The sequence below is a fragment of the Mastigoproctus giganteus genome, chromosome 1, assembly GCF_048544385.1.
Source record: "Mastigoproctus giganteus isolate SK-2022 chromosome 1, ASM4854438v1, whole genome shotgun sequence".
Lineage (NCBI taxonomy): Eukaryota > Metazoa > Arthropoda > Arachnida > Uropygi > Thelyphonidae > Mastigoproctus > Mastigoproctus giganteus.
Genome location: NC_143575.1, coordinates 251,645,292 through 251,789,470, shown reverse-complemented (window position 1 = coordinate 251,789,470; position 144,179 = coordinate 251,645,292). Strand labels below are relative to the sequence as shown.

The following is a 144,179-nucleotide window of genomic DNA, read 5'->3' as shown; positions in this document are numbered from 1 at the left end:
CAGAGATGGACAAAAGCTGCGGCAATAACTTTGGCAAGAGATCAGAATGCTCGGCTACCATTTGGACAAGAAACAAGTTTTCTACTCTTAGCCTGTTCAAAATCTAGTTTGGACTGATTAATAACTGCTTTACAATTGTTGTGAGATTTGGTGCAGGCAAAAAATGAACCTGGAGATTTGGATATGAGCCAATTACAATATGCGACATTCTTCTCTTGAATAGCCTTAAACATTTATCAGAAAACCAAGGTTTAGATAAAGGATGAGATTTTAAGGTGGAGAGTGGAATAAAGGATTTCATCCCTACAAGAATAATTTAAGAAGTTTTGACATAAGAAGTTTTGAAACACTCGCCAAGGGAAAAAAAAAATAATAATAATCACACAGATCATCACATTTTGCATTCTTATAATGACAAACAACACGAAGTTGGGAATGGCTTTGAGAGAAAGGCTCCATTGGAGAAGAGACCAGCACCAAGTTGTGATCTGAGGTGCCAAGAGCACCACTCGTCACAACAGTGTACTTAGAAGGGTTGTTTGTAAGAAAAAGATCAAGTGTGTTGGCTGAATGGTAAGAATTGTCTGGTATTCTCGTAGGTAAATGAACAATATGCGCGAGGTCATTAGTAATTGCAAAAGCCTCAGCATCTCGACCAGCTGGGTCCATATGACTCGAAAATGAAAGCCACCTGCAGTTGTGAACATTAAAAATCACAGAGGAAAATTGCCTCACTGTTAGGAAAGTTGGATTAGAGAAAGTCAAATTTCAAAGAGTTCCAAGTGATTAGTGGAGCTGGGAGAACAACAGAGGCAATAGATGAATTTGACAGAATGAGGTAGAGAGATTTTAAGCCAGAGAAGATTGGAAAGAGGAGATTCCAAATTACTAAGTCTCTGACAGGGAATATCAGAACGGACAAGTACCACCTTTGAGGCAAAAGTAATCATACAGCGAATAATTTAGGCATCTGAGATGAGCAGTAAATCAACCGATAACTGAGATTCTGTCAGAAAAAGTACATGAGGTTTGGCAGACTGCAAGTGGAAATGGACATCATTGAGATTAGAACCGAGACCACATATTTGTGTAATGAATGAGGAAGTGTTAAGGAGGTTTAGATCTTTTTGCAGATAAGTTTGCTCTATTAGTTTGTATTCATGGTGTATGCAGTAGTAAGAAAAAGGTGGGGGCCATGCTGTATGAAGTAAAGAAATTTTTGGATATAGCATACATGTGGTAAGAATATACCCAGATCCTTGACATAGAGTGGCCTCGACAATGCCCCCTGCATACACACTAATCGGACTCCCTCCAGTCACTATCTGGCTGAGTAGAGGTAGCAAGATTATACACTAGCTGATCCAGAAACCTCCTAGAGAGTTACCAATAGGTTCAGTCTGGTGTACTAACTAGCAGCTGGCCTGCAAACACTGTTTTAGTGCTGTACCCTCAAAATGTAAGGAAGATTGGATCATACTGCAGGAAATACAGTCAGTTCACAATGAAATGTTTGATGTATTTTACAGCAAACTTAGTTTGCCTCGCTGTGTGTGTGTGTGTGTGTGTGTGTGTGTGTTGTACACAAATGTGGTTTTTACCCCTTTATGTACATTAATGTTTCATAACTCCCTTTTTCATGCATCCCTCATATTTTGGAAATACGTTACTGATTTGTCAGATCCAACATTAGTAGTACCAAGTTACCCACTAGTAAAGGGTTAATATCAATGAAATGGGCTATTTGAGCAATGGCACACATTTTATATATAGTTTAGCAAACATGTTTATTTTGTAGTATAGGAAACTTAGTTTTCTTTCTTTTTTCTATATGCTAAAACAAGGTTCGGCTACTTTCATGTTTTAATAAAAGCACTTATTATGAATCTCTTAATTAATGATATACATTAGACCTCCTCTTATCTAACATGACTGCTGAATAAGAGGTGGATAGTTAATTGAAAAAGTCTGTTAAAGCAGGGAATTACAAAAAAGTATACATGCATACCTTTTTATTTTCTTTTAAAACATATACAGTAGGACCCCACATAAACGGCAGGTTAGGCCCTCGCTGTAAAGCAAAAATCGCCAAAAAGTGGAACAGGAACATAGCCTTTTTTTCACTTGCGAATGCATATAAAAGCCTAATAACATGTTTACACTATTGATTGCCAATTAGTATTATCAACTGTAAACAGAATGAATCGCTGGCAATAAAATGGCTCCCAACGCCCTTCTCGGATTCTGCTGTTGAGCACGTTATGCTGAAAAGGCGGAACAAGCAGCAAACACAATAAATATGGATAAAACTGAAAATCGCCATATTAACGGTGAGAAGTAGAGCGCCTAAAACCGGGACCCTACTGTACATACATTCATTTACATGAAACCAGTAATTTTTATCTATTTATATAATAATTTCCCTCAGGGTTCAGTGTTGGTGTTTTCTGTATTTATAAATGATATTGATGATGGTATATCAGGCTTAATGTCAAAGTGTGCAGATGATACAAAGGTTGGCAGGGTTGTTAAGGACACTAATGACAGTACGCTGCTGCAACAGGATCTAGAAAAGTTGAGCAGATGGGCTGAGAGGTGGCAAATGAAGTTTAACATTTACAAATGTAAAGTACTACATATGGGAAGCAGTAACCCCAGAGTAACGTATCAACTCTATGGTACTACACTGACAGTGGTAGAGAATGAAAAGGACCTGGGGGTAATTGTGCAGGCAGATATGAAGTTTTCTGAGCAGTGAAGATGGTCTGCAAGAGTAGCTCATGGTGTCTTGTCAATGATATACAGGAATTTTTTTAGCAGGGATAAGGTGATTATCCCCTTGTATAAGACAATGGTCAGGCCACACCTTGAGTACTGTATACAGGTCTGGAGGCCTCATTTTAAGAAAGATGTAGAGCTGTTGGAATGAGTACAGAGAAGGGCAACAAGATTAGTGAATGGAACAAAGGGTTGCTCTTACAAAGAAAGGCTTAAGTTTTGCAGATTACAGTGTCTGGAGACTAGACACCTGCAAGGTGATCTGACTGAGGTGTATAAAGCCTTGAATGGTTTGAGCAAGCTCAATGCTGATGGGATACTTCCTCCTGCTCAAAATAATCACTTGAGAGGGTATAAATTCAAATTGAGGAAAGACAGTTGTAGAATAGATGTGCAGAAGTTTGCCTTTAGCCAGTGGGTAGTTGATTGGTGGAACAGACTTCCATCTTTGTTGTGGAAGCTGATAGCCTAAATAAATTTAAGGCTAAGCTGGACAGGTATTTGTAACGAACGGAGGGTGAAATGGGAGCAGTTTTTTTTGGCTGATGCTGCATAAGCTTGCTTTCTTGCATCGTATGCTAAATACGATGCAAGAAAAGTATTTTAGTATTTTTTAGTAAATAAATACTAAATAAAAGTATTTATTTAGTATTTTAGCATCTACTAATGCTAAAATACTAAATAAAATGTGACATTTTACTGTGTAATTCCTCCACTTTTTTTTTTTTTTTTTTATATAAACATCACATTACTGGCTATTGAATCAGGCTGTTGTTCAATATAATGTAAAGATATATCTGAGGCATTTTTGGCTGCTGCATGAAAAAGTTCTGGCTTCAGTTTTGATACCATTCAATCTTTTCTTCTTCATATTTAAATTCTTCAGTTTTTGTCATGATATGTATGATTTCTGCACAGTTAATAATTTAATTTTCTAATAAATTAGTGACACTTTTTTGGAAAACATTGTTAAATCCACTGTTGCATGTTTTCTTGCTATAGATCTTCCACAATATGCCAGAAATCTGTTAATAAATTATACTCTCTATTATCTTGTTGTAGTTCAAGACTTTGGGCCAAATTTTTGGTAAGTTAAAATATTTAATGATTTAGTACAAATTAGTAAAAAAGGTATACCATCTCGGGCATTAAGCAAGTGGGGGGAGGGGAATCGCCTCCTGGTGCATTGATAGGCTGTAATTTAGAAAAAAATATATATAAATAAACAAAAATACTTCATAATAAAGTACACAGTTCTGAATTAATCTCCAAAATTTTATAACACTAGAAATAAAAAATTGCTTCAGATTCATAAAAATATCATTAACTTCTTTATTCTAATTCTAACAAATTTGAAGGAAGGAAATTCCCTTAATAAATAAGCAAATCACTATATATATATATATATATATATATATATAGGTAGCCCTCAATTTATGCTGGGGTTAGGCTCCTGGGGGACACAGGCGTGAATGGAACCCTTTATATAATGGAGTCAATCAGAAATCACAGGGTTAGGTTCCGCGGACCAAAAATTTTACCTACCACTTTGTATTGATTGTTTTATTTCATTAGAATTCTTCATAGTTGTAGTAATAGTCGATGGAAGCATATTCGTAGCCCTACACACATTAGGGCGGCTCTCATTAGATTCTATCCTCCGAATATTGCACTAGGATTTGATTAAATAGTTTTACCAGACATGGCATGTCTTTATTCCATTAAATTAAAAACTTTATAACATGATTGGAAAAAACTGCACACAACTATCACTATTATTATTATTTAATTTATTAATGGCACAATTAATAAAAAAAAAAAAATGTTAGCGTAATAAATTTCTAACACATGTAAATAGCGTAAACAACAACCAACTGAAAGTTTCACCGCACGGACCTTTACTACCCACATCCACGAGTGGTTACTTTGAGGGCTGGAATCTTTCTTGTCTCTGATACGAATGTGCTAATTGCTGATTGGCTCAGATTGTCCTAAATCACATGAACAGTGCAAAATACATAGCACAGTATGATGCCGATAAATTTTGTCTGACGATTTGAAACTTTCAATTTATAAAAAAATTGCAAAAATAATAAAACTGCCTTTGTAATTAGTGATCGGCACTATGGCGAATCGATGCAAATCAGACCAGCGCAAAACGAGGACTACCTGTGTGTGCGTGTGTGTGTGTGTGTGTGTGTGTGTGTGTGTGTGTGTGTGTATATATATATATATATATATTATTAGCATATTGAAAGAATATGAAAGAGCAATTGCAAAGACCTGATTATTTTTATTTTTAAAGTAATCTGAAAATAAAAATGCAAAGAAGGATAAAACCTACCTCATTATCACTTTTAAGAGGCTCATCATTTTCTAATTCTGAACTCTCATGCATGATTCTCTTATTACTTTCTGGAGAATTATTTTCCTTCTCTGCATCATAGAGACTCTAAATTATATATAAATATATATAAGTAAATACAAACACACTATATATATATATATATACATACATATATATATGTTTGTTGTTATTTGGATTTTAGCAACTAAGGCCATATTGCTCTGGGATATGCGGTGGTCATTCCCTGACCTAAACAAATTAGGTCTGTGTATATATATATATTTTTATATATATATAAAAAGCTAAAGAGGCAATGAAATTACAAAAGTCTTATCAAACAGGAATGGGCTATAAGAGTTCATGCAAAATTTATAAAATGTATATAAGAATGGGTTATGGATCCGAGAACTACGGTAAATGCAGGACCGGCAACCGTAATGAATAATAGACAAAAAAAAGGTAAAAATCAGTATATTTGTGTATATGGTAGGGGAGTTGAGCTATAAGGTGTAGTAACCATGGATTACTACACCTTATAGTTCAACTATTATAACTTATTCTTCCATGGTTACTACACCTTATAGCTCAACTCCCCTACCATACATATACACAAAAAAAAAAAAAAAAGAAAAGAAAACAACCTGATTTTTACCTTTTTTGTCTATATATAAAAAATGTGTGATTTGTAGAATCAAGAAAGTGTCTGTGAAAATGGAAATGAAAAGTACACAAGGTGCCAGAACTAAGAGAAGTTTAAGGGATAGTAGAAAGTGGAAGTGAAGTAGTAGTTAAACAAGTGAAAGAATTTGAAAAACCTAGTGTAAAAATGAACTGGGACTGAGGGGGGGGGAAGGAATATACAAGTAAATAAATAAGAATATATTCAAATACGGGAGGGCAATTTTAGCAAGAGGTCGAATCAGAGGATGGAAAATATGAGAATCTGAATATAGTAAATGAAAATATGATACATAGCCAGGAAATTCATCAGGGGACTACTCCTGACCATGTATCAGGCACTGTGTTTCCAAACTTGTCTGTAGTAATTTTTAGTACCTTAATACTACAAACAAGTTTGGAAATGCAGTGCTGATACATGGTCAGGAGTAGTCCCCCACCCAATGAATTTCCTGGCTATGTATCATATTTTTATCTACTATATTCAGATGATGCATATTTGCCCTCCCCTGATTTGACCTCTTGCTAAAATTGCCCTCCCATATCTGAATATAGTGTTATTTATTCATTTGTATATTCTTTTTTTCCCCTCAGTTCCAGTTCATTTTTACACTAGGTTTTTCAAATTCTTTCACCTGTTTAACTACTACTTCACTTCCACTATCCCTAAAACTTCTCTTAGTTCTTGCACCTTGTGTACTTTTCATTTCCATTCTCACAGACACTTTATTGATTCTATAAACCACACATTATTCATATTCCTTTTACTTCCTCTACTGCTGTTCTGCACGTTTTGGAGCATTAGACATACTATAACTTTTGTTATTTCCCTTTTTCTGCTTATTTTGCTTCTTAACTTATATATTCCTAAATATATATATATATATTCACCAATTTTTATAAAACAGCACAGAAACATTATACCATCTCTAAAGTAATAGTAGTCGTTTTCATATTTCAGAGTTTTGAAAATCAGTATAGGAGTATGTGCTGATACATATAAGCTTAACACAAACTGAAATTGTTTAGAATTTGGATATGTTTTTTTTTTTTTTTTTTTTCTGTAAACCCCAAACACGAGAGATATTAGAACCTACAGTACTTAATACCGTTGGAGGTTGAGAAGATGAAAGAAGATATTTGTTGACATTGGACTTGAACTTCTGTAGACTGTAATTTTCAGGAAATACATATGAAGGAAGGTTGTTCCAGAAAACAGCAGTTGAATGAATAAACGAGGAAGATGAAAAGTTGGTTCTATTAGTTTGAAGTTGGACAGTAAATGGATGTTGGCAGCACATGTTCGGACTGTTTCGAAAGAAAGAGCAGGAATTATAGACAACAATTCAGAAGAACAATGCCCATGGAAGTATCTGTAGAAGAGGCATGCAGAAGAAACAGTATGTCCATGAATCAGCAAGTCATCCCATTTTGCATTCCTGTAGTGCCAAACAACAAGAAGTTGGGAATAGCCATGAGATAAAGGCTCCATCGGAGAAGAGAATCACCAAGTTGTGAACTGAAGTGCCTAAAGGACTTCTCACTTCGACCGTGTACTTAGAAGGGTTGTTTGTGAGAAAAAGATCAAGGATGTTGGCTGTATGATTAGGATTGTCCAGTATTCGTTTAGGTAAATGAACAATCTGTGCAAGGTCATTGGTAATTGCAAAAGCCTCAGCATCTCGACCAGCTGGTTCGGTGTGACTAGAAAACGGAAGCCAGCTGGAGTTCTGAACATTAAAATCACCAAGGAAAATTACCTCACCGTTAGGAAAGTTGGACTGGAGAAAGTCAAGTTGAAAAGAGAGGAAGTCAAATAGCGTCAAGTGATTAGTGGAGTTGGGAGAACGGTAGAGACAACAGATGAATTTGACACAATGAGGTAGAGAGATTTTAAGCCAAAGAAGATCAAAGAGAGGAAATTCCAAATTGCCAAGTCTCTGACAGGGAATATCAGAACGGACATATGCACAAGTACCACCTTTGAGGCGAAAGGAATCATAAAGTGAATAATTTAGGCATCTGAGATGAGCAGTAGTTGAATCAACCGATAACTGACATTCTGTCAGAAAAAGTACATGGAGTTTGGCAGACTGAAAGTGGAAATAGACATCGTTGAGATTAGAATTGAGACCACGTATATTTGTGAAATTAATTAGGAAATTAAAGTGTTTTGGAGGTTTAGATCTTTTCGCATACAAGCTTGCTCTATTAGTTTGACAATTCATGGTATATTCAATAGTAAGAAAAAGTGGGTGGGACATGCTGTGTGAAGTAATGAAATTTTTGGATATGGCATACACATGGTAAGAATATACCCAGATCCTTGACATAATGTGGCCTTGACAATGCTCCCCGCATACACACTACTCAGACTCCCTCCAGTCACTATCTGGCAGAGTAGAGGTAGCAAGGTTATACACTAGGCGATCCGGAAGCCTCCTAGAGCTTTACCAATAGGCTCGTTCCGGTGTACTAACCAGTGGCCGGCCTGCGAACACCATTTTAGAGCTGTAACCTCGAAATGTAAGGAATATTGGATCTCGCCACGATGTTCATCGTTACCTCAAAAGTCATCAATCATACTGCATGATGGAAGAGATAAAGAAGGGTTGACCGGAACTTAGCTCTAGAGACTAAACGTGGGTTCCACCACTTCAAGCCTCCAATAAGCAAAGTGGTGGTATTGCACTGGTTGATGAGTCATCTACCACCTAGTATTGCCTGGTAACATAGAGGGGCGGCATTTCTCCATGTAATGTGGGTGCTACACCTCAACCCCTGCTTACGTTGGTTCACACGTGGGTGGTCACCCACCATGTACTTGTGCATAGAGGTTATACCCAGGATTACTAACAGTCCTACCTCCTGAAGGTGCAAGCAGAGGATTTGGCTGTCACAGACCGTCCGAACTTCGCCGAAATTGGGTCCACTTAACTTGAGTGTCACCTGAATATCAGTTCCCTCAGCGTTTTAGACTCCCAGGTAGCAAGTACAGCTTGTCTGGCCTATCTGAGAGAACGTCTGTGACAACCTCAAGAACCTCAAGGAGAATTGATAAACTTGAAGTTGTCGCAGACAACTTCAAGTTGATAAACTCAATCAAATAATAGATATAAGCACGAGACATTTATGTGAAAAAAAAAAAACCCAGTAATGATGAGTTTTAAATATTTTTTTTTTCTGTGTGTGAGAGGGGAGGACAGTAATTCTGAGTATAAGGAGAATAAATATTGATCTATAATAATATTTTCCTAGGAAAGGATTTTCAGCATTAAAGTGTTTTCAGCATTAAAGTGTTTTCTTTCTGAATCAGTCTTACTCCATACTCTATGTAATCCTGTATAATTTTTCCTAACCAATTATGAAATACAGTGTCTGATAATACTGTTTGTTTCTTGTTAGGTTTTTATGAGCATTAGCAACTAAGGCCATATTGCTCCGGGATATGCGGTGGTCATTCCCTGACCTTTCCGCATCCTCCGTATTTGGTGGTCACGGGCTCGAACCCCGGTCTAATCAAGAAGCGGATAATACTGTACTAGTATTATCAGACACTATAAAATGTAAAATTACTGCATTATTTCTTAAAATTCATTTGAAAATATCACTTCAACCACTGTGTTCACTTTTAATGTAAATAAAGATATATGAGACTGGACTTTTAAAACACTATATGACAATAAAACAACAAGCAAAAAAAAAAAAGAACTTGAGAAATTCCCATATTTTATTTTGTTGGGAAATCCCCATGTTAGGTTCTGTGCTATTGAATTTATGGAAAAAAAAATCTAGATTTCAAAGTTTTATTACTATTGGATAATGCATCAGGCCATCCAAAAGATGAGGTAATATTCCTACCACCTAATACAACTTCTTTAAAACTCATTACATCAGAAAATCGTTACAATGGACTTTGGAAAAATTTGATTCCAAATCTATTGAAGTGATGGAGGCATGGAAACATTTTTCAATTGTGGACTACTGGAATCATAGCTTTATCACTCAAAGTAAAACAAACCATCAACATTAACTGAGTGTTGGAAAAATGTATGCCCAGAGTTCATTCAGGAAATATGGTCGAACCAGCAGAAAATGGAATCAGTGCGACAGTACACTTGCTAAGTCGGTAGGAGGGGAAGGTTTTGATGATATGACTACTGAAGACGTTCAAGAATTACTGGTAGAAAAAGAGGCGGGCAAAGCGGATTTAGTGGAAATAGCATCAGAGGTAAACCAAATCAATTCAGAGGATAATAGCACAGATGAAAATTCTGAAGTTCCAAATTTTACACTAAAAATGCATACAGAAAGGCATAAAATTAGCCAAGCAATTAGAATCTTATTTTTTGGATTCAGATCCTTCTACTAAAAGAAGCACAAAGTTCAAAAGGGAGCTTCAAAAATGCTTAGCTCCATACCATAAAATTTACAAAGATCTATCAAGCAAAAGTAAACAAACCAGATTACTGATTTTTTTGAGAGAGCAGAAGATACACAAAATCTAGATGCTGCAGAAGAAAGTTTAGATATTCTGCAAAAGAGAAAACATTCTCGTTTGGTTGTGCTTAGCAGCGATGAAGAGGAAGAAAATTAAATGACCACACATTTTCTGACATATACGTATCACAGTTTATAAGGCGTTTGTTCAGTTATTCTGTTTTTAATAAAAATTAAGTTTCCGATAGTCATTAAAAAAATGGTGTATTTTTTGTTAGCTTTTGGAACATAACCCCCTTTTTTTGTACTGGTTCTTAGTCCCATATAACACAGTTTTGCACTACACGAGATTTTATAGGAACCTAACTATTGTGTTACCTGACTTGACTTATATACTAGATACTTATATATACTAGTTGAGAAATCTTGAGTTTTCAAAATCAAAACATATGGGGGGGGGGTCACCTTATATTATTATTATCATCATTAGCCATATGGTACAAGGAAGCCTGAGGTTTTTGCTACATCAGCCAAAAAAAAAATTTTTTTTGAGTTACCCTGTGTGTGAGAGAGAAGAATGATGATATCCAGCTCACGATATCATTAGTGTGCCAAGCCCATACTCACCTGATGTGAGCCATACAGGTTACGCACACACACACAAATTTCTTTGTATGTAGAATGGGTAAATCCAGCGTGGGAGAATTTGCCCTCTGACATTATTAAATATATATTTATAAAATGTGGCATTAGTAATGCTACAGATTGTAATGAAGACAATGCTATTTTTGAGGAATAAGATAACAAGACATGTTCAAAACTAGCAATCATGACCAATTTGATGTGTATGATGATCGTGCAGAAATTACAGAAGCAGCAGCTAAACTACTTTTTGATAACAAAGAAGATGATAAAGAGCTTCATGGCTCTGAATAAAATTTCATTTTCTGTAATAAATTTTCAAACAGTATCAAAGAGTTGCTCAATTATTTAATATTAAGGTAAGTGATAAGAAGTATATTTGATTTTATAAAATATATTAATATTCCATTCCTTTACTATCAAAAAAGATTTTGGATCAAAGCTTTACATACTTTTGCCCATTTTGTTATGCTGAAATATACAAAATTTGAGCATTTGCTATGTCATTAAAGCACATTTTCTAATATCAACCTACACATAGGTCAGTACATTTTCTGACTTCCTGAGGCTCAAAACTGGGGGTTGAATTACAGGCACTCCCTGGCTTACGCAATACTCAACTTAGAGAAATTCAACTCTACATACATTTTTGCCGGCTGGTGTAAACTTAAAACAAATTGTAGAAACATTTTGCATCCCGTAGGAATAAATGGAAGTATCGTGAAAATATCATAATGTAAACCCAATCACACACTGTTTTTTTTTTTGGTAATTCGTTCAAGACCTTGGAAGTTGAAATTTTCTCTATATAACTAAGCTATTTATCTCTCTAAAAGGTCATTTTTATAATGGAAATTGCACTACACTTTCATCATTATCATATGTTCTGTTATAAGAATCAATTTTGAATGGCTTTGTGATATTATTCTAAAACATTTCTGGAAGTCACTACCATAAAACAATAAAAACAATTTGCACTTTCTGGTTTATTGGGCTTTTCTGTTAGTGCAATCTATTATAAACGGGTAGTAAACTTGATCTTATTGCATTCGCAATAATACCAATAACTGGAATTCTGCGGGTGTTTTTGTTATGGTATTATGGTGAAATGAGTTCCCCTTCACTGAAATCTTCAATCATATAAAAAACATAAATTTTCAGAATCTTCTCTTCGCTCCTACTTACTTATTACAATGGTGAAAGGAAAGGGACCAACGGAAAGTGCAAATGCTGGCAGTACTAGGAAACGAAACAAAATTGATGTAGAAATGAAGATAATTAAGAAGTACGAAGCAGGACAAAGTTTGTCATCTATTGCACGGAATTAGGTCTCGCTTCAACAGTGAATACTATTTTAAGGGACAGTGCATGTATAAAAGAACATGTTAAAGGATCAACGCATTTAAGATCAACAGTGATCACAAAACAGCATTCAGGTGCTATATCAAAGATGGAAAGCTATTAATAATATGGATGGAAAGTCAGATTCAGAAGAAGTGCCCGAGTTCAATGGCCATTCAAGCAAAAGCAAGAAGTATTTAGGAAAATATTAAGGATAAGTATGGCGAACCCCAAGCCAGGCAACAGGTAGTTTAATAGGTTCATCGCGCTGGTTTCCAATACATTAAAGTATGCAGTGAAGTCACCAGTGCTGATTCTACAGCTGCAGAGAAATTTTGTGATGTGTTGGAAAAAACCCCTTCTAAAATCTCCACAGCCCTCAACTTCCACAGTGGTATTCTTATCAGCTGGAGAGTTAATTCTGGCAATGATGCTCAAAAGGTTAAATTGCTGACATTGCGCCTGTCTCCTCTCTCTCTTTGTAATTTTATAATTTTGAAATTTTTCCTACGCATGAGATAAGAAAATTGAATAAATAATTCTATCTACATGTTTGTTGAACATTTCTTTTTTTCTTCAATCAAATTCAGCACACATAGTCGTGAGTGCTGCATAAGCATTCAGGGAAATTCTGACTTACATAGAGTTTCATGGAACGCAACCCTTACGTAAGTTGAGGAATGGCTGTATACTTAAAGTCAACTTATATTCAAGTATCTATGGTATTATTATTATTTTTATTACTAGCCATATAGTGCAAGGAAGCCTGAGGCTTATGCTGCACCAGCTAATTTTTTTTAACATAGTTACATTGTTAAAAAAAATTTCCGAGTTACCCTGAGAGCGAGAGAGTCAGAAGTAGAAGGTAATCATCAAGAAAAAGGAGAATGATGATATCCAGCTCAGGACCCTGGTTGTGCCAAGCCCATACTCACCAGATGTGAGCCCCTGGGGTTAATTACAAAATGGAATAAGTCATATTTGAAAATTTTTGCATCCTGGGACCTTTTTAAAGAAAAAAAAAATTCCCAACTATCGCTATAAAACATCTCTATTTAGTGTTGTCTGGAGCACAATCTAATTGAGGAAATGTAGCCAAATTTGGCAGGTATGTTTTTTGGAGATTGCAGAAGAGAATTACATGAAAAGCAAAATTAGTTCCAAACACTGCTACCATGGGAAAAGCCTTGCTATCAGCGATTAATGTAGGCCTGACGTAGCCCAGCGGTCAGGAGTGTGCATAGCATGCATTCCTTGAGTGGACCGGTGTTTAAGCCCGTGACTATTAAATACGATAAATATTTGTATTGAAGATTTATTGTAAACTCTACTGACTTGGTTGTCGTGCCGGAGTACAAACAGAAAATTTATTTATTTTAACCTGTTGCACAATCTAGGGGCTGTGTGTACATACTGCAAATGAAAAACATGTGTGTTTGTACCCTGTACACCTGAAAGATGTTCTATGTGAAAATATCTTTAGCGGCACCTACTAAATTTCAATCCGACAGTCAGTGTTTGGGCCCGTTGATGAAAATGTGAAATGATGCAAATTATGTCACTTCCTAAATGATGCTAATGCAGTCACTAACACTGGTTCAGTAGAGTAAGTAGCAGGCTTGAGCATAAAAAGTTACACCGTTATTTTGGACTGAAGTAAAACCAATTGGTAATGAAAATGTGAGACAGAAATGACGTATTTGCATTATTTCCATTTCACATTTTCAGCAATGGGCCGAACACTGACTGTTGGATCGAAATTTAGTAGGTGCCGCCAAAGATGTTTTCACATCAAGAATCAAAGTTAGCGACTGCATTAGCATACATCATTTAATTACATCATTAGGAGAAATTATATAATTTGCACGATTTCCATGTTGCATTTTCGTGACAAATTGGTTTTACTTCAGTCCGAAATTTAGTAGGTGCTGCCAAAGATGTTTCACATCAAAAACCTGCCATTAATAATGGTATGGTAACATTCACTTTATTTCTTCATGTAACAGTAGTAGTATTGGCAATATTTAAAATATGATATGACATGACTATTTTCACGCACAATAGCATGCCATGCTATTCTGAGTTGCTATACAGGATTTGTCAATCAGTACTATTTATGTGTCTCGATGATTTAATGGTGACACATAAATCAAATATTTGTGTCACCATTGAGACACGTAATATTTGTATTTGATCATGCCATTATTCAGTTTGAATAATGGCATGATCAAATACAAAATGTAACACATTTTGGCTATCCTTCAGAGATGCTAAGCCAGGAATACTGCTATATTTACTGGGGTCCTACAGGACACACCAGAAGAACCAGAAGGTCGCAAGGAGTGAAGACAGGCAATCGAGTTGGTCACACTATGGTAAATGAGTGTCCGTTTATTCTTTCATTATAAAATGCTGACATTGCAGTTCTTGTCTAAATCTCCTGATATGTGGAAGTGCACCATCTTTCACTGCTGTTTCCAGACATCCTCACTATTGCAGTTGTTTATTAGGCACTGTTGGGTGATAATACAACACATTACACACCCAGTAGAATGACAGTTCCCTTCAAAAAAATAAATAAGGGCCAATAATGAAAGTAGACAGGATTTATTGAAACCAAAGTAACTGTAGTGCATGCAAGGAGATTTCTTGTATTGCCTGGGGCAACTTCATGGCCCAAATCCTACAGTTTCGGGCACTCATAATACATTCAAATGGAAAAAAAAAAAAAGCCTCTTCTCTATTCCATAGTCACTTCGCATCAAATTTCTCTCATGCCAAGGAGTTGAGATCAATGTTCTTGAGCTGGATATCATCATTCTTCTCTCTCTCTCTCTCTCTCTCTCTCTCAGGAATTTTTTTTTTTTTGGATGGTGCAGCATAAGCCTCAGGCTTCCTTGCACCATATGGTTAATAATAATAATAATAATAATAATAATAATAATGTTAAGCAAAATTTCAGCATCACCCACTTGAAATCATTTCAGCTTGCAATGAAGTTTGAATGAGCAAAATGGCAAAAGCTTACACAGTGCTTTACACTGTTGCTTACAGAATACATAGTCATTTTTTGCACATGCACTGCCTCTACATTTTGGTGCAAATACCAGTACACATTTTCTAGAGATCTTTCCTGACTGTTGTAACAAAATCCTTGAGATGCTCTGGATGAGAGGTTCGCATCCTCTACCTGGCTTCACTCCCACACTTCCTGTTATCGCAAACCACAAAATCATTTTTCTGGCACTACATGGTTTCATTGGGCCTCTTTGCTGGTCCCTGCAACACCTGTAATCCAGAACTTGATGCAGAACTTCACAATCGAAGATACTCTGGATAAGGTGAGAGGTATTATGCTCCAAACACTACAATATCATCTGCAGTATCTTATACTTTTCACTCTGCATTTATACATGAGTGAAGTGGGGTATGCAAGTTTGCAGCATCACTTTTCCTCTAGTGGTATTTTAATTTAATTTTGTTTTTAATGTAATTGTCTTCTGCATCCTCTAAAGAATGTACCAGCCAAACTTGGTTACATTTCCTCCATCAGATCACAATCCAGACAGCCGTGAATAAGGATACTTTAACTGTGGCAATCTGGTATATGAAATTAATGCATGCAGAAAGGCCAAAATTATTAATTAATAACACTTAACAAAATCACACATTAAAAATTCATGTTTTTATTCAAAGCTATATATAATCAATCTCTGTTAAAGGATAAATATTTATCTTTATTATATACAGATAAACTTTATGTTATTTGTATTTAATCACCTCTATTAAAAAATAAATATTTCTTTTAATAAAATGTGATAATAAAATTGTGAATTATTTTATCTTAAAAGATAAAATAATTTGCACTTTACTAATAGACAAACAATCTAAATGATGCATACACATACCTGTCAAAACACTTACAAAAATGTTTGGCTATTGAATGTCTGGACACAAAATATTTTAAAGAAATAATAGTAACCTTTTCATATTTTAACGTTAATGCCACATCAGCACAAATTACAAAATGAAAAATCTATCTGTCTTGAAAATACAGTGGAATAAAAATGTGTAAGTAGTCCCTAAACATTTGAAAGTAATGAATTGGTAGATCGAGGACTATCTTATCCCTTATCTATTTTTGGACATGTATTAATTTACAGCAAAATTTTAATTGCCTTAAAATAAATACGGCACTCAATGCTCAAGAAAGACCCAAACTTCCCTTAACCACGAATCAAACAACTCCACCAAAGGGCTACTCTGTTCTTTATTTAAAACATGAAACATTGCTATAACAGACCATTTCAAGAGTTAGGACAAAGTGGTCCTCAATTTACTAATTGATTCTGCAGCCCATATAGTTTCTGCTACCCTAAACTAATTGACTGCTTCATTATCCATAAATCGTTGGAGATTTGCAAATGAAGACCACCTATTATCATATGGAAACAAATAAGTCTCGGAATGGTCAATCATAGCAGTGTCTTGAATATATTTTAAATAAATATCAGAGTAGTCTTTTGCTGTTTAAGTTACTTGTTTACAAGCAGAGCTTCTGAAGACAAACTCATAGTTAAGGAAAGTGGGAAGTTCCTTCTATCGTAAGTATTAAGACCAGTGCTTTTTTTTTTTATAAAAAAATAGGTGCCGGTACTCATTCTTTGCTATCAGGAAAAATTGAAAATTATTCTAAAAATTTTTTTTTCCTGATTTGTTATTGTTATTTGGTTTTTAGGAGCATTAGCAACTAAGGCCATATTGTTCCGGGATATGCGGTGGTCATTCCCTGACCTTTCCGCATCCTCCGTATTTGGTGGTGATGGGTTCAAACCCCGGTCTAATCAAGAAGCGTGTGCTACGCACTGCTGCTTCTTCCCACCTGGCTACAGAGGCGCCTTTTTTTTTTTTTCCTGATATTGTTACTTTAGTAGTAATGTTTTTAGAATCAGAACAACAAATTAAGTATATTAACAGTTTATTAAGCATAAATTTATTATTTAAGTATATAAAAAAATAAGTAAAATGTGAGTAAAATAAGTAAATAATAATAACATAAGTAAAAATAATTTCATAATAAAGTTTTTATAGAATATTCCAAATTTTTATTAAGTTCTCATCCAACACCCTATGCCAGGGGTCAGCAACCTTTTAGAGTGAAAAGCCATTTTTGATCTAATTAAAAAAAAAAAAAAAAAAGAGAGAGAGAATCCGAAGAGTCGCACCTCAGCTCACGCTGGGAAGAGGAGGGGGAGGCGAGAGTTTTAAAGAAATGGAATAGAGTAAGAAAGTGTTTATTAAAAAAATATATTTTGAAATATTATTTATTAATACTGAAAAAACGTAACAAACATCCAATTAGGTACAAATTAATGTGACTTTTGCTGATGAACTTCTTCAGCGAGTCTCTCAAGAAGTCAATCATACGAGTATGTTGTAATTAAACATTCTGAGATTTAAACATGCTCGCATTGTTCAGACAACAGTTTCTTGATTTATTTTTAACATAGTTCGTGTTCAAAAATATTTGCTTGCAGAAATACGTTGAAACAAAAACTGAGAGTAATCCAAATGCAAATATTTTCAAATTTATATGGGTCTGGTAAGCATTGAATACAATTTGGTCTGCATTTTACTCGTCTATCGCTGTCCATTTGTGTAGAATTGCAAGAGAAGCCTTTTGTCTCTCCAAATCCTCAATTTCAGTTTTAAGGCATTTTAATCTTGCACTCCACATGTCCTTGATTTTTAAGTCCTCTTAACTCCATTTCGAATTGTGCTTCATGCAAGCTGTAAATAACCGCAGTTATGTGTTAAAAGAGCTGCATGTGGCTTGCGAGCCACAGGTTACCAACCCCATGTCATATGCCGACTTCTTTTCTTCCTCTTTGTGTGTCGGTTGCTGAATGAAGTTTCAGAAGCAGCCACAAATCAACATATTTTGCTGGATCGAAGCAGATCAGCGGTGGGTCTACAATTTTAAGAAACAGTAGTGAAGAAACTGCTTTTGTCATCAATGAAGTGCTGGTTGGGCTGGCGATCAGATTCATTTGTGAAAATCCTCGTTCACATTTACTCAATGAAACTGATATCGTACTCAGAACATTCATCAAATTCTCCAATTCTTCCGAAACCTTCTTATCAATTTAGGTATCCCCGAAATCCGTGCATTGCATCTCTTTCATTTAACTGCTTACATTGGTGCGCACCTGGGTGGTCACCCACCATGAACTTGTGCATGGAGGTTATACCCAGGATTACTAACAGTCCCACTATCGTGAAGGTGCAAGCAGAGGATTGTAACCTAATTGACAATTTTCTAACTTCACTTTCACCAAATGCCAACAGTTCATGTTTAGAAGGATCAATACCTTCGTTGTCTTCGTTTTCCGTCTCTCGTCATCAGTATTGTCACTAGTTCTTAAATTTGAATTCTTTTTCTTTTCTTTTTTTTTTGAAACTGTCCAAAATGTCAGTGTCATTTGGATATTCAGGTACTGTGACCATGTAAACAGAGATAGGGAAAATTTATGGAAAAATGTGGATAACACATTTCTGCGAAACAACAGATAAAATTATTTGTCGGGGTAAAAGAAACTCACTTTTCTAATTCTTGAACGGGGCGCTTACAGTTTATTCACAAAGGTGTCCAACCTACAGCCCACGAGGAAAGTGAACTAAAGCAGCATTTTAAATTTTGTTAATTATCAAAAAAATTCTCATTAAATGTTTTGTTCAGTAAATGTAATTGTGTATTGTACTTAATAAAATTTTTGAATATTTTCAAATTTTACTTTTACATGCAACAAGATATGGAAAATGTAACACACTAAAGAAATCTAACTTTGAATTTTTTTGAATATGGCCCCTGTACGGGAAAAGATTGGACACCACTGCAGTAGAAGATGGGCCAGAGCCCATTGGGAATACACTTTGATCTGCTCACTCTTGACTAGTATGACTCCTCCATGTGTGGGACAGGTTGTTTGTTATTTGGTTTTTAGGAGCATTAGCAACTAAGGCCATATTGCTCCGGGGATATGTGGTGGTCATTCCCTGACCTTTCCGCATCCTCTGTATTTGGTGGTCACAGGCTCGAACCCCGGTCTAATCAAGAAGCATGTGCTACGCACTGCTGCTCCTGCCCACCTGGCTACAGAGGGGCCTCAATGTGGGACAAGTGGTCGGATAGATTTTACCAGGTACCACTAAGTTGTATAATGCTTTAGCTCTCTTAATTCAAGCAGCAGCACTAATTGCCTAAAGGCCAGAAATGCGAACAGTGCACCGAGTTAATTCTCTCTTAATCCAACCTCCGTATTTGGTGGTCATAGGCTCGAACCCCGGTCTAATCAAGAAGCATGTGCTACGCACTGCTGCTCCTGCCCACCTGGCTACAGAGGCGCCTCGATGTGGGATAGGTGGTCGGATAGATTTTACCAGGTACCACTAAGTTGTATAATGCTTTAGCTCTCTTAATTCAAGCAGCAGCACTAATTGCCTAAAGGCCAGAAATGCGAACAGTGCACCGAGTTAATTCTCTCTTAATCTGTTCGCTATATGAAAATTTTCTTCGCTCAATGGAAACTATTTTAAATGTAACTTCCAAGGGGAATTCAAAATAATTCCCTATAAAAAGGAATTCGTTAAACAGAGGTCTGACTGAGTAATTTAGAATTATAAAAATGGTTATAGTTTTATATAGAAAATATTTTAACAATACAGTAAAAAATACAAATTTAGTTAAATAATTTTAAGCTTATTTGAATAGTAAATAAATATGTGAAAAAAATTTACGGATTATTACAAATTTCGGAGTGCCCTACATCCAAATGTCACTGTTAATACAGGTGCCGGTACGCTGTACCATCGCGTACCATCCCAAAAAAAGCTCTGATTAAGACCATAACATTTACTCATGGCATTTGAAATCGTGCTGGCCAGAAAATACCAGTGCCACTCCAATAATCCACAATTTAAAAATTTTTGCAAAGAATTAAGTGGAGGACATGAATGAATAAAAAATAACAATTTCTTCTTTTTTTTTTTTTTTTTTTTTATGTGAACCCCAAACACGAGAGGTACTAGAACCTATAGTACTTAGTACCGTGCTTGGACTGGAGGTTAAGAAGATGAAAGAAAATATTTGTTGACATTGGACTTAAACTTCTGTAGATTGTAATTTTCAGGAAATACGTATGAAGGAAGGTTGTTCCAGAAAACGGCAGTTGAATGAATAAATGAGGAAGATGAAAAGTTGGTTCTGTGGGTTCGAAGTTGGACAGTAAATGGATGTTGGCTGGTGGCAGCAAGTGTTCGAACTGTTTTGAAAGAGAGAGAGCGGGAATTATAGAAGCCAATTCAGAAGAACAGTGCCCATGAAAGTATGTGTAGAAGAGGCATGCAGCAGAAACAGTACATCTATGAGAAAGCGAGTGGGGAGACTCTGTTAGAGATGAATCATTAATTAACCTAACTGCCCTCTTCTGAATGAAACCAAGAAGCCTGAGAGAGGTTTTGGGGGCACAACCCCGGATGTGGGAACAATATTCCATGGCAGGGCAGATTTGCGATTTATACAGAGCAAGAAGCTGTTTGGAAGAAAAGTAACGCCAAGAGCAAAAGAGAAAACCAAGTTTTTTAGATGCAGAGGAAGCAATATTTGTGATGTGCTTGTGCCAAGAGAGAGATTACAAGTCAGAGTAATCCCCAAAAGAGAGATATCATTTTGCCTAAAAATCAGAGTGTCACTAAAGATAAGCATAGGAGCAGAAGAATCCTTTTTGCGAGATATAAGACAAGACTGAGTTTTAGAAGAATTGAAATCAACTAAGTTGTCTCTGCCCCACTGCAGAATTACCTGGAGATCGTCAGCATTTAAGGAATTGGTAGCAGATTTTCGAGAAGTTGAAGCTGATTGAGCAGGACAAGGTTTCTCAAAATGGAAAGTGGAATACAGTGTGCTACCATCAGCAAAACTATGGATAGGATTTCCAGTCAATGGAAGAAGGTCATTAATATACAAGAGGAAAAGAGTGGGGGAAAGAACTGAACCTTGGGGAACACCGGCATTAATGGAGAAGTCAGAAGACAGAGAGCCATCTACCATCACCCTCAGTGAGCGATCAGAGAGAAAACTGGATAACCAATTACTAAAAACAGTTGAATACCATAAGATGGAAGCTTGTTTAGAAGACCTTTATGCCGAACACGATCAAAAGCCTTTGAGATGTCAAGAGCAACTACTTGTGTTTCACCGAACCTTTCCATTGAATTGGTCCATAAATGGGTAACATAAGCCAGAATATCACCAGTGGATCGACACTGACGGAATCCATACTGGCGATCGTTGATCAGACGGAAGGTTTCCAGGTAGTTTAAGAGTTGGCTGTTAATGATTTCTCCATTACTTTAGAAAGAGCAGAAGTAATTGCAATGGGACGATAATTGGATGGGAGGGATTTGTCACCCTTTTTAGGAACTGGCTGGATATCAGCAAATTTCCAAGCATAAGGAAAAACACCTTTGGAATAAGAAAGTGAAAAAAAGGCAGCAAAGAATAGGAGTAAGTTCAGAAGCACAGGTTTTGAGAACAAGTGGAGAAATACCATCAAGACCTGGAGCTTTCTTAGCATCGAGATTCATCAAAATCCTTCTGATATCATTTTGACGGAAGACCACAGGAGGCATTGAATGGAGCATGTTGGGAATAGTGGGAGGTGTTTTACCAAGATCATTAATACATGAGCTGGAAGAAAAATGGGATGCTATCAGGTCAGCTTTATCCTTCGCTGAAGTGACAATAGAACCATCTGGTTTGGACGGAGGCGGGAGCAGAGATGGGCAAAAGGTGCGGCCAATAGCTTTGGCAAGAGACCAGAATGCTCGGCTACCATTAGGGCAAGAAGCAAGTTTTCTACTCTTAGCCTGTTCAAACTCTAGTTTGGACTGATTAATAACTGCTTTACAATTGTTGCGAGCTTTGGTGTAGGCAGAAAATGAAACTGAAGAATTAGAAACATGCCAATTACGATATGCAACATTCTTCTCTTGAACAGCCTTAGCATATTCATTGGAAAACCAAGGTTTAGATAAAGGACGAGATTTTAAAGTGGAGCGTGGGATAAAGGATTCCATTCATGCAAGAATAATTTCACTGACACGATCTAAGCAAACGTTGACATCAGAAGTTTTGAAACAGTAATCCGACCATGGAAAAGAAGTCTCGCAGGTCATCCCATTTTGCATTCTTGTAATGCCAAACAACACTAGGTTGGGAATAGCCATGAGATAAATGTTCCATTGGAGAAGAGATAATCACCAAGTTGTGATCTAAAGTGCCTAAAGGACCTCTCACTTCAACCGTGTACTTAGAAGGGTTGCTTGTGAGAAAAAGATCAAGCATATTGGCTGTATGATTAGGGTTGTCCGGTATTCTTGTAGGTAAATGAACAATCTGTGCTAGATCATTAGTAATTGCAAAAGCCTCAGCATCTCGACCTGCTGGGTCGGTGTGACTAGAAAACGGAAGCCAGCTGAGTTGTGAACATTAAAATCACCAAGGAAAAGTACCTCACTGTTAGGAAAGTTGGACTGGAGAAAGTCAAGTTGCAAAGAGAGAAAGTCAAAGAGCTCCAAGTGATTAGTGGAGTTGGGAGAATGGTAGAGACAACAGATGAATTTGACACAATGAGGTAGAGAGATTTTAAGAGAGAGACGATCAAATTGAGGAGACTCCAAATTGCCAAGTCTCTGACAGGGAATATCAGAACGGACATATGCACAAGTACCACCTTTGAGGCGAAAGGAATCATACAGCGAATAATTTGGGCATCCGAGATGAGCAGTAGTTGAAATAACCGATAACTGAGATTCTGTCCTACCTACGTAAAATAGAAACTTTTTTTCCCCTGCAGTACTTTCTGACACCCAATATGTTGGAGAAAATATGTACCAAAAAGGATAGTAATGTGCAGCCTATCCTTAGATAGGCTGCACATTACTAAAAATATTTTTAAGAGCAAATAATTAGTAGAATTAACCATTTATTAGTAGCAGATAACACAAGAACATATTGACTAAAACTGAAACCATATGTAAAGCCCAATTAATATTCCTCATCATAAACACCTAATGGTAGTTTTGAAGCTGTCATATTTTGAAGCATATCTTTTTTTCAATGTCATAGCTTCAAACTTCATGTACTTAAAAAAAAAAAAAAAAAAACACACACATGAATATGTTAAATCTTCCAATAAACTAAAAAAGGCTGAGATCTTAGGTGTTGCAAAATGTAACTACACCCTTTTACCTTTTTTCTTTTCTTTTTTTTATGAGAGGAAAAAAAGGGGATTCCAAGGAACCATTTTTTAACATTCTCATATCAAAATTCCCTGCCCAATTGATGCAAGTACAAAAGTATATTTTGTATACATATTCAATAATAAAGGTACAATGTCAAAAGCATCAAAATTTTCAGATCACATAAAAAAAGTCCATTACAAATATCTTCAAAATTGTATTAACATAACCTAAATTGCTTGACTACAGGACATATTATAATTGACAACTGTATAAGGCTTTGTGTTTTAAAAAAGCATCAAATAAAAAATTACAAGTGTCAGATTTCAATAACACTTCTTTATAGAACATGAAACCACATTTTATATCTGAACCTTAAGATACAGAGAATTCTTGCTGCTTCTAAGAGTATGAAAATTCAAAGATGGCAAGCATGTACTAAATTTTGAGCAAGTTCTAAGTGGATACCTTATTTCCTGTTTTTCTTTTCTCTGAATGATGGTTTCCATCTTGTGCTAAAATTGCAGCAATTAATTTTCCTGCCTATAAATAAAAGAAAAATTATTATGATCATGCTAAATTACTATGGCTTTCTTCTGCATAAAAAAGAAATAAGCCTAATTCACCTCAAGCTTATTAAACTGCTTTAGAGGCTCTCTTACCATAACATCTATTTTTGTGGAAAAATTTGTCAGAATGTAAATTAATATCAACGATGCTGTTCACTCAGGGATATCATCATTCCCCCCCATGCCCTTGCACTCTCGCTCTGACAAACACAAGTTTTCTGTTTTAGAAAACAAACAAATCAGTTAATTTAAGAAAAAAAAAAAAAAAAATCAACTCTGCAGAAATATAATACACTAAGTATATATTACCTGGATAACAAATATAACTTAAAATTAGTGAAAGTCACAAGTATTTCAAAATATATTTCATAAATAATTAAAAAGACAACTAAAATTATCAATCAAAAATTATAACTTTTATGATTAGTAATATCCTAAATTATTGAATGTTAAGTATTTATCATTAGCATTAGTAGAGGCATTTGATGCAAGAAAGCAAGCTTATGCAGCATCAGCCAAAAAAATAAATAAATAAAATAAAAAATAACCACTTCCACTTCACCCCTCTGTTCGTTCGAAATACCTGTCCAGCTGAGCCTTAAATTTATTTAGGCTATCAACTTCCATGACAAGGGATGGAAGTCTGTTCCACCAACCAACCACCCGCTGGCTAAAGGCAAATTTCTGCACGTCTATCCTACATCTGTCTTTCCTCAATTTGAATTTATGGCCTCTCAGGTGATTATTCTGAGCAACAGGAAGAATCCCATCAGCATTGGGCATGCTCAAACCATTCAAAGCTGTATACACCTCTATCAGATCACCTCGCTGGTGCCTAGTCTCCAGACACTGTAATTTGCAAAACTTAAGCCTTTCTTCGTAAGAGCACCCCTTTGTTCCATTCACTAATCTTGTTGCCCTTCTCTGTACTCGTTCCAGCAGCTCTACATCCTTCTTGAAATGAGGCCTCCAGGCCTGTATAGAGTACTCTAGGTGGGGTCTGACCATTGCCTTATACAAGGGAATAATCACCTCCTTATCCCTGCTAGAAAAATTGCTATATATCATTGACAATACACTCTTGCAGCCCGTCTGCACTGCTCGGAGAACTTAATATCTGCATGCACAACCACCCCCGGGTCCCTTTCATTCTCTACCACTGTCAGTGTAGTACCACAGAGTTTATACGTTGCTCTGGGGTTGCTGTTTCCCATATGTAGTACTTTACATTTGTCAATGTTAAACTTCATTTGCCACCTCTCAGCCCATCTGCTCAACCTTTCATGATCCTGTTGCAACAGCATAGTGTCAGTAGTGTCCTTGACAACCCTGCCAACCTTCGTATCGTCTGCAAACTTGGACATTAAGCTTGATATACCATCATCAATATCATTTATAAAAACAGAAAACAATAATGGACCCAATACTGAACCCTGAGGGACTCCACTAATAACATTAGTCCACAATGAGCAGTGTCCATTGATTACCACTCTCTGTCTTTTCCCCCTCAACCATCCCTTTATCCATAGCAGCAATTTGCCTCCAATGCCACACTGCTCCAATTTGTTCAGCAGTCTTCCATGTGCAACAGTATCAAAAGCCTTTCTAAGATCCAAGTATATAATATCAAAGTTATTCCCTGCATCCAGTTCTTTTCTGACAGCATCATAGTATCCAATCAAATTGGTCAGGCAAGACTTCCCCTTAACAAAACCATGCTGTGTTCGAGCAATAACTGAAGTCTTGTCTAGATGATCCTGCAGTGCTTCTTTAACCAGTGCCTCTATTAATTTTCTGGGAACAGAAGTTAAACTCACAGGTCTATAATTACTTGTGTCAGCCTTTGATCCTCCTTTGTGAATTGGGGTCACATTTGCACATCTCCAGTCCATGGATACCTCTCCTGAGTCCAAGGAAGCTCTCATAATTATGGCTAAGGGTTTGCTTACTTCCTTTGCTGTCTCCTTTAATATAACTGGATAGATCCCATCCACCCCAGGTGCCTTTCTTGTGTTTATCTTCAACAATTTCTCCTCCACTTTACTCTCAGTTATTACAAGATTCTCTAGTTTACTGCCAGAGTTGAATACACCTCTGGCATTCCCTCGCTGAATAACTCCTCATGTGTGAATGTCGATGCAAAATATTCATTTAGTTTGTTAGCTACCTGAGCAGGATCATCAACAGTTGACCCATCGATATCAAGTGGACCAATCCGATTCATCCCCTTCATTCTCGAGTTTACATAAGTAAAGAACTCTTTGCTGTTTTTCTTTGCATCCCTTTCCAAAGATATCTCGTAATCTGCCTTCGCCTGCCTAACCTCCTTTGTAACTTGGTTATAGATCAAGTTCTATCTATCATAGGCTTCTGTGTCACGTGTTAATTTGCATGTATCCCATACATTTTTCTTCTCTGCCATATGTTTCATTAGTTCATCTGACATCCATTTAGGCCTAAACCTTGAACAATATTTCTTAGTTGGTATGTAAAGCCTAGTAGCTTCCAAGATAAGTTCTTTGAATGCTTCCCATTTTGAATTTGCTGTTGATAACATTATCAGTTGGTCCCACTGTATAGAATTTAAATACTTCTCAGTCCATCGTAGTTGCCTTTACGAAAGCAATAACCCTTCCCTTTACCCCTAATGGTAGTTACGTCTTTGAGTAAATCCCATTTCAGCACACTGTGATCACTGCCACCTAGTGGTTCATTTATCTGCAGATTCTTAATGCATGAAGAATCACTACTGATAATCAAATCAAGAGTATTACTCCCTCTAGTTGCCCCCCGAACATGCTGATGTAGAAAACAATCATCCAATAAATCCATAAAAGCCTTGCTGGTGTGTGAGTGATCAGCCCCTAAATTCCAGTCAATATCTGGGAAATTAAAATCCCCCATTATAAGACTCTCTGATTTACTGGCCCACTATTTCCCTGTATAGTTTCTTATTATACTCATCAGAGTCATTAGGCCTATAGCACACTCCTACTCTCAATTTTGATCTCCCAGTGCTTATGTCACACCAAACTGACTCGACACTGCACTGTCCAGCGATGTCGACTGGCTTCACTTCCTTGGATTTTATGTATTCCTTAACTAATAGCATAACCGCTCCTCCCTTCTTATACTGTCTATCCTTTCTGTAGACGATGTACTCCCCAAATTCCAGTTCTGCATTCCTTATATCTGTGTGACACCACGTCTCTGAAATCCCAACAATATCTGCCTTTGATGTTTTGAGCAATACCTCAAATTCATTTACTAAACTCCTAGCATTGGTGTACACGCAAGTATACATGCACCTGTTCTTTTTCTTAGCTACCCTAACACAACCCATGTGTTTACTTGTGCCTCAATGATTCCCAGCAGTCTCTGAAATATCCTGCATCTTATTTTCCAGGCTGCTGCTCATTCCAATAGAAGCAGTGCAAGAATCACTTTCACCTCTGCCAGTGGCTACTGTTAATCTATTAGTCCTTGTATCACCCCGATCTAGCAGTTTTCTGACCCACCTAACACTGCCTCGATAGCATCAGCAAACATTCTTGCACCCTTTCTATTTAAGTGTATCCCATCCTTGTATAAGCAGTCTCTTCTGTTAACAAGTACAGACCAGGCTGAAAAAATTCTACCTCTTGAGCCTTGCACAATCTTTCCAGGGCCGAATTGATCGACAGGGCTCTCATCATATACTCCCTCCTATCGTGTCTGGGCAGAATTGCAGACACTTTCAAATTCAACCCTAATTCACGGCTTTTTTCCAACAGTGACCTGTACTTGTTAAGTAATTCTGCCGGTCTCCTACTCTTAATATCATTAGTGCCAACGTGTACAACTATATCACTTTTTGTGCCCTTAAAAGATGATATCCACTGTACAACGTCATCAACCTTTGCCCCTGGCAAACATACCCTGGTCCTATTCCACCTATCCTTTTTACAAAGCATGTTTCCCGTTTCTCTGACAATAGAGTCACCAACAACTACTAGTTCCTTTGGGACCAGCGCATTCTGCCTTGGGAGCTGCCACTGTGTTGCGTGATGACCAAGTGCAAGCTCTGGCATTGGTGTGGGCAGCTGAGAGCTTGATGGGCCCCTCACTTTTAATCCTTCGAGGGCATCCACCCTGTCCTTCAAGCTCTCATATAGGCCCAAAAATATATTTTTATATATTTCAAATTTATATTATATTCATTTATATATTTATATACAATGAAATATATTTAAAAATATATTTCATAAATAATTAAAAACATAAAACACCTTTTGTAAGAAAGTAATGGCAGCAAACGATTTTTGCAATCAATAAAAATATCAAAGTGTCCCTTCGGGGGTTTTGATCATTTTTATGCTCATTAGCACATATGCAAAATGCATGTCTTCAGCATGTCTGTCCACCCCTTCATATGTAACAAATGGACTCCCAGTGGACAGATTTTCATGAAAATTGATATTTGAACATATTAGAAAGACTTGTGGAGTCATCCTATATTTCATTAACACTGGACCAATAGAAATCTGACAATTATAATTATTATTTTTTTCTCCCTTCATCTATAATAACTCAACTCCCAGTAGCATGATTTTCGTTAAATTTTATATTTAAATCTTTCAGAAAGATTTGTTGAGCCATACCCATTAAAATTGAGCTAATAGAAATGTGACAATTAATTCCTTTTTTTCATACATATCACACAGGCTATCCATAAACCGTACATTGTAGCCAAAACAATGGATACTGTTTGTAGCTGTAGGGAGGAATGAATGGGTAACATGGTGGATGTGCTGAAACAAGATGTTCTTAGTTCATTCATAAAGTTGTTGTTGTTGTTTTTGTTCTTTTTTGTTATAAATCATGAATTATTATTATTTGCTACTGTGCATGAAAAATAACACACTGCATATGTTAATAACTTGTTTCCTCTCCTGTTTTTATCATTCTTGAACAAGATTTTGCTTATCAGTACAGAATGGAGCAAATTAATATTCACTAAGTTATTATTAATAATTATGTTAATAATATAATTAAGTTATTAATAATTATGAGTTGAGGAATTAAAGAAAACTCAAATTTCAAATATCAATACAACCATTTATTATTAACCAATGTACTGTAATTCTGATATATCATCTCACCATAAATTGGGGGGGGGGGGACTGTATTATACAGATATTAAGGTACATAAATATTAATTTTTAATATACAAATATCAAAATGCTACATAAAAATTGATATGTAATAATGTTAAATAAATGAAATTAACAAATAAATTTTCAATAAAAGATGTGTACAACTTAAAAAAACCAATGATTATTTTTTTTAACCTCAGATGTTCATTGTTCTATAAAGATAAAAAATGTTTTATTTTTTAAATCATAAGGTTCTTTCCTACATAAATTAAATTTATTAATCATTTTATTTAATAAAAAAAAAAAATTTACTTGTCAGAGGCTCATCTTATTTCATATTTTTGAAAATACTGTTTTGGTTGTCTACAGTGATTCAAAGACTGACGAGTTCAATTTTCATTTTTATTGTTGGAATATCACTGATCACGTTAAAAAAATAGCATGTTAATTAACATACACAGTGGGTTACCTTAACGTGTTAGATTTTTATTTCTTAAATTAACCAATTTTTTTTTATTTTCTGTGATTAAAAGAAGTGAAAATTAAATAACTAATTATCTTGTTACCAATTAATTACTAATTATCTAATATATAAAACCAATTGTTTTCCCTTCATTGTATATACCTCCCAATGTAATAATACTTTGTAATTCTCTAATGGAGAGCATGTGAAATGCTTACTGCTTGGATTTTAATACAGCACATATTTAACATTTCTGCAGTGGTTATTACAGTATAATAAGCATGTGGTAATAATTCATGATTTATGTATTTCGTAAACTGGCAACAAAAAAATGAGTGAAAAGAAAAAAAACTTTTATACATGAACCAAGAATATTTCATTTTTGCTAATCTGCTACATTGCCCATTCATTCGTTCAATTAGCACATGGCAACAAATATATAATAAATAGTTAACTACCTGTATGATAAATATATAAAAAAAAAATAAGACCTTTCCGCATCCTCCGTATTTGGTGGTGACGGGCTCGAACCCCAGTCTAATCAAGAAGTGTGTGCTATGCACTGCTGCTCCTTCCCACCTGGCTACGGAGGCGCCAGGTAAAATGTAGAAGTATATGGAGTAAGACAAATCTTTTCTATGTAAAAGACACCTGTCGAAATGCACTGGTCGATATCTAATCTGGAAATGACCTATGTAATTATTTACCTGTGCATTTGTTGTGTGCAGCATTCTCAATGTTGAATAAATATCACAGTAAAACTTCAGAACAATGTACACCCTCCAACATAGTGTCAAGCAAAACAGTGGGAAAGAAGTGATTGACAAGTTGTGACACCCATATTTCGACAAACGGACAGGAACAAAGAGTGATTGGCAGATGCCACTGCTTTCCCCGCCCACTGTCCTAGGGTGTTTTTCCCCACATTTGCCACTGTTTTTAAATTGGGAGCTTGTTTTCCCATTTTAAAACAGTGGTATGGAGGGATAAACACCCTAAGCCCCCCTCCTCACCAACACAAAACAATCAGAAAAGGGAGGTGGCTTTACCTATCAATTAACACCATCTTCCTCACATTCAAAGTACCTGCCGGTGTATACTATACTGGACTTCAGCCAACTTCACTATGTATTATATACCTGCATTTACATAGGTCACTTAGGAAAAGGCCTTTTTGCTTTCATAATGCATGAGGAATATTGTTGCATCCAAAAGAGCAGGACTAAAATATTTAACTGAAATATTTATAAACTATACGAATATTTGAAATACAGTATTTACAAATATACAATATTCATTAATATACAAAAAAAATATTACAATGGAACATCAATTATTATTATTATTAGCTACATAGTGCAAGGAAATCTGAGGCTTATGCTGCACCAGCCAAAAAAAAAAAAAAAAATTCCTGAGTTACCCTGAGAGAGAGAGTGTCAAAAGTAGAAGGGAATAACAAGAAAGGGAAAAATGATGATATCCAGCTCAGGACCCTGGGTGTGCCAAGCCCATACTCACCAGATGGGAGTCCCTTTGTTAGACAGTGAATCAAATCATGTACAAGATGTTGGTGAACATTATGGAGGCAGTTGTCAATAATTAATTGCATTTGTAGAGACTTAACTGCCTCGTCCTCTTCTCCCATTGGCTTGAATAAATATCACTAGGAGGGAAACTTTTTTAATGTATAGATAGATAGATTGCTGAATTTCTATTGGTCTAATTTTAATGAAATTTGGGAATCTTTCTAAAAGAGCCAAAAATAAAGTTTCATGAATATCCAACCACTAGGAGTCGTCATTGTATGAAGATGTATATGGTGAAATAATAATTGTACCCAATTTCTATTGGTCTGATTTTAATGAAATCTGCAATAGCTTGAGTAATTTTTTTTATTATTATTTATTTGATGATGCTGTATACACTTGCTTGAAATGGGATCATTTCAACACCCATAATTGGAACTCATAATTCAAAAAGTGAAACAATGCCAATCTGAAATGAGAAGAAAGCATAAAAATGGCCTATAGATTTAATAAAGGAAACAGTACAGGTCTGTTTTTGCCAATAAATACTTAATGGTATTAACTAAATGTTTGCCAATAAATAGTTAATTTGATTAACTATTTATTGGCAAACACTAACAAAATAAGGGTGATGAAGTAAGATCACCAAGAGTGGACCTTGTTGAGCCTTATCTATTATATGAAGGAATTACTAATGTATGCATTTTATGCTAGATTGCATTGAAATCAGAAAGTATATTTCGGAGACAATTATGAAAATACATAAGGCTTGCTGAGACATTCTGTCCCCTTCCCAGCTAGTATGAAATACTGAAAAATAAGATTTAAAAAAAAAAAAAAAAAAAAAAAAGGTAAAAAATGTTGGTATTAACAGTCCTCAAATGTGTGTTCATAACAGTAAGTGTATTATGTCTCTACAGATGTATTAGTATTAGCATTAGTAGAGGCATATGATGCAAGAAAGCAAGCTTATTCAGCATCAGCCAAAAAAAAAACACACAGTATTCATGGGCCCAGTAAATTTGCATTTTTTGTGGGCTGAAACACCCAGAACTCACTGGGGGAAAAAAAATCATACACCCTGAGATCAGCTAATTACAGCCTGAAATGAAGAGGACTTGAGAAATTCCTCCAGTCATCACTGGAAACTGAACCCAGATCTCTCCAAAAGAGTTGTGGCAACATATCATGCCAACTAGACTGCCATTGAGGGCTCAAACATGTTCTCAAAAAAAAAAAAAAAAAAAAGCAGAAATCATATAAAGATAAAATTTCTGTTCTGTTAGGGTCTCATCCTGGCAAGAACCATGTGGCCTAAGTGAATGGGGAAAAAAACCACATTTACAGGTGTGGGACTTGCATTTTTTCCCAGTTCAGAGACTCCACTGGCATAAGTTATTTTTTTTCTCCGCCTCTTCCATATGAGATTGTTTTCGGTAATACATCAGCCATTCTGGTCTACAGACTTTGGTGCACAGGCTGTCTTGTGTCTCTGGGACCAATGGTAAATTTTTGGAATTCCACAATGACAGATTCATTTTGAATTTATACTGGTTCAAGAGCTTTATTTTAAATTTAAATTGGTCATACCTAATTATCTTTGCAGTGACTTTCAGAAAAGTGCCTCACTGCACATAGTACATCACACAGTACCATTTAATCTGGACCACCTTTGGCACCTATGCCATAGGTTGCTGACTCCTGATCTGGCTGATTACAAAGTAATTCCCAATGAACCCACTCATTTTTATTACAAGCTCATTTATTTATTAAAAATTTACATTTTCTCCCACCAATCCAAATGTTTTTCAGTTCCAATACCCCTCCCATTAACTCCACAATGACTTTGTCTGCTGAAATATGTTTTAACATTTTGATTTCAGTTCCCAATTAATAGTGTGTTATCTGAAAGTATTTAACATGTCATGCTGTAAATCTTTAATGTAGGGTGGCTCCAAATGCACATCCATCTCCACTAACACCATTTGGTGTTTTTGTGAAGTATGTGTTATGTTGAGATGTTGCTTGACTGGCTACTTTGTAACCACCAAAATAGACTTTTTTTTATCCTCTTTGCTATCATTTTTCAAAACAGAATAGTAAAAAATAAATAAATAACAATTAAATTAAATTAAAACAAAAAATAAAATTAATAAAACTAAAAAAACATAAAAATTAATAATTCAATTAAATTAAGGCACAAGTAATGGATGGTTAATTATGATTTACTAAATTTATCACACCAAGTAAGACATTCACTTATTAGCATTCATAAAAATGCACAGACAAGATTGCTCATACAGCATCTATTAGACCTAGGATAAACAAGGAACTTCTTGTAATTACTAGTAAATCAAAATAAAAACAAAATACTGCATCGTGATAATGGTGATGAAAAGGCATGTGGAAAAATATGACCCCTCCCCTTCCAAATTCAGAAAAAATAATATAATAATATAATTGAGCCTCTCAGATACTAGACATGTAAATGTTAAAATTGCGTTAGTAATCTGTCAAAAATGAACTTTACGAAGGGCAAAAATGAAATTAATATGCCCTGCAATTTTTGTTGCATTAGACCCCAAAATGGTGTTATTACGAAATACTTTGCTATCAAATGGGATTACGTGAAAAATTAAGCGGTAACGTACAATTACGAAAATCTCATTACAAACCGATCTCAAAACACCTTAACTTAGAGCTGCAATACATATTTAGTGATTAATTAATATTAAGTGACAATGACCTCATAAGTTCTTCCTCAAATTATTGTTTTTGAATGTTGCAGCCACTAAAGTATCAATCACTTTGGTTCCCTATCAACGCCAGTTCCCAATACTAATTTCTCAAGTAATCATCAGTACTTACCTTCATACTTCTTCGAATGCCAAAATCTTTAGCACATTTCCGAAGTTCCGAATACGTCAGTCTTTGCAGTTCTTCTTCAGTATACGACACCATTATATCCTCCTTTTATGTTTATCAGTACAGTATATCTACATAAAGCATTGGTCCTAAAATTATCACGTAACAAACCACCATTACCGCGTTCAGACCATTTGAAATACCCACGTTACCGTGCTCTTAAACGCTATTGGTGTAGCATGCATTCGATAACCGAAACTAAGATTGCTATTGGTGAAGCTATTTTGAAATGACTCCGTTTAATATGGCCAATAATTTAAATAAAACGGTTTTTCATTCTGAAATTTAAAACGCTCAATTCACATTTAATTGAAAAAAAAAAAAAGAAAAAGAATAACCCTTCATCTAGAAAAAAACGAGATCCTAAACCCGGCTTTTAGTACCCGGTTTGGGCAGCCAGGTTGATGTTATTTATACAGACTATCGAAATATTAATGCTGTTTTATTACTAAAACTTATATATATATATTTTTTATATTGTTAAAAATTGCAATTCTAAATTCACAGTTAATGATAATAATAGAAAAAAAAAAAAAAAACAGAAAATAATATTATAATATGAATACATATATCTACACATGTAACAATAGCAAAAAAAAAAAAAGTGGCTAAAAAAAAAATGTTACAGGTTAACTGTAGTCATTCGCGTTCCGATTTTAAAGCAAGGGCATATGGGAATTACAGTCCAAACCCAAAAAGTTATATTCCACAGTTTATCACTCCCTGCTTTTGTTTACCAGATTTTTTCTCAGTAACCAGCTACATAAAAAAATTAGCCGACCGGGCTAGCCGGGTGGGTAAAATACCTGCCTGGCAACCCAAAGGTCGCGGGTTCGAATCTCGCCTCGGGCTTGGATCACGGTAAAATGCAAAAACCTTGGGAGGTGCATTATGGCCACAGAAGCTGATGCGCCAATAACTAAAAAATAAAAAAATAAAAAAATTAAATTCAAATTATTATATTAGGGTTACCAGTAATTGATTAAATAATTCTGTATCGATTGTATAAATCTGCGTCTGTTCTCTGGTCGATTTGCCTGTTTTGCTGGACGGAAAAACCCCAGTTTCTGGGCGGAGGGGAGGGGGGGAACCTTGCTATCTATACCTTACACCAACTAACTCAGCCATGGAGTGAAAAAAGTCCATTAAAGTTCCTCGCGTCATCGACGGAATGCCATCCGATGTGTGTGTGTGTGGGGGGGGGGGGACGGTGACGATATCACAATGCTACCTGCGCATGATAACCAGCTACACACATACAATTTACCAAAAGTACTGGGGACACTAACGAAGAAGCATCTTTTTGGTACAAGGAAACCATAGAGGACAGTGTACATAATCATTAATGGAAAAGATTTGAGTAAAAATCCTGTCAGTGCGCGAAGAATTTTATAGGATTTTTTCACAACGTGGCTGAGTTATTATTATTCTTCTTCTTCTTATTATTATTATTATCCATGTGGTGCATGGAAGCCTGAGGCTTTTGCTACACCGGCCAAAAAAAAAAAGGAAATTTCTGAGTTACCTGAGAGAGAGAGAGGGGCAGAAGGGAATCACAAAGTAAGAGAAGAATGATGATATCCAGCTCATGACCTGGGTGACCCAAGCCCTACTCACCAGATGTCAGCCCCTGGGGCTAGTTATTCGGTCCCAGACGATGGCAGCATGATTTTAGTTGATATAATATATACGTCGGAATAATGGCCTAAGTTGCTGATGGGCCAAAAACCATACAACAACCAACCAATGTACGCAGAATTGAGGGTTTCTTCAGTTGATTGGTTGGTTGTTGTAGGATGCATCAGCAACTTAGGCCACATTGCGCCTTATATAATGTCTCTAAATTGGGTGTGTTCTGTTATTGATTTGCTTTTTTTGCTGGACGAAACCCGAGTTTGTAGGAGAAAAACCATGTTTCCATCGCTGAGACCGAATAACTCAGCCACGTTATCAAAAAGACCCATAAATATTTCTTATATCATTAAGGGAATTAGAACTTAGTTCTTTTCCACCCGTTGTGATTATACCAACTGTGCTACTCGCGAAGGGCGTTGATTCTCGATATTTCTTAGATAACTGTCCAGGAAATGTTGAGGCAGAGCAGAACAAAAACAGATAGGCACTGGGATAAGGAAGACTGTCCATTAGAGAAGCAACAACTTTTATAGGTCTCAAATAAATCTCTGCTCGAACTCCACATTTAAGGAAACAATGTACAATATAAGTGCATGTAATTTGGGGATGAACAACTGTAATAATGATTTAACCACTTGAAAGGCATGAAATGCGCTTCCACAAATATGGTGTTAGCCTTATGAAAGCTGATAACTTCACTGTGGTGAAATTAAATCGTAATAAATATAATAATTTCAGAGTAATAGGTGTTTCTATTTCTCACTATACTTAATAAAGGCTTCGTGGGTCCACTATAACTTATAACCTCACGGACACTGACACAGCTGCGCTTCTCTAGTTCTGACACACTGTAAAGAGTATGTGTCAGACCACGCATACCCTTGCCATAGTTAACCGTTTTTGACTTTAAAGTTACGATCGCGTTTGTAAATAAATAAATAGCTTACATAAGATGACGTAGGGAAATATTGAGATCTCTCTAGGAATTCCATACAGACTACCCCCTCCCTCTGAAGATATCGGTTGGCTAGGAGATCTACAGTAGATGGGCGTACAGCGACCTAGCTGCCATGCATTGTTACTCATTAATGGTTGGATTCATTGCTCCTGCAAAAGAGCAAACACAAGGACCAATAATTTCATCTCGCTATCTTCGGCCATTGGAGTTCCTCATATAAATAAATGAATATAGCTACAGCCAATGACAGATTTCAGCAACCATTACTCTTTTCATTAAGTTATCAGGACGGAATATGATTTCCCGTATCGTAGTTGAAAGTTAACCAATAATGTGAGAATGTAAAGTTAACCAATAATGTAGTGTAAGAATTCTATAATTATCTAATTGCCAATATTGTGATTAAATACTTTGTCCAAAATTTCAGTGAAAGGTACAATTGACCCTTTCTTTTGGGTTCGGTCAACGTGTTAGCGCTAATTAAAATGCGTCAAAAGAACAGAGCCAGTCATCATGCTTAAAAAGCTTTAAATTTTAAAGATACCATAGTAGAGATGATCTTTTTAAACTTCTGCAAAGAATATTCGAATGGTGGATTGCAAAAAAATATTCAACTTTCACGAAGTCCATTAATCATCTTTCTTGGTGATTCCTTTCTCCTTTTCTCTCTCTCTCTCTCAGGGTAACTCGGGAATAATTTTTTTTTCGTTAGTGCAGCATAAGCCTCAGACTTCCTTGCACCATATGGGCTAATAATAATAATGCAAAGAACTGTAGAAGAAATGTCTAAGACCTCGTGTGGGATATTGAAGGCGAGTAAGTCAAGTTTTAAAAAGAGTAACTAGCCTAATTACAAACAAACAAGTTAATTTAAAAAAAAAATTAATTAATTAACCTGTACGTCTGTAAATTTTCCTGCAATCTAAGGCTTTAGTCCTGAATTTCTATTAAGTATTAAATTATGAAACAACAGGAATTACCTTTATTTTAGATATAGGAAGCTTCTTTTCCAACCAACTCTCCTAGTCCAACGAGCTAATAATTCTTTGGGAAGGCGATATCAATTTTACAAAATATGTGGAACATCTTCCCCACTGTCAGAACCGTAGTTTCAGACCCCACGGTCTCAACATTGAGCGCTCAAGACTTCTGTCTTCAAACACCATACCTCTGGCAGCAAGGAAACCATTACGTGGATTGACATAAAATTAAATTTTGCAGGTCTAAACCGCTTAATAAATATGGACCGATTATTTTCTTCGGTCCTGTAGCTTGACATTAGAGTTAAATTTAGGGGTCTAAAAAAGTTTAATGGATATGGGGGGATTATTCTCTACATTCCAGGTATAGAATAAGAAGAAAATATGGACCGAAGAAAATAATCGGCCCATATTTATTAAGCGGTTTAGACCTTCAAAATTTAATTTTATGTCAATCCATGTAATGGTTTCCTTGCTGCCAGAGGTATGGTGTTTGAAGACAGAAGTCTTAAGCGCTCAATGTTGAGACCGATGGGTCTGAACACTACGGTTCTGACAGTGGGGAAGCTGTCCCACATGTTTCGTAAAATTGATATCGCCTTCCCAAAGAATTATTAGAGCGTTGGACTAGGAGAATTGGTTGGAAAAGAAGCTTCCTATATCTAAAATAAAGGTAATCCCTGTTGTTTCATAATATAATAGAATATAGGAATTATCGAGCACTTAATAGAGTAGAGTAGATTAAGAGTAGGAGACCGGCAGAATTACTTAACAAGTACAGGTCACTGTTGAACAAAAGCCGAGAATTAGGGTTGAATTTGAAAGTGTCTGCAATTCTGCCCAGACACGATAGGAGGGAGTATATGATGAGAGCCTTGTCGATCAATTCGGCCCTGGAAAGATTGTGCAAGGCTCAAGGGGTAGAATTTTTTTCAGCCTGGACTGTACTTGTTAACAGGAGAGATTGCTTCTACAGGGATGGGATACACTTAAATAGAAAGGGTGCAAGAATATTTGCTGATGCTATCGAGGCAGTGTTAGGTGGGTCGGAAAACTGCTAGCTTGGGGGGAGACAAAGACCAATAGATTGACAGTAGCCACTGGCAGAGGTGAAAGAGATTCTTGCACTGCTTCTATTAGAATGAGCAGAAACCTGAAAAACAAGATGCATGGTATTTCAGAGACTGCTGGGAGCCATTGCGGTACAAGTAAACACATGGGTTGTGTTAGGGTAGCTAAGAAAAAGAACAGGTGCATGTATACTTGCGTGTACACCAATGCTAGGAGTTTAGTAAATAAATTTGATGAATTTGAGGTATTGCTCAAAACATCGAAGGCAGATATTGTTGGGATATCAGAGACGTGGTGTCACACAGATATAAGGGATGCGGAACTGCAATTTGGGGAGTACAACGTCTACAGAAAGGATAGACAGGATAGGAAGGGGGAGGTGTTATGCTATTAGTTAAGAAACACATAAAAACCAAGGAAGTGAAGCCAGTCGACATCGCTGGACAGTGCAGTGTGGAGGCAGTTTGGTGTGACATAAACATTGGGAGATCAAAATTGAGAGTAGGAGTGTGCTATAGGCCTAATGACTCTGATGAGTATAATAAGGAACTGTACAGGGAAATAGAGTGGGCCAGTAAATCAGAGTGTCTTATAATGGGAGATTTTAATTTCCCAGATATTGACTGGATTTTGGGGGCTGGTTACTCACACATTAGCAGGGCTTTTGTGGATTTATTGGATGATTGTTTTCTACATCAGCATGTTCGGGAGGCAACTAGAGGGAGTAATACTCTTGATTTGATTAACAGCAGTGATTCTTCATGCATTAAGAATCTGCAGATAAATGAACCGCTGGGTGGCAGTGATCACGGTGTGCTGAAGTGGGATTTACTCAAAGAGGTAACTACCATTAGGGGTAAAGGGAAGGGTTATTGCTTCCGTAAAGGCGACTACGATGGACCGAGACAGTATTTAAATTCTATACAGTGGGACCAACTGATGATGTTACCAACAGCAAATTCAAAATGGGAAGCATTCAAAGAACTTATCTTGGAAGCTACTAGGCTTTACATACCAACTAAGAAATATTGTTCAAGGTTTAGGCCAAAATGGATGTCAGATGAACTAATGAGGCATATGGCAGAGAAGAAAAATGCATGGGATACATACAAATTAACACATGACACAGAAGCCTATGATAGATACAAGTTGATATGCAACCAAGTTACAAAGGAGGTTAGGCAGGCGAAGGCAGATTACGAGAAATGCATTGGCAAGGGATGCAAAGAAAAACAGCAAAGAGTTCTTTACTTATGTAAACTCTAGAAGGAAGGGGATGAATCAGATTGGTCCACTTGATATTGATGGGTCAAGTGTTGATGATCCTGCTCAGGTAGGTAACAAACTAAATGAATATTTTGCATCGACATTCACACATGAGGAGTTATTCAGCGAGGGGAATGCCAGAGGTGTATTCAACTCTATCAGTAAGCTACAGAATCTTGAAATAACTGGGAGTAAAGTGGAGGAGAAACTGTTGAAGATAAACACCAGAAAGGCACCCGGGGTGGATGGGATCTATCCAGTTATATTAAAGGAGGCGGCAAAGGAAGTAAGCAAACCCTTAGCCATAATTATGAGAGCTTCCTTGGACTCAGGGGAGGTACCCATAGACTGGAAATGTGCAAAAGGTACGGTAGTGTAGAGCGCGAAGAGAAAATGAGAAAAAATAAATAATAAATAAAATAAATTTAAATAAAATAATTAATAAGATAAAAACAAATATAGATAATTAAATTTTAGATTAGTAAAATAAAATTTTTAAGCTGCTGTCTGGGGATCCCCATTCGTAGCCTTCGTTATTCTGTAGGAGGCTTTCCTGAGCGTGAATACTTGCGTCGAGAAGTTCTGGAAGGCAGCAAGGTTCTGTGGTGTCTGTAACAGAATGTCCAGTTGGTTTTCAGTGAGAGAGACAGTATTTGCTAGGTCTTGCCTCAGATCCTCGTAGAGAGCGCACTCGAAGAGAAGGTGGAACCAATTCTCCTTGGGCCCGCAGCAGCAAACGTCTGTGGGTTTAGGCCTAGTTGGAAGAGCTTCTCGTTCAATGAGCCATGCCCAGTGACTAGGAATGATGTCTCAAGAGTTAGAGAGAGCCACTTCTGTGCTGACTTAAAGGAGGAGAAAGTCACATCTGGCAGGAATTTCCTTGTAACTGCTCCCTTGGTGGAAGTGTGCCATCTTGTCTGCTAGGTGTTTATCATCTCGTTATAACAGTGTGTTTTCTTTGCCTTAGGGTCAGTGTTCAGGTTCAGGTTTATCTCAATGTCTAAGATCTTTGTTGGAATTTTCTTGTTGATTCTAAAGGTCAGGCCAAGGAAGGTTACATACAAGTCCAGTGGAAGGGTCCAGCTAAGACCTGGATAGCAGCAGTGGATACTGTCCTGCCTACCCTATGGGTAGCCAGAAGCATTGTTCGTTGTATAGAGCCTAATTTGCCTATCATTTTTACCAATCTAGCTTGGTGGAACCAAGCACCTGCAGCATACTACATGATCGGAAGGAATACGGCTTTATAATACAGCTAAAGCGACCGCTTGGACAGGCCCCATTCATTCCTGGTGATTCTGATGATTGAGCCTGAAAATTTTTTCACCTTGGAGCTGAGATTGATGAGGTGGGGATGAAAGTTTAATTTATGATCCAGAACCAACCCTAGCACAGTGGTCTGTGTGACAATGGGAAGTTGTACCCCAGAGACTTTAACTTGCGGAGGCCGCCTGAGGTCCAGCTTATTTTTAAAGAGCATCATTTTAGTCTTGCTTGGATTTATCCGTAGTTTATTTAGTGCAGCCCAGGAAGAGAGGTAGTAAAGGTCCCGATTAGCATTGTCTTCAATGGCTTTGCGAGAGCGGCCGGACACCACTATCTTGAGATCGTCCGCAAATTCAACAATCTTGGTATTGGCAAAGGAGCGGGAAAGCCAGTCTTGTAGGCTCATGTTCCACACGAGAGGTCCCAGGACTGAGCCCTGAGGGCACCCCCGGGTGATTGGCCTGGAGACATGATAGTATTTTGACTTTAGAATTACTGTTCTATCTGAAAAGTAGCTTTGAAAAAGTTTATAGAGATGGCTGGAACAGGAGGCTGTCCGGAGGCGTGCCAGAGCACTGCCCCACCAGACAGTGTCAAACGCGTTCTCGAAGTCAATGAAGATGTCAAGTTCAAATTTTGCTTCAGAGTTTTCTATGTGCAGAACTAGATCGAAGAGAGCGGCCTCACAGGATCGTCCTGGAGTGAAACCATACCTGCAGGGGGGGAGGAGATTCTGTGCTTGAAAGAGAACTGTGGTCCTGAGCGCCATAAGCCGCTCCAGCATTTTGCCAAAGTTTGCAAGTAGCGCAATTGGACGGTGAGAGCGCGGGTCAGTAGGGTTTTTGTGCTGCTTCTTAATTAGTCTCAGTAGCGAGATCTGCCAGTCCACAGAAAAACATCCCTCCTGAAGACATTTGTTGTACAATAAGAGTATATACTCTGGCCGAAGCTTGTGAAGACGGAGGATGAAACTGTATTCAATGAGATCTAATCCTGGACATTTTTGGATGTTAATATTTTGGAGAACTGCTGATAATTCTTCCAAGATGAAAGGTTCTGTGGTTTCATCTGATTCATAACTGTTGTTTGCAGTACATACGAGTTAACGTGAATACATTATATCTATCTGTACCGCTCGAGAAAATTAAAACAACATATTTTTCATGAATATTTTATTCTGAACAGTGCCGCCGAAGCGAATATTTGATGTAATAGGCAACCTGGCATGCAAATACCGAGTATCCAACAGAAATCGATCTATCACCTAACGGAGCCAGACACATTATGAAAATTATTGATACCTGTAAAAACACGGGTTGCTACCACATCAAATCATTCCAATTTTTTTGCTTGCGCAGTTGGAGAACAACATCTCCAGTACTTAGAATGGCAAGTCGTTGTCGTTTATATGATTCTTTAAGTTAGCAGGCCGTTGGAGGACTTGAAGTCGCAGGGAGAGGTGGAACGTTGGCTTAATGTGTTGTCTCGGCGCTATGGAAGCTTTTTCAGTAGGGGGAGAGACCATTACAAGAAGATTTGGCCAAGGTCGCCCGAGGGTTACGTCAACCACAACAGACCGCTATCTGACTCTGACAACAAGGTAGAACCATACGATGTCCAGTCATCAACTGTCCCTTAAGGTTGCTGTGGCGATAGGTGAGAACATTTCCAGCCAGACTGTGTAAAGAAGCCTCGATTTAAGTGGACTCTACCAAAGGAAGTCTACGTAAGGAAGGAAGAGCTCTTAGAAACTGGTACCATTAATATGTGACTTGAAACCCTATCAAAGGGAGTAGAGTTCTGTTCTCTGATAAGTCTACCAAAGGAAGTCTACGTAAGGAAGGAAGAGCTCTTAGAAACTGGTACCATTAATATGTGACTTGAAACCCTATCAAAGGGAGTAGAGTTCTGTTCTCTGATAAGTCCGGTTTTAGCCTATAAACAGATTCTAAACGTTATTTCATCTTGATACAACGAGGAATTTAGCACCATTCCTTCAACATCAAAGAATGGGACACTTAGGTGGAGGAAGTGTTTTCGTGTGGGGAAAATAAATGATTTGATAGGAGTACTGTAACTGTGCAGTGGTACCGTGAACAAATACTCAATGAGTGCCTCCTCATTTCATCAATATGCTATGGTACACTACGATACCAAATATTGTTCCACTCCATTGCAAGCTGAACAAGTTACATCACGTTTTCTACGTACTCGGTTAATTTTGTCGAGCAGCGTATATGCAGTAAATTAACCGAAGTTGTTATTGGTTATTTCGTTTTTTTTTTTTTTTTTTTTTTTTTTAGGAGCATTAGAAACTAAGGCCATATTTCTCGGGGGATGTGCGGTGGTCATTCCCTGACCTTTCCGCAGCATCCTCTGTATTTGGTGGGCACGGGCTCTAACCCCGGTCCAATCAAGGAGCGTGTGCTACGCACTGCTGCTCCTGCCCACCTGGCTACGGACGGAGGCGCCTAACCGAAGTTATTATAGTGATATTGTTTCATTACATTTAATATTGTGAATGCCTTCACAACGAGTTGCCTATTCGGTTATACTTCGAATAAGTAACGCTACCCTATTAGAGAAGCCCATTGTTACTTATTCTCATTGGATACAACCACCCAGACGGCTGTCTGTCTGATAATAAATAACAACGGTCTTCTCTCTTGGGAAGGCATTACTGATTTAAGTATAAGCGAACTGGCAACTCGTTGTGAAGGTTTTCCCAATATGAGACGTAATAAAAAAGGATACCACGTTAACAGCTTCGATTAATTTATTGCATATAGACATGCATTTGCACTAAATTATATGTAAATTTTCCTGCAGTCTGAGGCTTTAGTCCTGGATTTTTATTAAGTATTAAGATACTAAATTTGGCTTTTCTCACATTGTGCAATTATTTTCAAAACTGCGTTGTCAACTGTTATACCATTGGTGATATCTACTAACCCACCGATGAAGAGGCAAATGGAACTGAAACGTCAATTTTGGTGGTAGCCACTGAGAATAACTAACCGTAGTCTTTTCTTCTATTGGGGGAAGGGTTACTTATTCGAATTAAAACCGAACAGGCAACTCGTTGCGAAGGTTTTCATAATATAAGATCTAATGTAAGGATGCCAGTATAATAATGTGGTTAATTTATGCATGATTCAGTTGCACTAACTAATATGTCTTCCCACAGTCTGAAACTTTAGCCCTCAATTTGTATTAAATAATAATTATGAATATTAAATTATGGATTTATTTAATTATTAAATTATATTGAGTTAGAACGGTTAACCACTTGTCGCATTATTTATTTAATTTGTTTTTGCAGTTAACTGCAGGATTAAAATCGAGTTATTTCAACGTTTAAACGATGAAAACAAAAGAAGTTTGTTCAGCAATAATTTGTTGGTGATTCCCTTCTACTTCTGACTCCTGTTCTCTCTTTTTCTCAGGGTAATTCAGAATTATTTTATTTTTATTATTATTATTTTTATTTTATTTTTTTTTTGGCTGGTTCAGCATAAGCCTCAGGCTTCCTTGCACCATATAGCTAAAAATAATAATCCTGAGTAAGCTTTGAAAGGGTAAGGTGGTAGATGCGTGTTCAGTGCAACAATAACTAAATTCATGAATCGTCAGTACTTTGTGTCTGTAATTGTGTTGTACTTTTGGAATGTTGCCGGATGAAAACCAGAGTTTACGGGAGGAAAAACGCATAACCCACACCTGAAAATGACTAATTCAACCACGCTGTGAAAAACAATTTTTTTTTTGAAAGAATATTCATTTTCACTAAAAGATTCACTGGTATTGCACTACTTTCAAACAAGTAACACAATAAAGAAATGAATCTGCCATTTACTTAAAAGAGGACACAAAGGCTAATTAACAGATCTCACTTTTGACAGTGTATTGTTGTTATTATTAGCTATATGGCGCAAGGAAGCCTGAGGCTAAGCTGCACCAAAGAGAGAAGGGAATCACTAAGAAAGAGAAGAATGATGATATCCAGCTCAGGACCCTGTGTGTGCCAAGCCCATACTCACCAGATGTGAGCCTCTGGGGTGTAACATGTTTAAAAAATTATCCTTAATTTCACTTCATTTTAATTTTTTTTAACAAATATGTTTGGAAGTAATGACAAAAGTCGTTGCTTCCGAATCACTGGTCTAGGTTCATTCTGCAGCTCGAAACCATATTTGTCATGTCCCACTTGAGCTACTGACGCCCACATTAATGCAGACATAGTAGTGATAAGAGGATAGGTCACCATTAACCATTTCGAGATAACTCGTTATTTCATGCACACAGAATTTACCTGGAAAGAAGGTAATTTATAGTACATGACGCATTTCTGTAGACAAATTCTAACAATCAGTGACAGGCAGTTATATCCAGAGACTATTACTGGAAAGTTGGACATCTGGTGACTTAAGTCTTTAATCATGCGGTTTATCAGTCTGGTGCAATGATGGCCAAGCAACATAATAGCGTGCATATTTTGGTCAGTGATCCTGCTCTTTGGATGCAAAAACCAGTTTCTGGGAGATAAAATCATCAAACCCTCGTCCAACTACTCGACCACACTGAAAAAAGCTGATAAAATTTCTTCTTGTCAAGAGGGATTTAAACCCAGGAGATTGCAAGCACATTATTAAAAATACTAATAATTATTACTAATTCGAAAGGTAGCTTTTCAGTGTGGATTTTGCTCACATTAGCATTAGTAGAGGCATATGATGCAAGAAAGCAAGCTTATACAGCATCAGCCAAAAAAAAAAACCTTCCCATTTCACCCATCCATTTGTTACAAATGTTTGTCTAGTTGTGCCTTGAATTTATTTTCACAACAGAAGTTTGCTCAGCAATCAACCACCTGCTGGCTAAAGGAAAATTTCCCCACATCTATTCGATAACTGTCTTTCCTCAATTTCAGTTTATGCCACCTCAGGTTTGTAATCTGAGCAAGAGTAAGACTCCCATCAGCATTGAGCCTGCTCAATCCACTCAAGGCCTTACACACCTCAATCAGATCGCCTCGCAGGTGCCTAGTCTCCAGACGCCGCAATTTGCAAAACTAAGCCTTTCGTCGTAAGCGCATCCCTTTGTTCTCCTCATCATTCTTGTTTCCCCTTCTCTGTACTCGTTCTAGCAACTCTACATCCTTCCTAAAATGAGGCTCCAGACCTAACGCAGTACTCAAGTTGTAGCCTGACCATTATCCATTATGGTGATTATCCCCTTATACAAGAGGATAATCACCTCCTTATCCCTGCTCGCAAAATTCCTGTATAACATTGACAAGACCCCATGACTTACCCTGGCAGCCTGTCTGCACTGCTCAAAAAATTTCACATATGACTGCACAATTACCTCCAGATCTCTTTCTCTGCTACTCTGAGTGTAATTTTGGTACATTTCTCTGAGGTTACTGCTACCCACATGCAGTACTTTGCATTTGTTGAGGTGAAAGGTTATAGTTTCGTAGTGTGCTATTAAATGAATTTATGCACTAGTTACGAGTCTACTCGAGGACCCAGCTTTGCACACAGACAGTACATGCTAAATAGAAATTAGGACACGTGTATTTACCCATTTCTAATGGATGCAAATGGTAACCATGCTCATCAGATTAAAACCACATTGTATTTTTATCTGGTAGCGTTTAAAAAGTAGTGCTTACAGAGGTAAATTGTTCACAGGACTTGTGAAAAATTTTTTACAAGGCCATACCACATGGAAAAATTCAAAAATGGAGAAGTTATGACCTGTTAAAAGAAGAGCGATACCTATTAGAGTATAACTATTCAACTAGGGTAACCAAGCACGCCTAATTAATTAGAGATTTCTTAATTAGTATCGAGCTTCTTGAAAACTCGAAGCTTGAGTTAAGGGAGTAAAACCCTTCAAACACTACCTTACATACAGCCGAGTTTCAAGATACCTGCTCTGAGGTCTGCAGTACTCTCACTCCCCTAGTAGATAGGTTGTTATTATAATTACTGTTTTTGACTGTGCTCACCATAGGAATGTTTCCGTTGATTACCTCGGAATTCTAGTGAGCGCCAATCTTATTAAAAAATTAGATCCAAGAATTTTGGGTAACAATTCTATTGGCTTTTTAAACTCTTAGTCGAGTCTAGGATGAACTCGCTCTCTACCAGAGGGGAAGAGGACCTCCTTACTGAGACAAGTTGTAAGTTGCGTTTTGTTTGATAACACCCATCCCCCAAGGGGGATCTCTGTTCTTAACCTGAGGCATGCAAAAACCAGGATGTGGTGTTTTCGGAATTTCATTTCCTTGTACATTTCATAGTAGCTCACTTATTATTATTATTAGCTATATGGCGCAAGGAAGCCTGAAGCTTATGCTGCACCAACAAAAAAAAAAAAAAAAATTCCCGAGTTACCAGAGAGAGAGAGAGAGAGAGAGAGAGAGAGAGAGAGAGAGAGAGAGAGAGAGAGAGAGAGAGAGAGAGAGAGAAGTAGCAGGAATTCACCAAGAAAGAGAAGAATGATGATATCCAGCTCAGGAATCCAAGAATTTCGGGTAATAGTTCTAGTGGCTTTTTAAACTTAGTCGAGTCTAGGATGAACTCGTTTCTCTGGTAAGAGGGAGTTTTTATTTAAAAACAAAACACATTTAATAAAGAGGTTTAGCTGGGTTACATGGATACACATACATAGGGAAATGCAATATAACACTTCTTAGAAATTGACCACATTCCTTAGGTTTCAGCTTGGGCCAGTTTGCATCTGGTTATTATCTAAAAGCTCTACTAAGTTAAACTTTAAGATACCCATGATGATTATCAACGTTAGGTTACCTAAATAGTGAGAAGTTAATCAGTTGAATACTTAATTGGCATCCCTCTCTACCAACAAAATCAAGTTTCACACACAGAGTATCTTAACCTGTTAACTCACAAGCAGTGTTGAATCCAGAGCGTTTGCACTGGGGAGGGGGAGAATGTAAACTTCGGGGGAAGTACATGTAATATATGCAGGGGCGGGCCATCCAGGGGATGAAAGGCATGCACTGCACCCGGGCGCCAACGTTCAATGGGCGCCTAAAAAGCTGAAACTTTCATACATATATGAAGAAAATTTTAAAGGGGGCAGCACTAAATTTTAATTGGCACCCAGGCACCAAATACCCTAGGAACGCCCCTGAGTATATGTGTATATTTTTTATTATTTAATATTTACAACATATGTATATGTTACAAACAAATTGTGTATTTATGCATATGTATAAATATACTGATTATGCATATTTATGAATGTTATAATAAGAGAATACGAGAAAACAAAATGAAATATTTATTATTTAACATCTAAATACAGCAGACTCTCGATTAACCAGGACACTTCAAGACTCCAAATTGAAGGAAAAAAAAAAAAAAAAAAACCAACCAGAAATCATACAATTCAAGTAATAACTAGAATGGGTATAAACAGATATTTTGCAAGTCGTAAATAAGCGACAAGCGGCATTATAAGTCGTCATTGGGAGATTACTGTATCTATTATCTTGCAATCCCCGCTGTCTTCACACCCACCGCTCAAAAAAGAGAGAGAGACTAAATATTTAGTTTGTTTTAGTGTTTCGCGTCGATTGTGTTCCGTCGCAGCGCGAAAGGACAAATTTCGTTTCGTTATTTATGTCAGGAATGGCGGAATTTTTTTTTTTTTTTTTTTATAATAAATATATTTTGTTTAGAAATCGCGAAAATGATGGGTAAACGCAAAAGAGTAACGTTTTCAGTTAAACAAAAACTTGAAATTATTCAAAAGTTTGAAAACGGTGCATCCGTTAAATCTCTAAGCAATCATTATAATAGACATGTATCAAAATGGCCAAACATTAACAGGTATAGCGCGGAATTCAGATTTTTCAATAATAATATAGTAGCAAAAATAACATATTGCTATTATTATTAACCATTCCCGAGTTACGTAAAACTCGACGAAGTAAGCAGTCCTGGAACGTATCCTTATGTATGTCGGGGACTTTTGTATTTTTGGATTAACCGGAATTTTTTTTTTACCATCTATCCCGGAAAATCGAGAGTCTACTGTACTAATAGTCAGTTCACAAAAACCCCATTACTGACAATAATCACAGTTTAATAACATGAAAAATCACCGATTAAAATTTGCAAAAAAGAAATTATACAAATTATACTCAAACATGCAAGTAGTGTATACTAACAATGTTATTCTTCTTTGCATGTGTATCAATCACTTCATAAAAAATTACTATTTTTCACAGTTGGGGAGAATTTTCTCCCACCAGGGGTGAAACTAACCCCCATCACCTCCCTAGATTCAACACTGCTCACAAGTTAGGCTCGTAGACATGTTAAGGGTGAATTCCCAAATCATAGTTCGGGTTCAACAACAGGTTGCAAACTTTGGCGACAATTGTGCTAAGCAATTTGGTCCTCGCGGTTGAGTGTGGTCATCATATTTCGTTTCTGTCTGGTTTCAGTACCGTTTCATTGGTGTGGATTACTGACACCCTTGCCCGCATCATCGTACCCACACCGGCTGGAAATGGAAAAGACCTGAGTTAAACTCTTGTCGATAACGTGAGGAATTTTAATGGGCTTTTTGGGGTCTAAGTTAGTCAGCCTTAGGAGAGGGTAGCATGGGTTTTTTCCTACCGCAACTCAAGTTTTTCGTCCAGCAAACAGAAAAGACTATAGAACGCATGCAATTTACAATCAGTATACATGCAGCAGTATGGCCGACAATCACTAATGTCCCTTAAACTCTACAACTGACACCCCTATTTCTCTGAATGATAATATAATTACGTGCCATAACTGTTGAGTTAGTGATGGAACATAAAATTGGATAATTTTCTTACCAGATGTTTTGGCTCAGAGCTGCACACTACTCTGTTTCTCCTGCCTGCATAGAGAAATTAGATGCCAAGGAAATAACTACTTTTCTCCAACACACATTTTCACAAGAGCATCTATAAAGTTCTGCTCCTGCACTCAGTAAGGGAGGGAAAATACCCCTATGCCTGTTTGGTAATACCATCATTACCTAGGACCAGGTTACAATTGGTCAGTCCACTGTTTCACTCTACAATCTTGTAGTATTTGACCACATAGACCAAAACTTGTTGTAGGGGTTTAGAAGCTTCGGCGACTAATGCCATATTGCTCCATATATACTGTCTGTAAACTGCATGTTTTTTGGTCTATTTTGTTTGCTGTAGCATGAAAAAACTATTCGGGTATTTTCCATCTGTGTAAGGAGAACAGTAATTCTACCAACTGTGCTATCCATGAGGGCAGAGTAACAAGTCTTGCATGTAAATGAGGATGTAAATGAAACCTACTTGGCTTTATTTACATACTCATACTTCCTTTATTAATTCCAGCAGGCTCACCTTTTTGTTTCAACTTCCTTCTTACTAGTTAGAAGTGCAGGAACTGGGTTGCCTACAGGAAATGTTTTTCAGTGGTAGACCTTCTTTAAAATCCAGCTTAAGTCGTTATCATCATTAGTATGTCCCTTTCTGCCCTCCAAAAGCCTTTATTTTTGAAAAAACTGCCTCGGTTTGATACAAAGAGAAACTGTAGAGGGTTTATGGTTAGAACTAAGTAAACGACTTTTTTGCAAAAGGCTAGTTGTTCTATTAACTGCACTGATAACATAAACAAAAGCAATCTTCAGATTCCTTGGTACAAGCTTCAGTTTAAGTAAAGAATGTTATTTCTGACATTTATGTTGTATTAATAGAAATACTGTTATTCACCAACAATGTAAAGAAAGTTCTAAATTAAAAGTGGGGGGGCAGGTAAATGGTAACATCCTTCCAGACCACCTGGAAAGGAGCTAGGCTCAGCACAGTCCATGGCATGAGAAACTTTTACAGATTTATCAAACCATACTCCAATTAGTTGGTCTCAGCAACAATAGCAGTGTTGCTTGTTTTTTTTCTCCTAGAGACTCAGGTTTTTTTGTCCAGCAAACAGGCAAATCAACCAAACACATGGGAATTTACACACACACACACACACACACACACACACTGGTCTGAGTTAGAGAAGCTGGTCAGGTTGTTTTCAGGCACATCAGCAACTTAAACCATATTGCACCATATATACATTTGTAAATTGAGTGTTTTCTGTGGTTAACTTGCTGGATAAAAAACTTGAGATTTTAGAAGAAAAAAAAAAAACCATGGCCCTTGCCAGAGACCAACTGAGTCACATTCTGAAAAAGACCCATAAAAATTAGAGAGGGGAGGGTGAATGTGGTTCCAATTTTGCAATCCTCAGCTAACACCATAGATATGAGATTATGCAATTTATAGACACCCCCCCCAATTTGAAAGTTCCATTCAATATCCAGTAGGGCCACCTTTTGTCAACTTAATGCCCGTAGACATTGTGGCATGGATTCCACTAGGTATCTGGAGTCTAGTCTAGTTCCAGATTTGACCCTTCTTCCATCAGGATGTCAATTGCTGTATTTGGGTTTGTAGAGAACTGAAAAGCCAAACTGACCATTCCATCATGATCCATTCTCCACTGGATTCAGATCTAAAGAATTATTGCACTGTATACATCCATAAATTGATTCTAAAGTTCTGTGGTCAATAAGGGTACTTGAAAAATTCAAGCTTCATGGTGCAAAAACAATACTAACCTCACCTGAGACTGACTAATTCAGCCATGTGAAAAAATCTATAAAAATTTCTTACATCATTGACAAGATTGGAACTCAGGTCTTTTCCACCATGTTGGGAGGACAGTGATTTTACAAACTGTGCTACCCATTAGGGGCAGATGTTGAAAATATTGGGAATGTTCCTCAAACTATTCAGATCTAATTTTTGAATAGCAGATTTTGGAAGAAAAAAAAACCATGACCCTCACCAGAGACCAACTGAGTCACATTCTGAAAAAGACTGATAAAAATTACAGAGGAAGGGTAAATGTGGTTCCAATTCTGCAATCCTCAGCTAACACCATAGATACGCAATTATGCAATTTATAGTTGGGTTATCATCTTGAAAGAATTCATTGCAATCTGGGTAAAAATGATGCATTGCAGGTTGGTTAGTCATATAACAAAGATATTCATTGGAGGTAATATGGCCTTCTAATGGTATGAGCAGATCCAGTCTGTACCAACAGAATACGAGAGTCCGACTCCTGGCTCCATACTATTTTCACCCATTTGGTGTAAAAAAAAAAAAAAAAGTGTAAGTTGAAACTCATTAGATCACATGATCTTTTTCCACTATTCTATCTGCGCCAACACAGAAATTCAATTTAGGCAAAGAAAACCATTTTCCATTGAAAATTGTGCAGCAAATAATTGAAAAATTGATTTTTTCAGTTATTTGCTACACATTGGGTCTTCTATTCTGATACATTTGTTGAAAATTGGAAAGATCACCTCTTTCTCATGACTAAATCAACTAACATGCCCCAAAAACATGTACAGTATTTATCTGATAGCAAGGAAATTGATCATATAATGTGACAACTGACATCAAGATCTAGAAAAATTTGACAGAATGGCTGAGAAGTGGCAATTTAAGTTTAAATTTGACAAATATAAAGGAGTAGCAATCCCAGAATAACATACCACAAATGTACTACACTGAGGGTAGTGGAGAACAAAAAATACATGGAGATAATTGTGCAGTCAGTCAAAGTTCTCTGAACAGTGCAAGTCAGCGCGTGGGGTTTTGTCAACAATATACAGGAATTTGCCAGCAGAGATAAGGAAATAATTTTTCCATTGTATAAGGCAATGATAAGGCAACATCTTACAGTAATGTACGCAGGTCTGGAGGACTCATTTTAGGAAGGCTGTGGATCTGTTGGAACAGGTGCAGTGAAGAACTACAAAACTGTGAGAACAAAAGGATACCCTTGGCAATTAGATTTCAGTTCTGAAAATTGCAGTGCCTAGAAATTAGGCACTTACAAGATCCAAATGAGGTGTATAAGACTGAACAAATTTAGTAAACTAAACTGTTGATGGCATTTAAATTTATGCCCCCTTTTTTGTTGCTCAGACAACAAGAAAGGGGGCATAAATTTAAATTAGAGAAGGTTAGTTACAGAATAATGTGCAGATATTTGCTCTCAGCCAGAGGGTAACTGATTTTTGGAACAGAGTTCCATCTGGTGTTGTGGTGAAGTGGGTAGTTTGAATAAATTTAAGGAAGAATTATACAGATTATTAGATGGAATGGACAAGTGATGTGGCAGGTGTGTTTTTTTATTTTTATTTTTTTGATGCTGTATAAGCTTGCTTCCTTGCATCATTTGCCTATTTGATACTAATTTGCATACTGTACTTTTAATTATCTGTTGACTTAAATTGCAAAAGATTTCTAATCTTTTTTTTGTCCTGTGAGTGTATGACATTTAGCTCAGGAAAACATAAGATGCTTTGATACAGTATTAGTGATATAGTGCAAGGAAGGCAGTGGCTTTCTCTACACTGGCTGAAAAAAAAAAATAAAAAATATATAAATCCAACTAACTCGAATTTCCTCAAGCTGTCATCCTCAACTACCCACAAGGTAACTTATTTCAGACATTGACAACATACAAGATAAATGAAAAACATAATAGTCCCTCTTTAGTTCTGATTGAATTTATGGCCTCTAGTTCTGGAATCATTTATAATGATGAAAGTTACAAATTTACCTTCACTCATTTTATTATCCCTTCTTAGAACCTTATAGACCTCAATTTAAGACCCTTCCAAGATCCTAGCTGCTGTACTCTGTAGACCACACGATTAAAGTCTTCATACATTCACTCATTTGCAGATTTCACCAAATGGGTTAGTTTTAGTATTAGTAGTGGCAAATAATGCAAGGAAGCAAGCTTTATACATAATCAGCCAAAAAACTATCCCACTTCATCCTCTTGTTCACTCTAATAATTTGTCTAATTCTTTCTTAAATTTACCCAAACTTCCACACTAGATGGAAGTTGGTTCAAACAATCACTCTCTGAAAAGCTGCTCATCGTGGACTAATGTTATTAGTGGAGTCCCTCAGGGCTCAGTGTTGGGTCCATTATTGTTTTCTGTATTTATAAATGATATTGATGATGGTATATCAAGCTTAATGTCCAAGTTTGCAGATGATACAAAGGTTGGCAGGGTTGTCAAGGACACTACTGACACTATGCTGCTGCAACAGGATCTGGAAAGGTTGAGCAGATGGGCTGAGAGGTGGCAAATGAAGTTTAACATTGACAAATGTAAAGTACTACACATGGGAAACAGCAACCCCAGAGCAACGTATCAACTCTGTGGTACTACACTGACAGTGGTAGAGAATGAAAGGGACTTGGGGGTGATTGTGCAGGCAGATATGAAGTTCTCTGAGCAGTGCAGATGGGCTGCAAGAGTAGCTCATGGAGTATTGTCAATGATATACAGGAATTTTTCCAGCAGGGATAAGGAGGTGATTATTCCATTGTATAAGGCAATGGTCAGGCCACACCTAGAGTACTGTATACAGGTCTGGAGGCCTCATTTCAAGAAGGATGTAGAGCTGCTGGAACGAGTACAGAGAAGGGCAACAAGATTAGTGAATGGAACAAAGGGGTGCTTTTACGAAGAAAGGCTTAAGTTTTGCAAATTACAGTGTCTGGAGACTAGGCACCAGCGAGGTGATCTGATAGAGGTGTATAAAGCCTTGAATGGTTTAAGCATGCTCAATGCTGATGGGATTCTTCCTCTAGCTCAGAAAAATCACCTGAGAGGGCATAAATTCAAATTGAGGAAAGACAGATGTAGGATAGACGTGCGGAAATTTGCCTTTAGCCAGCGGGTGGTTGGTTGGTGGAACAGACTGCCATCCCTTGTGGTGGAGGTTGATAGCCTAAATAAGTTTAAGGCTCAGCTGGACAGGTATTTTGAACGAACAGAGGGGTGAAGTGGAAGTGGGTTTTTTTTTTTTTTTTTTTTTGGCTGATGCTGCATAAGCTTGCTTTCTTGCATCAAATGCCTCTACTAATGCTAATGCTAAAAGCTGAAAGCAAATTATTGCACATATATTCTACGACCGCCCTTTTTCATTTGAACTTAGTCACTCTTACGTGTGTTGTCTGAGGATGCCATCAGCATTTTGTTTACTTAATCCATTTAAAGCCTTAAACACTTCAATTAGGTCTCTTTGCAATTGTTTAGTTTCCAAGCATTGCAATTTGCAGAACTAGTCTTTCATTGTAAGAATATCCCATTGTGTTCCTGACTAGTCTGGTTGCTCTTTTCTGCATCTTTTCCAAGATATTGACTTTATTCTTAAAATGAGACTTCTAGACCTGTACGCAGTACTCAAGAGGTGGTCTGACCATTGTTTTATACAATGGGATAACCACCTTGTCCCTGCTGGCAAAATTTCTGTATATCATTGACAGAATCCCACGAGTCATTCTAACAGCTTGCCCGCACTGCTCAGAGAACTTCAGGTCAGACTGTACAATTAACTGTAGCTCTTTCTTTCTCCACCACCTTGAGTGTGGTACCACCTAATTGGCATATTATTCTGTGATTAGTTCTTGTTTATACTCTGGCACGACCACCAGGTCAGTGGAGTTTATAATAAATCAATCAATACAAATTTTAATTGTATTTAGTAGTCACGGGCTCAAACCCCAGTCCACTCAAAGAGTGTATGCTACTGCACTTGTGCTCATGACCACTCGGCTACATCCCTGCTCCCCTATGCAATATTTACCCCAGCTTGCCATGTTTAACATTGGTAAGCTGTGGTAAATATTGCATAGGGGAGCAGTAATCACAGAATAACATACCAATTAATCAACCTGCCAACATTTGCATCATCTGCAAACTTAGACAATAAGCTTGACATGCCTTCATTGATATCATTAATAAATATGGTAAACAGTAAGCTGTTCAGTATTGAACCCTGAGTGACTCCACTAATAACATTAGTCCAAAAAAAAAAAGAAAAAAAAAAAAGCAGGGAACATTTATAACTACCCTCTGTCTTCAGTCATTCAACCATCTCTCTATCCATAGCAATAATTTGCCACGTACTTGGATATACATACAGCAATCTTGCATCTAGAACAGTGTCAAAGCTTGCAAGTCTTTGAACCTTTTCAAGAAGTGTTTTTTTTTTTTTTTTTTTTTGTTTTAGGTGTGATCTCTTATGCAGACATAATATCCGAAGTACAGTATTACAATTGCCTGTTTCGTTGTACTACTCCCAGCATCTTTGAGCAAGCTGTAAAAAGCATTCAAGCAGATGGGCAGGAGACACTAAATACTTCTTTTAATTTCAAATGTACATAAGTAAAAATCGTTGGTAGTTCCTCTGTATTAATATGGATAACTACATAAAAATTGAAGCAGCATATGAGCTTTACTGTTTTCAAGGAAAAACTCTGTTGCAAAACTACTTAACATTCTGTATCCTACTCAAAATTAAAATTTATTTAGTAGCATTCCTCACTGCAATTTACTATTTAGGAATTATAACAACAGAACAATGCACCAGTTTGTTATATGCAGTGGCACATCTAAGAATTTCGTTTTTTGAGAGTGGGGAACTTGTACTTTTCACAGTGATAGTTTTTACAAGTGTCAATACAAGACAGTGTAATTATACTGTATGAAACAAGATGTTCTTGGGGACTTAGTTTTCTGTTAATTGATGAGGCTCTGAAAATTTTTATGAAAAGGCTTCTTTAAATTTTCTTCTGTTGTACTGGTTGTCTGTAGAGAGGATTTTAGTATTGTTGAGTCACCAGATTGGAATTCCATATTGTAAATCTTTTTTATGTTTCTTTGATTCTGCAGTTGAGTCTTCTATACGATTCTCCTATGTATGTGCACCCACACCTAGTCTATTTTATAGGGTCGTTGGGGTTACTAGGCTGTATTTTTAGGATCTGCTTAACTGAGGCTGAACTCCTTTCTACTCCTAACAGCACAGTCTGATGATGGGTATCAGTAAGATGCCTAAAATGTCACCTTAAATGTATAGTGGTTTGGTTATAAGCTTAATAAACTATATTATTAAATTTAAGGTGGTATAAGAGTGGTTATTAATTATAGTAATAAATTTTCATGGAAAACAACCATGGAACGTTCTTCTCTAACTATGAGACTACATTTCTATATAAGGAGGGAAAAAAAAAAAAAATAAATAAAAAACATATATCCCTTCTCTCATTAAATGCAGGCCATTCTACAGAGAACAACTTTAAATCATAATATTTCCAATCTGAGGCTTACCAACAAGACCTTTGTCCTACTGTGTTCTAATCATGCCTGGGCAAGACATAAAACCTTTATAACATCCAAATGATGACACTTTGTCATCACGACATCAAAACTATGAACTAAATCTTCAGTTCATCTGACTCAAATATTATTAATTCCAACATGAATAACTAAAGCACGTCCTTTTTATTTTTCTGAGCTGGTTGTGTGAGTGGGAAAGGAGGCTTCTTTTGAAACATTAACTACTTTAGCCATAAATCCATGTGGTTCATACAATATTTCATGCAATCTTTTGATTGTGTCTGTGGAATTTATGTCTGTGGAATTTATGTCTGTGGAAGACTGTGTGTAATTAAGAGCCAGCTGGCATGTTGTCTGGGCTGAAAAACTCACAGACAGAACTCTCCTCCATCCCTCTGAGATTGGCTAACTACAGCCCTGACTGAAGAGGCCTTTAGAAATTCCATGACAGGACTTGAACTCAGACCTTTCCAAGTGACAACCCCAATATACTGACATAATACATGTCAGAGTTGCTAACTGGTCAATCATAAACTAGGAAAAGGACCAATGCTACTCTACTTCAGTTCTTTTCCAACCTGCTGTTATTATACAGAATATTCCCAGCTACAGAATCCCAATAATTAAAACCACCTCTTGTTTTACCATAAAAATATGCTTCTGTAGTAATCTGGACATGTTTTAGCAATTTATTCCCAGTTGATTCTTTTATAACTCATTCACTATTTTCCTTAAAAGTTCAAATTTTCCCATATTATAACATGCAAAAATGGGAGAAATCAAGTATAATTTTCTCGCAATTTGAATTTCATCTGAGTGCAATGATAGTTGGAATCAAAACATACCAGTGAAAAAATTAACTCCAGGGGCTCACATCTGGTGAGTATTAAAGAATTTTAAATATTGTAAAACTTAATCACTTCTGACAGTTTGAAACAAATTCAAAATATTGATTTCAGAATTCAAAATGTTGAAAGAGTTTTGTTTGTTATTTGGTTTTTTAGGAGCATTAGCAACTGAGGCCATATTGCTCCGGGATATACGGTGGTCATTCCCTGATCTTTCCGCATCCTCCGTATTTGGTGGTCACGGGCTCGAACCCCAGTCTAATTGAGAAGCGTGTGCTATGCACTGCTGCTCCTTCCCACCTGGCTATGGAGGCGACTTGTTGAAAGAGTGCAGTACAGTTTAGCAGTTGTAAATTGACTTCACCAAGATTGCCATATCCCTCTACCAAATTTACACTATAATGCACTGAGAATGAAAGAAATTAATGCTTCTAAAAATAATTTCTTTTACTCTCAGTACAACAAGAAGTTCAAATTGAATCGATATGTAATCCTGTGTATTTTTATCCTTTGCATGCAAAATCATTTACCAAATTTAGAATATGTCTGTGAAGTAAATTTGGAAATTCCTTCCTTATCTTTCTTTTTTTCTTTTTACTAGAATAATATGGTATAGAAAAATATTAATCCAAATATACTGACTGATTCACTTTCCACTTATATCCATAAATAAGAATATATGCATATCATCAAAATAAAGATCAAAAGTTATAACCATTTCAGACGTTATAAATAACATTTTATTACCGCATTTAACACTAACCTGTAGTATCAATTCTGATACTTCTGCATTACCTTTCTTTTTTTTTTTTAATCATACAAGTTGTGTGTTAACTGCAAAGATTTTCACTCACATCAGACTCATTTACATTTGAATTATGCATCATCATATGGCTTGGATGATCTTTTTTGGCTAGCACTTGATTACAAAGATTGCAAACTAAAAAATTTGTATTGAGATCAGGTCTACTCCAAAGTTTTTCTTTTGGAATAGCCCCGCCATGCTTAGCTTCTCTGACTGAAAACTTATTGTGCACACTGAATAGTTCTTGCTGTTTACTAATATCTGGAAGTAGTACCAGAAGTTCTGGAAAGGTCTGAAGAAATTTTTCCTTACCAAGTATTTGCATACATTTTTCATAATATTCATCAGCAAGAATGACATTTTGTCTAAACTGTCCTGATAATGTTTTAAATTCTGAAAAATGTACCTGATCACCATTAAGCAGTTCTTGAATTTTCTCTATCAGCTCTCGATTTCGTTGCTGGAAATCAGAAGGCTGAGTATATTGACAATTTTTAATATGTTCTGGTGCTATATCTATTGTAGTAGTAAATGATGGAGATACCAAATGCCTAGCTACAGAACTTAATGATATGTTTACAGAAGAATTTTTCCCACAAGTTACAAATCCTGGAGGAGGAGAATTGCTCTGATTTATTTGGCTAGTTTTGCTGAATCCAGGAGGGGCTTTTTGAATATTTTCTATATTAGATGGAAGAGGTGGAAAATCATCCATTACTAGATTTTTAGTTTGTTTACTCAAATCTCTTACATCTTGCCCATCTTTTTCATCCTGGTCAGTAGATGCTTCCATATTTTTTTGAGGATCTTCATTTTCTTGATTCTCTAATGAAGATTCTTCATCACTATAATGCAGTTTTTTTAATGTTAAAACCGGTTCTTTCTTTTTCTTCTTATTTGGCTCACTATTGTGAACAGCTTCTTTGTTTTCAGGTTCCAGATTAGATTTCTGCTTCTTTTTCTTTGATTTACATTTCACAGTGATACATGGTGGATTTAAATTATTTCCATAGCTGCTCGTTTCCTGATTACCTAACTTGGACACTGGTATAACAAGTGATGATTTGTTATTACAAATATTTTTATATCCCTGAAGAGCAGGAAATTCTTCATCAAAGTCTACTTTATTAACAGCTTTCCTTGATAAAACTTTCTGACTGTACTCAAGTTCATCACAAGAGTCTGTGGCAGGGACAGTTGATCTTTTAATGACAGATGTCACAGGAGGGCGTTGTAAATTTATATTTTTAAGACTGGATATTTCATTTAGATTATTAACTGAATTTATACCTCTAACACAAGATGGAAGATTTGAAGTCCTAGAAACTTCAATAGAAACGTTTGGAAGATATTTTGAAGACACACTGTTATCTTCTTGAGTGTTAAAGTGAAAATGTAATGTCTTCTTTGTTGTAGCTGTAGTAGTGTTAGGTGACCGGGGACAAGATGTGACTGTTAATCTTGAACTAGCTGCACCACTTTGAGTTGGTATCTTAAACGAAGCTGATTCCAATCTAGGAAAATCCTCTTCATTAATAATGTTATCAGCACCCTTGTGTGGCCTTGACCTAACAGTGAAAAAATTACCTCTGGCTAGTCGATTGGCCATTGTATTATTGGCACAGGTATTATTTGCACCAGATGGCAAGGCAGAAGAACTTAAATGAGGAAATTCTTCTACTGAGTGTGTATCAATAGGAGGAATATGTGGATTTTCGATAATTGGAGAAAGTTCTTGAATGTGAGCTTGAGCAGATTCAAAGTGGGGAGTGCTTGAATTGTAACTTTTATTTTCCCTGCAAAATAAAAAAAAAAGGGGGGGGGGGGAAGGTCATTATTAATCAATATTAAAGGCATTTATATTTGCAACAGTTAAAAAAGGTTATTTTACCAACAGTTAATAATTTTATTTTTGCAAACAAAATGATGGCAATATCAAGATAATTAATATTGTGTTTAAAGTTTATCTTTAAAAAAATGAAATCTGAAGATAAGGGAAATTAAAAAGTATTAAATTTAAAGTGTAATTTTTTTTCATATTTTGAAAAATTTATAATACCTATAATCTTTAAACTTGATTTGAGGGATTAGGTACATTTCCAAACTTTCTGCGAGAAACAAATTCATTGTGATTACAACATATCTTATAAAACAAATACAGTAGACTGTCGAAATAACGGCCCCCCCCCAATAATGGAACATTGAGACCGGATGTATACATACAGTGCAGATGTCTTGCACTGCAAAAAAAGAAAAGAAAAAAGAAAGCGACACGATTACTGTATTTGTTTACATTCGCCATTTTGAAAGTGAATTCTATACTGACATCATGGATTATACTGCTGTTTTATATTTATTTTAAATAAATATAAAACAGCAGTATAATCAATGGCTCCTAAAGTTAATAAACATCATACAGCGAAGAAAATAAGAACAATATTAAAGCTTAGTGACAAACTTGATATAATCCAGACTATTACATTAGGTTCACTCAGAATGTTAATTCGCATACCCATGTGTATTGTGTCTGTAAACTGCATGTGTTCTCTGCTCAATTTGCCTGTTTTGCTGGATGAAAAACCTGTTTCTGGGGAAAAACCCTTGAAACCTGAAACCCACTCACTCAGCCACAGAATGAAAAAAGCCTAAAAACGTTCCTTGCGTCATCGATGGGATTTCAACCTGAACCTTTTCCACCCGGTGTGGGGAGGACGGTAACAAATACCACTGCACTACCCGCGCAGATATAATAAAGAAAATAGAATGGGGCATAAGCAGAAGTGTAATAATGGCAGAATATAACATTGGATCGTCAACATTTTAATTTTTTTTTATGCACAGTTAATAAAACTGCATTCTTAATCTCTCTATTTCTTATTTTGCCTCATTATTTTTGCATTAAATACGTTAAAAATAAAAAACTTTCTACATAATGGAAAAATCGAAATAACGGCACCTTGAATGCCCTAAGGTGCCGTTATTTCGAAAGTCTACTATATCACCTTTTTTTGAGATGAACCATTCACCTTAAGACGAGAAACTGATTGAGTAACTCCCACCAAAAAAGGGGGGGGGGGAATATATATATATATATATATTTTTTTTTTTTTTTTTTTTTTTGCTGTTGTTGGCTCTGATAGGATATTGTAATAACAGTTTTTACATATCTTTATTCCTTTGATATATTCCATACTCTAACTGTAAATATATTATATATATTAAAAAAATGTCATATATAACAATTAAATATTGAAAACAATTCAAGATGGATTTATAGAGAATTCAAGGATAAAGTAAGGTTAGTAAAAAAAAAAGGGAAAAGAAGATAATATAAATTAAATTAAAATATATACACAAAACTTATCGCTATTTACCCACAATCTTGGTGCCTTTGTCTGGGGCCAACCACTCAGACCAAAGGCAAAAAACGATAAGGAGTTCTCTGTTTCTGTAATGATCAATATCTACTAAGTTACATGAAATAATAATAGTAATAAATTTAGAGATTAAGTAATTTGAATCTTAACCAATTAAAGGTAGTTAAAAATTTTAGAATCAAAAGAAAGATAATATAAAGTATTAATGCAAGCACATATTGAACATCGTTGACCCGACAGAGAACTTAATTTAATAATTAAAATAAGAATAAATGTAAAGCATAAGGAATATTCTACCGTATCCAGGATGCGATGTAGTAACAACAGTAGTCATCATGAAAGAAATGCATATCCCTCTAGTGAGTGAATATGCATGTGGTGACTCCTACGTGATGGATATGGTAAATAGCCAATTAGTTAAAATTAAGTTAACACAAAGAGAAACATGTGGATAGTAAGAGGAATAAAAACTAATAGAGTAAGAATAATAGCACTTGAACTCCGTGAAGGCGAAAATATAGTAGTACAAATAAGAAGTAGTTTCTCCTACATCCTCGGATTACCCTAATAATTTCGGAGAAATAAGAACAAAGAGTGTAGGACAGCTTAAAGACGATGCAAGATATAAGTTGTAGCTCGGGATCGTAAACCTGTTAATATAGTAGGACTCTGAGCTGAATTTGCATATCACCTTAGCGTATATACAGTGTTATTATAAAATAAAATAAGATAAATGATACACTATAATTTGCAGGCCGGTGGGTACAAGTTTTCTAAACCATAAGTCACCAAGAAAGCAAAGCGTATCCTATATACATAATATACAAGGCTCTAAATCTGTAAATTATGGTAATTATGTTGGAGAAATGGGTTCAGGAAATAATTTTTTAAAATTAATTATATTTATCGCCTTCCTGAAGTGGTATTTCAGGTAAGCAATAGTAAATGCGTCTCTTTTATTATATACGTTTACATCTATATTATTATGGAATATTTCTATCTGAAGATCCAGGTAATTTGCTATAGTATCAGAACTATTAGTTTTTTCCAATACAAGTTCATCTGGATATAATCCAAATATAACGCCGTAATCCTGAATGAAATGTGGACAATTAAACACACATAGATCATCTACGTATCTGAATGTAAGTAGGTTAATCTTGGAATGTTCTTTCTGTTGAATATAGATAGAGGATTGCAATTACGCAGGATGTTGGACTTCCCATAGGTGTGCCATTCACTTGTAAGTATAACGAAGTTCCGTCATATACATAATTATTAAAAATACATAAATTTATTAAAGTATCCCAGTTGTTGTTGTTGTTTGTTTGTTTGTTTGTTTTTTAGGAGCATTAGCAACTAAGGCCATATTGCTCCGGGAATATGCAGTAGTCATTCCCTGACCTTTCCGCATCCTCTGTATTTGGTGGTGACGGGCTCGAACCCCGGTCTAATCAAGAAGCGTGTGCTACGCACTGCTGCTCCTTCCCACCTGGCTACGGAGGCGCCAGTATCCCAGTAGGTTAAATCAAACTTTAGGGCATTATGTTCCAAATGTAGCTTTTAGAGAACATCTTTTAAATTGTTGAGATTGATACTAGTGAATAAACTGTTAAAGTCAAATGTTTATATTTGTTGAATATTGTTATTTTTTTTGCATTTATAATCAGTAAGTTGTCATTTCCGATAATAGTTTTATTTACATTATTTAATATAGTTTTAATTAACTTTTCTAATGTTTTACCTGGAATTTTTGCATAACTATCTCTATACGATAGTATGAATCTAAATGCAATAGGTGATTTATGAAATTTAGGTATACCATATATAAACAGATATTTTAAGGTCATTAGCATTAGTAGAGGCATTTGATGCAAGAAAGCAAGCTTATGCAGCATCAGCCAAAAAAAAAAAAAAAACTACTTCCACTTTACCCCTCTGTTTGTTCAAAATACCTGTCCAGCTGAGCCTTAAACTTATTTAGGCTATCAACCTCCACCACAAGGGATGGAAGTCTGTTCCACCAACCAACCAAGGTTATTGTAGTTTAACTTTAATTTTTTATGCAATGCTATTAGTTTTTTGATTATTATATCAGGGAAAGATCCTATATATTTGTATGTGTTACTGGACTGCAGTTCATTTTTAATAATTTCTATGTAATATGACTTACATATACAGCCAGGCCTCGCATAATGCGAGTGCTATTTGAAAAATTATACCACTTTACACAATGCAAATTTCCAGTTAACGCGATCTTTTTTTTTTTTTTTTTTTTTTTATGGGATAGTTGAAAAAGATTTGAATAAACAAACGTTTGCCTGCTGCCCGCCTCGGTGTGTTCCATCAACCATTGGAAGAAGATGTGTTTGTCTCCTGCTAATAAAGGTCAATGCACACTTGCATAAAAATTCAAAATTTTCAATGAGCCAGATGAAAATGTTACCGCGAAGGAGATAACGGTAAAAGAATTAGATTAAATCTTTCATATCGCAGAGAACCTCAAACAAAAGGTTTGAGGTTCTCTGCGATATTTATTTCGCCAGGGCCCAGAGAACATTGTCAGCTATCAGAAATTGATTGATGAAAAGAGAAAGTCAACACTGTTCAAATATTTCCGCAACAGTCATTTCTTCGTTGTGTATTTTATGTCAGAGGTTCCCAAAATTTCTCGGTTCACGGCACCCTTAGTGTCTCAGTAATTTTTTCAAGGCGCACCCAGACCAAAAGAAATACCTAACAGTTCCGTTTAGTAGTTAGGTCCAAACAACTTAATAAGAAATGTTGAAACTGTGAACTACCTCGAGCTAGTAGTTCGCGCGGTGTCCAACAGATGTTGAGTGTTGCTGTGTTTCCCTCGAAAATTTAAAATATTCTGTGGCGCACAGTTTGGGAACCGCTGTTATGTGTAATAAACATTTAATTCCACAATTATTTTCATTATCTTTTACATTGTATATAGTTAAAAAGTTATTTAAAAAGGTATTTTTAAAATTCTTTATGGACATTCCAGAAGGTCAAGGACCAATTATAATTTTTCCTATTGATTATTATATTCGATTAACACATTTCCGTTTTGCGCACGTGGGACGAATTAATTGCGTTAATCGAGGCCGGCCTGTAATTGCATAACTGCAAGCAACTTTGTCAAATGGAGTAATTACAAAATGACTATGTATTTCTTTGAGCTGCTTATTTATTAATTTTGTATTATTTAGATTACCCAGTCTAAATTTCAATTGATTATATTTGTTAAATATGATATTTAGTATTGTGAATGGCCACATGTGGTATGCCTCAACAGGTATGTTATATTTGTATGCAGATTTTATGCAGTATTTTAATAAATCTTGATATAACAGTTTTTTAAAAATTGATTTATTAACAGGAAGACTGGGTCAAAACTTTAAACCGAGTGATAAAATATCTCTAAGCTCAGGATATGGAATTATATTTAAATCGCCAGTTATAATGTGGTTATAATTAGGATCTACATATCTAAGAAAAGAAGGCTTGTGCAATGTTAATATTATGAAGGTTAGTAGCTATTATTTTATAGTTACATGCTTTAGGACCAAATGGTTTAGCATATCTAAATCTGATATTAATATGTCAGTTATTAAGGGTGTCAAGAGTGGAAATCTGGAAATCACAGAAGGGGAACTATAATTTATCCTCAATATACTATTTGCAAAAGAAATAACACTGAGATAGCAACTTACAGGAGAGAAAAGAATATCATTTACTATCACTGCACAATTACTCCCCATATCTTTTTTCATTCTCCACCTCCCTGAGTGTAGTACCACACACTTTTCTTGTTTTTTACTGCTACCCATATTTCACCATATGGGTAGCAGTAACCCACATGGAGTACTTTGCATTTGTCAATGTTAAATTTCAGTTGCCACTTCTCAGCCCACCTGCCTAACTTTTCTAGATCCTGTTGCAGTAGCATACTGTCTTTACTGTCATTAACAACCCTGCCAACCTTTGTATCATCTGCAAACTTGGAATTAAACCTGATATACCTTCATCGATATCATTGATAAATACAAAAAACAACAATGGGCCCAGCACCGAACCCTGGGGGATTCCGCTAATAACATTCGTCCTAAAATAACTTTTCTAAGAATGTGCCTACTTTAGGACTCTGCATCATATTTGAACTTGAAAGTTCAAAATACAGTTAGTACTGGACCAGTTATCTAGAAAGCTTGGAACCAAAAGCTTTCTGGACTCTAGGAGTTTCGAGATTAAGTCCTTGTACTTAAAAAGAGAAATTACAACACATGCAAAATTAATAATTAAAAACAAATTAGGATTTACATTATCTAAAAAAAATTACAAAATACAAATTTTTATGTTTTCAAGTATCTTCCAATATGCAATACAACTTTATATTACAACAGTTGAAAATATGCAATTACATCTTGTTTAATGCTGAACAGTGACAGCCAGAATTAACACTTTTACAACAGAAGGGTCTATAATTTTTTAAACATGCCCTGTAAAATTAATTATTTCATGCATTTAGGCTTTTTTTCCCTTTTTGGTAAAAGTCCTTGTATTTTACAAAACCACAATGCAGTTAGAAATTAAACATTTTTGTTAATTGAAATTTCTTCTTCATCATTTGTCTCTTCATCAATATTCAGTGTCTATCTTTTCAGAACACACAATCATGTCAACTAGTTCATTGTGCAAAAAATATTTCCAAGTGATGAATTTGGTCAGAAGAGTTTTACATGTAAAAGTTGAGAGTGCTTAATCCTGCCATCAAAATGTTTCATGGCAAATTTTGCAACCCACTGCACTCATCAATAAGAACAAATGATAGTGTGAACACTACTGAACTTTCACTAAAGGCACAAATACCTAGATTTTAACTTTTGTTCATTTGTGTGGGGACACATTATAGCCAGTGCAGCTTATGCACCACTAAACACCCATAACACACACTCATTTCCATGAGGCTCATTAGCATTAATTGAGGCATATGATGAAAGAAAGCAAGCTTATAGGCCATCAGTCAAAAAAAAAAAAACATAATAAAATTAAAAAAAAAAACCTTTCCCATTTCACCCATCCAGTCACTCCAAATGTTTGTCTAGTTCAGCCTTAAATTTATTTAAGCTATCAACTTCCACAACAACAGATGGAAGTCTGTTCCAGCAATCAACTATCCGCTGGCTAAAGGCAAACTTCCACACATCTATTCTACAACTGTCTTTCCTCAATTTGAATCTATGCCCCCTCAGGTTTTTAATCTGAACAAGTGGAAGTATCCCGTCAACATTTAGCCTACTCAAACTATTCAAGGTCTTATACACCTCAATCAGATCACCTCACAGGTGCCTAGTCTCCAGATGCTGCAACTTACACAACTTAAGCCTCTCTTGGTAAGAGCACCCCTTTGTTCCTCTCACCAATCTTGTTGCCTTTCTCTGTACTCATTCTAGCAACTCTACATCCTTCCTAAAATGAGGCCTCCAGACCTGTACGCAGTACTAAAAGTGTGGCTTGACCATTGCCTTATACAAAAGGTATAATCTCCTCCTTGTCTCTGCTCGCAAAATTCCAATATAACATTGACAAAATTCCTATATATCACTGACAAAACTCCACGACCTGCTCTGGCAGGCTGTGGCTCATGGGACTTAAAAAAAAAATTTGAAGTGTTACATACACAACTTTTAATTTCAATTGAAGTAGTTTTTCATGAAAAAATTACAAGTACTTCATCTTCTGTGTGTGTTATGGCTACATTTCACAGCAAATATTTTTGCAATTCATAATGCTCAACAGCAAGAGCAAAGTGAAAGATACACATTGAAAAATTTTGGATAGATACACATGAAAAATTCTAATGCTGTTGGTAAAAATTTGAACACTCAAATTTTTGGCAAACACACAAGAGAATAACCTAGCTTTTGACTTTTGTTCCTATATGTCAGGGGTCGGCAAACTTTTTTGAGTGAAGAGCCATTTTTGATTTAAGAGAAAGAATCCGAAACTCCCCACTCCCAGCTGAGGAGGAGAGGAGTTTAAGAAATTGAATAGGGTGGGAAGGTGTTTTATTAAAAAACAAAAAAAAAAAATAAATATATATATATTCTTTTGTATTATCATTCTATTGTGGTTTAATTCATCTTTGTTCATCATTAATGTCATTGTTTTTCGCCATGATGGCTAATTAAACATTGTCCGTGCCGGTGTTTTTTACCTATAGATATTATAGTTAATACATTACTGGTCTTTAAGCTAGCCTATTCTCGGTTATCTTAATTACCCGTGGCCTATACATTTAGGATTTTGCAACTTGTTGCGCATTACTAAAGAAATTTTCATAACACTTATTGATGAAAAACTGTAGCAATAGGCAAATTATCAATATTATTTTATAACTATATCTATAATTTATACATTTTTATACATTTTTGTATTACATCACATGGACGTCAATCCCCTACTTCATCGGGGGCTTTGAGTGGATTGACGGCCCATTCGATGTAATGCATTTTTTACTTACCCGTTTCACTCACCCGTTTCATCTTAAGAAAAATACATACAGTAATCACTTATTTTCTTCTGCACTTCTTCCGGCTGATAATTTTGTTTTCAACATTTGTTTGGAGTGAAAAAACCATCGAAAATCCTTCAGTATCTTCTTCAGTGGCGAAAAACATTTTTAAACGATTGATTTGTATGAGCGCTTCTTCTATTTTCATCGGTGGTTCGTTGTTAATATGTTCTTCTACAGAATGACCTCTTTCCATTTCTTCATCCTCATGAGGAACTTCTTGAAAAATATCGATGATAATGTCGTTGATAACTAGAGCACCATCTTCTGTAGTGAGGTTCGAGTCTATATCTTTGTAGCCAGGGTCACTTCTAGCGGAAGTATCGTACATTATCAAAATAAATGTTGAAGTTCTTGTTCTTCTTGGTGCTCCACATTGCTGTTCACAACTTCAATTTTTGCGTTTGAGAAGCCAGACTTTACAAAACAGTTCACAACAGTTTGTTTTCTAATTGCGTTTACTGAAGAGGAAATCCATTGAATCGCATCTAGGATGCTGATTTTCTTTGCAAGGTCACTCGCACATGTTACATCGTTCATGTTTGCAATGAGATGTCTTAAAACACGTTTTCTGTAGTGAAGTTTAAAATTTTTTATTATCCCTTGATCCAAGGGCTGACACTCTGCAGATGTGTTTGGTGGCAGAAAAATGATTTGAATGTTGGACAATTCAATGTGCGGGTGAGATGCAGCATTATCCATGAAAATGGATAATTTTTCTGTTTTGACGAATCATGTTTTGGTTAAAGTGACTTATCCATTCGCTCATGATATCTCGTGTCATTCATGCTTTCTTATTAGACTTCCAGTCAACATTCAAAAGATTCAACTTTATGCCCTTGAAACAACGAGGATTTTGTGGTTTTCCTATAACAAGAGGTTGTTCAAAGTCTCCCAGCATATTTGTACACAATAGTACAGTCAAGCGTTCCTTAGAAATTTTTCCGCCCTGGCACTTTTCGTTTTTTAGACTCATTGTTTTTTCAGGAAGAGCTTCAAAAAACAACCCTGTTTCGTCACAGTTGTAAATATCCTTAGCTTCGAAATCACGACATAAATCTTCCAATTTGACGGTCCACTCTGTTACAACCCCAGTATCAACAGATCCACCTTCACCACTTACGATTTTCCAAGAAATTTTATGCCGAGTTTTGAACTTGTCTAGCCATCCCACAGAAGCTTTGAACTCATTTACTCCCATAGATTTCGCAACCTCCAAAGCCTTTTCCCTAATAATAGGCCCATTAATGGGAATTTTTTTAGCACGTGCGCGACAAATTTGAAGTCCAACAATTTTCGGGAATGATTTTTGAACCTGATCATTTCCGTGTTGCCAAAATTGTTTGAGCAGTTCATTTTTTTTTTTTCTTTAGGATGTCGCTTACCTGAGTCTTCCCGATATTGAATTTTGCAGCGAGATTGCGAACACTATTTTTTTGCCGATCATACACATTAATGAGTTCGACTTTATCTTTTAAAGTTAAATGTTTATGAGAAGACATTGTGCACTTCACACAACACTGAACAAAACTGAAAACTGAAACGACAAAAGGCCGACCAAATTCCCCTCCCCCTGCACACACCGAATTCATCAGAAGTTTTACACGTGCCTTAAAATTCTTGAAAAAGGGTTTAGAACCGCGACGTAAACCTTGATAAAATTCAGAGAATTGGAAATAGAAAATAAACACACGATTGAGGCAATACGTGGAAGAAACGTTCCTAGAAAAAGGGCCGTGAGCTCTCCCGCAGTCCGTTATGGGGAGATCAAATTAAGTGCTAATCTAAACGAAACAGTGCAGATTGCCTGTCCGCGTCCGTTACAGAGAATGTCCGCTAGACGGAAGCTGCAAACACGTTAAAACCAATGGAGGTGAGTTGGGGAATTTGAAAATGTCCGTTGTAGAGAGATGTCCGTTAACGAGAGGTGTCCATTAGGAGAAGTTTCACTGTATATTCAATTTATAAAATAATAAGAGGAGTTTACCTCAATATAGTACGTAGAACACTTCTGTATGATACTCTCCAGAAATTAAAACGGAAAAAAATCAACTTACCGGTACATTAGAGTAAAATATAAATAATTAAAAACCAATTTAACACAATTCAAATCAATTTAAAACAATTTAACGAAAATATTCAAAACGATTTTCCTTCCTGAAGCTGACAATGCTTTTCGACCGTATGTCGTGATCACAGGAATGAAAATTGATTTTCATTTAATTGTGTTAAATTGTTTTAAATTGATTTGAATTGTGTTAAATTGGTTTTTAATTATTTAAATTTTACTCTAATGTACGAGTAAGTTGTCGATTTTTTCCGTTTTAATTTCTGGAGAGTATCATACGGAAGTGTTCTACGTACTATATTGAGGTAAACTCCTCTTATTATTTTACAAATATTAATATCAACGTAGAACGTATTGAATATTACAGCTCTGATTCATACTATGTATATATTCAATATACAAGGTGTCTCAAAAATACATGGCATAACTTCAGGAATGAGTTCCTCATATGTACACAATAAAAATATTTTATATCAACATAGTTCCGGAGATGCTTGGTTTCCGAGTTTTGAAGGTCTGTCTGTGACACTTAAATGTTCACATCATCTTATAGTAATTGTTCAAAATGTCCACTTTCTTCCTGAATACAGGCCTCACATTGACATCTCATGGACTCATGAAGACGATGCCAAATTCCTGGTATGTTTCGTATTGTCTCACAACCTGCCACAATTCGATTACGGAGAGTTTCCACATCAGCTACCGGAGTCGAATACACCAATGACTTTAAATGGTCCCACAAGAAGAAATCTAGTGGGTTTAAATCAGTGAGTGTGGAGGCCAGGCAGTTGGTCCACCTCTAACTATCCACCGACCAGGAAACCTTCGATTCAGGTAATTGTGGGCTAGGTGGCTGAAATGTGCAGGAGCGCCATCGTGCATGAGGTGTGCTTGTTGACAAATGATCAGTGGCGTGTCATCCAAGAAACCAGGCATGTTGTTTTCCAGAAAGTTTCTGTACGCCTGCCCTGTGAGTTTGTTTGGAAGTACATGGAGCCCAAATAACTTATCACCAAAAACACCTGCCCAGATGTTGAGGCTGAACCACTGTTGGTAATGTGATGGAAGAATTGCATGTGGGTTTTCCTTAGCCCATACGTGCTGATTGTGAAAATTTTGGATTCCGTCTCATGTGAACTGGGCTTCATTTGTGAATATCTCTAAGGCAGGAAAGTGAGTTGTACCACACTGCTGCAAGAACCACTGGCAAAACATTACTCGCGCAGGGTAATCTGCTGGTGACAAGTACTGTACCCGTTGCAGATGGTAAGGATACAGTTGGTGTTCTCGCAACACTCTCCAAATAGTCGAACGTTGAACAATCAGTTGCCTTGCTATTCTGCGTGTGCTGATTCCAAGAGTGGCATGCACAACATCCAAAATCTCCTCCTCTACTTCAGGAGTCTTAGATCTTGGTCATCCTCTGTCGGCAGCAAACCTTTTGTGGTACAAATGATGAGCATCCAGAGCATTGCCATCTACCAAACCGTACAAAAAGTGCATATCCGCTTGCTCCTGATTTGAGTACATGGTCAGAATGGAAAACCACCAGATTCTATCAATCAGTACCTTGTGATGAAGGAAATCAATATACAGTGGAACTTCTCTATTACGAACTTCTATTTAACGAATTTCTCTATATTACGAATTTTTTGCAAAACATTGCACCTTGAAACGAAATTACATGTAAAATTAACCTCATATAGCGAAGTGTTAGTCTCTCTATAACGAATTTTTAAAAATATACGACCTCCTTCCCTCCGAAATTACGCATTAGCATCTGGAATTAATCATTCTTTTAGTGAATACTTGTGGTCATTGACGCCCGTAGGAAGGTCTTTGTTTCATTTTTGTTACAGTTATAAAACCAAATGGGTTTTCTTAAAAGTGGTCATAAACTTTACAATAAATAGGATAGATTTGTAAATTGATGTTGGCTCAGGGGAAAACGAAATTCGCTGCGGTAAGCCTTTAGCGTGCTGCGGCGGCAATACATAGAATGATGCCATAGTCGATTTTTAGTAACGAACGCCTACTGAGTGACATTCTCTTCTCACCTCAACCGTACCACGTGACCTTCCTGTCAATCATTATGTGATATGTCCGTTCTCATCTAACTGGACTCCTAGTAGATGGTTTTCATGAAAAAAATTTTTTTTTTATTTAGTTCTTTTAGAACAATTTGTCATCAATCACATAGGCTATATGCTCTTGTATTTTTTTTTTTTTTTTTTTTGAAAAGTAACATACAGCATACATTAACCGTAAATTTTATATATGAATGAAAGTCGTATATTTCTTCAAAGTGATTGATAGGAAAAGTCACGTGATACTGTTGAATTGGCAAGCAAACGTCATTGAGTAGGCGGTACCTGTACTAACAATTCACTATATGGCCAGCGCAGCGAAGTTTGCGGTGTATGTATCGGCAAGAGCTACAGTCCAGTGATTTTTACATTTGGGGAAAAAATGTCGAAGAGAAAATGTTTAAGTATTAATGATAAAGTAAAGATTCTTCATGATATTGACCAGGGTTTTAAGAAAAAAGATATTGCGGAGAAATATGGCATACCTGCAAGCAGCTTATCTACGATTTTAAAAAATCGAGAATCAATTTTAAATGCAATTGAAGGAGCAGCAGACAAGAAGCGAATTAAATTGTGTATATACGAAGATGTTGATAAAGCTGTTCTAAAATGGGTGCAAATGATACGTGAAAAGAATATACCAATATCGGGTCCAATAATTAAGCAACAAGCTCTGAAATTTGCACAGTCCCTGGGACATACAGAATTTAATGCGAGCACTGGGTGGCTAGATAAATTTAAGAAGCGCCACAGAATTGTGGAAAAGGTTATTTGTGGAGAAAGTGTTAATGTAAGTGAAGAAGATTGCAACAGTTGGAGGAACAATACCTTAAAGAAGATTTTGGAAGAATATGAACCTAAGGATGTTTTTAATGCTGACGAAATGGGTTTATTCTTTAAATGTTTACCGAATAGAACTCTTGCTTTTAAAGATGATAAATGTTTTGGCGGAAAACAAAGCAAAGAAAGAATCACTGTGCTAGTTGGAGCAAATATGACAGGAAGTGAAAAATTAAGACTTTTAGTAATCGGAAAATCAAAAAACCCAAGATGTTTTAGAGGCACAAAATCTTTGGAAGTTGACTACACCTTTAATAAAAAAGCATGGATGACCAGTGATATCTTTGAAGACTGGATATTAAAACTAGACAAGCGTATAACAAAAGAAAAAAGGAAAATCGTGTTGGTAACTGACAACTGTCCAGCACATCCTGCCAGTATTTCTGCCAAACTTAAGTGTGAAGTTATTGTTTTTACCACCAAACGTGACGTCAAAACTCCAGCCAATGGACCAAGGCATAATTAAAAATTTTAAATTTCATTATCGAAAGAGAATAATAATGAAGATTGTCAATGCGTTATCAGAAAATAGAAACTTGGAAGTTACAATTAACCTTAGAGATTGCATCTCTGAACTGGCAAAAGTTTGGACAAACGATGTCACTGAATATACTATTCAAAATTGTTTTTCGAAAGCGGGATTTGCATTGAATGCAGAAGTCGAACATCAACTGGATGAACAAGATGAACTGCCCCTTTCACAACTGAAAAACTTTTGGAAAATATTAGAATCGTCCGGAAACATCGAAAATGAAATAACACTGGATAGTTATGTTTATGTAGATCAAGACCTGACTACAACAGAACATCCAAATGAAGATGAAATACTGCTGAACAGTGTTAGACACGACCATGATCACGAAGAAATTAACGATGACGCTGAAGACACATCAGAACAACCCGTAGAAAAGCCAACTCGTGAAGAAATGATTAACGCTTTTAAAACGGTTCGTATGGGTCTACAATTTTGTGAAAATGTTCCTGTTAATGTTTTTAATGCTCTGAACAAATGTGAGGTTTTCTTTGAGAATCAGACATTTTTTAATTGTACTGTGCAAACGAAAATTACGGATTTTTTTTAATTTGTGATACTTACTGGCGAAAATTGTGTAAGCGTAATTTAAATAAGTGTTTTTGAAATAAAATACATTAAAAATAAATGTAGATTGATTTTCATTTTCTAATTAAATAACAATTTCTAATAAAAAAGATATTCTCTGTATAACGAAATTTCTCTATAACGAATTTTTTCGCTGGATTTATAGAATTCGTTATAGGGAAGTTCGACTGTATATAAATATTATTTATTAATACTGAAAAAAAAGTAACAAACAACCAATTAGGTATGTGACTTTTGCTGCTAAACTTGAGCAAGTCTCTCAGCATCGGGAGAGTATGCTGTAAATTTTATCTTTAAACATGCTGAGAGGCTTGCATTTTGCAGACTGTTTCTTGATTTATTTTTAATATAATTCACGTTCGAAAATATTTTCCCACAGAAATACGCCAAACCAAAAACTGAGAGAAGTCCAAACGCAAATATTTTCAAATTTATATACATGTTTGGTAAGCTACTCCATGCATCGAACACAATCTGGTCTTGCTTTTTCAACTCATCTATTGCCGTTCATTTGGGTAGAATTGCAAGGACAGCCTTTTGCCTCTCCAAATCCTCAATTTCAGTTTTAAGGTATTTTAGTCTTGCACTCCACATGTTCTTGATTTTTAAGTCCTCTAACTCCATTTCAAATTGTGCTTCATGTGGGCTAAAAGTTAAAGATCAGTAGTTACATGTTCAAAGAGCCACAGGTTGCCAACCCCTGCTCTATGTGGAACATCTCCCTTGGGCCATCATTTAAAGGAGTGTTTAACTTTCTTATTTAAATTAGAACTGTTTTATGTGCAAAATTCAGATGTAACGAAGTTGCCACCAATCATCTAGCAATTTCTGCTTACTAAAGGCACAAGAGGATAACTAAATTTTAACTTATATTCTTTTATTTGAGAGTATACCTCTGCTTTGAAAAAAATTTTCATGTTATAATAAGACTGTAATTCTAAAAGAAGCACTTTTTGTCCAAAACTCAGCCATGGCAATATGTTGTAACAGTGTTACGATGACCAAAGCTCATAGCTTAATAAATTTGGCCTTTTTCACTCAAACTAGTTTTTTTTATTTCTCAATTACAATTGCACAATAAATTGTAAACAATTCAATTTGCTGTTAAAATTACATAAACAGCAAAAACAGAACTCCAACCTGTAAAAGTGATGGAGAAGTGTGTATTACAATTACTCTCTCCAATGAGCACAGAGTGAAAAAATAAGTCTGCCACAGCATGTAGTGCGTCATATTTTTGGATTTTATCAAAAACCTCTTGGATCTTAGGTCCTTTCAATTTTGCAATTCTGAATATGGAGCTCCATACCATTTAAGAGATTATATCTCCCACTCCCCGAGAATGAAAAACAATGTTTATAGGATTCTTCACACCTTGCCATCAAGCAAGCAGAATTTTTCAAATGGTTTATTTATTTATTCACATATAAATAAATTCATAAGGTGGCAAAAGACAATAAAAATGGAATGCAATTGAAAATGGAATGTAATATTATTTCCAAATCAAATGGAGACAGAAAGACTGATCATAAATTTTATGGGAGAAAAAAAAAAACTGAGATTTTGTGACGTTTTATGGAAAGAGGTCAAAAATTCAATAATACAATTTTATACTAAAAAATCACAAAAAACCCAGTACCTATCTCTATCTCTGGATCCCTGGTGATATTTTCCCCTTCGATTATCTCTCCTTCCTCGTCTTGAATTGTTATATTCATGTTGATTTGAATTAGGAATAACTCCTAAAAAATATATATTTTTTAAAATTAATATAAATAAAATATTAATGACTTAATATATATATAGTATTAATATGAAAATTAAATTTTATTCTTTAAAAATTATTAAAGTTAATTATTATTATATTCATTAAAAATGGAACACATTTTATACCACAAAGGATAACTGCAAAAAAAAAAAAAAAATGCTTATTTGTGGAAGTGTTAAATTTATCTAAATTAAGATCAAGTGAAATGAGTAGTAAAGACAAATGTTCCTAAATAATCTTTTCTCCTACTCAACCATCCATTTAATGGGATGACTGAGTGGGAGAAGACAGAGTTTAATTATTAATTGTAAAGTGGAATCCCCAGCTTTCAGTGCTGGGCTCACTGTTGTTTTCTTTATTTATTAATGATAAAGGTATATCAAGCTTATTGTCTAAGTTTGCAGATGACAAAGGTTGGCAGGGTAGTTAATGACAATGATAAAGGTAAACTTCTATGACAAGATCTATAAAAATTAGGCAGATGGGCTAAGAAATGGCACTGACATTGACAAATGAAGGGTACTACATATGGGTGGTGGTGGTGGTGGTGGTGGTGGTAGTAGTAGTAGTAGTAATCCCAGATTAATACACCATAGTGGAAAATTAAAAAAAACCTAAGGAAATTGGGCAGTCTCATATGAAGTTCTGAGTAGTGCAGACAGGCTGCTATGACAGCTCACTGGGTTTAGTCAAGGATATTTACAGGAATTTTGGTAGCAGGGATAAGAAGGTGATTATCCCACCGCACAAGGCAACAGACAGGCAATATCTAGAGTACTGTACTGAAAGCCTTATCTTAGGAATGATAGAGATGTGCTGGAACAGGTGCAGAGAAGGCAATGAGATCAGAGAAGGAACAAAAGGGTGCTCTTACCAAGAAAGGTTTCAGTTCTGCACACTGCAGCATCTGGAGACCACGCACCTGCAAGGTGATCTGATTTAGGCATTTAAACCTTTAAATGGATTGAAAAAGCTCAATATTGCTTAGGGGAACAAGAGGGAGGATTGTGGTAGGATGGTTGCAGGACAGATTTTAGGAAGTTTATCTTCAGCCAGTGTGCAGTTAATTGTTGCGACAAACTTCCATCTGTTGCTATGAATGTAGATAATTTGAAAAAATTCAAGGAAGAATTAGAGAAATTTTGAAGGGTGAACAGGTGATGTAGAAGTTTTTTTTTTTTTTTTTTTTGGCCGATGCTGTGCATGCCTGCTTTCTTACATCATTTACCACTACTAATACTAATGTATTCATATTTCAGTTAATGAACTTAAGTAGTCTGATATTTTAGTATTAGTATTAGAAAAACAGTGCAAGGAGACCACAGGCTTTTGATAAACTGGTAAAAAAAAAAAAAAAAGAAAGAAAAGAAAGAGAGATAAGAAATAACAAATTATGCACTTACATCCTTGTGAAGGTAATTATCCAGTTGACCTTTGAATATCTTCAAACTGTCAGCCTCAAATACCTGCAGAGGCAAAATAAAACTTCTTCTTGGCTAAAAGAAAACTTCTTACAATCAAGCCTAAACCTCCTTCCCCCCCCTCCGTAAGGCGCCTCCGTAGCCAGGTGGGCAGGAGCGGCAGTGCTTAGCACACGCTTCTTGATTAGACCGGGGTTCAAGCCCGTGACCACCAAATAAGGAGGATGCGGAAAGGTCAGGAAATGACCACCGCATTTCCCCGGAGCAATATGGCTTTAGTTGCTAATGCTCCTAAAAACCAAAAAAAACCAAACAACAACCCCTACATAATTTGAATTTATTGCCCCTAGTTCTGGAATTCTTTAAAAAAATGAAAAATTCTGCCTTAATTCATTTTACTAACCCATCTCAAAGCCTTATAAACCTCAATCAGGTCCCCTCTGAGGTGCCTGGTTGCCAAGCTCTATAGCCGACCCAATCTGAGTATTTCCATGTACAGTCACCTTTTTGCCGATCTCATCATATGAGTTGCCCTTCTTTGGACCCTTTCAAGAAACTCAATGTTTTTTTTCGGATGAGATCTTCATACTTTGACACAGTATTCCAAATGTTGTCTTAATTGCCTTATACAGTGGGATTATGACCTCCTATCTCTACAGGATGATGTTCGATAAATCATCGATAGGACACCATGCACTTTCCTTGCCATGCGTTTACACTGCTCAGAAAACTCCATATTTGTCCGTATTTCAACTCCCAGATTCATTTCTTTTAATACAGTTTTCAATCCCACCAAGTGGGTAAGTTATTTTGAGGCCACCATTACCCAAGTGCATTTTGCTGCATTCTACCCTCAAAATGTAAGGAATATTGGATCTCACCACGATGTTCATCATAACCTCAAAAGTCGTCAATCATACTGCATGATGGAAGAGATAGGGAAGGGTTGGCCGGAACTCAGCTCTAGAGGCTAAACATGGGTTCCACCACTTCAAGCTTCCAATAAGCAAAGTGGTGGTATTTCACCGATTGATGAGAGTCATCTACCACCTAGTACTGCCTGGTAACAGAGGGGCAGCATTCCTCCATGTGGTGTGGGCGCCACACCTCTACCCCTGCTTACATTGATTCACACCTGGGTGGTCACCCACCATGTACTTGTGCATGGAGGTTATACCCAGGATTACTAACAGTCCCACCATCGTGAAGGTACAAGCAGAGGATATGGCTGTCACAGACCATCCGGACTTCGCCGAAATTGGGTCCACTTGACTTGAGTGTCACCCAAATATCAGTTCCATCAGCGTTTTAGACTCCCAGGCAGCAAGTACAGCTTGTCAGGCATATGAGAGAATGTACCTTCACGGGTTAGCAGAATAAAAATAAATTTACGCAAGCGTAAATTTATTTTTATTCTGCTAACCTGTGGATAATATTCTTCCGATTTTCACATATCATTTAATTTTGTTAATTGGCAAGGTAAAATAAAAGTATAAATTTGTGCTTTATATCTTCATTTTTAAAGCTTGTGGATAATATACCTCTTATTTTCACTTATTACAAATGCCGTTTAATAGAATCAAAATTCAATTCGCAAACATTATCACAATAATGGGCCCTTACTGCAATTATTTTATGGCACCAGCATAAAAAAAATAATAATAATAATAAAAATAATAAATGCTGGCTCATTTGGATTACTGACATTCAGATTTGACGCTCTAGCTCTACTGTATACTTCTATGTAATGCATGCCATCATCCTGTTGGTTGTTTCAAGAATTTCTCTCTTCAAATGTGTGTTATTAAGCAACTATTCTGTTGGAGATGATAACATGGTATATTTTTGCATACAGGTCTAGAAGTCTCATTTTTGGAAGGATGTGGATCCATTGGAATGGTTGCACAGAAAAGCAACGAGATTAGTCAGGGATATAACAGGGTACTCTTTGCCAAGAAGGAAACAGTTCTGCAAATTGTGGCATCTAGAAACTAGACAGCACCTGCAAGGAAACCTGACTGAAGTGCTTAAATGGATGGAGTAAATTAAATGCAGATGGCATCTTAATTCTTGATCAGATGATGCACAAGGGGATGTACATTTAAGTTGAAAAAGGTTGACTGTGGATAAATGTGTGGAAATTTTTTTTAGCCAAAGAGCTAAAACTGTTTACAAATTTTTTTACAAAATTGTTTTAAAAGGGAAAACAGATTGCTACAAGTGGATCAAACATCTCATGTTTTGAATCCAATCATCACAAATAACCTCAGTCTTACAGTATAAAAAAAAAAAAATGCATTTGTAGCAAATGTGGTTTGCCCTTCAAGCCACTTCCAAAGCCTGAAGGAATAAGGAAAAAACCTCTGCAGCCTGAAGCGTATTAGCTAAGTTATTTTCAGTTTAAATGAAACAAACTAGAGCATAAGTTCTGAATCTCTTATGGTAGCTACCAAATCACTCCTATGCTTACCATTTTGTTGATTTCTTGGAGTAATGGTAAACTCTAATTCCAATGTACGTGCTTGCTTTGCTTCAGCCTTTGTCAAATTTTTGCTGTGGTGCATTGCTCTATGTGCTTTTAGATCAATTTCACTAAGAAATACAGCAGTAAATTTTTCATCACGGCAACTACCTTCTTCACACAAGTAATGTTCTTCTCGAAAATGGGACCGAAGGAATTCATAATTACTAAAATGAAAAATAAATGAAAATTCATTAAAACTAATTATTTTAAATGAAATAATAGCAGCTGCTAAAATAATTATCATGAAATTTACATGTTTTTGAAAAGAAAAAAAAAAAAAAAAAAAAAGGATTTCTCTTAAGAAAGAAAACTTGTGAATTTCAAAGCACAGAAAGAGAAGTAAAGTGGGAAGGAATAGTTAATTTTGATAAAAAGCATAAAATCCTTAAAGGTTATACTGTGCTTTACAACAAGAGATCTTGTCTGTTTATATATGAACTATTTCTAACATTATCTAAAGGGATTTTCAAAATTTTATGTAATGCTGATGGGATACAACTCCGTCATTAAACTTAACTGAATACTAAACAGAATAATCTATTCAGCTATTAGTTCAGAAATACACACACACACACACACACACACACACACACACACACACACACACACACACAGTTCTCGCTTTGCAAGTTTTTTTTTTTTTTCAAGTATCAACAAAATTGAAAATATGAACATTAATTGCAAAAAATGAAATGTTAAACATTCATAAATACTGCATTTCAAACCACGCACATAGCTATACCAATACAGTGTACCCCACTTTACAATATTAATCCGTTACCATTATATCGCAAAAACATCATAATGTGAACTCAATAACACATTTGTTTTTTGGTAATTCATTCCACGACCTAGGAAGTTCAAATTTTCACTATAACTCCCTAAAATTTTTATAGTTTATAAAAATATCAAGTTTTTATAGTGTAAATTGTATTAGTTACCAATTCAAATCATTAAACGCACTACACTTTCATCATTATCATATGTTATAAGAACCAATTTTGAACGATTTTGTGATATTTTTCTAAAGCACATTTCTGGAAGTCACGACCATAAAACAAAAACAATTTGCACTTTCTGGTTTATTGGGCTTTTCTGCAGGAAATTATAAACAGGTAGTTTTTTTTTTTTTTTTTCTTGTTAGTTGTTGGCGCATCAGCTTCTATGGCCATAATGCACCTCCCAAAGTTTTTGCATTTTACTGTGATCCAAGCCCGAGGCGGGAATCGAACCTGCGACCTTTGGGTTGCCACGCATGCACTTTACCTACCTGGCTAGCCCGGTCAGCTTAAACAGGTAGTAAACTCTATGTTATTGCATTTGTGAAAATACCAATAGCTGGAAATGTGTGGGTTTTTATGTTATTATGGTGAAATGTGTTTGCCCTTTACTGAAATCTTCAATCGTATAAAAAAATATAAATAAATTTTCAGAATCTTCTCTTCATTCCTTTTTTTTTTTAAGCTTCGTAAACTTGTTACTCGGCACAAATCGTGTTAGTTGCAATTTGTGCATTCTGTTAAAAAATGCTTATGCATGCTATTGAAATTTATAAAGAAAAGAGAAGATTATCTTGGAAATAAGCATTTATGAAGATGACTCCTTGTGCAACAAACCAACAAGTGCCGTGCCAATTATGAGTGATCAACGGGTGTGCATTTAGTTGATGACGATGATGAAGAATAACATTCTTTAACATTTGTAAGTCATAAATAATTTCTCTATTATTATAATTTGCTTGATTTAACAGGCTACATTTTCATTTCTTTGGATAAGTCAATCATTGTTTAAATAAACTAATTAGCTAACTAATTTCGTTGTTGATAATGTAACCCTTTTTTTAACATTAGGTTTATAAGAAATAAATTCCTGCTTTGCGAGTTTTTGCTTTACGAGTGCACGCTACGAACGAATTAACTTATAAAGTCAAGAACTACCTGTATTCTCAAACTGGAAACTACAAATCGTGGCTAACAGGATGCCTAGTATTTTCTGTGATGTCACTCCAAAATTTGTATTTGCACATGAAAGATTTTAAAATTTGTGCTTTGTCTAATGTCTTGTCAAATGTCATGTCCAATGACAATTAACTGCTGACAATGACATTAGCAGCCAAAATGTGTTTATGGAGCAAGTCACATACAAAGAATAACAGCATAAAAACAAAAGTTACCTGAAGAGATAATATTTCATTATATAACACATTTGAGAGATGGCAATTTACATTTGTAGTTTGTTCTGGTGCAATTTTTTCTGCTACATAAAATGCATATTATTCAGTTAATTAAAATTTCCAAAAAACTGCACAGCATCAGGGTAGAGCATTTTTTCAAAACCAAAATGGAGAGTTGCTGACAGGTTATTTATTCATAAGAGTCGTGGACTCAAACTTGTTAATGCTACAAATGATTTAAAAATTAAAATAATCGCACAAAGTGATGCTTACATGGGTTTTTGTATATTCTTTGAAGCAGAACTAAATCCACAATGAAAGTCACTGTTCATAAGTATCAAACCCAACCTGAAATTACAGTTTGATAACTTCAGTTACCATGCATAGTTGGGTTACCATACCTTCGCCACTCGAATGACATTAGGAAGCACACTGCTTTGGGATACTATGATGAATCTCGAGTGGCTGTATGTAATTATTTGCAAATGCCAAAACCTACTCAGGCAGTCCTATTAAGAGGTGCATTCAAGTTATAAGGTCTCCAAATTTATTTCTCATAAAGGACAAAAATACAAAAATGATAATTGCCTCACTTTTCAACACAGTCTCCTAGAAGTTGCATACATTTTTCATACCTATTCTTCAAAGATGTGAAGGCAACAAAGTTTTCTTTGTAGGTATGTTTGGCCTGCTGATAAATGGCAGAAGCAGCTGCTTGATGGCTAGGGAATCTTCTGCCATGAAGAGAATCCTTGATCATTGGAAACAACCAAAAGTCACAAGGTGCAAGGTCAGGTGAGTACAGAGGATATGGATTACTTAATGTTGTTTTATTTAAAAAATTTTGCACATCTCCAGAATGATGGGGTGAAGCATTTCCCTGATGGAAGTGAATGTGATTCAATCTGTGTGGGCATTGTTTTTTATGAAGTTCTAAGAGAAACTATTTCTTCAAAACTTCATATGAATTTCCTGTCACTGTTGTGCCCTCAGGCACACAATATGTAAGGATTATTCCACCAATATCCCATAAAACAGAAACCATCATTTTCTCTGCATTTGCAGCAACACAAAACTTTTTAGGTGGTGGTGAATCAGTGTGCTTCCATTAGGCAGACTGAAGTTTTGTTTCTGGATTGAAGAGTGGAATCTACGTCTCATACATAGTGACAATCAAGGAAACAGGAAGATCTGTTCACTGCAACATCTTGAGTGAACACTGCTTTGCACAAGTTGACGAGATTGTCTTTTTGTTCCTGGGAAAGTTGCCTTGGAACTTCAAACTGTCAGCCTCAAATACCTGCAGAGGCAAAAGAAAACTTCTTCTTGGTTAAAAGAAAACTTCTTACAATCAAGCCTAAACCTCCTTCCCCCCCCCTCCGTAAAGAAGTTTTCCCACAGGAACTAGTAGTTGTTGGTGACTCTATTGTCAGGGAAACGGGGAACATGCTTTGTAAAAAGGATAGGTGGAATAGGACCAGGGTATGTCTGCCAGGGGCAAAGGTTGATGACGTTGTAGAGTGGATATCATCTTTTAAGGGCACAAAAGGTGATATAGTTGTACACGTTGGAACTAATGATATTAAGAATAGGAGACCGGAGGAATTACTTAGCAAGTACAGGTCACTGTTGAAAAAAAGCCGTGAATTAGGGTTGACTTTGAAAGTGTCTGCAATTCTGACCAGACACGATAGGAGGGAGTATATGATGAGAGCCTTGTCAATCAATTCGGCCCTGGAGGGATTGTGCAAGGCTCAAGGGGTAGAATTTTTTTCAGCCTGGACTGTACTTGTTAACAGGAGAGATTGCTTCTACAGGGATGGGATACACTTAAATAGAAAGGGTGCAAGAATTTTTGCTGATGCTATCGAGGCAGTGTTAGGTGGGTCGGAAAACTGCTAGTTGGGGGGATACAAGGACTAATAGATTAACAGTAGCCACTGGCAGAGGTGGAAGTGATTCTTGCACTGCTTCTATTGAAATGAGCAGAAACCTGAAAAACAAGATGCAGGATATTTCAGAGACTGCTGGGAGTCATTGCGGTACAAGTAAACACATGGGTTGTGTTAGGGTAGCTAAGAATAGAAACAGGTGCATGTATACCTGCGTGTACACAAATGCTAGGAGTTTGGTAAATAAATTTGATGAATTTGAGGTATTGCTCAAAACATCAAAGGCAGATATTATTGGGATATCAGAGACGTGGTGTCACACAGATATAAGTAATGCGGAACTGGAATTTGGGGAATACAATGTGTATAGAAAGGATAGACAGGACAGGAGGGGAGGAGGGGTTATGCTATTAGTTAAAAAACACATAAAATCCAAGGAAGTGAAGCCAGTCGACATTGATGGACAGGGCAGTGTCGAGTCAGTTTGGTGTGACATAAGTATAGGGAAATCAAAATTGAGAGTAGGAGTGTGCTATAGGCCTAATGATTCTGATGAATATAATAAGATATTGTACAGGGAAATAGAGTGGGCCAGTAAATCAGAGAGTCTTATAATGGGGGATTTTAATTTCCCAGATATTGACTGGAATTTGTGGGTTGGTCACTCGCACACTAGCAAGGCTTTTGTGGATTTATTGGATGATTGTTTTCTACATCAGCATGTTTGTGAGGCAACAAGAGGGAGCAATACTCTTGATCTGATTATCAGTAGTGATTCTTCATGCGTTAAGAATCTGCAGATAAATGAACCACTAGGTGGCAGTGATCACAGTGTGTTGAAGTGAGATTTACTCAAGGAGGTAACTACCATCAGGGGTAAAGGGAAGGGTTTTTGTTTTCGTAAAGGCGACTATGATGGTCTGAGACAGTATTTAAATTCTATACAGTGGGACCAACTGATGATGTTACCAACAGCAAACTCAAAATGGGAAGCATTCAAGGAACTAATCTTGGAGGCTACCAGGCTTTACATACCAACTAAGAAATATTGTTCAAGGTTTAGGCCTAAATGGTTGTCAGATGAACTAATGAGACATGTGGCAGAGAAGAAAAATGCATGGGATACATACAAATTAATGGGTGACATGGAAGCCTATGATAGATATAAGTTGGTCTGTAACCAAGTCACAAAGGAGAAGTGTTAAGTAACCAAGTGAGCTGACATCTCCGTCATTCTGAAATCTTCATGGAGTATGGTATGCACGGATCCAACAGAAATGGCTGTAGATGTTGCAATTTCATCCATTTTTGATCTTCTGTCACCCAAAAACCATTTCCTCAACCTGGTGGACATTGGCCTCGGAACAAGTAATTTGACATCTTAGTTCATGTGCTTTGTTCTTCTTCTGACCTTTCTCAATGGATTTCAATTGGACTTTCCCTGTGAGATGCAAAAATCTGATAATGACACTTTGTTCTTGATGACTGAAGGATGCCATTTTAAGTATTATAAACATAGTGTACCATTTAGGATGCTGCAATCAATGTGACATAGTGCACTGTGCTGCCATCTTCTGAAAACATTCAGAACTAATTGGTAATTATACTAAAAGCAGTCTCCAGTGCATATACTTTGATTATTTTATGAGAAATAAATTTGGAGACCTTATGACTTGAACACACCTTGTATTACAAGGCAGGCTTGGTTAACTGCTGTTTTCAATTTTCTTCAATGACATTGATGAAGGGATACAGGATGTGATGTCTAAATTTGCATATATAAAGAGTGGTAGAGTATCTAATGATCACTGCCAAGCAGAGCTGCTTCAGAGTGACCTAGATATAGACTTCAGGGATGGTCAGAAAGGTAGCCGTTATGTTTTAATTCAGCAAAGTGCATGGTCTTACACCTGGGGAACAGTAACCCCAAAATAACTTATACGCTTGGTGGAGTTGAGCTAAAGTCAGCAGTGGAAGAAAGGGACTTGGGAGTTACAATACAGGACACGAAGTTCTCTGAGCATTGTAGACAGGTTGCAAGGAAGGCCCATGGTGTCCTATCAATGATTTATCGAACATTTGCTAGTATAGATAAGGATGTCATAGTCCCATTATAAAGACTATTGTTAGACTACACCTGGAATACTGTGTTCAAGTGTGGTGGAGACCACACCTAAAAAAAAAAAAAAAAAAAAGAGCTTGAAAGGGTCCAGAGATGAGTAACTTGCCTGGCAAGAATGGCAAAAGGACATCCTTACAAGGAAAGATTTTAAATATGTGGGTTGCACAGCTTGGAAACTAGGCACCTTATAGGAGACTTGACTGATGTGTTTAAGGCTCTAAGAGGCAATAGTAAAATGAATGAGGACGAAATTTTCAGTTATAAATGATTCTAGAACTAGGAGCCATAAATTCAAGTTATGGGGAGAGAGAGATGTTTAGACTGGATTGCAGGAAGTTTTATTTTAGCCAGCAAGTTATAAATTACTGGAATAAGTTACCTACATGGGTGGTAGAGGCTGACAGTTCGGAGAAATTCAAACGTCAGCTGAATAGTTGCCTACGGGAGGAGAGAAACGCATAGGCTCTCTATTTCCTTTGATCTTATTATTATTACTTTTTTTTTTTTTTTGGCTGATGCAGCATAAGTCTTAGGCTTCCTTGCACCATATGACCATTACTGATACTAACTCATACTACCGGATAGAATAAAGCCCTTTTCGTACTATGTGTATGTACTTGAAAGGCGGGGGGAGGGGGGGACATATATATGATAAATTTATTTACAAACTAATGAAAGGAATTATCTTGATATAGGCATACAGAATGCTTCTTTCCTAACACTCTTCTCGAATAAAAGAATTTAAAATGACTAATTGAATTCTCTACACTCGGAGAGAAAACATTAGCAATCAAACATACCTGGAATTTGCGCCTCCGTAGCCAGGTGGGCAGGAGCAGCAGTGTGTAGCACATGCTTCTTGATTAGACCAGGGTTCGAGCCCATGACCACCTAATATGGAGGATGTGGAAAGGTCAGGGAATGACCACCACATATCCCTGCAGCAATATGGCCTTAGTTGCTAATGCTCCTAAAAACCAAATAACAAACATACCTGGAATTCAAGGTCTCTAAACTAGACACCAAAATACATTGAACCACCAACAAATATCAACAAGCAAAAGAAGACATTGGGTCTAAAATAAAAACAAATGCAAATCTAGTCTAAAAATTTTCACTTTCCTGAAGTGGACAGAACTTTGACTTTGGTAGTGATCACAGGATAGGAATGAACGATGGAATTTATCTGGAGCATGCTCATAAAAAGCCAGTAATCTAAAATGGGATAGGGGTGCCGTTAATTGAATTTCAATGCAATTTAATATAGTGTTTCAGCTATTAATAATTTCGTATAGTTGTGTTGGATATTGACAATTTTGGCATCATTAAACAAGAATATGGCCTTCACTGACAGAAGTCATGTGCTGTTTGCTCTTGTATCTAAATTTCAGCATATAGATTCCTGATACGATGAGTCGCAGTCTTTGCATGAAATACGATAAACCAAATCGTTTGTTTGAAATATGAAGGAAGATAGGATAGAATGATTCTTCATATAGAGGGGAAAAAAAATATTTTATTTCTTTACCATACATTGAGCAATGGCATAAACAGCTTAACCAACTTTTTTTAAAGAGAGAGAATTTAAAACAGTTCCCAAACCTATGAGGAAATTGCAGACCATGCAAAATAATCATGCTATTCTACTTTCTTTCACGTTTCAAACAAATGATTCGGTTTATCATATTTCATGCAAAGACTGACTCAGGGATCTACACGCTGTACTTTGGACACAAGTGAAACAGCACAAAGCTTCTGTCCCTGTTTCACGTTCTTCACCCTCGAAATTAGCTTTCCATGCTGTCAGTGACGGCTATACATTCCTGTTTAATGATACCAAAATTATTAACATCCAACACACAACTATATGAAATTATCAATAGCTGAAACACTCTAAATTAAACTGCATTGAAATTCAATTAATGTGTGGTGCCCCTATCCCATTTTAGATTTCTGGCTTTTTACGAGCATGCTCCAGATAACAACTGATCTCTCATCTATAAATTACACCATTCATTTCATGTTTTACTATCCTCTAATCACAACCAAAGAAAAAGTTCTGTCCATTTCAGGAAAGTGAAAAAATTTTTAGAATAGATTTGCATTTGTCTTCTTTTGCTTGTTGATATTTGTTGGTGGTCCGATATATTTTGGTGCAGAGTTTAGAGCTCTTGAACCTCGAATTCTGGGTACTTTTGATCCCTAATGTTTTCTCTCCGAGTGTAGAGAATTCAACTTAGTTATTTTAAATTCTTTTATTCGAGAAGAGTATGCCTATATCAAAAGTAATTCCTCTCATTAGTTTGTAAATTAATTAAAAACATAGAACATATTAAGCCTTGATGCTCTTTCATTTACTAATAATAAAATTTATAAATGTTAAACCAATTATTACAGAAGTGAGTGCATCAAATTGTAGGAATACAAATGAGATCATTATCAGATTCTGGGACAATCTCCTTAGACTTAGAAGAGCTAATATTTCCCCAGTCCATTAGGGAGGAGTTCAAGAGATGGACAAAATAATGGAGTTAATCATTAAGGATTATATAAGACCACCATGAAAAGAGGAATATCTTACCTGACCAATCTGTTTAAATATATTACTATGACAAGATCATAAAACAGGTAGATGCATGAAACAACTCTGAAATTATATAATTAGATATTAGTATAGCTTTAGGCAGTTTATGAACATTAGAAGTTATTGTATAAACTTATAAGGGAAGGTTCTTAAATGGACAAGGAACTACCTGCATAGGACAAGAGAGCAGATAATCATAAATGGCCATTCTTCAGAGCAGACCAGTGTTACAAGCAAGGTCTCTCAAGATTCAGTGCTGGGATACTATATAACTAGATTTTAGAAAGAGCTTATAATATGGTTCCCCACAAGAGGTTAATGCACAACAGAAATCAGATGGGTTTCTCAGAGATTGGTACTGAATCTTCTTGTTTCTAATATTCCTTAAACCTAGGTGTGCCTAAAAATGCAATGTTGACAATCATGTGGATTGTGTAGGGCAACTTACTGTAATTCAACCATTTATCAAAAATAAATACATGATTTATTTCTAGTGACAAACATTATTCTTCTTACAAGAAATGGAAACAAATTTTATGTTTTATAAACTACTTTTGTTTTGTTTCAAAACAGTTCTAGGAAATAATGCTACTCTGTTAGGCTTTACTATCAACTGTCATCCCTTTAGTGATGGTGACAGCACCAGGAGTTACGCTCTTCAGAAACTACTCCATCTAACCTTAGTTGACTGCTCATTTAGATTCAATACATCTGTTCACTGCTTGACACAGTCACTAATACAGGCTACCTGCTATCTAATAACAGAACCAAATACAGTAGTTCTAAATTAAGTCACAACTGTGCCTTGATGGATAACAGGTTTGCCTACTGGATGAGGTTATCCAATTTAAAACTACAGTAGTTACTTCAGGTTGACATTTTTGGACAATATATTAATTTCTAGAAAGCCTAAGCCCAAGTGCTGTCACCATCACATGAAGGACAACAGTGTTCCCAGACGGGCAACAATAAAACCTAATACAGATTAGCATTATTTTATAGAACAATCTCAATTTATTAATAACCGACATTGAAGTTGTATGTCGCTTCTTAATTTGTTTTGTTATTTCATTCAGTATCTTGAACAATCATCTTTTTCTGTATCCATGTTATGTTGTTATTTGGTTTTTAGGAGCATTAGCAACTCAGGCCATATTGCTCCGGGGGGATATGTGGTGGTCATTCCCTGACCTTTCCACATCCTCCGTATTTGGTGGTCACAGGCTCGAACCCCGGTCTAATCAAGAAGCGTGTACTACGCACTGCTGCTCCAGCCCACCTGGCTATGGAGGTGCTGTATCCATGTTACGATTACTATCAAGTGCTATCTTCGATTTTAGTTGATTCATTTTCAAAGCTTTCTTTATGTCTTTATGTCCTTATCCTCCCCGACATTACAGAAGCTTTGCTACTTGTCATATTTGGAGATATGGATTTAGGCTCTATTGAGAACTGAACTGAAGAGTTTGCCATATGGAAAATCTATGCCATTTTCAGAAAACAAAAAGTTTTCTAAAAGAAACCATATGTATTTATATGAAAACTGCAAAGCCTCTTCCCTCCCCCATCCAAGCTGTAGCATAAGTTAGTGGAGTATCAGTATGTTCCCCAAATTATGCCAAGTCCCTCAGGAAGCACAACATGCACACCAGCCTCTAAACATATAGTTATCTATGAATAATAAAAATCAATATAAAACAAAGATCAAATTTATTACTGCATGAAGCAATGCACCACGATTAAAGTAGTCAATGCACTAAAGGAGTGCCCAGTCAGTCTCTATATCCCTAATAATTTTAACCCATGTCTAAGCTGTAGCGGCGCCTCCGTAGCCAGGTGGGCAGGAGCAGCAGTGCATAGCACACGCTTCTTGATTAGACCGGGGTTCGAGCCTGTGACCACCAAATACGGAGGATGCGGAAAGGTCAGGGAATGACCACCACATATCCCCAGAGCAATATGGCCTTAGTTGCTAATGCTCCTAAAAACCAAATAACAAACAAACAAAACAAGTTGTAGCAAAAAAGTTTACCAGATAGGTCCCAATATTTCATCTTTTCTTATAGCTCGCAGTACTTATTGTATGTTTTTAAGTTTTAATAGCAAAATTAAAAATTTTAAAAACATGTTATGTGTTTTATACCTTTTATTTTCAAAAAGGCAAAAAAAAAAAAAAAAAAAATAGTAATGCTGAAAATTGCAAAAAAACGTTTTGCAATTTTCAGCATTACTAATTTCCCAGCAGAAATACAGGGTTGTTAAAATTAAAGTATCCCTATGTAGAGGGCTTTGGAGTGAGTTCTAAGGCTCGTACTGAAGAGAAATTTGGACAACAGGTACAATAAAGAATGCACTCGCCATTTATTGGAAAAAAAAAAAAAACTGGTTACAAAATTTGTCACTGTATGGCGCATAACTATTTTAGTTACAATTATGCAAATAACTTATGTTATATGCATAATCGTAAGTTATTGCCATAGCCCCACTACTCGGCTCTACTGTACTGTATAAAAGCAAAGCAGGCCTTCAAAATCATATAGTAGACATTTGTCTGCACTGCACTACAGCAGCAATGCTGACAATGTTGCAGGAAAAGGCGCTATTAATGAAGCTGTACTATCAGAACAGCAACAATGCAGTTGTGGCTATCAGAGAATTCCAGCATCAGAAGTGCATAAAGCGTGGACCTATGGCTGTTTGTGCTGTCCACAAAATTATTGCAAAATTTGAAGCGACAGGACATCTTGGTGTTCGACCAGGTAGAGGTCGAAAACTAGTGGACTCCTCTCGTGTTGAAGATGTGGCAATGGCTGACATGGATTTATCAAGTTAATGTTCATGTCGTAGCGCAAGAGTGCCAGCTGTTTCTCGTGAAGTGTACATGCCATATTCCACTGTAAAGCTAGTAATGCGTCAGGTGTTGCAGTACTATCCTTACAAGATGCGCATGCTACAGCAGCTAAAGCATAGTGATGCAGATATTTGTTTCACATACGCACTTCAGTTTTCTAGCATAAATGTCAGTGAATATCACTTGGCCATGGAACATCCTTTGGAGTGATGAAGCCTACTTCTGCTTAAATGGACAAGTGAATACGCGTTAAATATTCCCACTTCCGCTTAAAAATGGACAAGTTATTTCAAATTTTATTTAAAAAAGTTTTCATGCTTTGCAACATGCAAAATTTTAAACTATACATTTTGTTTCCTGCAGTTTAGCAACCTTGAGAAAATGTTTAGTTTTATCTTTACTATGTGAAAACAATAAATCTTGCAAAAACAATTAAAGCAAGGCCATAAACGTTTGCTGAACTGAGCTGGGAGAAGGAAAATAAGTAACCTGAAATACAGGTTACTGTGTGCAATTTCTGCACAAAAACTGTATTAAAAAATAAATAATAAATAAAAACCCAGAAACTATCGCAGTAAAAATTTGACTATATTTAAAAAGATATAAAAAAATTGTTTTTAATCATCGATTAAACAGTTAATGTGTGAATGTTATTTTCAAGTGTCACCTATCAGATGATCCATTACAACTGCTGGTGTTAATAACTTATACTGCTCCAGTTCATATTCTCCAATATTTATATCGCACTTTTCACACTTTTACAGTGAGTACATAAATACAAGTATTTTTTCTGACAATATCAGGCACATGTGGGGGAGATTTGACACCTCATGCCATCTGCAACAATGACATCAAAGTTGCTACAGCAAAATTTCAGCCAACATATGAAGGCTAATATAGTTTTAAGCAGCTAGACTTGTAACACAAGTCAAATTTTAAAAAAATATATATATTAATTTAGCAGTAAAAATTATAATGTAGGGAGGAATGTAAAGCACCCTGTGCAGCCATTCCAGGGATAATATTAATGAGAGGAGTACAGTGTGTTAGTTGTCTGACAGCACCATGGGTTTCCCCCATCTCCGCAACGAGGGAATACAATGAGAGCTGCCAAAAGTTTGCCGATGATTTCAGAGTTTGGAGAGAGGTTAATGGCCAGGCCACAATTCTTCAAAATTACTTTAACTAGCCAAATATAATATGAAAATTCTCTGATCTGAATATATTCCATTTTCATGTATTGTACTACCTCAAGTTAGCATTTCCCTATTGAGATGAAGAGTGTTTATTTGAACACTATACTCTCTCTCTTGTGGTTGCCTCAATTTTGTACTACTTCCAGCAGTACGTCTGTTGACATAGGGAAGTACTGTTTTAATTAGTTATAAACTAGTGCCCTTGTTGTGAAGCTGAAGAGTCCACCATTACAAAAATCGATACCATTTTCAAAAAAAAAAAAAAAAAAAAATTCTCTAGAAAAAATCTTAGTTTATTCATATGAAGCAATGCAATACCAAGATAAATTGCTACGAATTGAGTGTATTCTATTAAAAATAAAATAAAGATTTTCTGAAAATTAAACATTTCTCATATGAAGCAACTGCTGATTTATATTAAAAATATCCTAAGACTAAATTAAAAAAAAAAAAAAAGGAAATAATGCATTCATATTTATAGGCTCCTACTTTATCAATGATGAAACTTTTTAAGCATTTAATTTAAGTTTATCACAACAACCTTTCCTGTGTCGAGGGAAAGATATGTCCACCCGCTTAAAGTGTTTAGTCCATTTGGTTAAGTCTCTTCTAAAATGTTAAGTGGTTTCACTGTATATCAACAACATATTTCCCAATACAACATATCAGGATTCTGCCATTCCATCCTACCCTTAAGCTTTATATGCTGAACTACTCCATTAAGAGATACTATTTGTGTATATTAGATACTAAGCATGACATACTTCTGCTTTGAAAATTAAAGGGCATAACTGAATCGTGGAGGTACTAAAATAAACCGAATACTTAACTGCATGTAATTACAACATTCTGGGATTCTGTCAATGATATACATACAGTAATTTTGCCAGTGGGAACAAGGAGGTGATTATCCAATTGGAGAAGGCAGATTATCCAATTGGAGAAGAGGTCAGTTTATCCAGTGGTTAGGTCACATCTTAAGTACTGCATACAGGCCTGGAAGTCTATTTTAGGAATGATGTGACCTGTTGAAAAGAGTGAAAAGAAGAGCAACAAGATTATTTAGACAAAAAGGATACTCCTATCAAGAAAGACTTCAGTTCTATATACTCTAGCACCTGGAAACCAAGCATCCATAAGGACACCTGATTGAAGCGTTTAAGGCTTTAAATGAATTGAGTAAACTTAATGATGATAGTATTCTTACACTTTTTTCAGAAAACACACACAAGGGGACAGGCTTAATTTGAAAAAGGATGCCTGCAGGAAAGAGAAGTGTTTTTTTTTTTTTTTTTTTTTTTTTGATTTGGTAGTTGTTGGCGCATCGGCTTCTGTGGCCATATTGCACCTCCCAAGGTTTTTGCAGTACTTTGATCCAAGCCCGAGGCAGGAATCGAACCCACGACCTTTGGGTTGCCGGGCAGGTACTTTACCCACTCGGCTAGCCCGGTCGGCCAGAGAGAAGTGTGTAAATTTGCTTTCATGCTTTCAGCCAGAGTAATTGATTGCTGGCACACACTACCAGCTGGTGTTGCTGGAAGGGGATAGTCTGAATAAATAAATGGAAGGATTAGACAAATTATTAGGGGGATGCACAGATGTTTTATAAGCTTACTTCCATATATCATTTGCCACTACTAATATATAATTATACGTAATTATGTAATAAATAAGTAATTTTGAAGCCTAAAAAAATACATTAAGCAACTTAAGTAAAACAGCACATTTCAATCTTGACTTCAAGATCTTAAACTGCAGTAAGAAAATAAACAATTACCTTACCAACCTACAGTTCTCTCTTTTTTTTTTTTTTTTCCCCCATTACAGCTATACTGGTACAGCCTTGAGGTTGGAGATCTAGGTTCTGGAGGAAGGGGATACTGAGGACTAATGAGTGCAGGGAGAAGCTGTTTAGGGCAAGACCAAAGTGGAAGAGGGGTCAGTTTGAGTGAAGAAAAGCCAGAGCAGTAGATAAATTGACCTCAACCTCACCCAATTTGGTCTCATCCTAAGCAGCTTCTCGCTGCACTCATCAGCCCTCAATACCACATGCTTAGAACATCTGATCCAAAACAAAGGGCAAAATCTTGATTATCGAAATTATACTGGTGTATAGCTGTAAAAAAAGGCCTGTAGGTGTCCAAGTTCACTGCTTTTTAAATTTTTATTTTCTTGAAAAGCTATTACAGTCAAACAAAAATTACAAATGAGCAACTTTTTATTTTATCATTTGTACAAGACATAGATGTGAATAATTCATTTAATTTTCTTTTTCATAGTTTCTAATTACATCATAATTTTAATAAGGGCTAACTGTAGTATTAGGGTGGTATATATTGTCAGTGGTACATACATTACATGACCGAATCTATATACTATCACAAAATAAACATCCCATTAAGGGGACAATGAGATATCGGCTGCTATAAAAACAATTAACTTTGAGCTCTGCTTGACACAGAGTTTAAGAGAAATTGCTTTCTTCTAATATGAACTTTAATCAACTTATAATTAATTACCTTAATAATTAATTAATTATTAAGGTTTGAAAATGGCAGAAGGTTATCAAATTGTAGCAGGATACTTAATGATTTTGTAATAACTGAAAGCAAAGTGGAGGAGCAATTGTTGAAGTTAAACATAAGAAAAGCACCTGGGGTGGATGGGATCTATCCAGTTATATTAAAGGAGGCGGCAAAGCAACTAAGCAAACCCTTAGCCATAATTATGAGAGCATCCTTGGACTCAGGAGAGGTTCCCATGGATTGGAGATGTGCAAATGTATCCCCAATTCACAAAGGGGGATCGAAGGGTGACACAAGTAATTACAGACCAGTTAGTTTAACTTCTGTTCCGGGTAAAATAATGGAGTCACTGGTTAAAGATGCATTGCAGGATCATCTAGACAAGACTGCAGCAATAATTCAGACACAACATGGGTTTGTTAAGGGAAAGTCTTGTCTGACAAATTTGATAGGATATTATGATGTGGTTACAAAGGAACTGGAGGCAAAAAATAATTTTGATATCATATATTTGGATTTCAGGAAAGCTTTTGACACTGTTGCGCATGGAAGACTATTGTAAAAATTGGAGCAGAATGGTATTAAGGGTAAGTTGCTTACAATAAAAAGATGGTTAAGTGGGAGCAGACAGAGGGTGGTAATCAATGGGTGCTGCTCTTCTTGGACTAATGTTATTAGTGGAGTCCCACAGGGTTCGGTGTTAGGTCCACTGTTGTTTTGGATATTTATCAATGATATTGATGAAGATATATCAGGCTTAATATCGAAGTTTGCAGATGATACAAAGGTTGGCAGGGTTGTTAATGACAGTAATGGCAGTGTGCTACTGAAACAGGATCTAGATAATTTGGGCAGATGGGCTAAGAAGTGGCAACTGAAGTTTAACCTTGACAAATGCAAAGTACAGCATATGGGTAGAAGTAACCCCAGAGAAACGTACCAACTGTGTGGTACTACACTTAAGGTGGTAGAAAATGAAAAAGACCTGGGAGTAATTGTACAGGCAGATATGAAGTTTTCTGAGCAATGCAGACAGGCTGCCGGGACATGTAATAGGGTTTTGTCAATGATATATAGGAATTTTGTTAGCAGGGAAAAGGAGGTGATTATCCCTCTGTATAAGGCAATGGTCAGGCCATGCCTTGAGTACTGCGTACAGGTCTGGAGGCCTCATTTTAGGAAGGATGTAGATTTACTTGAGCGTGTAAAGAGAAGGGCAACAAGATTGGTGAGGGGAATGAAGGGATCCTCTTACCAAGAGAGGCTTAATTGCAGTGGCTGGAGACTAGGCACCTGCGCGGTGATCTGATTGAGGTGTATAAGGCCTTGAATGGGTTGAGCACGCTGAATTCTGATGGGATCCTTCCACTTGTTCAGATTACGAACCTAAAGGGGCATAAATTCAAATTAAGAAAAGACCGATGTAGATTAGATGCGCGGAAATTTGCCTTTAGCCAGCAGGTGGTTAATTGCTGGAACAAACTTCCATCTGTCGTTGTGGAAGTTGATAGGTTGAATAAATTTAAGGAGGAACTGGACAGGCATTTGGAGGGAATGGTGTGATTTTTTTTTTTTTTTTTGGCTGATGCTGCATAAGCTCATACACTTGCTTTCTTGCATCAAATGCCACTGCTGCTACTACTACTACCTTTAATCACATTATAACAGAAACTAACTGTAATGTACAAATGACATTTAAAAATATCAACTCTTCAAGCATACTCTGGTTATTATATTATATTGGAGTCTTCTGACGAGGCTAGTGGGAGCCAGACGTGTTCAAAAGCCACTAAGTGGATTTTCTTATTTATTGATTTGAAATTATTGTTTCTAAAAAACTTTTGATTTAAATTTAGTAGTATAGCATTATTTTGTGTTTTTCTGATTAATCTGGTTTATTTATTCTTTACTAGGCCTTGCAATTGCATAAAAGTATCGGTAAGGGTATCATATCCACGTGTTATGAGTTGCACTCCGCTGAACGAGAAGTTTTTAAGCCATATTTAGCCGCTATATTGACCAATTGATACATCAAATTATTTTATATAAGTAGCTTATAGATCTAGTCAGGATCGTTAGTTTATTCTGAATTGAGACAGTGAGATTTGGAAGTTAATTAATACTTAAGTGTCCGTAGATTTACCGTTTGTAACTTGCGCCATTGTTATACGATACAACATATATCCCAAACTAGATAGCGTTAGCTCAGTATAGTGTAGTATAGTATATAATATAATATAGTCAATTAATCAGCAAAAACTACTAATTTTGTTAAACTTCGTTGTCAATTAAATTGTACTTTTAACTAAATACATATAACGACTAAGATTACAAATGAAACATAATTAATTAATACATAACTTGATATGGAAGTTATATAAACAGAACTCGTAGATAATATTTGATACTGAAAAAGATATATTTTTTTCTGTGTTGGGATATTTTTGTATCCCAACACAGTTATACATTATAACTGTGTTGGGATACAAGTTTAGGGTTATAATTTTGTACTGAAATTGAAGTTTTATTGAAATTAAATCGAAATCATGACTCAGACCAGAGCAGCAAAGCAAAAGGCTCAATTTAATGGGAGTGCTGTGGCTCAGAGGAGAACTGAGGGGGGGGCAGTTGCCCTCTGAATCACAGCCTTTTAAAATGCACTGCTTGCATGATGTTTGTGAAGCAATCGGGTACGGGACAATGATATTGCCATGAGGGATATCTTTGTGTGTGCGCAATGCAAGGAGTGCAACGAAATCAGGCGACAACTCAGCACTGTTATGGGCCTACATGAGAGCTTGAAGGACAGGGTGGAAGCCCTCGAAGGATTTAAAGTGAGGGGCCCTTCAAGCTCTCAGCTGCCCACATCGATGCCAGAGCTTGCACTTGGTCATCACGCAACACAGCGGCAACCCCCAAGGCAGAATGGGCTGGTCCCACAGGAACTAGTAGTAGTTGGTGACTATTGTCAGGGAAACAGGGAACATGCTTTGTAAAAAGGATAGGTGGAACAGGACCAGGGTATGTCTGCCAGGGGCAAAGGTTGATGACGTTGTAGAGCAGATATCATTTTTTAAGGGCACAAAAGGTGATATAGTTGTACACGTTGGCACTAATGATATTAAGAGTAGGAGAATGGCAGAATTACTTAACAAGTACAGGTCACTGTTGAAAAAAAAGCCGTGAATTAGGGTTGAATTTGAAAGTGTCTGCAATTCTGCCCAGACACGACAGGAGGGAGTATATGATGAGAGCCTTGTCAATCAATTCGGCCCTGGAAACATTGTGCAAGGCTCAAGGGATAGAAATTTTTTCAGCCTGGTCTGTACTTGTTAACAGGAGAGACTGCTTCTACAGGGATGGGATACACTTAAATAGAAAGGGTGCAAGAATATTTGATGATGCTATCGAGGCAGTGTTAGGTGGGTCAGAAAACTGCTAGATTGGGGGGATACAAGTAGTAATAGATTAACAGTAGCCAGTGGCAGAGGCAAAAGTGGTTCTTGCAATTTTTGGAATGAGCAAAAGCGTGGAAAACAAGATGCAGGATATTTCAGAGACTGCTGGGAGTCATTGCGGTACAAGTAAACACATGGGTTGTGTTAGGGTATCTAAGAAAAAGAACAGGGGCATGTATACTTGCGTGTACACCAATGCTAGGAGTTTGGTAAATAAATTTGATGAATTTGAGGTATTGCTCAAAGCATCAAAGGTGGATATTGTTGGGATATCAGAGACGTGGTGTCACACAGATATAAGGAATGCAGATCTGGAATTTGGGGAGTACATCGTCTACAGAAAGGATAGACAGGATAAGAAGGGAGGAGCGGTTATGCTATTAGTTAAGAAACACACAAAATCCAAGGAAGTGAAGCAAGTCGATATCGCTGGACAGTGCAGTGTCGAGTCAGTTTGGTGTGACATAAGCACTGGTAGATCAAAATTGAGAGTAGGAGTGTGCTATAGGCCTAATGACTCTGATGAGTATAATAAGAAACTGTAGAGGGAAATAGAGTGGGCCAGTAAATCAGAGAGTCTTATAATGGGGGATTTTAATTTTCCAGATATTGACTGGAATTTGTGGTTTGGTCACTCACACACTAGCAAAGCTTTTGTGGATTTATTGGATGATTGTTTTCTACATCAGCACGTTCGGGAGGCAACTAGAGGAAGTAATACTCTTGATTTGATTATCAGTGGTGATTCTACATGCATTAAGAATCTGCAGATAGAGGAACCACTAGGTGGCAGTGATCACAGTGTGCTGAAGTGGGATTTACTCAAAGAGGTAACTACCATAAGGTGTAAAGGGAAGGGTTATTGCTTTCGTAAAGGTGACTACGAGGGTCTGAGATAGTATTTAAATTCTATACAGTGGAACCAACTGATGATGTTACCAACAGCAAATTCAAAATGGGAAGCATTCAAAGAACTTATCTTGGAAGCTACTAGGCTTTACATACCAACTAAGAAATATTGTTCAAGGTTTAGGCTTAATGGATGTCAGATGAACTAATGAGACACATGACAGGGAAGAAAAATGCTTGGGATACATATAAATTAACACAGAAGCCTATGATAGATATAAGTTGATCTGTAACCAAGTTACAAAGGAGGTTAGGCAGGCGAAGGCAGATTACAAGAAATCTTTGGAAAACGATGCAAAAGAAAAACAGTAAAGAGTTCTTTTCTTATGTAACTCTAGAAGGAAGGGGGGATGAATCAGATTGGTCCACTTGATATTGATGGTTTAACTGTTGATGATCCTGCTCAGGTAGCTAACAAACTAAATGAATATTTTGCATTGACATTCGCACATGAGGAGTTATTCCAGCGAGGGTAATGCCAGAGGTGTATTCAACTCTGGCAGTAAACTAGATAATCTTGTAATAACTGAGAGTAAAGTGGAGGAGAAATTGTTGAAGATAAACAAAAGAAAGGCACCTGGGGTGGATGGGATCTATCCAGTTATATTAAAGGAGGCAGCAAAGGAAGTAAGCAAACCCTTAGCCATAATTATGAGAGCTTCCTTGGACTCAGGGGAGGTACCCATAGACTGGAGATGTGCAAATGTGACCCCAATTCACAAAGGAGGATCAAAGGCTAACACAAGTAATTATTGACCTGTGAGTTTAACTTCTGTTCCAGGAAAATTAATGGAGGCACTGGTTAAGGAAGCACTGCAGGATCATCTGGACAAGACTTCAGTTACAGCTCGGACACAGCATGGTTTTGTTATAGGGAAGTCTTGGCTGACCAATTTGATTGGATACTATGATGCAGTCACAAAAGAGCTGGATGCAGGGAATAACTTTGATATTATATACTTGGATCTTAGAAAGGCTTTTGTTACTGTTGCACATGGAAGACTGCCGCACAAATTGGAGCAGTGTGGCATTGGAGGCAAATTGCTGCTATGGATAAAGGGGTGGTTGAGGGGGAGAAGACAGAGTGGTAATCAGTGGACACTGCTCATCGTGGACTAATGTTATTAGTGGAATCCCTCAGGGTTCAGTGTTGGGTCCATTATTGTTTTCTGTATTTATAAATAATATTGATGATGGTATATCAAGCTTAAATGTCCAAGTTCGCAGACGATACAAAAGTTGGCAGGGTTGTTAAGGACACTACTGATGCTATGCTGCTGCAACAGGATCTGGAAAGGTTGAGCAGATGGGCTGAGAGGTGGCAAATAAAGTTTAACATTGACAAATGTAAAGTACTACATATGGGAAACAGCAACTGCAGAGCAACGTATCAAACCTGTGGTACTACACTGACAGTGGTAGAGAATGAAACGGACCTGGGGGTGGTTGTGCAGGCAGATATGAAGTTCTCTGAGCAGTAGAGACGGGCTGCAAGAGTAGTTCATGGTGTCTTATCAATGATATAAAGAAATTTTTCTAGCAGGGATAAGGAGGTAATTATTCCCTTGTATAAGGTAATGGTCAGGCCACATCTTGAGTACTGTATACAGGTCTGGAGGCCTCATTTCAAGAAGGATGTAGAGCTGCTGGAACGAGTACAGAGAAGGGCAACAAGGTTAGTGAATGGAACAAAGGGTTGCTCTTACGAAGAAAGAGCTTAAGTTTTGCAAATTACAGTGTCTGGAGACTAGGCACTGGCGAGGTGATCTGATAGAGGTGTATACAGCTTTGAATGGTTTGAGCATGCTCAATGCTGATGGGATTCTTCCTCTTGCTCAGAATAATCACCTGAGAGGGCATAAATTCAAATTGAGGAAAGACAGATGTAGGATAGATGTTCGAAAATTTGTCTTTAGCCAGCGGGTAGTTGGTTGGCGGAACAGACTTCCATCCTTTGTTGTGAAAGTTGACAGCTTAAATGAATTTAAGGCTCAGCTGGACAGGTATTTCAAACAAACGGAGGGGTGAAGTGGAAGTTTTTTTTTTTCTGGCTGATGCTGCATAAGCTTGCTTTCTTGCATCATATGCCTCTGCTAATGCTAATATCTGCAATAAAGAATATTTATATACATTTAATTAATGGTAATTTTCATCTACTGTTTTAAGTATCTCAGCAATGTAGATAATATTAACTGAATGCAGCAAAATTCCCAGGAATATAGAACTTCTCAAATTCACAGCCTGCTTCAGGATTAAGAAAAAACTAGGAAGTGACAAACCTTATCCAATAGTAACTCTTAGCAACTTCCAATTCTCAGTTGTTTGGGTCACCTGGCATTCTCAAGTGGTAAAAAATTTTCAGAATAACAAGGAAGTCATTGAAATATCTTGCACAATTCTAGTTCTGACAACCACAAATCTTTGAAAAAGACATTCAGAAGTTAACAGAAAGATGGCAGAAATTTAGAGAAAGAGGAATCCTAATTTCAAGACATAACAATGTTTTGTATTTATTGAGGCAATAAAATTTTTTTTCTTTAAATTTTCATATTTGAACCAGCTTAAAAACAAAAATTTATATTTACCTGTAATACTGATGTCTTCCATCGACATCACAAAAATGACAGAAAAAATGTTCCCTGCGCAGGTGGCGGAAAAGCTCATCATTGTCGACATAGCGTTCATTACAAAATTCACAGAGTGGATGGCCACGATGAGAAGTATCATCAGTATCACCAACTCTTCTATGACGTGCTAGATCTTTCCTATTATAAGATTTTCTCTCAAATGTAAATATCTGGGGGAGGAAAAAAGCAAGCATGTTGATTTCACAAATATTCCAGATTCTAATACAAAGTCCTATTTTAAAAATTGATCCAGGATGAAAACATGAAGTATGATATAGTTAAAAAGATTCACTCAATTCATAATAATAGATATTAGCTGCATTGTGTTAGGTTAAGCTTAATATAGTACTGGCTTAATCGAAAAAGGAGGTACATATTTTAATTCTGCCATATTCAATGATTTTTCATACTGACATCTAAGCTATGGTTTCTAATGGAAACTGCAGTTCAAATTTCTGTTAACATTCTTTCATCCAAACCAGAAATGCCTTGGACTGACTACAGAGTCTTGGCACCTTATCAACTTTTACAAGTGCAGGTGTTAAAAGTATACTTGGCATATGAGCACATCAGTAACATTAGAAATGAGGTATTTTCTTACATGCTTCAGTTTCTGTATAATAAAAATGGTGTACTTTCATTCTTCAGTCAAGAAATATACATAACTAAGTGTGCAAAATAATGGCCTAACATTGGCCTAGAAAGTTAATTTTAAAGTTTAGCAATGATACTTAATAACAAGTAACTATTCAAACCCATCTTCCAAATAATTGAACTATACTTCATTCTTTAAACAAAATAATGTTCCACCATAGCTCTTGGAAAAAATATGCAGGTGAAAGTAATTTAAGTACATAAATGATTAAAAGATATATAAACATGGTTTGGGGGGAAAATATACAATAAAAAGCCCACATTATTTTAATAAAAGAAATGGTTAATTTATTTACATTTTCATATTCGAGGCTTTCTATTTTTTATCCATGATATTGTAAGTGATATACTTTTGTGATAAAAAAATTTACTTTGCTCCTCACTTAATTTAAAGAAAATGGTTATATTCAAGCCAATATACTAGCATATCTCTGGAGAGGGGAGTCTCTTCATTGGATATTACTACAGGACTAAATAAATTACATTACAGGTTAAAAATAATTTTAATAAGATAACAAAAGATAAAATTAGTTGGTACAGAATTAGAATGACTACAAATAACAAAGGCATATTCTTTGGAATATCCAGGAAGCAAGAGATAAAGGAGGTTGGATGCAATATTCTCAGTCCTGGTATGACCTGTTGACACTGTTTGATATCCTAACTGACTTTCCAAAAATAATCATTCCTTTCCTGAGAATAAACCTGACTCAGAACTGGAAGGGAAGGAACTTGGGCAGGAGATGTATATGGAATTTACTGATCCTAAACCTGTTTCCATTCCTAATCAATTTGAATGAGAATAGCTTCAAATATTCTCTCCTGTGCTTGTAGAATTCAGTGCATTCCCATTGCTCCCTCAGTCCCATCTCACAGGTAGATCCCTCCCTCCCAAGGAAACCTTAATTACTAAAAAGTTTGCTAAGATAGATAACAATGCCAGTCAACACATCCCATGGCAACTAACATCAGCCACAAGTGCAGAGTACCTTACCTCCTTGTGGTGTGGGCTTGGCAGGTTCACCTGGCTAAAGTGGTACGTGCGATTCCTCCTTAACAGGGATCACAACCCTGCTAGAGTTACATTGATCCTGTGCCTAAAACCAAGATATGAGAGAATTTCCCAGAGCCGCCAGCTCGAGACCATCATGGAGCACAGCCCAGCAGCGTGTTGATCTTTACAAAGGCTGTTGAGCCCTCCGCCTTTTGCAGCTACCTGGAAGTGCCAGTATTGTGAAAGGAGGACATACCACCAAGACAGGTCGTGGTGTGCACATCAGAAGCGCTCACCCCATCCAATCAAGAAATAGATGTTACGAGGAATAAAGGCTCAATGGTTGGCTGAGGAAGTTCGGATGCTTGCACGTGTGGAAGTAGATCTTTGTAGAACAGCTAATTCCGAAATATTAATCAGAAGTTGCAGCAGATTTTTCCTCACAGGACAGTCAACTCCATTAAAGGAAGGAGATTGTCATCTTATGTAGAGATGGTTAATCAGATTCTTGCATCTAGTGATCGCAGGATATCGGGGATCTCTTAAACTTCCCCTAGCAACCCTGGACAATTGGGAAGTACAGGGAGTGACTCGCGATCCTAGTTTAACTAGGATTGCTACCAGTCAAGACTCTGGACTAGCGGGGATCTCGGAATATGAGACTTTCAGTGACAAGGACCTTCCGGGTCTACTCGAGCCCCTGGACTATTGGGGAGCCTGGACTGACTTTAACCTTCGGGGCCTGTATTTTGAATTCTCGAGAGGCCCCAGACTATAAGGGGTTTCAAAAATCTAAGTGTGCCTCAGCCTCAACTTGAGGCATCCAGCAGGGGGAGCTTGTTCTCCTGTCATCTGGATCTTTAAGTCCAGCGACACTGCAGGAGGAGAGGAGGTATTGGAGCATGTCTCAGCCCAGATTCTGAAAGAACCTCTGCATGATGCAATCTTGCAATAAATTGCTGAACCACCTTTGGAGTCTTTAAATCATCATGGCTGCTCTACTGGGATCAGTTTCATGCAGGAATTCTCAAAAGCTAAACCTTATAATGGAGTTAGGCAGGGTGAGCCAATTTTGCATATGTTATTTAACTTCATTAGACATATTTTTGAAGAAGTTACCTGCCTATATAGGTTTTGAACTAAATAATGTAAGAATAAACACTGTGGCATTCGCTGAATGATCTCATCCTAGCAGTGTCAATGTTGTCGGAGCTGCAATGTCTTTTGGATAAAACAAAATTTCTTTATGAGAAGAGACTTAAGAATTAACATGAAAAAAAGTCTTGGACTTTTATCTGTGGTCCTTTCTGGTCATGAGAAAACCTCAATAGGTGGATAGCCATAGCTTCTTAGTTGGTGACCTTAAGCTTCCAACCAGTGAAGTTACTGCATCATGGAGATATTTGGGGGGGGGTTGGTTTACTCCTTCTGGAAGGGCACCTGCCTCAGTCTCCCTGGATGACCTGCTGGTACGGCTTAGGAGACCACCAGAGTCCCAGTAGAGGCTGCTTATCCTGTGCACTTATTTTATACCTATATTTTATTATCCTTTGGTGCTAGGAAGGATAACAGCTACCAAGTTGAATAACTTGGATACCCGGGTGAAGCCTGCCATAAGGCAATGGCTGTGTCTCCCTCATTAGCATAGGCATTTGATGCAAGAAAGCAAGCTTATGCAGCATCAGCCAAAAAAAAATAATAATAATTAATAAATAAATAAAAAATAACCACTTCACCCCTCTGTTCATTCAAATTACCTGTCCAGCTGAGCCTTAAACTTATTTAGGCTATCAACTTTCACGACAAGGGATGGAAGTCTATTCCACCAACCAACCACCCGCTGGCTAAAGGCAAATTTCCTCACACCTATCCTACATCTGTCTTTTCTCAATTTGAATTTATGCCCTCTCAGGTGATTTTTCTGAGCAAGAGGAAGAATCCCATCAGCATAGAGCATGCTCAAACCATTCAAGGCTTTATACACCTCTATTAGATCACCTCGCTGGTGCCTAGTCTCCAAACACTGTAATTTGCAAAACTTAAGCCTTTCTTGGTAAGAACACCCCTTTGTTCCATTCATTAACCTTGTTGCCCTTCTCTGTACTCGTTCCAGCATCTCTACATCCTTCTTGAAATGAGTCCTCCAGACCTCTATACAGTACTCTAGGTGTGGCCTGACCATTGCCTTATACAAGGGAATAATCACCTCCTTATCCCTGCTAGAAAAATTCCTATATATCATCGACAATACACCATGAGCTACTCTTGCTGCCCGTCTGAACTGCTCAGAAAACTTCATATCTGCCTGCACAACCACCCCCAGGTCCCTTTCATTCTCTGCCACTGTAATACCACAGAGTTGATACGTTGCTCTGCAGTTGCTGTTTCCCATATGTAGTACTTTACATTTGTCAATGTTAAACTTCATTTGCCACCTCTCAGCCCATCTGCTCAACCTTTCCAGATCCTGTTGCAGTAGCATAGTGTCAGTGGTGTCCTTGACAACCATGCCAACCTTCGTATCGTCTGCAAACTTGGACATTAAGCCTGATATATCACCATCGATGTCATTAATAAATACAGAAAACAAGGACCCAACACTGAACCCCGGAGGATTACACTAATAACATTAGTTCACGAAGAGCAGTGTCCATTGATTACCACTCTCTGTCTTCTCCCCCTCAACCACCCCTTTATCCATAGCAGCAATTTGCCTCCAATGCCACACTGCTCCAATTTGTGCAGCAGTCTTCTATGTGCAACAGTATCAAAAGCCTTTCTAAGATCCAAGTATATAATATCAAAGTTATTCCCTGCATCCAGTTCTTTTCTGACTGCATCATAGTATCCAATCAAATTGGTCAGGCAAGATTTCCCCTTAACAAAACCATGCTGTGTCTGAGTTATAACTGAAGTCTTGTCTAGATGATCCTGCAGTGCTTCTTTAACCAGTGCCTCCATTAATTTTCCAGGAACAGAAGTTAAACTAACAGGTCTATAATTACAGTACTTGTGTTGCCCTTTGATCCTCCTTTGTGAATTGGGGTCACATTTGCACATCTCCAGTCCATGGGTACTTCCGCTGAGTCCAAGGAAGCTCTCATAATTATGGCTAAGGGTTTGCTTACTTCCTTTGCTGCCTCCTTTAATATAACTGGATAGATCCCATCCACCCCAGGTGCCTTTCTTGTATTCATCTTCAACAATTTCTCCTCCACTTTACTCTCAGTTATTACAAGATTCTCTAGCTTACTGCCAGAGTTGAATACACCTCTGGCATTCCCCTCGCTGAATAACTCCTCATATGTGAATGTCGATGCAAAATATTCATTTAGTTTGTTAGCTACCTGAGCAGGATCATCAACAGTTGACCCATCGATATCAAGTGGACCAATCTGATTCATCCCCTTCCTTCTAGAGTTTACATAAGTAAAGAACTCTTTGCTGTTTTTCTTTGCATTCCTTGCCAAAGATTTCTCGTAATCTGCCTTCGCCTGCCTAACCTCCTTTGTCACTTGGTTAGAGATCAACTTGTATCTATCATAGGCTTCTGTGTCACGTGTTAATTTGTATGTATCCCATGCATTTTTCTTCTCTGCCATATGTCTCATTAGTTCATCTGACATCCACTTATTTTATACCTAGATTTTATTATCCTTTGGTGCTAGGAAGGATAACAGCTACCAAGTTGAATAACTTGGATACCCAGGTGAGGCCTGCCATAAGGCAATGGCTGCGTCTCCCTCATGATGTGGTCAGCAGCTATTTTCATGCAAGCATCACAGGGGGGTTCCATCCTTTAAATGAGCCATTTCCATCTTAAAGAGATCAAGGTTGAAGAAACTGCTGTTTACCCCTTGGCTTCAACCAGACAGCTTGATACTACTTCTACTTTCAAAGAGAACTTAGATATGCACACAACTTGCTTAAGGATGGTTCTGTGCAGCATGAGTCAAAGGTATCAGTGAAGGGGTGGTGGAGCCATCCCTTGAACTCATCTTTTGATGGTGATGGCCTTAAAGAGTCAGAAAAGGTGACTCTCAACATAGGTGGGTGGGTGGGTGACGGGACCAAGCTCCTATCCGGCCATGCTTTTAATAATCTCATTCGTAAGAGAATCAATGCTCTCCTTACCCTCTCCAGGTCATCTTGAGAATGTAGTATGGAGAGAGCATGCAGGGCTGGATGCGATGAGGTCAAGCCACTCGCCCACATTGCTCAACAATGCTTCAGAACACACAGACTGAGAGTTAAAAGGCATGACTCGGTTGTGCACTTCGTTTCCAACAGGCTTCACCAGAAAGGATGGGAGGTTAAGAAAAAGTCTTGGTTCAACACACAGGAGGGTTTATGGAAAACTGACCACATGTGTGCAAGGGACGGCACTCTGTTCCTACTTGATTCCCAGGTTGTGGGCTCTGGCCAGGGACACGAGCATGGTCATCGTATTAAGTGTAATTATTATAATGATAATAGCACACAGCCGGTTGATACCATTACTGTTAGCTATAAGGAAGTGTGGAGCAAGACACTTGACTTACTCCTGAAAATGGGTTTATCAACTTTTGATATTAAAATCATTGCAGTCCATTGAGCTGTTGGGGGGCTTATCAATGACCACAGTTAGATTCTGCTGATGAACCTGGATATGTTAACATTGTTGCTAGACATTTGTAAGGTTAACCTTCGCCGTAACAAAGGGAAGACAATAAAATAAAAAAAACTGCCATGGATGATCTGAAATCTGATCTGTTATTTTTGAAAAGACCAGAAACCAACCTCAAATGAAAAAAATGCAAGAAATCAGAGTAGAATGTTTTCTCCACACATCTAGAGGAACTATTTATTCATGGAACAGGAAATAACTCCAAAACTAAATGGACAAAATCATGACTGCTGGTTTTACTTATATTTTGTCTTCCACCAGAAATTTGTCTGCAAAATAAGATCATATTTCAACAATAAGATCATATAAAAATATGATTTCTGCACATCTATTCTACAACAGTCTTTCTTCAATTTGAATTTATGCCCCCTCAGGTGCGGAATCTCAGCAAGAGGAAGAATCCCATCAGCACTGAGCTTGCGCAAACCATTCAAGGCCATGTACACCTCAATCAGATCACCCGCAGGTGCCTGGTCTCCAGACACTGCAATTTGCAGAACTTAAGCCTTTCTTGGTAAAGGTAACTCTTTATTCCACTCACTAATCTCATTTCCCTTCTCTGTACTTGTTCTAGCAGCTCTACATCTTTCCTAAAATGAGGTCTCCAGACTTGTACGTAGCCAAGGTGTGACTTGATCATTGCCTTATACAAGGGGATAATCACCTCCTTATCCCTACTAGCAAAATTCCTATATATCATTGACAAGATCCCATAAGCTACTCTTGCAGCCTGTCTGCACTGCACAGAGAACTTCATATGTGACTGCACGATTATGTCCAGGTCTTTTTCATTCTCCACTACCCTGAGCTGAGTGTAGTACTGCAGAGTTAGTATGTTACTCTGCTGTTACTGCTACCCATATGCAGTACTTTGCATTTGTCAATATTAAATTGAACTTCTTAGCCCATCTTCCCAAATTATCTAGATCCTGTTGCAATAGCACACTGCCATTACTGTCATTAACAACCCTGCCAACCTTCATATCGTCTGCAAAATTTGACATTAAGCCTGATATATACCTTCATTGATAAATACAAAAAAACAACAATGAGGCCAATGCTGACCCCCTGGGAACTCCACTAATAACATTAGTCCATGAAGAGCACTGTCCATTTATTACCTCTCTCTGCTGTCTTCCACTCAACCATCCTTTTATCCATAGCAGCAACTTGCGCTTAATGCCATACCGCTCCAACTTGTACAGTAGTCTTCCATGTGCAACATATCAAAAGCTTTCCTAAAATCCAAGTATACGATATCAAAATTGTTTTTTGGATCCAGTTCCTTTGTGACCACATCATAGTATCCGATCAAACTGGTCAGATAATACTTTCCCTTAACAAACCCATGCTGTGTCTGAACTATAACTGCAGTCTTGTCTAGACGATCCTGCAGTGCTTCTTTAACCAGTGACTCCATTACTTTCCCAGGAACAGAAGTTAAACCAACAGGTCTGTAATTACTCGTGTCACCTTTCAATCCCCCTTTGTGAATTGGGGATACATTTGCATATCTCCAGTTTGTGTGGACCTCCACTGATTCCAAGGATGCCCTCATAATCATGGCTAAGGGCTTGCTTACTTCCTTTATTATAACGGGATGGATCCCATCCACCCCAGGTGCCTTCCTGTTGCTGAACTTCAACACTGCAGATTTATTTATTTTACTCTAATGGTAACTGCTCAATCTAAAATGATGGTAAATATAATTATTTATAAATAACTATATTTACCATGATTTTAGTATTCAGTGGGTCTACACTGAAAAAGCACAGCAAAAAATGCATATTTGAAAAACAAACTTGACTGAAATTCATAAAAACAGGAACCTTCTCATAAAATTGTAAAAGCTAAACATTTTTCACAAGAAAAATTTATAAAGGCTAGCAGTTATATGAATACAAATGAACTTGTGATGCCTCTCAAATTCCTTTGGACTAAGTCATTGTTTGCCATTCAGCAGGGAGCATCTGTAATGTTTCCATAGCAAATTTTCCATATCACTGAAAAATGTGATGTTTGCTCACTGCTCAAGGCAATCCATTTTCCCACTTAAAAACTGTCAGTTAACTGCACTCCTCTCTGAGACCAGCTAGTTTAACAGCAATTCAACAATTCTACTACTGTGTAGGGAATGTGCATGTCTTGTAATGCAAGAACTGGAACTTCTTAAAAAATGGGAAACCTATTCAAAAACAAACATGTATCAATTTTTTCAAACTTTCAATTTGCATTTACTGCAAATCTGTGGATACACAAAAAAACTTAACCCACTTTAAATAACTAATTTAATTCAAGTGCATTTTAAGTTATCAATAATATTAAAATTTTTGAAGCCCCTTCTCCACATAGGTAAAAGGATACCTGCTTTCTAACAGGAAATCTATAAATATGGATTAAATCAAACATTTTATTTTAAAATAAATTTTAAAATGTCAATCAGAATGTAGTAAAATAAAGAAAAAATTAAATATTGATAATACATACTCTTAGGTTTTCCACACAAAGATCACAATAAAAGCGCTCATGGTCTCTTCGCACATGATCTTTAAGTAAACCAAATGATCGAAATGTTCTATTATTGCACAGCTTACAACTGTGTTCAAGTAATTTTTCATATGCTTCACGGACACTTTCATCTTCAAAACAAATTTTATATTTTCTGTCTATTTGGTAGGCATTGTGTGAAAGAACAGAGAAAGGCTGAACCTTGTGGGTAAAAATTACCTGCAAAAGGAGATATTCATATAAAATTTCAGTTACATATATCAATTAAAGAAAACATCAAAGCTATATAAAACATTATATCATCATATTTCGAATAGAGTATTTTGAATTCTGTATACATATTTAGAAAAATATATGGATAAATAAATTCACGTGAACTAAATTCTTGGTATTTTGCAGATTATTTGATCAACAGAATGTTTATCATTAAAGTTAAATTTAAACAAGATAATTTTGAATACAGCTTTCACAGTCACAGTTTCTAACAAATATATACTGTAATACCATTTTGGGAATAGCTTTGGGTAATGTACATGGTCACTAATGCACACATTGTGAAAATCCATGCACAGCCGCAACACAAAAAATGTAGAGCTCATTGTTAACCACAGTACTGGTTAATCAGCTCTCTTAAGAAACCTTTGAACTGATTTACAGATCTTATACAATATTTATAAAATGACTACTTCAAAAACAGAAGAATTTTTATGCAAAGCATTACATTCTTCTGATACTTTTCCCTATCAAAAAAAAATAGCTGAAATATAAACAGACATCACTGGCAAGCAAAGATATTATGACTAAAACTGTAAAAAGTATTGCTATTATTAACCACAGGAGCCCCTGTGAGTATCCTAGGGGGAAAGAGGGTTTACACATACGAGGTGTGGCTACTAAATTATGAAGACTGCATGCACAGCCACTACGCACCAAGTGGCACTCGTGAAACAAAGACAGCAGTTGATCTTGAACCTTTCCCTAGTGTCTGCCAAGTCGTTCCAACACACTCATTCACTTTGCAGTGAGACAGGCTTTCATTACCTTGTGTTTTTGTGGTTTGCCAGAAAAATAACCGACAAAATAATTGAAAGAATCAACCTCAACTTTTAAACAAAACTAAAGAAAACACCAACTGAGAGCTATGAGTTGTTTATCATGTTTATGGGGAAGATACTATGTCAAGTACTCGCATGTTTGAATGGCATAAAAGATTTTTAGATGAAAGATTTTTTGGAAGACGATGAAAGACCAGACTGACCAGTATCCATGAAAACGTGAACCGGGTAAGGACTAATTAGAAGTTATCTTCATTTAAGTATTAGAATGATTGCATCAGAAATCAATATGGACAAAGAAACATTTAAACAAATTTTAACTGAAAATATAGGCATGAGAAAAGTGTGTGCAGCAAGATGGTGCCAAAAATTTTGAATGAAGATCAAAGAACAAGAAGACTCCAAGTTTGTGAAGATGTTAAAAAAAAAAAAAAAACTGAAGATCCACACACTTTGAGTACTGTAATTGCTTCTGCTGAAAGTTGGCTGTTTCCAGTATGACACAGAAACTAAAATACAGTCAATGCAATGGAAGACAAAGCAATCTCAGAGACCAAAAAAGCAAGAATGTCAAAATCAAAAGCAAAAACAATGCTCCTTGTTTTCTTTGATATTAAAAGAATTATTATGGCTGAATATTATGGTTAGCAAGTACAGGTCACTGTTGAAAAAAAGTATTATTATGGTTAGCAAGTACAGGTTGAATTTGAAAGTGTCTGCAATACTGCCCAGACACAATAGGAGGGAGTATATGATGAGAGCCTTGTCGATCAATTCGGCCCTGGAGGGATTGTGCAAGGCTCAAGGGGTAGAATTTTTTTCAGCCTGGTCTGTACTTGTTAACAGAAGAGACTGCTTCTACAGGGATGGGATACACTTAAATAGAAAGGGTGCAAGAATTTTTGCTGATGCTGTCGAGGCAGTGTTAGGTGGGTCGGAAAACTGCTAGTTGGGGGGGATACAAGGACTAATAGATTAACAGTAGCCACTGGCTGAGGTGGAAGTGATTCTTGCACTGCTTCTATTGAAATGAGCAGAAGCCTGAAAAACAAGATGCAGGATATTTCAGAGACTGCTGGGAGTCATTGCGGTACAAGTAAACACATGGGTTGTGTTAGGGTAGCTACGAATAGAAACAGGTGCATGCATACTTGCGTGTACACCAATACTAGGAGTTTGGTAAATAAATTTGATGAATTTGAGGTATTGCTCAAAACATCAAAGGCAGATATTGTTGGGATATCAGAGACGTGGTGTCACACAGATATAAGGAATGCAGAACTGGAATTTGGGGAATACAATGTGTATAGAAAGGATAAACAGGACAGGAGGGGAGGAGGGGTTATGCTATTAGTTAAGAAACACATAAAATCCAAGGAAGTGAAGCCAGTTGACATTGATGGACAGGGCAGTGTCGAGTCAGTTTGGTGTGACATAAGCATAGGGAAATCAAAATTGAGAGTAGGAGTGTGCTATAGGCCTAATGACTGATGAGTATAATAAGATACTGTACAGGGAAATGGAGTGGGCCAGTAAATCAGAGAGCCTTATAATGGGGGATTTTAATTTCCCAGATATTGACTGGAATTTGTGGATTGGTCACTCACACACTAGCCAGGCTTTTGTGGATTTATTGGATGATTGTTTTCTACATCAGCATGTTCGGGAGGCAACTAGAGGAAGTAATAGTCTTGATTTGATTATCAGTAGTGATTCTTCATGCATTAAGAATCTGCAGATAAATGAACCACTAGGTGGCAGTGATCACAGTGTGTTGAAGTGGGATTTACTCAAGGAGGTAACTACCATCAGAGGTAAAGGGAAGGGTTTTTGTTTTCGTAAAGGCGACTATGACGTCTGAGACAGTATTTAAAAATTCTATACAGTGGGACCAACTGATGATGTTACCAACAGCAAACTCAAAATGGGAAGCATTCAAGGAACTAATCTTGGAAGCTACCAGGCTTTACATACCAACTAAGAAATATTGTTCAAGGTTTAGGCCTAAATGGTTGTCAGATGAACTAATGAGACATGTGGCAGAGAAGAAAAATGCATGGAATACATACAAATTAATGAGCGACATGGAAGCCTATGATAGATATAAGTTGGTCTGTAACCAAGTCACAAAGGAGATTAGGCAGGTAAGGCAGACTACGAAAAATCTTTGGCAAAGGATGCAAAGAAAAACAGAAAAGAGTTCTTTACCTATTTAAACTCAAGAAGGAAAGGGATGAATCAGATTGGTCCACTGGATATTGATGGTTCAACAGTTGAGGATCCTGCTCAGGTGGCTAACAATCTAAACGAGTATTTTGAATCTACATTCATGCATGAGGAGTTATTCAGGAAGGAGAATGACGTAGGTAAAGTAGACATTGGCAGTGAGCTAGATGATTTTGTAATAACTGAGAGGAAAGTGGAGGAGAGATTGTTGAGGATAAACATAAAAAAGGCACCTGGGGTGGATGGGATCTATCCAGTTATATTAAAGGAGGCAGCAAAGGAAGTAAGCAAACCCCTAGCCATAATTATGAGAGCTTCTTTGGACTCAGGGGAGGTACCCATAGACTGGAGATGTGCAAATGTAACCCCAATTCACAAAGGAGGATCAAAGGCTGACACAAGTAATTATAGACCTGTTAGTTTAACTTCTGTTCCAGGAAAATTAATGGAGGCACTGGTTAAAGAAGCACTGCAGGATCATCTAGACAAGAATTCAGTTATAGCTCAGACGCAGCATGGTTTTGTTAAGGGCAGGTCTTGCCTGACCAATTTGATTGGATACTATGATGTAGTCACAAAAGAACTGGATGCAGGGAATAACTTTGATATTATATATTTGGATCTTAGAAAATCTTTTGATACGGTTGCACATGGAAGACTGCTGCACAAACTGGAGCAGTGTGGCATTGGAGGCAAATTGCTGCTATGGATAAGGGGATGGTTGAGTGGCAGAAGACAGAGAGTGGTAATCAATGGACACTGCTCAACGTGGACTAATGTTATTAGTGGAGTTCCTCAGGGTTCAGTGTTGGGTCCGTTGTTGTTTTCGGTGTTTATGAATGATATCGATGATGGTATATCAAGTTTAATGTCCAAGTTTGCAGGGTTGTTAAGGACACTACTGATGCTATGCTGCTGCAACAGGATCTGGAAAGGTTGAACAGATGGGCTGAGAGGTGGCAAATGAAGTTTAACATTGACAAATGTAAAGTACTACATATGGGAAACAGTAACCCCAGAGCAACGTATCAACTCTGCGGTACTACACTGACAGTGGTGGAGAATGAAAAGGACCTGGGGGTAATTGTGCAGGCAGATATGAAGTTCTCTGAGCAGTGCAGACGAGCTGCAAGAGTAGCTCATGGTGTCTTGTCAATGATATACAGGAATTTTTCTAGCAGGGATAAGGAGGTGATTATTCTCTTGTATAAGGCAATGGTTAGGCCACATCTTGAGTACTGTATACAGGTCTGGAAGCCTCATTTCAAGAAGGATGTAGAGCTGCTGGAACGGGTACAGAGAAGGGCAACAAGATTGGTGAATGGAACAAAGGGTTGCTCTTACGAAGAAAGGCTTAAGTTTTGCAAATTACAGAGTCTGGAGACTAGGCACCGGCGAGGTGATCTGATAGAGGTGTATAAGGCTTTGAATGGTTTGAGCATGCTCAATGCCAATGGGATTCTTCCTCTTGCTCAGAATAATCACCTCAGAGGGCATAAATTCAAATTGAGGAAGGACGGACGTCGGATAGATGTGCGGAAATTTGCCTTTGGCCAGCGGGCGGTTGGTTGGTTGGTGGAACCGACTTCCATCATTTGTTGTTGAAGTTGATAGCCTAAACAAATTTAAGGCTCAACTGGACAGGTATTTCAAACGAACGGAGGGGTGAAATGGGAGTGGTGTGTTTTTTTTTTTGTTTTTTTTTTGGCTGATGCTGAATAAGCTTGCTTTCTTGAATCATATGCCTCTACTAATGCTAATGCGTCTTACCAAATCAAACTGTCAATCAAACATACTACATTGAAGATCTGACAAGGCTGAATGAAAAAAAATTCAAAGGAAGAGACCTGAATTGTGGAAGGATGGTTGGATGATCCATCAAGACAATGCTCCAGCACACAATGTGCTCTTTCTGTTTGCCAATTTCTGGCCAAAAAACAAATCCTTGTGTACTGTACCCTACTCACCAGACATAGCCCCTTGTGACTTTTTTTTTTTTTTTATCTTCACTAAACTGAAAAGTGTACTTAAGGGAACCTATTTTTAGTCCACTGAAGACATTTGGAAAAACACTCCCAAAGTGTTAAAAGGGCTTAAGGTACAAAATGTCATTATATTTATTTTATTGCAACATTTTTGTTATTTAATAGCCACACCTCATAGCATAGCATATTAAAAACTTTAAAAATATGTTATAATCAGAATGGTCAGGGAATGATTGCTAAGTTTGGTTTTATTCAAGAAAGGGTTCTCAGTAAACAGATTCTAAGCAATCATCTTGCAACCCTTTTTTGAGTGAAACCAAAATTGGCAAGCATTCCATGACCTTCTTTCTGATGATAACAAATTCTTTACATTTTTAATTTACTATGGACTGTGCATCCCCCACTTTGTGGTGTTGTAACCCAGCAGCTACAAATCACTGTAATAAGGGAATTACTGTTATACCACTTTCAAAGGACCTGGGTCCCAAAGAGTGCACTGGAAGGGGTGATAGTTGGTATTTCTTACACCATCCCCTTTTTGGAAGCTATTTTTCACCCAATATTCTTGTGAAAATACAGCCTCCAAAACAGTAGATAACATCGATTATTTTACCTTTTTTGCAACGTTTATGAAGCAGTGGTTTAGATGTATGTTGAAAACTAGTACACTTAATGTATTATGCTTGCTTTCTTTGGCACAAACTTTTTTTTTTGTTTAGAAAATTTTTAAAAAGGTTTTATTAAATTAAATGTCTTGAGTATTCATTAATAAATATGATAAAAGTAGTATTAACATAACAGTAATAATATTGTCATTAATGAAATTTATTGATGCTATACTGAAAGCGCGCGCGCGCGCACACACGCACACACACACACACACACACAGGCTGACCAGGTGGGTAAAATGCCTGCCTGGCAACCCAAAGGTCGCAGGTTCGAATCCCGCCTCGGGCTTGGATCACAGTAAAATGCAAAAACCTTAGGAGGTGCATTATGGCCACAGAAGCTGATGCGCCAACAACAACAAAAAAAAAAAAAAAACCACACACAACACTAATTACCAGCAAGAAAACAGGACAAAATAATGACTTTAAAAAAAAAAAAAAAAAGAGGAGAATTTGCAAATGCATGAATAGCTAAAATAGCTAAAGGTTGTAAATAAAGTTGCAAAAAAAAGTTCAATAGCTAAAAGTTGTACACAGCATCCTAACTATCTTCAAAGGTTCAAGTAATGTAGATTGTTTATCTACACATGTAGATAAACAATCTACATCAGGAATTATTTCTAAAAAGTAAAACTGCACAATTAACAACTCCTAGAATTTAGTCTCTTGATAGAGACTAAATTCTAGGAGTTATTTTTTTAAGTAAAAAAAATCAAGTGGAAGCATTAGCATTTAGAATTAGTTGAGGCATATGATGCAAGAAAGCAAGCTTATAGAGCATCAGCCAAAAAAATAAATAATGAATAAATAAAAAAAAAAATAAAAAAAAACCCTTCCCATTTCACCCATCCAGTCACTCCAAATGTTTATCTAGTTCAGCCTTAAATTTATTTAAGCTATCAACTTCCACAACAACAGATGATTGCTGGAACAGACTTCCAGCAATCAACTACTCATAGGCAAACTTCTGCACATCTATTGTGCAGGAGTTTGCCTTTCTGCAGATCTATTATACATCTATATTAACTCTTTCCTCAATTTGAATCTGTGCACCCCCAGGTCCTTAATCTGAGCAAGCAGAAATATCCCATCAGCATTGATGCCTGCTCAAACCATTCAAGGCCTTGTATGCCTCAATCAGATCACCTCACAGGTGCCAAGTCTCCAGAAGCTGCAACTTCCAGAATTTAAGCCTCTCCCAGTAAGAGAACCCTTTTGTCCCTCTCACCAATCTTCATGCACTTCTATGTACTTGTTCTAGCAACTCTACACCCTTCCTAAAATGAGGCCTCCAGACCTGTCAAGGTGTGGCCTGACCATTGCCTTATACAAAAGGTATAATCACCTCCTTGTCTCTGCTAGCAAAATTCCTATATATCATTGACAAAACTTCATGACCTACTCTGGCAACCCATCTGCACTGCCCATAAAACTTCATATCTGACTGCACAATTATCCCCATGTCTTTTTCATTCTCCACTACCATGAGTGTAATACCACACAATTGGTATGTTACTCTGGGGTTACTGCTACCCATACACAGTACTTCTTATTTGTCAATGTTCAAATTCATTTGCCACCTCTCAGCTCAACTTTTCTAGATCTTGTTGCAGTACTGTACAGTCCTTACTGTCATTAACAACTTTACCCACCTTCATATCGTCTGCAAACTTGGACATTTAACCTGACATACCTTCACCGATATCATTAATAAATACACAAAACAACAATGAGGCCCAGCACCAAAACCTGGGGAACTCCACTAATAACATTAGTCCACTAATAACGTAGAGCAGTGTCCATTGATTACCACTTTCTGTTGTCTCCCATCCCTTTATCCATTGCAGCAACTTGCCCTTAATGACATACCCTTCCAATTTGTACAGCAGTCTTCCAGGTGATGCAAATAATTATTTTCGTCCCCCTTTGAACTCCCTTTGTGAATTGGGGATACATTTGTACATCTCCAGTCCATGGGGACCTCCTCTGAATCTAAGGATGCTCTCATAATTATGGCTAAGGGTTTGTTTACTTTCCTTGCTGCCTCCTTCAATATAACTGGATAGATTCCATCTTCCCCAGGTACTTTTTTTATTTTTAACTTCAACAATTTCTCCTCCACTTTGCTCTACGTTATTACAAAATTATTTAGCTCCCTGTTAGAGTTTAGTAAACTTCTGTCCACCCTTCCCCTTCCTTACAGAATTCCTCATGTGTGAATGTAGATGCAAAATACTCATTCAGTTTGTCAGCTATCTGGTCAGAATCATCAACAGTTGAACCACCAACATCAAGTGGACCAATCTGATGCATCCTCTTCCTTCTAGAGTTTATATAAGTAAAGAAGTCTTATTTTTCTTCGCATCCGTTGCCAAGGATTTCTAGTAATCAGCCTTTGCTTGCCTAATCTCCTTTGTGACTTAATTACAGACTAGTTTATATCTACCATAAGCTTCTGTGTCACCTGATAATTTATATGCATCCCATGCATTTTTCTTCTCTCCACGATCCTCATTAGTTCATCCGACATCCATTTAGGCCTAAATCTTGAACAGCATTTCTTCAATGGTATGAAAAGCCTAGTAGTTTCCAAGATTAATTCCTTGAAAGCTTCCCATTTAGAATTCACCGTTTTTAACATCATCAGTTGATCCCATTGTATAGAGTTTAAAAACTGCCTGAGACCACTATAGTCACCTTTATGAAAGCAAAAACCCTTCCCTTTACCCTTTATGGTAGTTACATCTTTAAGCAGGGTCCATGTGGGATTATTCCTTCTTGGGACCTTAAAAAAATAAATAATGTGGGAAAGGGAAAGCATTTAAATAGGAGTGCTTATATTTCAAGAATAATATTATTAGACCAATGCTTTAATAATTACAAATATTTTATCTGTGGGGATTTTTTTTTTTTTGCAGGAAATGAATCCATTCAACACAGCTAAAGTACTATTTAATACATCCAGATCAGGATGTATTAAATCAGCGGTATCAGGAAAGAAATCTAACTATAGAAACAATAAGATGTTCAGAAAATGGATAGACCTGCTTGAAGAAAATTCATATAAATATTGTAGATGATCCCACACTGGATGTTAACAAAAATGCCGCCAAACAGATAGAAACCTTTATTACAAAAAAAAAAAAAAGTCTAAAGTCTTTCAAGTCAACAAAAAGGTACCTATACTTAGCTATAAAGAAACAAGCAGTTATATTTTTTCAAAGGGTACTATAAAAGAAAGGCTTTCCACTTACCCTTGAAATGTATAAAGAACTATTAGGAAAGGTTTCCAGACGTTCTACGAATCACAAGAGTAAAACAATAGTTTTTTTATGACAATATCCAAATACAGTACAGTTCCAAAGTAAGCAAACTCAGAGTATGCAACCTCTCACATATAAAAATTACCTCCTGATTCATATATATGTTTGTGACTCACGGTTTGTCCATTTAAATGTTTGCAGTCAAAAATGTGTAGGGAAGGAAATAAATACAAAGGGGGGGGAATAATGTCACAGCAGATGCACAGTATCAGGTTTTCATTCAGATGAATAAGAATTCCATACTTGAATTAGATGATATCTCATGGATTATAATGATGATAACATATGTATTTAGCCTAAACATCGCCTTCCCTAAATGTATATCCTTTACGAGGATGGACTTGTCCAGACTATAGTTTTATTTATGTACATTAAATTTATGCAAAGTTTATACATATATAGTTTATGGGAGTTTATCTAGTTTTACCTTAGTTTGACAGTTTTTCTACAGGGAACCCCAATTTAAGTAAATTCCCACATGGGGATAGGATGGATATCAGCAAACTAGCCTTGGCATAATTTGAGACTATTGTGTGGACAAAAGTAACTTCTTCACATAGCCTTGAGAGCCAATTTAACCTTTTCATGAATGAGTTACCCAAATGTGTGCAGACCCTGTAGTAAGTTTCTGACAGGGGTGGACTCTGGGAGTTTCTCATGAAATTTTGAAGTTTTATAAAAACAAAATCTGTACATAAATGGTTTAAAATATTAATTTCCTATTGTTTTGATTTAACTGTCCAGCAATGTAATAAAATAATTGCCAAAATTAAAGCATAATTAAAAAAAATTTTTTTTTAATTCATTAAAAAACTAATAAAAAAAAAAAGAAACTTGCTGTTACTTTTTTTTCCCTTTTTTGAAGCAATAACACCTTATATAGCTATATAACAGCATATACATCAATTAAGTGTGGTGTCACTTAATTTGATTTCATCAACATTTGGATCTCAATTCTAGAGACCCATTTTAAGTTGACTCTATGTAAAGCCATCGCATGCCTCTACTAATGCTAAAAAAGCATTTTTAGCATTAGTAGAGGCATACGATGCAAGAAAGCAAGCTTATGCAGCATCAGCCATAACAATGGCCAACCAATGTGATGCCCTCCTCCAATTTTCAAAGATATTTTTGTGCTGTTATCTATTAAAACTGCATCTGAGTTGGAAACACACATATGAAATGGCAGCATGAACTGGAAAAATTAAGACAACTCATACATAAATGGTGGTGGTTGTTGTTTTGGTGTTTATTGGTGCATTGACAACAGAAATCATAGTGCACCAGTTCATTTGTTATAGTATGTTCTCTGTATATAAATCTTGTTGGAATGTATGGAGGTTAAATATTTTCTGTGGTATTATATTATTATTTACTTATGCTCGTTTTACAATTCTCAACTTCTGGTTTTATTTCATATAATTTATTCGATGTTTGTTTTTGCCAGAGTTCTTGCCATTGGGTTAGACAACGGTTTTGAATGACTGGCTTGTAGACCTTATGTGGAACTGCAAACGACTGTTTCTGAAGGTTAGTGATTGATTTTGCAATTCTGTTTATTCATTTCCTTTTATCCTTTTGTGCTCCAACTTATAAAGTAACCACTCATGTGAGACTGAGTCAAATGCTTTGCTGAAATCCAAATAAACAATGTTGAAATTATTCCCAAAGTCCAGCTCTTGAGTGACCCTGTCAAAATAGCTAACCAGATTAATTAAACACGATTTTCCCTTTACAAAACCATGCTGTGTATCCTAAATGATCCTGAATTCCACCATTGATTATTGCCTCCATGATTTTCCCCATACTGAAGTTAGGCTGGCAGGTTGGTAATTTCCCGTTACACTCATAGAACCGCCTTTATGTTCCAATTTACACCAATCCAATGGAATCTCTCCTGAGTCCAGTGATGCTCTCATAACTAGCCTTAAATGGTTCAATGCACTCACTTTCCACCTCCTTTAAGATTATAGGGGATATGCCATCAACCATAGGAGCCTTACTCGCCTGTAGGCACAAAAGTTCCCGTTAAATAATCATTTGAAATTTCAACATCATTAATTATATTTTTCAATTTCACTTCCATAATATCTCATTGACACAGGGTTTTTTTAATGTAAATATCGATGCAAAGTAACATTAGCATTTTTAGCATTAGTAGAGGCATACGATGCAAGAAAGCAAGCTTATGCAGCATCAGCCACAAAAAAAAAAAAAAAAAAAACACACCGCTCCCATTTCACCCCTCCATTTGTTCCAAATAGACTGTTGAGTTCATCTGTAAATTCAGCTGTGGTATCTAATACTGTCCCACGTCCATTACATAAGGGTCCAATCTGATTTGTCCTTCTGTTCTTTGCATTTATATACACGAAGAATTCCTTAACTGCACTCTTTGCTCTCTTCTTTATTCCTTATCCCCACTCTTTGCTCTCTCCCAGACTCAGTAAAGATACTATAGTGAAAATTATACTTCGCTTAATAAAACGTCTTTCTCCTTCAGAAAATGATAAGCATAATTCAACCATGGAAGACCAACATGGAACAGAACATCAGTGTTCCGCAAATTCTTTCCAAAATAAGAAATTTCCAGACTCCAATGAGATTTTAAAAGATGAACTTGAGTCGGAAATTAATGAAATACTTAACTATTTTTGCTAAAAAAGTTCAAAGCCTAGAAAATATGGACTGAGATCATCTATGATTATCTCAGTACAATAGTACCAGAATAGAATCTGAAAGGACATTTTCTGCCACTTTTCTTCTGTATTTTCTACTGTATGTACCAAAATTAGATCCATTTTAAACGATCATACTATTGTTTGCTTATGTTTCTTAAAAGCTCATTTTATTCAGACAGGTAGTGTGGATGCTTAAACATAATTAAACTTTGCAGTAACAATATGTATTTTTTTGTTTTTAGAATAAATGTATTTTAATGATTTTTTTCAGAATATTTATTATTGCAATAAAAGTTTATTTAAAACATGAATTCAAGTAATTACGGTACTTGTTTTTTGACTTGCTTTATTACACCTAATTTTCATCAAAATTTATTGAGAAAAATGTTTGTTTTTGGAATACCGGTATTAACACAGGTATCCCGGTTTCATAAATTAAAAATACCGAAATACACGTATTAAGATTTTGACCTGTATTGTAAGCCCCAGCCTCTACTAATGCTAATGGCAGGGCAAATTTGAGATTTAGAGTAGTTTTTTAGAAGAAAAGAAATGCCAAGAGTAAAAAAAGAAAACAGTTATTTTTTGTGCATAGTAAGCAATATTTGCGACGTGCTTATTCCAGGAAAGAGAGAGATTAGAAGTCAGGGTAATTCCTAATACAGATATTTATCTTGTCTAGAAATTTGGTGTCAATTGAGATGAGCATAGGAGTAGGAAATTCGTTTTTACAAGAAATAAGACAGGATTGAATTTTACAAGAAATGAAGTTAACTATGTTTTCTTTGCCCCACTTAAGAGTTGCCAAGAATCAGGATTTAAGAAACTGTTGGCATATATTTGAGAAGATGGGGCTATTTGTGCAAGGCAAGGTTTCTCAAACTGAAATGTGAATGCAGTGTAATATCATCAGAAACACAATTGACAGGATATCCCAACAATGTTTGCATTGTTGGGATATCAGAGACATGGGGTCAATCAGATATAAAGGATGAAGAATTTGAATATGAGGAGTACAATGTGTACAGAAAGGACAGACAAGATAGGAGGGGGAGGGCTATGCTCTTAGTTAAAAGCACAAAATCTAAGCCAGTGCATCCAGTTGACTTTGGTGGCCAGGACAATGGCCGAGTCAGTTTGGTGTGACATAAGCACGGGGAAAGCAAAAACGAGAGTTATAGGCTTAATGGGCTCAGATGAGTACAACGAACAACTGTACAAAGAAATAAGTGGAAAATAAATCAAAATGTCTTATATGTGGGATTTTAATTTTCCAGATATTGACTGGAACTTGTGGGTTGGTCACTGACACACTAGTAAGACTTTTGTGAATTTATTGGATGACTGTTTTCTACAGCAGCATGCTAGCATTGGTAGAGGCATATGATGCAAGAAAGCAAAAAAAAAAAAAAAACACAACACTTTCCATTTCACCTATCCATTTGTTCCAAAAGTTTGTCCAATTCTTCCTTGAATTTATTTAAGCTATTAACTTCCACAACAACTGACGAAAGTTTGTTCCAGCAATCAACCACCTGCTGGCTAAAGGCAAATTTCCACACAATCTATTCTACAACTGTCTTTCCTCAATTTCAATTTATGTCCTCTCAGGTGTATAATCTGAGCAAGAGAAAGAATTCCATCAACATTGAGCTTGCTCAAACCAATGAAGGTCTTATACACCTCAATCAAATCGCCTCACAGGTGCCTAGTCTCCAGACACTGCAATTTGCAAAACTAAGCCTTTCTTCATAAGAGCATCCCTTTGTTCCCCTCACCAGTCTTGTTGCCCTTCTCTATACTCGTTCTAACAACTCTACATCCTTCCTAAAATGAGGCCTCCAGACCTGTATGTAATACTGAAAGCGTGGCCTGACCAATGCCTTATTAAGGGGATAATCATCTCCTTATCCTTGCTAGCAAAATTCCTGTATATCATTCACAAGATACCATTAGTTGCTCTGGCAGCTTGTCAGCACTGCTCAGAAAACTTCGTATCTGACTGCACTATTACCAACAAGATTTTTCATTCTCCACAACCTCGAGTGTAGTACTGTACAGCTGGATTGTTATTCTGGGGTTGCTGCTACAGTTGACTTTGGTGTGACAATGCAGTAATTTGCCACCTCTCAGCCCATCTGTTAGAAAGGCAACAAGAAGAAGTAATACTCTTGATCTGATTATCAGCAGTGATTACTCATGCATTAAAAATTTGCAGATAAAAGAACCACTAGGTGGCAGTGATCACAGTGTATTGATCTGGGGTTTACTTAAGGATGTAACTACCACCATGTGTAAAGGGAAGGGGTTTTTGCTTTTGTAAAAAGGTGATTACAGTGATCTCACACAGTTTCTAAATTCTATAGAATCTATGATGATGTTAACATTAGCAAAATCTACATTGGAAGCTTTCAAGGAATTATTCACAGAAGCTACTTCTTCATACCAACTAAGAAATACTCCCCAAGGTATACGCCCAAATGGATGTCAGATGAACTAATGAGACTTGTGGCAGAGAAGAAAAATGCATGGGATGCATATAAATTTCCAGGTGCCAGAGAAGCCTATGGTAGATATAAACTAGTCTGTAATCAAGTCAAAAACAAGGTTAGGCAAGCAAAGGTGGATTATGTGCAAATTTTGGCAAAGGACACAAAGAAAAACAGCAAAGACTTCTTTAGTTATATAAACACTGTAGAGAAAGGAGAAACATTGAGCGACTTGATACCAACAGTTTGACTGTTGACGATTCTGCTCAGGTTGTTGACAAACTCAATCAGTATTGTGCACCTACATTCATACATGAGAAATTCTTTAGGGAAAGGGGATGCCTGACGTTTATCAAACTAACAGGGAGATAAATGATTTTGAAATAACTAAGAAGAAAGTGAAAAAGAAATTGTTTTGAAGTTAAACATGAGAAAGGCACTTGGGGCAGTGGGATCTATCCAATTATAAAATAGCAAACCCTTAGTCATAATTATGAGAGCATCCTTGGATTCAGGGTAGGCTCCTGCAGACTGCAGATGGATCATCTAGATGAGGCAACTACTATACTTCAGACAGCATGGATTGGTTAAGGGGAAATCTTGCCAGACCAATTTGATTGGATACTACAATGTGGTCACAAAGAAACTGGATGCAAAAAATTTTGATATCATATAAATGGATTTCAGGAAAGCTTTTGACACTGTTGCAAATAAAAGACTACAGTAGAAATTGGAGAAGTGTGGCATGAAGGGCAAGTTGCTGCTATGGATAAAGGGATTGTTCAGTGGGAGAAGACAGAGTAGTAATCAATGGACACTATACTCTTCATGAACTAATGCTATTAGTAGAGTCCCTCAAGGGTTCGGTGTTGGCCCCCATCACTGTTTTCTATATTTATCAATGACAGAGATGAATGCATATCAGACTAAATGTTCAAGTTTGCAGATGATACAAAGGTTGGAAGGATGGTAATTACAGGAATGACGGTATGCCACTGCAACAGGATTTAGAAAAGTTAGGCAGATGGGTTGAGAAATGGCATTTAATTTTAACATTGACAATTGCAAAGTACTGCATATGGGTGGCAGTAATCCCAGAATAATACTTCATATCCATTTTCCACTACACTCAGGGTAGTGGAAAATGTATATGAAGTTCTCTGAGCAATGCAAACAGGCTGCCAGGCCAGCTCATGCAGTTTTGTTACTGATATACAGGAATTTTGCAAGTAGGGGTAGGGAGGTGATTATCCCATTTTTTAAGGCAGTGGTGGCCAACGAGTCGATCGCAGTTTTAATTTCGGTCAATCACAACGAATTTTAAATATATATAAAAAAACAGCTTAGTCAAAATCTAAATATTATTATTATGCACACGCTTATTAAAAATCCGTTGAACCACGTGGCTACTCTTGTCGCTGAGCAGCCACTAAGCTTATCTAGTGAAAATTCATGCAGTTACGTTGTGGAGAGCATTGTGTTGTGTCGAATACTTATTTAGCTTACTTAATATTAATAACTGGACAGTACTTGTACGTTAATTTAATACCCATTGATTTCAAATAAATACTACAAAAAAGAGTAAAAACTTTTCATTTTCATCAAGAGTGTGAACTAGAATACTTTTTTGTAATGATAAAAGGAAAATGTTGTTGTTTGATTTGCAATGCTTCGGTGGCTATACCCAAAAAAGGAAATTTAGAAAGGCACTTCAATGCACCCTATGTAAAATACCAGTCGGATTTTCCACCCAACAGTGACCTTAGAAAAAACAAATTAAAAGAACTTAAATCCACATTATTCACACAACAAAATTTCTTCGTGAAACCTAATTTACAATCTAAAGCAGTAACTGTAGCATCATTTAAAGTGAGTCATCTTCTTGCAAAAAAATGCAAACCATTTTCTGATGGTCAATTCATCAAAGACATTTTTAGAAATAACAGATCCTCTTTTTGAAAATTTTAAGAACAAAAATGAAATTAAAAGTGCTCATCAAGATCTGCAATTATCTCGAAATACTGTGATGCAATGCATCGAAAAAAATGAGTAAACCTGTGAGTGAACAACTGCCTGCTCATATTGCTAATTGTGTGTCCTTTTCTCTACAACTGAATGAATCTACAGACGTCAGTGATACAGCTCAATTGCTCATTTTTATTTGTGTGCTTTTCGATGATTCTGCCACTAGAGAAGAACTCCTGGGTATGGTTTTGTTAATAAGAAAGAACTAGAGGTCTTGATATATCTAACACTTTTAAAAATTTTATTTAAAAAATTAAATTACCACTATTTAAGCTCATATCAATAATAACAGATGAAGCTAAAGTAAAGACTGGACATCTTAACAGATTCATTGCATTGTGCCAAAAGGATGATGAATTCCCAGATTTTTTGAGTTACCATTGTATCATCCACTAACAAGTGTTAACCCGCAAAAGATTAAATACTAAAAGTGTTATGGACATAGCTTTCAAAATCGTGAATTCCATCAGAGGACAATCTCTTCAAAGGAGACTTTTCAAAACGCAACTTGATGAAAATGAACAAGATCTGATATTACACACAGATGTGAGGTGGCTGAGTCCGAGTAAATTTCTACAGAGATTTTGAAATTTGCTGAATGAAATTAAAAAATTTGTTGTTCAAAGGGGAGATGATTACCAGCAGCTACAAGGTAGAGAGTGGTTGTGTGATCTGGCTTTTTTGGCAGATTTTACCAGTAAATTAAGTGATCTGAATTTGGAATTACAAGGAAAAAATAAAGATGTGGGTGACATGATTAGTAGTATTTCTGAAATAAATATCAATTTTTTGGCAATGGCTAAGGATCTCAACGAAAAAAAATTCAACCATTTTGCAAATATGCAAGATCATTTGCAAAAATATTCTGATTTTGAATTTAATAGTGGGAAATATGTTTCTGAAATTAAGAAAGTTGTGAATGATTTTGAAACCAGATTCGGTGATTTTAAAACAATTGAAGACATTGTTCAATATATTTCTTATGCATTTAATGTTGAGTTAGATAGGAAACAAATTGCAGAAAATAAAAAAATCTGAGATTTTTCACATGGAGAGATTATTATTCAAAATATTACTTGAAAATGAAATTATTACATTGCAAAATGATATATTCCTAAAAGCCAGATCAGAAAAGGACTTTTGGAAATGTTTGCCAAGAAAAGTACCCAATATATAAAAAAAAAATTCAGTGAACTTTTAAATTCCTGTTTTGGTTCCAAATATCTATGTGAATCAGCCTTTTCATATTTGAAATAAACAAAGAATTGCTCTGCTCTTATGGACTTGGCGCCTCCGTAGCCAGGTGGGAAGGAGCAGCAGCAGTGCATAGCACACTGCTTCTTGATTAGACCGGGGTTTGAGCCCGTCACCACCAAATATGGAGGATGCGGAAAGGTCAGGGAATGACCACCGCATATCCCGGAGCAATATGGCCTTAGTTGCTAATGCTCCTAAAAAACCAAAACAACAAACTTATGGACTTGCATACAGAAGATTCTTTATGGTTGGCTTTATCACAGTAAATTTTGAAAGCTTGGCAGATGACATGAAGACACAAACTTCAAATAAATTAAAAATTTAAATACATATGAATTCTGAATTGTGTTTGATTTTAGATTTTATAAACAACATTTTTCAATATGTGTGATTAACTTTTTTAACCACATGCTATAAAATTCTTAACATGGCAGATCATGGCACATTTTGAAGAAAAACAGTAGATAGCATCACAAATTAAGTTGACCACCCTTGGTATGACGAAGTTCTTGTGGCAATGGTCAAGCCACATCTTGAGTACTGCATACAGGTCTGGAAGACTCATTTTAGGAAGGATATAGAACTTGTGGATTGAGTACAGAGAATCATAACAAGGTTGGTGAGGAGAACAAAGGGATGCTTGTTCTCCTCACTAAGGGGAACAAGCACCCCTTTGAAAGGTTTCAGTTCTGCATGACTTTCATCAACTGGTGAAATACCACCACTTTGCTTATTGGAGGCTTGAAGTGGTGAAACCCATGTTTAGTCTCTAGAGCAAAGTTTCCGGCATCCCTCCCCTCCCATACTTCTCCTTCAACCCATGCACGGTACTAAGTACAATAGGTTTTGATACCTTTCGTGTTTGGAGTTTTCGTAAAAAAAAAAAAAAAAAAAAAATGGAAGCATCTGGAGAATAGGCACCTCGAGGTGATCTGATTGAGGTGTTTAAGGCTTTGAATGGATTGAGAAAGCTATTAAATCGATTCTTCCTCTTGCATGGACTACACACATGAAGGGCAAAAATTCAAGCTGAGAAAGGACAGTTGCAGAATAGATGTTTGGAAGTTTGCCTTTAGCCAGCAGGATAGGAATGGATAGGTGAAATAGAAAATGTTGGGTTTTTATTTTTTTTTTTTGGTTGATGCTGTATAAGCTTGCTTTCTTGTATACATGCAAAAAATACATGAAACTACACTTTTGCTGCATCACCAAAAAAAAAAAAAAACACACACACACAAGATGTCTATAAAACCCATACCCCTCTTATACTCTTGTTGCTCCTGGAAAGCATTAATCCAGTTGCTCCTTAAATTTTATTGTTAAACTTGATGAGCAGCAATCTCAGGCAGGGACTAAAACCCCCATTATAAAAATAATAGGGAATTTAGAAAATACTGATTACTTGGAAACTGTTTAACCTCTCTTTTAGAAAATTCTGGGACTACTTTAGAAATTGTGGGAATAAACTACCCACCCAGGAAGGTAGTTTATTTCCGTGTCCGGTATTTACACCATAAAAAATAAAATAACTGGTTGACAGTTTGGTTTCATTTCTCCTTTGATGAATCAACCGCCTTCGGCAGACTTAATGTATTTAAACTAGTTGACAGTTTGGTTTCTCCATTGACAAAGTCCTTGCAGTACACCCATTTTTATATTATTATTATTATTAAAATAAAAATTAAATAAAAGATAAAATAACTGGTTGACAGTTTGATTTCATTTCTCTATTGACAAGTTCTCGCAGTTTCTCCATTGACGAATCAACCGCCTTCGACAGAATGTATTTATGCTAGTTGACAGTTTGGTTTTATTTCTCCATTGACAAAGTTCTCACAGTACCCCCATTTTTATAATATATAAATCTCGGCCATCATAATTATTATTATGCCATATGGCGCAAGGAAGCCTGAGGCTTATGTTGCACCAGCCAAAAAAATTCCAGAGTTAATATGGGGGGGGAGAGAAGGGAATCAAGAAAGAGAAGAATGATGATGATGTATATACAGTGACAAGTAGACATGATGGTCTTAAAATAGTGGATGAAAACAACTACGCATATCGACATGATAGAAAATACGGTGATAAAACTTACTTGAAGCATGAAATATGAGAGTGTAAAGCCAGGTTACATTCTATACTAGAAAATAACATATCAGCTTGCAAATCCTTCAGTGGGCACAGTCATCCCACCCACCTGTCAAAACCAAAAGTTTACCAAGCTATGGCAAATATAAAAGAGGTGGCTACTAATTCACAACAGTCTTCGAAAGCATTAATTATCGATTCTTTAGCTAAGTTAGATACAACAGCTTGTTCTCTAATGCCATCTTTAACAAATTGATCACGCAATATTAGAAGTTGGAGGCAAGAGAAGAATCAAGCTCCTCCTATCCCCAAAAAAAAAAGAAATGGTTACATGATTCCTGATGAGTATAAGTTTCTTGAAAATGGCGAAAATGTTTTGTTATTTGATAGTGGAGAACATGATGTAGACAGAATTTTGGCACAGAATCTGGCTTAGATGATTTGGTGAAATTTAAGGACTGGGCATGTGATGGAACATTTAAATGTAGTCCAGATATTTACTGCCTATTATATACGTTACATATAATGATAAGAAATAGCAGTATCCCTCGTCTGTTTGTTTTACTTCCAGGGAAATCTGAAGAAACTTAGAGCAGATTTTATTATATTGTAAAGAACTTAAGTCCGACATTAGATCCTCAATCCTTAATGATCGACTTTGAGAAAGGAAGTAACATCGCTTTCTCTAACATATAACTGAATACAACTAAAACCAGCTGTTTGTTTCATATGGGAAAAAACATTTACCGTGAAATCATTGATATCGGACAAAAGTTGTGCTATCAAACAGATGCTGAATTTAATATGAAAATTAAATGCATTACAGCGTTAGCATTTCTTCCAGTTAGCGACATTATTGATGGCTTTATCAAGCTGACAGATACCGATGATTTGCCCCAAGAGTTGGTTTCTTATTTTGAAACACGCTACATTGGAGGAGAAAGAAGCCAAGGGCCTCGAAGGTGCAGAGTTGAACCCACATTTCCCACAGAACTTAGGAACGTCTATCAACAGATATGTGACAATATGACAAGAACAAACAACAGTGTAGAAGGCTTTCACAACAAATACAAAACTCAGTTACAAATATTCATCCTAGTATTTGGAAACTGATACCTCTCTTAGTGAAAGAGGAAATTTTAGCAAAAAAGAAAAAGTGCAATGCCGAACGTGGAGATGAATCAACAAGCAAAAAAAAAAAAAAAAAAAAAAAGAAGTATAATACTATGAATGAAAGACTTCAAAGACAAGTGCTTAGGTACGATCCACAAAATAAAATCAGTTATTTGGGCAGTATTGCCAGGAATCTACACTCATTTTAAATGTATTAAAATATTTTGTATTTTCATTTTTTGCAATAAAGTCTTTAACTTTTACTTTGTTATTAAATTTTCATGTTTCGTTATGTCCTTTTTAATGTCCCGCTTTTATTTTATCTTTTACGGCAAAATTACCTAGAACCGTTTATTCCAATTGTCAACAAAAAAAAAAAAAAAATTATACTCCAGTCGATTAGTTTTTCCCAATAGCTTATTTTGACACTCAGTGGGTTCTGTGTCACATTTAATGAGAAATTCCATCATTGTTCATTTCCCCTACCCCTCAGTGACTTATACACTTCAATTAGATCTCGCTCATCACCTCCAACATCCCTAGTTTCCAAGCTCTGTAATGCACCTCATTTTTAGTTTCACCATAAAAACAATCCTTTGTTATCCCCACAAAAAGTCACCCATATTTAGCTCCTTTTCTCAGACACACGAACCAAATATTCTAAATGCAGACTTGCTGTTGCCTGATAGCATCAGGAATAAAAAAAACAGGGCACAATTCCGTACCCTGCAAGTTTTATCTAGTTCTCCCTTGAATATATTCAATCCATCCAATTTCACAGCAATAGATGAAAGTCTGTTCCAACAATCAAACACCCGCTGGCTGAAGGTAAACTTCCGCACATCTATCCTGCAACCATCAATAAATACAGAAAGACCACTGCCCATCTCTCTCACAGCAGTCTTTTATGCACAACAGTATCAAAAGTCTTCCTGAAATCCAAGTATATATCAAAATTATTTTTTGCATCCATTACCCTTGGTCACTGCATCACAGTAACCTATCAGATTGGTTATAGAAAACTGTTCCTTGACAAATCTATGCTGTGATTGCAGTATAACTGCATGCCAGTCCAAATGGCCTTGCATTACTTCATTAACCAATGATTCCATTATTTCCCTTGGAACAGACATTAAGCTAAATAGGTCTGTAGTAACTCATGTCACCCTTTGATTTCCCATTATGAAATGGGGATAATTCACATATCTCCCATCCATAGGGACCTCCCCTCAATCCAAGGATGCTCTCATAATTATTTCTAAGGGTTTGCTTATCTCCTTTGGTGCCTTCCTTAATATAATTGGACAGATTCCATCTGCCCTAGGTGCCTTTTTATGTCCATCCACAACAATTTCTCCTCCCCTTTCCTTTTAGTTATCACTAAGTCATTCAGTTCCTCATTAGAGTTTGATAAATTCTGGCATCCCCTTCCCTAAAGAATTCCTCATGTGAGAATATAAATGCAAAATACTTATTCAATTTATCCACAGTCAACCCACAGATATCAAGTGGCCCAATGTGATTCAACCCCTTCCTACTGTAAATATAAGCATAGAAGTCTTCGCTGTTTTTCTTTGCCAGAGACTTCTCATAATCTGTCTTAGTTAGCCTAACCTCCTTTGTGACTTGATTACAGATTAATTTATATCTACCATAGACTTCTGTATCACCTGATAATTTATATGCATCCCATGCACTTTTCTTCTCTGCCATCCATTTAGGTCTAAGCCTTGAACAATATTTCTTTGTTGGCATGAAAGAGCTTAGTAGTATCTTTACCTCCCTGAATACTTCCCATTTAAAATTTGCTGTTGGTAACATCATCAGTTGGTCCTATACCCAATTTAAAAACTGTTTGAGACTACTGTAGTCGCCCTTTGGAAAGCAAAGACTTTTCCCTTTACCTTTGACAATAGTTATGTCTTTAATTCAATTCCACATTAGTACACTGTGATCGCTGCCACCAAGTGGGTCTTTTACCTGCAGGTTCTTAATGCATGAAGAGTCACTACTGATAACCAGATCAAGAGTATTGCTTCATCTTGTTGCCACTCTGTGCTGCTGTAGAAAAAATTTGTCCAAGAAATTCACAGAAATCTTTCTAGTGTGTGTGAGCAACCAGCCCACAAATTCCAGTCAATATCTGGAAAGTTAAAATCCCTCATTATGAGACATTCTGATTTGCTAGCCCACCATTTCCCTGTATAGCTATTTGGTATACGCATCACGGTCATTAGGCCTATAACATTCGCACTCTTAATTTTGTTTTCCTAGTGCTTATATCACACTAAACTGACTCACCATTGCACTTGTCACCCAAGTCAATTAGATGCACTGCCTTAGATTTAATATTCTTCTTAACTAAGAGCATACTTCCTCCACTTATCCTGTCTGTCCTTCCTGTATACATTATACTCCCCATATTGAAATTCAGCATCACTTATGTCTGAGTGACATCACATCTCTGCTATTCCTACAATGTCTGCATTTGACAACTTAACCAGTACTTCAAATTCATTTACAATGCTCCTAGCATTAGTGTACATGCAAGTATACATGCACATGTTCTTACTCTTAGTTACCCTAACATAGCCCATGCATTCATTTGTTCCATAATGACCCACAGCAGGGCCCGAAATCCCAGATACCTCGCTTTCCAGGCTGTTGCATGTACCAATAGTAGCAATGCAAGAATCACTTTCACCTCTGCCTGTGGCTCTAGTTAAACTATCAGTCTGCATATCCCCCTGCCAAGCTAGCAGTTTTCTGATCCATCTATCACTGCCTCAATAATATCAGCAAATATCCTTGCACCCCTTCTATTTAAATGTATCCCATCTCTGTAAAAACAGACTTACCTGTTAACAAGCACAGACCATGCTAAGAAAAATTCTATCCCATGAGCCTTGCACATTCTCTCCATTCTGAGCAGAATTAGACACTGTCAAATTCAATCCTAACTCGTGACTTTTTGCCAACATTGCCCTATGCTTGTTATTTAAGGACTAATCTGTGGACTATTTAAGTCCTCAGATCATTCACTCTTAATATCATTAGTACCAACATGTACAACAATATCACCTTTTGCACCCTTAAAAGATGATACCTCTACAACATCATCTAGTTTCGCCCTATTTGCTCTATTCCATCTAATGTGCAAGTTATTCTCCGGTCATTATTTCCCAAATGTAGAACCTTGAATTTAGCAAGATAAAATTGTAACTGGAATTTCCCCAATCATCTATGAAGCCTATCAAAATCATTCAGAAATTCTGTCTGACTTGCACTGTTAACCACCTTCCTGAATTTCATATCGCCTACAAAAGTTCAACATTTTACTCTTTATTCCTTTGTCAATATCATTCAAGAAATCAAAAACAAAGATAGCTCAAGCACCAAATCTTTGAGGAACCCCACTTATAGCTCTGACTACTTTGAAAGGTGACTCTGAAGGGTGAATTATCATTCATAATAATGCTCTGCTTCCTATCATTCAGACATCCCTAATCCATCTCAGAATCTTGCCTGTAATTTCAACAGATGATTCTACCTTGTATAGCACCCTCCACTGCGGAACTGCATCAAATTATTATTATTAGTAGTAGTAGTAAATTGTCAGATGATTCGAGAAATTAAGTTAGCATTACCATGGGCACATTATACAAGGAGCGAGGGGATGATGCCAGCAGTGGGGAAGATGAGTCACAAATTAGTAACACATACGACATACCCGATATCCTTCCTGATGAAGTAGAACATGCATTGAAGAAAATGAAGAATCAAAAAGCCCTGAGGGAAGACGAAGTTACTGTAGAGTTGTTAAAATTTGGAGGAAGAGACATGACACAAAAACAGGTAAGACACTTCACAAAATGCATTAGAAAAGGTGCCTAAGGAGTGGAATAACATTCCACTCCTTAGCATTTAGGTACTCTCTTCTTCACAAAATGCATTAGAAAAGCTGCATAAGGAAGGAGATAAATCAGAAATTAGAAATTATAGATCAATTAGCTTGTTATCCCACATCTACAAGATGTTCACAAGGGTCATTACTAACAGATTAGAAAGAATACTTGATGAGAATCAATCGAAAGAGCAAGCTGGCTTTTGGACAGGATTCTCAACTATGGATCACCTTCACATAATATCACAGCTAATGGACAAAGCAAATGGATATAAAACACCATTATTCCTGGCATTTGTGGATTATGAAAAGGCATTTGACTCCATACAGCATAAGGCAATGTTTTGGGCACTGGAAAGACAAGGCATAGATACCCCATATATTATGATTTTGAAGAAAATATATGAGAATGCTACCTCCTTTATTAGACTAGACAAAGATAGTAATAAATTTAAAATTGGGAAAGGAGTTCAACAAGGAGACAATATCTTCAAAGTTGTTTACTGCTGCCCTTGAGGAAGCTTTCAGAAGATTGACTCCTTTCTGCGACCAGTCTAATGTGAATGGAGAGTACCTAAACCATTTATGATTTTCGGATGACATTGTGGTCATAAGCCACAATCCGAAAGAATTAGAGGAAAATCTTAAATCAGTTATGCAGAATTGGTAAAGATTTTGGACTAAAGATGAATATGGCTAAAACAAAAGTAATGATGAATAAGTATGCCACAGAAAGGGATATAATGATTGAAGGAGCAGTAATTGAAAAGGTGGAGTCATATACTTATCTGGGACAAGTCATTAGCTGTAATAATGATAAATGGCTGGAAGTCAAGAGAAGAATAAATTTTGGTTGGATAGCATTCAGGAAATATAGTCACATTCTGAAGAGCAATATCCCAGTTTGTCTGAAACGTAAAATAATGAACCAATGTATACTCCACACCATGACCTTATGGAAGTGAAACTTGGGCACTCACCAAAAGAATGGAAGAGAAGCTAAGAACTACACAGTGAAGAATGAAATGAATTATATTGGGAATCAGACTGTTAGACAAGAGAAACACATGGATTAGGCAGCAAACTCAAGTAAAGGACATTCTTATCAAAACTAAAATGGTCTTGGGCAGGACACAGTGCGAAGACAAGATGACAGGTGGACTAAGAAAATAACTGAATGGTACCCAAAAGGAGCTAGAAGAAAACCTGGAAGACAAAGACGGAGGACAGATGAAATTCATGAGTTTGTGGGTAGCAAATGGATGGCCATTGCACAAAACAGAAAGAACTGGAAAGTTGCTGGAGAGGCCTTCATCCTGCAGTGGATTGAAAATGGCTAATGAAGATGATGATAGCATGGGCACATGATGCAAGAAAGCAAGCTTATATAGCATCAGCCAAAAAAAAAAAAAAAAAACCCCCCCCTTCTCATTTCACCCATCTACTTGCTCCAAATGTTTGTCTAGTTCTGCCTTGAATCTGTTTAAGCTATTAACTTCTACGACAGATGGAAGTTTGTTCCAGCAATCAACCACCCACTGGCTAAAGGCAAACTTCTGCACATCTATCCTATAACTGTTTTCCTCAATTTGAATATATGCCCTCTCAGGCATATATTCAAATTTATTCTGTTTATACAGTTTCAGTTAAAAAAAAAAACCTACCTATCTCATTTGTCCATCCCCTCTAATAATACATCTAATTTTATCTTAAATTTACTCAAAATACCCACTTCCACAATACCAGATGGTAATATTTACCAACAATCAATTACTCTCTTGCTGAAAACTTATTCCCGTACATCTATCCTTCAGCCATCCTTTTTTAATTCAGTATTAGTAGTGGAAAAACATGCAAGAAGGAAGTTTATACAGCATCAGCCAAAAAAATAATAATAATAAAATAAACCTTCCCATTTCAACCATCCATTCCCTCCAACAGTTTGTCTAGTTCTTCCTTTAATTTATTCAATTTACCTCCCCTTGTGTGTGTTCGTTCTCCACAGGGGAGTTCCTAGGGAATGTGGTGCACGGGTGCAAATTGCAATTTGGCACCCCCTTTAAGATTTTCTTCATATGCGTATGCAAGTTTCAGGTTTTCAGGCACCCCTGGCACCCTTGGGACAGCCTGCCCCCGATTATGCAAGAAAGAGTGAGAATACCATCATCAAGCTAATTCAATCCATTTAAAACCTTAAACACTTCAATCAAGTCTCCTTGCATGTGCCTAATTGCTAAGCAATAGTTTCCAAACACTTTGCTCTGCTAAAATTAAATGACCTCACTAAACTGCATATTGAACACAAAAAATCCACAAAAATAGACCTGAGAACTAATTAGTGATTTTGAAATATAAAAGCACAGAAGATGAATTTTTAAATAAGAACAAAAATTTATAAATGAAAATAATTATAATGTTATAATTACTTTCATTTATAAACAATAGTAATTATATAAATGTTATTATATTACGCTGCTTATTTTGATGTATCAACTTTTTTAGTAGTAGTTTTATTTAAATTTTACATTTTTTAAATAAATGTTATTTAAAATTTACATTATGAATAATTTTTTTGCTAGTAAGGCACTGGTGATACGTGTTAATAAAAATAGAGAGAAGGGTCACTCAATGGCCTTTGCATAGAAGCCCAAAACTTCAGCTATGCCACTCTGTGAGAGAGTAATGGTTTGCCAGCTGCAAACAGGCAAGGTTGTGCACTGTAATATAACAAACTATGATGTGTTTAATATGATGCATTTGCACTAACTTGTACGTTGAACAAACTCTATATAAGGCAATGGTCAGGCAACACCTTGACTACTGTAAACAGGTCTGGAGGCTTCATTTTAGGAAGGATGTAGAGCTGATGGAATCAGTACAAAGAAGGGAAACGAGACTGGTGAGGGAGCCCAAGGAATTGCTCTTACGAAGAAAGGCTTAAGTTTTGCAAATTGCAGTGCCTGGAGACTAGACACTTATGTGGTGACTTGATTGAGGTGCATCGGGGTTGGTTTGAGCCTGCTCAAATCCCATCAGCTTTTGAGCAGGCTCAATGCTGACGGGATTAGCATTAGTAGAGACATATGATGCAAGAAAGCAACCTTATGCAGCATTAGCCAACAAAAAAAAAAAAAAAAAAAACCCGCTCCCATTTCACCCCTCTGTTCGTTCCAAATACCTGTCCAGCTCAGCCTTAAATTTATTTAGGCTATCAACTTCCACAACATAGGATGGAAGTCTGTTCCACCAACCAACTACCCGCTGGCTAAAGGCAAACTTCCACACATCTATCCTACATCTGTCCTTCCTTAATTTGAATTTATGCCCTCTCAGGTGATTATTCTGAGCAAGAGGAAGAATCCCATCAGCGTTGAGCAGGCTCAAACCATTCAAGGCTTCATACACCAAAATCAGATTACCTAACAGGTGCCTAGTCTCCAGACACTGTAATTTGCAAAACTTAAGCCTTTCTTTGTAAAAGCAACCCTTTGTTCCATTCACTAATCTTGTTGCCCTTCTCTGTACTCATTCCAACAGCTCTACATCCTTCTTAAAATGAGGCCTCCAGACCTGTATACAGTACTCGAAGTGTGGCCTGACCATTGCCTTATACAAGGGGATAATTACCTCTTTTTTCCCTGCTAGAAAAATTGCTGTATATCATTAACAAGACACCATGAGCTACTCTTGCAGACTGTCTGCACTGCTCAGAAAACTTCATATCTGCCTGCACAATTATCCCAGGTCCTTTTCACTCTTACCACTGTCAGTGTAGTACTACACAGTTGATACGCTACTCTAGGGTTACTGCATCCCATATGTAGTACTTTACATTTGTCAATGTTAAACTTCATTTGCCACCTCTCATCCCATCTGCTCAACTTTTCTAGATCCTGTTGCAGCAGCGCACTGTCATTAGTGTCCTTAATAACCCTGCCAACCTTGGACATTAAGCTTGATATACCATCATCAATATAATTTATAAATACAGAAAACAATAATGGATCTAACACTGAACCCTGAGGAACTCCACTAATAACATTAGTCCACGTTGAGCAGTGTCCATTGATTACCACTCTCTGTCTTCTCCCACTCAACCATCCCTTTATCCATAGCAGCAATTGCCTCCAATGCCACACTGCTCCAATTTATTCAGCAGTCTTCCATGTGCAACGGTATCAAAAGCCTTTCTAAGATCCAAATATATGATATCAAAGTCATTCCCTGCATCCAGTTCCTTTGTGACCACATCATAGCATCCAATCAAATTCATCAGGCAAGACTTTCCTTTAACAAAACCATGCTGTGTCCAAGCTATAACTGAAGTCTTGTCTAGGTGATCCTGCAGTGCTTCTTTAACCAGTGCCTCCATTAATTTTTCTGGAACAGAAGTTAAACTAACAGGTCTATAATTACTTGTTTTGCCCTTTGATCCTCCTTTGTGAATTGGGGTCACATTGGATTCTTTCTCTTGCTCAGATTATGCACCTGAGAGGGCATAAATTCAAACTGAAGAAAGAAATTGAAGTAGAGGAAAGATAGTTGTGTGGAAATTTGCCTTCAGCCAGCAGGTGATTGATTGCTGCAACAAACTTTCATCGGTCAATCTGAAAGTTGATAGCTTAAATAAAATCAAGGAAGAACTGGACAAAGTTTTAGAGCAAATTGGAAAGTTTCTTTTTTTTTTTTTTTTGGCTGATGCTGTATAAGCTTGTTTTCTTGCATCATATGCCTACTAATGCTAACATCAATCAACTTGTTAAAAATGATGTGGATAAGCCACCAATGAGAACATGGTGCTCAGGGCATAGCCAGGGGCAGATCTAGGCACGTCGAATAGGGCTTGAGCCCCCCCCCCAAGTCCAGGGGCCCCAAATACCTAATTTGTATTCTTTTTGTGTCAGGAGTATTATTGTTAATTTATACACACTCTTAACATTTGAATTTTTAAATGATTAGTAGTTATTATGACCTTGAAGCAGCTTTTCAGACAAAATCCTCTACAAATCGTAAAGGTTTCACATTAGTGTTAGCGGATACTGCACTTGCTCTGACATGACCCTGGTAGAACCAAACTCCCACTTTTCATTGTCTAACAATGTTCTAAAATATATTCCTAAAATATTATGTATTGACTAACTATTATCTTTACTAACAGTAACAAATGGAATATTAGTAAGAGTGGAGCTAATAGCTCGTCTTAATTTACTGATTATATTATTCAGGAAGTGACCACATTGATTTAATTGAATGTACCATGTACATTATACCTAAATGGGACCCATAAGAACACCAGCCCTGGACCCACAAGAACCTAGATCTACTCTTGAGTACAGCAAGTTGCACAAGTAGGTAAGGGAGAGCTACAAAAATAAACAGAATCTCCTAAAAAGTTTGTGCTCAAAGAAATGGCTGCAGCCTTTATTATTAGTCATGTGGTGCAAGGAAGCCTGAGGCTTATGCTGCACCAGCCAAAATTTAAGCCAAATAAATTATGGAATGCAAAATACTGAAAGATTAAACCATTTGTACATATAATATTGGATATGTTCATAAAAAAAAAAAAAATCCTCTAGCACTTCTACCTCCCGCACTGATGAACAAATGCCTTTTCAAGTCAAAACAGGGATGAAGACGACTGCCTTTTTCAGTTATTTTAATTTATTATGTGTGCATACTAAATATGAAACTTTAAAAGAAATAAATTTACAAGTTAGGTAATTTATGTTTATTATTTTTCGTTATGTATTTGTTAGGCCCTAAATATTTTTTATGAAATTCGACTTACGACCAAAGTGGTGCAACGGAAAGCCCGTCGAGGGATGCCTGTACTCTGAAGGGGGAGGGGGAACATGATGGAAAATTGAAATCTTTATTTTTAAATAAAGTATTCTGGTTTTAAATAAGTATTTAAATAAAATATTATGAATTTCCTGTATTTAACAACGGAAAATAGGAATTAATTCCTAATAATGAATGAACTTTCGAAGTAATTTCATTCATTATTAGGAATGTCCTTTCCTGTAAATAAAAGCGTCAGGATCTATAAAAATATATATTTTTTTTGAAGAGACCAGGCCGTTACTGAAATGGAAGAGATTTCTAAATCGATTCACTGCCACCATATTTTATTTATGAAACCTTGGGGGCGTGCAATGGAAATTGCACACATGGTAACATAACCATTTTTATAATAAATGCAAAAAGATGCTGGGCGGATGCTTTAAAGAAAATAACACTTTGAAGACCATATACTCTTCGCTGAGTGTAATGAATTCTACACAATTTTAACACTCATAAGATGACGCTGAAAAATAGTCAAAAGCAAGGCGACGAGGAAAAAACGTCCGTGATATTTCCATAACGATGGCTGTAATCGGAGTACTTACACAATTGACATCATTATGTAACAGCTGAAATCACATGCTTGAGGGAGATCATATAGTACTCAAAATATTAATCGCATTATCAGAATGATTTGAAACTTGAGTTTCGAGCATCTATCGATAAAAGGTGTTCTTCATTGGTATTATTAATAGGCAAACAATTCACTAAAATATTAAAAACCTGGGGGTTTTTTTTTTTTTGGTTTTTTTTAAGCGATCAATATTTACATTACACACCTTTCCCATATCCCTGCGGCAAATAGGACATTCATTCTGGCGACAGAGAACTCTCATCCTAGTAGAACATTCATGACAAACCGGATGGTCACATATTCCTACTGCAAAATAGCATATTTTCCGGCAGCAGACAACACAGGTATCATCTCCAAGATCCGAGGAGTCCATCTTTTTAGACTGTACCACTGACGAAAACTAATAACAGAACACTCGTTAACGTCCCACTCAAGGGAACTGACGCATAACGAAATAGCCTAGTTACATAAATACATCGTTACACATAAACAAATACACTCAATGAAACGTCTTACGAACTTTAGAATCCGACAAATACACCACTTAAAGTCTGTCTATAAAACGGAAGTGACGTTGGCAATACGGATACTTGGGAAAAGAGTTTCTTAATTTACTGTAATCGTATCATGTCCAAGGACATAGATTGATACTCTAGAACACAGAACATATGGCGGGTACAATCTCTGCAAGCTCTCTATTTTCTATACTCTTCATTAATATAAGTTTTAGAAATATAAAAGTACTTAGAGA

General features: G+C 36.6%; 1 protein-coding gene across 1 annotated transcript; it reads right to left on the bottom strand.

Moving 5' to 3' along the window:
- Positions 1 to 59,199: 59,199 nt before the first annotated feature.
- On the bottom strand, positions 59,200 to 143,972 carry LOC150091756 (E3 ubiquitin-protein ligase ZNF598). Its single transcript, XM_090376804.1, has 6 exons — positions 143,634 to 143,972; positions 112,176 to 112,415; positions 103,333 to 103,544; positions 80,984 to 81,201; positions 76,964 to 77,066; positions 59,200 to 61,045 (listed from the first exon to the last, which is right to left on the bottom strand). Exons 1-6 carry the CDS (start codon positions 143,799 to 143,801, stop codon positions 59,275 to 59,277), a joined length of 2,712 nt encoding a protein of 903 aa, XP_090232930.1. The 5' UTR covers positions 143,802 to 143,972; the 3' UTR covers positions 59,200 to 59,274.
- Positions 143,973 to 144,179: the final 207 nt, after the last annotated feature.

Excerpts from the sequence above, each read along its gene's own strand:
- LOC150091756 (XM_090376804.1), bottom strand. The coding sequence starts at position 143,801 with ATGGACTCCTCGGATCTTGGAGATGATACCTGTGTTGTCTGCTGCCGG. Across the intron at positions 103,545-112,175 it reads TTTGTGTGGAAAACCTAAGA|ATATTTACATTTGAGAGAAA; the intron begins GTATGTATTATC and ends TTCCTCCCCCAG. Across the intron at positions 81,202-103,332 it reads GGAAGACATCAGTATTACAG|TAATTATGAATTCCTTCGGT; the intron begins GTAAATATAAAT and ends TTTTCATTTTAG.